Genomic DNA, 124,348 nt, shown 5'->3' with positions numbered 1-124,348 from the left:
GTAGATGTGGTCTATAGTAGATGTGGTCTATAGTAGATGTGGTCTATAGTAGATGTGGTCTATAGTAGATGTGGTCAGGGTTATAGTAGATGTGGTCAGGGCTATAGTAGATGTGGTCTATAGTAGATGTGGTCAGGGTTATAGTAGATGTGGTCAGGGTTATAGTAGATGTGATCAGGGTTATAGTATATGTGGTCAGGGTTATAGTAGATGTGGTCTATAGTAGATGTGGTCAGGGTTATAGTAGATGTGGTCTATAGTAGATGTGGTCAGGGTTAGAGTAGATGTGGTCTATAGTAGATGTGGTCAGGGTTATAGTAGATGTGGTCTATAGTAGATATAGTCAGGGTTAGAGTAGATGTGGTCTATAGTAGATGTAGTCAGGGTTATAGTAGATGTGGTCTATAGTAGATATAGTCAGGGTTAGAGTAGATGTGGTCTATAGTAGATGTGGTCAGGGTTATAGTAGATGTGGTCTATAGTAGATGTAGTCAGGGTTATAGTAGATGTGGTCTATAGTAGATGTGGTCAGGGTTATAGTAGATGTGGTCTATAGTAGATGTGGTCAGGGTTATAGTAGATGTGGTCAGGGTTATAGTAGATGTGGTCAGGGTTATAGTAGATGTGGTCTTTAGTAGATGTGGTCAGGGTTATAGTAGATGTGGTCAGGGTTATAGTAGATGTGGTCAGGGTTATAGTAGATGTGGTCAGGGTTATAGTAGATGTGGTTTATAGTAGATGTGGTCAGGGTTATAGTAGATGTGGTCTTTAGTAGATGTGGTCTATAGTAGATGTGGTCAGGGTTAGAGTAGATGTGGTCAGGGTTATAGTAGATGTGGTCAGGGTTATAGTAGATGTGGTCAGGGTTATAGTAGATGTGGTCAGGGTTATAGTAGATGTGGTCTATAGTAGATGTGATCAGGGTTATAGTAGATGTGGTCAGGGTTATAGTAGATGTGGTCTATAGTAGATGTGGTCTATAGTAGATGTGATCAGGGTTATAGTAGATGTGGTCAGGGTTATAGTAGATGTGGTCTATAGTAGATGTGGTCTATAGTAGATGTGGTCAGGGTTATAGTAGATGTGGTCTATAGTAGATGTGGTCTATAGTAGATGTGGTCAGGGTTATAGTAGATGTGGTCAGGGTTATAGTAGATGTGGTCTATAGTAGATGTGGTCTATAGTAGATGTGGTCTATAGTAGATGTGGTCTATAGTAGATGTAGTCTATAGTAGATGTGGTCTATAGTAGATGTGGTCAGGGTTATAGTAGATGTGGTGGGGTGTCTCTGGGAGGACTGGGGACCCTTGTTGTGGGTGGTGACTGTGGGGTGATGGAGGGTGGTGGGGTGTCTCTGGGAGGACTGGGGACCCTTGTTGTGGGTGGTGACTGTGGGGTGGTGGAGGGTGGTGGGGTGTCTCTGGGAGGACTGGGGACCCTTGTTGTGGGTGGTGACTGTGGGGTGGTGGAGGGTGGTGGGGTGTCTCTGGGAGGACTGGGGACCCTTGTTGTGGGTGGTGACTGTGGGGTGGTGGTGGGGTGTCTCTGGGAGGACTGGGGACCCTTGTTGTGGGTGGTGACTGTGGGGTGGTGGAGGGTGGTGGGGTGTCTCTGGGAGGACTGGGGACCCTTGTTGTTGGATCGCCCAATGGTTGGGGTCAAGTCAGTTCAAGATTCAGGAAGTGAATTGAAATTCAGTTCATAGTTTGAATATCAATCAGATATTGTTGTTGCCTGTCTCCGGGTTGCTGGGTTTCTCTCCCTCTCTCTTTGGAGGGCCATCGTATCCCAAACTGCTGTTCTGAGGGAGGGAGGACAACAAGCCCTCCTCTGTTACTGGCTGGTTAAACTGCTGCTCTGAGAGGGAGGGAGGACAACAAGCCTTCCTCTGTTACTGGCTGGTTAAACTGCTGCTCTGAGAGGGAGGGAGGACAACAAGCCTTCCTCTGTTACTGGCTGGTTAAACTGCTGCTCTGAGAGGGAGGAGGACAACAAGCCTTCCTCTGTTACTGGCTGGTTAAACTGCTGCTCTGAGAGGGAGGGAGGACAACAAGCCTTCCTCTGTTACTGGCTGGTTAAACTGCTGCTCCTAGAGGGAGGACAACAAGCCTTCCTCTGTTACTGGCTGGTTAAACTGCTGCTCCTAGAGGGAGGACAACAAGCCTTCCTCTGTTACTGGCTGGTTAAACTGCTGCTCTGAGAGGGAGGACAACAAGCCTTCCTCTGTTACTGGCTGGTTAAACTGCTGCTCTGAGAGGGAGGGAGGACAACAAGCCTTCCTCTGTTACTGGCTGGTTAAACTGCTGCTCTGAGAGGGAGGGAGGACAACAAGCCTTCCTCTGTTACTGGCTGGTTAAACTGCTGCTCTGAGAGGGAGGACAACAAGCCTTCCTCTGTTACTGGCTGGTTAAACTGCTGCTCTGAGAGGGAGGACAACAAGCCTTCCTCTGTTACTGGCTGGTTAAACTGCTGCTCTGAGAGGGAGGGAGGACAACAAGCCTTCCTCTGTTACTGGCTGGTTAAACTGCTGCTCCTAGAGGGAGGACAACAAGTCTTCCTCTGTTACTGGCTGGTTAAACTGCTGCTCTGAGAGGGAGGGAGGACAACAAGCCTTCCCTGTTACTGGCTGGTTAAACTGCTGCTCTGAGAGGGAGGGAGGACAACAAGCCTTCCCCTGTTACTGGCTGGTTAAACTGCTGCTCTGAGAGGGAGGGAGGACACAAGCCTTCCTCTGTTACTGGCTGGTTAAACTGCTGCTCTGAGAGGAAGGACAACAAGCCTTCCTCTGTTACTGGCTGGTTAAACTGCTGCTCTGAGAGGGAGGACAACAAGCCTTCCTCTGTTACTGGCTGGTTAAACTGCTGCTCTGAGAGGAGGAGGACAACAAGCCTTCCTCTGTTACTGGCTGGTTAAACTGCTGCTCCTAGAGGGAGGACAACAAGTCTTCCTCTGTTACTGGCTGGTTAAACTGCTGCTCTGAGAGGGAGGACAACAAGCCTTCCTCTGTTACTGGCTGGTTAAACTGCTGCTCCTAGAGGAGGACAACAAGCCTTCCTCTGTTACTGGCTGGTTAAACTGCTGCTCTGAGAGGGAGGGAGGACAACAAGCCTTCCTCTGTTACTGGCTGGTTAAACTGCTGCTCTGAGAGGGAGGAAGGTAGTGAGGGGGAGAGGGAGGGAGGGAGAGAGTGATAGTGAGGGAAAGGAGGGGAGAGTGAGGGAGGGGAGAGTGATAGGTAGGGAGAGAGTGATAGGTAGGGGAGAGAGTGATGGGGAGGGAGAGAGTGATGGGGAGGGGAGAGAGTGATGGGGAGGGGAGAGGAGAGGAGGGAGGGAGGGAGGAGGTGGGGAGGGGGGGGGAGAGTGATGGGGAGGGGGAGAGTGATGGGGAGGGGAGAGTGATGGGGAGGGGGAGAGAGTGATGGGGGGAGGGGAGAGAGTGATGGGGGGGGAGAGAGTGATGGGGAGGGGAGAGTGATGGGGAGGGGAGAGTGATGGGGGAGGGGAGAGAGTGATGGGGAGGGGAGAGAGTGATGGGGAGGGGAGAGAGTGATGGGGAGGGAGAGAGTGAGGGGGAGGAGAGGAGAGGAGGGAGGGAGGGGGAGGAGGGAGGGGAGAGTGATGGGGAGGGAGAGAGTGATGGGAGGAGAGAGTGATGGGGAGGGGAGAGAGTGATGGGGAGGGGAGAGGAGGGAGAGGGAGAGGAGAGGGAGAGGAGGGAGGGAGGGGGGGAGTGATGGGGAGGGGGAGAGAGTGATGGGAGAGGAGAGGAGGGAGGAGGGAGGGGAGGGAGGGAGGGAGGGAGGGAGGGAGAGGAGGGAGAGGGAGAGGAGAGAGGAGAGGAGGGAGGGAGAGGAGGGGAGGGAGGGAGATGAAAGAGGAAAAGAGACCGCTCAGCAGTGCCATTCCTCCTCAGCCCTCCACCTGCAGACCCATGGGCCAATCAGACCCAGTGGACTCTGTCGCCGGGCAGACAACACAGACCTCTCTGCTGAAATTCACCTCCTGGATGGAAATGAAAGGGAGTCATTTTGCAGAGAATTTGAAGTTTTTCCTTTGTATGATTTGAGTGTGAATACCTTCTGACCTTTAAAGGGTATTTGAACTGTGGTGGAGTGGTGGTGGTGGTGGTGGAGAGGTGGTGGTGGGGGTGGTGGTGGTGGAGAGGTGGTGGTGGGAGAGGTGGTGGTGGTGGTGGTGGGGTGGTGGTGGTGGAGAGGTGGTGGTGAGGTGGTGGTGAGGTGGTGGTGGTGGAGAGGTGGTGGTGGTGGAGAGGTGGTGGTGGTGGTGGTGGTGGTGGTGAGAGGAGGTGGTGGTGGTGGTGGGTGGTGGTGGTGGTGGTGGTGGTGGAGGTGGTGGTGGTGGAGAGGTGGTGGTGGTGGTGGTGGGGTGGTGGTGGTGGAGAGGTGGTGGTGAGGTGGTGGAGGAGGTGGTGGTGGTGGAGAGGTGGTGGTGGTGGAGAGGTGGTGGGAGAGGTGGTGGTGGTGGTGGTGGAGAGGTGGTGGTGGTGGAGAGGTGGTGGTGGTGGGAGGTGGTGGTGGTGGTGGGAGGTGGTGGTGGTGGAAGGGAGGTGGTGGTGGTGGTGGAGAGGTGGTGGTGGAGAGGTGGTGGTGAGGTGGTGGTGGAGGTGGTGGTGGTGGGAGGTGGTGGTGGTGGAGAGGTGGTGGTGGTGGTGGAGAGGTGGTGGTGGTGGAGAGGGTGGTGGTGGTGGTGGGTGGTGGTGGTGGTGGTGGAGAGTGGTGGTGGTGGTGGAGAGGTGGTGGTGGTGGTGGTGGAGAGGTGGTGGGAGGTGGTGGTGGTGGTGGTGGAGAGGTGGTGGTGGTGGAGAGGTGCTGGTGGTGGAGAGGAGGTGGTGGTGGTGGTGGAGAGGTGGTGGTGGTGGTGGTGGAGAGGTGGTGGTGGTGGTGGTGCTGGTGGTGGAGAGGTGGTGGAGAGGTGGTGGTGGGAGGTGGTGGTGGTGGTGGAGAGGTGGTGGTGGTGGAGAGGTGGTGGTGGTGGTGGAGAGGTGGTGGTGGTGGAGGAGGTGGTGGTGGTGGTGGTGAGGTGGTGGTGGTGGTGGTGGAGAGGTGGTGGTGGTGGAGAGGTGCTGGTGGTGGTGAGGTGGTGGAGAGGTGGTGGAGAGGTGGTGGTGGTGGAGAGGTGCTGGTGGTGGAGAGGTGGTGGTGGTGGTGGTGGAGAGGTGGTGGTGGTGGAGAGGTGCTGGTGGTGGAGAGGTGGTGGAGAGGTGGTGGTGAGGTGGTGGTGGAGAGGTGGTGGTCGTGGTGGTGGTGGTGGTGAGGTGGTGGTGGTGGAGAGGTGGTGGTGGAGAGGTGGTGGTGGAGGAGGTGGTGGTGGTGGAGAGGTGCTGGTGGTGGTGGTGGTGAGGTGGTGGTGAGGTGGTGGTGAGGTGGTGGTGGTGGTGGTGGTGGTGTGGTGGTGGTGTGGTGGAGAGGTGCTGGTGGTGGTGGTGGAGAGGTGGTGGTGGAGGTGGTGGTGGTGGAGAGGTGCTGGTGGTGGTGGTGGAGAGGTGGTGGTGAGGTGGTGGTGAGGTGGTGGTGGTGTGGTGGTGGTGTGGTGGAGGTGGTGGTGGTGGTGGTGGAGGTGGTGGTGAGGTGGTGGTGAGGTGGTGGTGGTGTGGTGGTGGGTGTGGTGGAGAGGTGCTGGTGGTGGTGGTGGAGAGGTGGTGGTGGTGGAGGTGGTGGTGGTGGTGGAGAGGTGGTGGTGGTGGTGGTGGAGGAGGTGGTGGTGGAGAGGTGGTGGTGAGGTGGTGGTGGTGGTGGAAGTGGTGGTGGTGGTGGTGGTGGTGGTGGTGGTGGAGGTGGTGGTGGGAGGTGCTGGTGGTGGTGGTGGAGAGGTGGTGGTGGAGGTGGTGGTGAGGTGGTGGTGGTGGTGAAGTGGTGGTGGTGGTGGTGAGGTGGTGGTGGTGGAGGTGGTGGTGGTGGTGGTGGTGGGTGGTGGTGGTGGTGGAGAGGTGGTGGTGGTGGAGAGGTGGAGGTGGTGAGGTGCTGGTGGTGGAGAGGTGGTGGTGGTGGTGAGGTGCTGGTGGTGGTGGTGGAGAGGAGGTGGTGGAGAGGTGGTGGTGAGGTGGTGGTGGTGGTGAAGAAGTGGTGGTGGTGGTGGAGGTGGTGGTGGTGGAGAGGAGGTGGTGGTGGTGGTGGTGGTGAGGTGGTGGTGGTGGTGGAGAGGTGGTGGTGGTGGAGAGGAGGTGGTGGTGGTGAGGTGGTGGTGGTGGAGAGGTGGTGGAGGTGGAGGTGGTGAGGTGGTGGTGGAGAGGTGATGGTGAGTTGGTGGTGGTGGAGAGGTGGTGATGGTGGAGGGGAGGTGCTGGTGGAGAGGTGGTGGTGGGATGGTGGTGGAAGGTGGTGGAGAGGTGGTGGTGGTGGTGGAGAGGTGGTGGTGGTGGAGAGGTGGTGGTGGTGGAGGAGGTGGTGGTGAGGTGGTGATGGTGGAGAGGTGGTGGTGGTGGTGGAGAGGTGGTGGTGGTGGGAGGTGGTGGTGGTGGAGAGGTGGTGGTGAGGTGGTGATGGTGGAGAGGTGGTGGTGGTGGTGGAGAGGTGGTGGTGGTGGTGGAGAGGTGGTGGTGGTGAGAGGTGGTGGTGGTGGTGGAGAGGTGGTGGTGGTGGTGGTGGAGAGGTGGTGGTGGTGGAGAGGTGCTGGTGGTGGAGAGGTGGTGGAGAGAGGTGGTGGAGGAGGTGGTGGTGGTGGTGGAGAGGTGGTGGTGGTGGTGGTGGAGAGGTGCTGGTGGTGGAAGGAGGTGGTGGTGGTGGTGGAGAGGTGGTGGTGGTGGAGAGGTGCTGGTGGTGGAGAGGTGGTGGAGAGGTGGTGGTCAAGACAGGTGGTGGTGGAAGGTGGTGGTCAATTGGTGGTGGTGGTGGTGAGGTGGTGGTGGTGGAGAGGTGGTGGTGGAGAGGTGGTGGTGGTGGAGAGGTGCTGGTGGTGGTGGTGAGAGGTGGTGGTGAGGTGGTGGTGTGGTGGTGGTGGTGTGGTGGTGGTGTGGTGGTGGTGTGGTGGAGAGGTGCTGGTGGTGGTGGTGGAGAGGTGGTGGTGGAGGTGGTGGTGGTGGAGAGGTGGTGGTGGTGGTGGTGGAGAGGTGGTGGTGAGGTGGTGGTGAGGTGGTGGTGGTGTGGTGGTGGTGTGGTGGAGAGGTGCTGGTGGTGGTGGTGGAGAGGTGGTGGTGAGGTGGTGGTGAGGTGGTGGTGGTGTGGTGGTGGTGTGGTGGAGAGGTGCTGGTGGTGGTGGTGGAGAGGTGGTGGTGGAGAGGAGGTGGTGGTGGTGGTGGAGAGGTGCTGGTGGTGGTGGTGGAGAGGTGGTGGTGGAGAGGTGGTGGTGAGGTGGTGGTGGTGGTGAAGAAGTGGTGGTGGTGGTGGTGAGGTGGTGGTGGTGGAGAGGTGGTGGTGGTGAGGTGCTGGTGGTGGTGGTGGAGAGGTGGTGGTGGAGAGGTGGTGGTGAGGTGGTGGTGGTGGTGAAGAAGTGGTGGTGGTGGTGGTGAGGTGGTGGTGGTGGTGGAGAGGTGGTGGTGGTGGTGGTGGTGAGGTGGTGGTGGTGGTGGAGAGGTGGTGGTGGTGGAGAGGAGGTGGTGAGGTGCTGGTGGTGGAGAGGTGGTGGTGGTGGTGAGGTGCTGGTGGTGGTGGTGGAGAGGAGGTGGTGGAGAGGTGGTGGTGAGGTGGTGGTGGTGGTGAAGAAGTGGTGGTGGTGGTGGTGAGGTGGTGGTGGTGGAGAGGAGGTGGTGGTGGTGGTGGTGGTGAGAGGTGGTGGTGGTGGTGGAGGTGGTGGTGGTGGAGAGGAGGTGGTGGTGGTGAGGTGGTGGTGGTGGAGAGGTGGTGGAGAGGAGGTGGAGGTGGTGAGGTGGTGGTGGAGAGGTGATGGTGAGTTGGTGGTGGTGGAGAGGTGGTGATGGTGGAGAGGAGGTGCTGGTGGAGAGGTGGTGGTGGGATGGTGGTGGAGAGGTGGTGGAGAGGTGGTGGTGTGGAGAGGTGGTGGAGAGGTGGTGGTGGTGGAGAGGTGGTGGTGGTGGAGAGGTGGTGGTGAGGTGGTGATGGTGGAGAGGTGGTGGTGGTGGTGGAGAGGTGGTGGTGGTGGAGAGGTGGTGGTGGTGGAGAGGAGGTGGTGAGGTGGTGATGGTGGAGAGGTGGTGGTGGTGGTGGAGAGGTGGTGGTGGTGGAGAGGTGGTGGTGGTGGAGAGGAGGTGGTGGTGGTGGAGAGGTGGTGGTGGTGGAGAGGTGGTGATGGTGGAGAGGAGGTGGTGGTGGTGGATTATAGGTGGTGGTGGTGGAGAGGTGGTGATGGTGGAGAGGTGGTGGTGGTGGTGGGATAGGTGGTGGTGGTGGAGGTGGTGGAGGAGTGGTGGTGGTGGAGAGGAGGTGGTGGAGGAGTGGTGGTGGAGAGGTGGTGGTGGTGGTGGTGGAGAGGTGGTGGTGGTGGATTAGGTGGTGGTGGTGGTGGAGAGGTGGTGGTGGTGGAGAGGTGGTGATGGTGGAGAGGTGGTGGTGGTGGAGAGGTGGTGGTGGTGGAGAGGTGGTGATGGTGGAAGGTGGTGGTGGTGGAGAGGAGGTGGTGATGGTGAGGTGGTGTGGTGGAGACAGGTGGTGGTGCTGGTGGTGGAGAGGAGGTGGTGGTGGTGGTGGAGAGGTGGTGGTGGTGGAGAGGAGGTGGTGGTGGTGAGGTGGTGGTGGTGGAGAGGAGGTGGTGATGGTGAGGTGGTGGTGGTGGAGAGGTGGTGGTGCTGGTGGTGGAGAGGAGGTGGTGGTGGTGGTGGTGAGAGGTGGTGGTGGTGGAGAAGAGGTGGTGGTGGTGAGGTGGTGGTGGTGGAGAGGAGGTGGTGATGGTGAGGTGGTGGTGGTGGAGAGGTGGTGGTGCTGGTGGTGGAGAGGAGGTGGTGGTGGTGAGGTGGTGGTGGTGGTGGTGAGGTGGTGGTGGAGAGGTGGTGGAGGAGTGGTGGTGAATAAGTGGTGGTGGTTGTGGTGATGGTGGTGAGGTGGTGGTGGAGACCATTACAGGATGTTATTATAGGTGGTGGTGGAGAGGTGGTGGTGAGAGGTGGTGGTGGTGGTGGAGGAGTGATGGTGGTGGAGATGTGGTGGTGGTGAAGAAGTGGTGGTGGTGGTGGAGAGTTGGTGGTGAGGTGGTGGTGGAGAGGAGGTGGTGGTAGAGAGGTGGTGGTGGAGGTGGTGGTGGTGGTGGTGGAGAGGTGGTGGAGGTGTGGTGGTGGTGGTGGTGGTGGTGAGGTGGTGGTGGTGGAGGAGTGGTGGTGGTGGAGAGGTGGTGGTGGTGGAGAGGTGGTGGTGGAGAGGAGGTGGTGGTGGTGAGGTGGTGGTGGTGAAGAGAGGTGGTGGAGAGGAGGTGGTGGTGGTGAGGAGGTGGTGGTGGTGAGGTGGTGGTGGAGAGGAGGTGGTGGTGGTGAGGTGGTGGTGGAGAGGAGGTGGTGGTGGAGAGCTTAGGAGGTGGTGGTGGAGAGGAGGTGGTGGTGGAGAGGAGGTGGTGGTGGAGAGGAGGTGGTGGTGGAGAGGAGGTGGTGGTAGGAGGTGGTGGTGGTGAGGTGGTGGTGGAGGGAGGTGGTGGTGGAGTAGGAGGTGGTGGTGGAGAGGAGGTGGTGGTGGAGAGGAGGTGGTGGTGGAGAGTTGGTGGTGGTGGTGAGGTGATGGTGAGGTGGTGGTGGTGGAGAGGAGGTGGTGGTGGAGATGGTGGAGAGGTGGTGAGGTGGTGGTGGTGGTGGTGAGGTGATGGTGGTGGTGGAGAGGTGGTGATGAGGTAGTGGTGAGGTAGTGGAGAGGTGGTGGTGATGGTGAGAGGAGGTAGTGGTGGAGGTGGAGAGGTGGTGGTGGTGGTGGTGGTGGTGGAGAGGTGGTGGTGGAAGGTGGTGGTGGTGGTGGTGGTGGTGGTGGGAGAGGTGGTGGTGTGGTGGTGGTGAGGTGGAGGTGTGGTGGTGGAGAGGTGGAGGTGTGGTGGTCAGGGAGAGGTGGTGGTGTGGTGGTGGAGGTGGTGATCTGTGGTGGTGATGAGGTGGTGGTGGAGAGGTGGTGGTGTGGTATAGAAGTGGTACAGGTGGTGGTGTGGTGGTGGTGAGGTGGTGGGTGGTGGTGATTAGGTGGTGGTGTGGTGGTGGTGGTGGAGAGCTGGTGGTGGATGTTAGGAGGTGGTGGTGGTGGAGGTGGTGGTGGTGGAGAGGTGGTGATGGTGGAGACCACAGGTGGTGGTGGTGGAGAGGTGGTGGTGGTGGAGAGGTGGTGATGGTGGAGAGGTGGTGGTGGTGGAGAGGTGGTGGTGGTGGTGGAGAGGTGGTGGTGGTGGAGAGCTGGTGGTGAGGTGGAGAGGTGGTGGAGAGCTGGTGGTGGTGGGTGGAGAGGTGGTGGTGGAGAGGTGGTGGAGAGGTGGTGGACAGGTGGTGGTGGTGAGGTGGTGGTGGTGGAGAGGTGGTGGAGAGGTGGAGAGGTGGTGGTGGTGAGGTGGTGGTGGTGGAGAGGTGGTGGTGTGGTGGTGGTGAGGTGGAGAGGTGGTGGTGGAGACAGGTGGTGGTAGGTGGAGAGGTGGTGGAGAGGTGGTGGTGGTGAGGTGGTGGTGGTGAGGTATTGGTGAGGTGAAGAGCTGGTGGTGAGGTGTGGTGGTAGGTGGTGGTAGGTGGTGGTGGTGGTGGTGTTGGGCCTACAGTGTTAGTATGGGGGGACAGGGGAGGAGCTCCGTAATCAGATGGAACAGTGATCTGTGCTGCAGTACCCGTTACATCATCAGGTGAAAGGGGAAGACTCCTAATCAGATGGAACAGTGATATAGAAGACTGACAGACCGTTACAGTGTCAGGTTATTAAGGGGAGGAGACTCCATAATCAGATGGAATAGAAGACTAGATCTGTGTGATGTTACATCATCAGGTGAAAGGGGAGGAGCTCCATAATCAGATGGAACAGTGATCTAGAAGCTGCAGTACCCGTTACATCATCAGGTGAAAGGGGAGGAGACAATCAGATGGAACAGTGATCTGTGCTAGACAGTACCCGTTACATCATGATGTTATTATAGAAGACTAGACAATCAGATGGTGATGTGATTATAGAAGACTAGACAGACCGTTACATCATGATGTGAAAGAAGGACAGACTCCGTAATGTGATGTTATTACAGTGATCTGTGCTGCTTTGTGATGTTTTGTAGAAGACTAGAAGCCAGCATGTGATGTTATTCCACAAACCCTACATCTATTATTTTCAATTTATTATAAAGTGAGAATTTTCTACCTGGTTTTCATTAGGAAGGCAGTGTGATAATTATAAAGACAGAATCCTACTCATTCCTCCACTTGCATTTGGAAACTAGACAATCCTACTCATTCCTGATTGCATTTAGAAGACTAGAGAACCGTTACATTCCTGATGTTATTATAGAAGACAGACAGATCCGTTACAGTGTGATGTTATTATAGAAGACAGAGAACCTACTCATTGATCCACTTGACATTTACAGTGTGATGTTAACATAGAAGACTACAGATTCCTCCAGTGTGATGTTATTATAGAAGACTAGACATTCCTCCAGTGTGATGTTATTTGGAAACAGAGAATCTACAGTGTGATTCCTCCACAGCTCCTACATCACTTACACTGATGTTATTATAGTAGACTAGACAGACCGTGGGCTTTTGGTGATTCAAGACAACTGGAATCTTGATGTTAAAAAGACTAGTCAGATTAAGTGTGACTTCAGACAGATCTTCAGGTGATGTTGGAGCTCTGGAAAAGACAGAGTTACAGTGTGATGTTATTATAGTAGACTAGACAGACCGTTAAGTGTGATGTTATTTAGAAGACTAGACAGAGCTAAGTGTGATGTTTAACAGACAGACTCCAGTGTGATGTTATTATAGAAGACTAGACAGACCGCAGTGTGATGTTATTATAGAAGACTAGACAGATTTCAGTGTGATGTTATTAGTTGAAGACTAGACAGACCTTACAGTGTGATGTGTAACAGACAGACCGTTACAGTGTGATGTTATTATAGAAGACCAGACAGACCGTTACAGTGTGATGTTATTATAGAAGACTAGACAGACCGTTACAGTGTGATGTTATTATAGAAGACTAGACAGACCGTTACAGTGTGATGTTATTATAGAAGACTAGACAGACCGTTACAGTGTGATGTGTAACAGACAGACCGTTACAGTGTGATGTTATTATAGAAGACCAGACAGACCGTTACAGTGTGATGTGTAACAGACAGACCGTTACAGTGTGATGTTATTATAGAAGACTAGACAGACAGTGTGATGTTATTATAGAAGACTAGACATTACAGTGTGATGTTATTATAGAAGACTAGACAGACCATTACAGTGTGATGTTATTTAGAAGATAGAAGACTAGACAGACCGTTACAGTGTGATGTTATTATAGAAGACTAGACAGACCAGTGTGATGTTACAGTGTGATGTTATTATAGTAGACTAGACAGACCGTTACAGTGTGATGTTATTATAGAAGACTAGACAGACCGTTACAGTGTGATGTGTAACAGACAGACCGTTACAGTGTGATGTTATTATAGAAGACGAGACAGACCATTAGTCTTAGGCACCGTTGACGTGGATGTCCATTAAGGCAGCTCTCCGCACCTCTCTGATTCAGAGGGGTTGGCTTAAATGCAGAAGACACATTTCAGTTGAAGGTGTACATTAGGTGTACAACTGACTCGGTATCCCCCTTTACCCAGACAGACAGACAGACAGACAGACAGACAGACAGACAGACAGACAGACAGACAGACAGACAGAGTGCAAAACACGCCTACACGGGCCCTCTAGCGAAGGGCCTCAATGCAATCCAATTTCACCCGATGTAAACTCCTCCCAGTGGGGTAACCCGGGCCAGATAAACGAAACCCCTTATTGTCACTACCTCACCAGTCTGTTCCGAGTCGCCCCGAACCTCCTCTCCTCCTCCTCTCCCCTTCTGCACGTCTGGTTGAAGAGAGTGACTTCCTTGTTTGGGGGTGGGCCATAGTCCGTGCATCCAGCCTTCAGTCGACCGGAGAGGTGTTTTCCCCTGTACAGCGGAGAAAGAGCGGAACTACACGGCCAGGCGGATAACGTTACTCACTCTGTCTGAGAATGTACTAGTCTGAAGAAATGGCATGCGGATACACTTTAAAACAAATTACTTTAACTTGGTAGCAATATGGATTATGTCGTACTCAAGGGAATGTGAACGGGCACCGGAGACTCAGGCTGGAAGTTTTGAAGGACCGATCACGGCGCCTCTTCCCCGGTCCGGTGTTATTACCGGGGTCCCATTTTCCCGGGTAGCCCCATGCAAAACATAACGGCACCCGGCAGCCCCAACAACAACTCTGATGTCATTTGCTCCTGTAACTGCACCGGTCCCCAGCCGGAGGGAATGGAGATATGTAAGTAGCATTGTAGTGGAAACCGCGTATGCCGCTTTGGAAATGATGTCTGTTCTACTGTGATTTATCACTATGTTACCTTTTACGCATCGATTACGCGCATGTAAACAACGATGTGTTATAAACGAGAGGTACACATTGTAGGGGATTATTTAAATACAATTTGGTTATGGTTTGGGAACTTTTTATCAGTCAAATATCCGTGTTTGGTTGGTGTTCTGGTATGTTCGCTGTCAGTCGTTTATGGTTACGTTACCGTCTTGCTGTCGTCGTTCAGTAATTGCCATAGACTGGCAGTAGTTTCTGCCACATACTCCAACACTGTAAAACATTTAGACGGAATACGCTATGAAGGGAGATATATTACCCTGTTGACAGTTTCATGGGACTTGCTGGGTTACGTTGTTGTGTTGAGATGTTGTTACAGACAGACAGTGTGTTGTGTGACAGACAGACAGACAGACAGACAGACAGACAGACAGACAGTCAGACAGACCAGACAGACAGACAGCCATATGGGACCCCAGGACCAGACTGACAGACATACACTGACAGACTGACAGACAGACAGACAGACAGACAGACAGACAGACAGACAGTCATATCCCCTGGGACCAGGGCCAGACAGACAGACAGGCATTTCCCCTGGGACCAGGGCCAGACAGACAGACAGACAGACAGACAGTCATATCCCCTGGGACCAGGGCCAGACAGACAGACAGTCATTTCCCCTGGGACCAGGCAGACAGACCAGACAGACAGACAGTCATTTCCCTGGGACCAGGCAGACAGACAGTCATTTCCCCTGGGACCAGGGCCAGACAGACAGACAGTCATTTCCCCTGGGACCAGGCAGACAGACAGTCATTTCCCCTGGGACCAGGGCCAGACAGACAGACAGACAGTCATTTCCCCTGGGACCAGGCAGACAGACAGTCATTTCCCCTGGGACCAGGGCCAGGCAGACAGACAGTCATTTCCCCTGGGACCAGGCAGACAGACAGTCATTTCCCCTGGGACCAGGGCCAGACAGACAGACAGTCATTTCCCCTGGGACCAGGGCCAGGCAGACAGACAGACAGTCATTTCCCCTGGGACCAGGACCAGGCAGACAGACAGTCATTTCCTGGGACCAGGCAGACAGACAGTCATTTCCCCTGGGACCAGGGCCAGACAGACAGACAGTCATTTCCCCTGGGACCAGGGCCAGTGTGAGACAGACAGACAGTCATTTCCCTGGGACCAGGGCCAGGCAGACAGACAGTCATTTCCCCTGGGACCAGGGCCAGACAGACAGACAGTCATTTCCCCTGGGACCAGGGCCAGGCAGACAGACAGTCATTTCCCCCTGGGACCAGGGCCAGGCAGACAGACAGTCATTTCCCCTGGGACCAGGGCCAGGGACAGACAGTCATTTCCCCCTGGGACCAGGGGCCAGACAGACAGACAGTCATTTCCCCTGGGACCAGGGCCAGACAGACAGACAGACAGTCATTTCCCCTGGGACCAGGCAGACAGACAGTCATTTCCCCTGGGACCAGGGCCAGACAGACAGACAGTCATTTCCCTGGGACCAGGGCAGACAGTTATTATACAGACAGACAGACAGTCATTTCCCCTGGGACCAGGGGCCAGACAGACAGACAGTCATTTCCCCTGGGACCCAGGCAGACAGACAGTCATGTTTTCCCTAGGACCAGGGCCAGACAGACAGACAGTCATTTCCCCTGGGCCCAGGGCCAGACAGACAGACAGTCATTTCCCCTGGGACCAGGGCCAGACAGACAGACAGTCACAACCCCTGGGACCAGGGCCAGACAGACAGACAGTCATTTCCCCTGGGACCAGGGTCAGACAGACAGACAGTCACAACCCCTGGGACCAGGGCCAGACAGACAGACAGTCATTTCCCCTGGGACCAGGGCCAGACAGACAGACAGTCATTTCCCCTTACCCAGAGACCAGGCAGACAGACAGCAACACCACGAGAAAAGGAAGGCAGCAGGATATATTAGATGGTGATTTGGCAGTTCGGCTGGGATGAACTGATGCCATCATATAACCAAAAGACCACTGTGGCTGTCTGCTATGGTCTGTCTGCTATTGTCTGTCTGCTATGGTCTGTCTGCTATGGTCTGTCTGCTATGGTATGTCTGCTATGGTCTGTCTGCTATGGTCTGTCTGCTATGGTCTGTCTGCTATGGTCTGTCTGCTATGGTCTGTCTGCTATGGTCTGTCTGCTATGGTCTGTCTGCTATGGTCTGTCTGCTAGTGTCTGTCTGCTAGTGTCTGTCTGCTATGGTCTGTCTGCTATGGTCTGTCTGCTATGGTCTGCTATGGTCTGTCTGCTATGGTCTGTCTGCTATGGTCTGTCTGCTATAATATATTTGCTGTCTGCTATGGTCTGTCTGCTATGGTCTGTCTGCTATGGTCTGTCTGCTATGGTCTGTCTGCTATGGTCTGTCTGCTATAATATGTTTGCTGTCTGCTATGGTCTGTCTGCTATGGTCTGTCTGCTATAATATGTTTGCTGTCTATGGTCTGTCTGCTATGGTCTGTCTGCTATGGTATGTTTGTTGTCTGCTATGTCTGCTATAATATGTTTCTGTCTGCTATGGTCTGTCTGCTATGGTCTGTCTGCTATAATATGTTTGCTGTCTGCTATGGTCTGTCTGCTATGGTCTGTCTGCTATGGTGCTGTCTGCTATGGTGCTGTCTGCTATGGTCTGTCTGGCCTGGTGCTGTCTGCTATGGTCTGTCTGGCCTGGTGCTGTCTGCTATGGTGCTGTCTGCTATGGTCTGTCTGGTCTGGTGCTGTCTGGCCTGGTGCTGTCTGCTATGGTCTGTCTGGCCTGGTGCTGTCTGCTATGGTGCTGTCTGCTATGGTCTATCTGGTCTGGTGCTGTCTGCTATGGTCTGTCTGCTCTGGTGCTGTCTGCTATGGTCTGTCTGGTCTGGTGCTGTCTGCTATGGTCTGTCTGGTATGGTGCTGTCTGCTATGGTCTGTCTGGTCTATGCTGTCTGCTATGGTCTGTCTGCTATGGTCTGTCTGGCCTGGTGCTGTCTGCTATGGTCTGTCTGGCCAGGTCTGTCTGCTATGGTCTGTCTGGTCTGGTGCTGTTTGCTATGGTCTGGTCTGGTCTGGTGCTGTCTGCTATGGTCTGTCTGGTATGGTGCTGTCTGCTATGGTCTGTCTGGCCAGGTCTGTCTGGTCTGGTGCTGTCTGCTATGGTCTGTCTGGTCTGGTGCTGTCTGCTATGGTCTGTCTGGTCTGGTGCTGTCTGCTATGGTCTGTCTGGCCAGGTGCTGTCTGCTATGCCTGTCTGATATGGTCTGTCTGGTCTGGTGCTGTCTGCTATGGCCTGTCTGGTCTGGTGCTGTCTGGTCTGGTGCTGTCTGCTATAGTCTGTTTGGCCAGGTCTGGTCTGGTGCTGTCTGCTATGGCCTGTCTGGTCTGGTGCTGTCTGGTCTGGTGCTGTCTGCTATAGTCTGTTTGGCCAGGTCTGGTCTGGTGCTGTCTGCTATGGCCTGTCTGGTCTGGTGCTGTCTGGTCTGGTGCTGTCTGCTATAGTCTGTTTGGCCAGGTCTGGTCTGGTGCTGTCTGCTATGGCCTGTCTGGACCTGGTGCTGTCTGGTCTGGTGCTGTCTGCTATCAGTCTGTTTGGCCAGGTCTGGTCTGGTGCTGTCTGCTATCCTGTCTGGTCTGGTGCTGTCTGCTATCCTGTCTGATATGGTCTGTCTGGTCTGGTGCTGTCTGCTATGGTCTGTCTGGTCTGGTGCTGTCTGCTATGGTCTGTTTGGCCAGGTCTGGTCTGGTGCTGTCTGCTATTGTCTGTTTGGCCAGGTCTGGTCTGGTGCTGTCTGCTATTGTCTGTTTGGCCAGGTCCTCTGGTGTCAGTCTGCTATTGTCCTGTTGACCAGGTCTGGTCTGGTGCTGTGCATTGTCTGCCAGGTCTGGTCCTGTCCAGGTCTGTTTGGCCAGGTCTGTGTCTGGTGCTGTCTGCTATTGTCTGTTTGGTGGTCTGTCTGCTATGTCTGTCTGCTATTGTCCTGTTTGGCCAGGTCTGGTCTGGTGCTGTCAGCTATGTCCTGTTTGGCTGGTCTGATGCTGTCTGCCTATGTCTGTAGACCAGGTCTGGTCTGGTGTCTGACAGCCATCATCTGTGCTGGCCAGGTCTGGTCTGGTGCTGTCTGCTATGGTCTGTTTCAGGTCTGTCAGTCAGCAGGTCTCATCCTGTGCTGACCTATGGTCTGTCCTCTGGTCTGGTGCAGACAGCCATCATCCTGTAGACCAGGTCCTCTGTTGTCTGACAGCCATCATCCTGTAGACCAGGTCCTCTGATGTCAAACAGCCATCATCCTGTAGACCAGGTCCTCTGTTGTCAAACAGCCATCATCCTGTAGACCAGGTCCTCTGGTGTCTGACAGCCATCATCCTGTGTGACCAGGTCTGGTCTGGTGCTGTCTGCTATGGTCTGTCTGGTCTGATGACCAGGTCATCTTGCCAGGAAAGGACACAATCATCCTAGACCAGGTCCTCTGTTGTCAAACAGCCATCATCCTGATAGACCAGGTCCTCTGTTGTCAAACAGCCATCATCCTGTAGACCATTGTCCTCTGGTGTCAAACAGCCATCATCCTGTAGACCAGGTCCTCTGTTGTCAAACAGCCATCATCCTGTAGACCAGGTCCTCTGTTGTCAGACAGCCATCATCCTGTAGACCAGGTCCTCTGGTGTCAAACAGCCATCATCCTGTAGACCAGGTCCTCTGTTGTCAAACAGCCATCATCCTGTAGACCAGGTCCTCTGTTGTCAGACAGCCATCATCCTGTAGACCAGGTCCTCTGTTGTCAGACAGCCATCATCCTGTAGACCAGGTCCTCTGTTGTCAAACAGCCATCATCCTGTAGACCAGGTCCTCTGGTGTCAAACAGCCATCATCCTGTAGACCAGGTCCTCTGGTGTCAGACAGCCATCATCCTGTAGACCAGGTCCTCTGTTGTCAAACAGCCATCATCCTGTAGACCAGGTCCTCTGTTGTCAGACAGCCATCATCCTGTAGACCAGGTCCTCTGTTGTCAAACAGCCATCATCCTGTAGACCAGGTCCTCTGTTGTCAGACAGCCATCATCCTGTAGACCAGGTCCTCTGTTGTCAAACAGCCATCATCCTGTAGACCAGGTCCTCTGTTGTCAGACAGCCATCATCCTGTAGACCAGGTCCTCTGGTGTCAGACAGCCATCATCCTGTAGACCAGGTCCTCTGGTGTCTCTGGTGTCAAACAGCCATCATCCTGTAGACCAGGTCCTCTGTTGTCAAACAGCCATCATCCTGTAGACCAGGTCCTCTGTTGTCAAACAGCCATCATCCTGTAGACCAGGTCCTCTGTTGTCAAACAGCCATCATCCTGTAGACCAGGTCCTCTGTTGTCAAACAGCCATCAAACAGCCATCATCCTGTAGACCAGGTCCTCTGTTGTCAAACAGCCATCATCCTGTAGACCAGGTCCTCTGTTGTCAAACAGCCATCATCCTGTAGACCAGGTCCTCTGGTGTCAAACAGCCATCATCCTGTAGACCAGGTCCTCTGGTGTCAAACAGCCATCATCCTGTAGACCAGGTCCTCTGTTGTCAAACAGCCATCATCCTGTAGACCAGGTCCTCTGGTGTCAGACAGCCATCATCCTGTAGACCAGGTCCTCTGTTGTCAAACAGCCATCATCCTGTAGACCAGGTCCTCTGGTGTCAAACAGCCATCATCCTGTAGACCAGGTCCTCTGGTTGTCAGACAGCCATCATCCTGTAGACCAGGTCCTCTGTTGTCAAACAGCCATCATCCTGTAGACCAGGTCCTCTGTTGTCAAACAGCCATCATCCTGTAGACCAGGTCCTCTGTGTCAAACAGCCATCATCCTGTAGACCAGGTCCTCTGGTGTCTCTGTTGTCAAACAGCCATCATCCTGTAGACCAGGTCCTCTGGTGTCAGACAGCCATCATCCTGTAGACCAGGTCCTCTGTTGTCAAACAGCCATCATCCTGTAGACCAGGTCCTCTGTTGTCAAACAGCCATCATCCTGTAGACCAGGTCCTCTGGTGTCAAACAGCCATCATCCTGTAGACCAGGTCCTCTGGTGTCAGACAGCCATCATCCTGTAGACCAGGTCCTCTGTTCTCAGACAGCCATCATCCTGTAGACCAGGTCATCTGGTGTCAGACAGCCATCATCCTGTAGACCAGGTCCTCTGTTGTCTCTGTTGTCAAACAGCCATCATCCTGTAGACCAGGTCCTCTGTTGTCAAACAGCCATCATCCTGTAGACCAGGTCCTCTGTTGTCAGATAGCCATCATCCTGTAGACCAGGTCCTCTGTTGTCAAACAGCCATCATCCTGTAGACCAGGTCCTCTGGTGTCAAACAGCCATCATCCTGTAGACCAGGTCCTCTGTTGTCAAACAGCCATCATCCTGTAGACCAGGTCCTCTGGTGTCAGACAGCCATCATCCTGTAGACCAGGTCCTCTGTTGTCAGACAGCCATCATCCTGTAGACCAGGTCCTCTGGTGTCTCTGTTGTCAAACAGCCATCATCCTGTAGACCAGGTCCTCTGGTGTCAGACAGCCATCATCCTGTAGACCAGGTCCTCTGTTGTCAGACAGCCATCATCCTGTAGACCAGGTCCTCTGTTGTCAGACAGCCATCATCCTGTAGACCAGGTCCTCTGTTGTCAAACAGCCATCATCCTGTAGACCAGGTCCTCTGGTGTCAAACAGCCATCATCCTGTAGACCAGGTCCTCTGGTGTCAAACAGCCATCATCCTGTAGACCAGGTCCTCTGGTGTCAGACAGCCATCATCCTGTAGACCAGGTCCTCTGGTGTCAAACAGCCATCATCCTGTAGACCAGGTCCTCTGGTGTCTCTGTTGTCAGACAGCCATCATCCTGTAGACCAGGTCCTCTGGTGTCAGACAGCCATCATCCTGTAGACCAGGTCCTCTGTTGTCAAACAGCCATCATCCTGTAGACCAGGTCCTCTGTTGTCAAACAGCCATCATCCTGTAGACCAGGTCCTCTGTTGTCTCTGTTGTCAGACAGCCATCATCCTGTAGACCACATCCTCTGTTGTCAAACAGCCATCATCCTGTAGACCAGGTCCTCTGTTGTCAGACAGCCATCATCCTGTAGACCAGGTCCTCTGGTGTCTCTAGTGTCAGACAGCCATCATCCTGTAGACCAGGTCCTCTGTTCTCAGACAGCCATCATCCTGTAGACCAGGTCCTCTGGTGTCAAACAGCCATCCATCCTGTAGACCAGGTCCTCTGTTGTCAAACAGCCATCATCCTGTAGACCAGGTCCTCTGTGTCAGACAGCCTCTGTTGTCAAACAGCCATCATCCTGTAGACCAGGTCCTCTGTTCTCAGACAGCCATCATCCTGTAGACCAGGTCCTCTGGTGTCAAACAGCCATCCATCCTGTAGACCAGGTCCTCTGGTGTCTCTGTTGTCAAACAGCCATCATCCTGTAGACCAGGTCCTCTGTTGTCAAACAGCCATCATGTCCTCTGTTGTCAAACAGCCATCATCCTGTAGACCAGGTCCTCTGGTGTCAGACAGCCATCATCCTGTAGACCAGGTCCTCTGGTGTCAAACAGCCATCATCCTGTAGACCAGGTCCTCTGGTGTCAAACAGCCATCATCCTGTAGACCAGGTCCTCTGGTGTCAGACAGCCATCATCCTGTAGACCAGGTCCTCTGTTGTCAGACAGCCATCATCCTGTAGACCAGGTCCTCTGTTGTCAGACAGCCATCATCCTGTAGACCAGGTCCTCTGTTGTCAAACAGCCATCATCCTGTAGACCAGGTCCTCTGTTGTCAGACAGCCATCATCCTGTAGACCAGGTCCTCTGTTGTCAGACAGCCATCATCCTGTAGACCAGGTCCTCTGTTGTCAGACAGCCATCATCCTGTAGACCAGGTCCTCTGGTGTCAAACAGCCATCATCCTGTAGACCAGGTCCTCTGTTGTCAAACAGCCATCATCCTGTAGACCAGGTCCTCTGTTGTCAAACAGCCATCATCCTGTAGACCAGGTCCTCTGGTGTCAAACAGCCATCATCCTGTAGACCAGGTCCTCTGTTGTCAAACAGCATCATCATCCTGTCAAACAGATCCTGTAGACCAGGTCCTCTGTTGTCAAACAGCCATCATCCTGTAGACCAGGTCCTCTGGTGTCTCTGTTGTCAAACAGCCATCATCCTGTAGACCACGTCCTCTGGTGTCTCTGTTGTCAAACAGCCATCATCCTGTAGACCAGGTCCTCTGTTGTCAGACAGCCATCATCCTGTAGACCAGGTCCTCTGTTGTCAGACAGCCATCATCCTGTAGACCAGGTCCTCTGGTGTCAAACAGCCATCATCCTGTAGACCAGGTCCTCTGGTGTCAAACAGCCATCATCCTGTAGACTACATCCTCTGGTGTCTCTGTTGTCAGACAGCCATCATCCTGTAGACCACGTCCTCTGTTGTCAGACAGCCATCATCCTGTAGACCAGGCCCTCCTCTGGTGTCAAACAGCCATCATCCTGTAGACCAGGTCCTCTGGTGTCCTCTGGTGTCAAACAGCCATCATCCTGTAGACCAGGTCCTCTGTTGTCAAACAGCCATCATCCTGTAGACCAGGTCCTCTGTTGTCAGACAGCCATCATCCTGTAGACCAGGTCCTCTGTTGTCAAACAGCCATCATCCTGTAGACCAGGTCCTCTGTTGTCAGACAGCCATCATCCTGTAGACCAGGTCCTCTGTTGTCAAACAGCCATCATCCTGTAGACCAGGTCCTCTGTTGTCAAACAGCCATCATCCTGTAGACCAGGTCCTCTGTTGTCAGACAGCCATCATCCTGTAGACCAGGTCCTCTGGTGTCAAACAGCCATCATCCTGTAGACCAGGTCCTCTGTTGTCTCTGTTGTCAAACAGCCATCATCCTGTAGACCAGGTCCTCTGGTGTCAGACAGCCATCATCCTGTAGACCAGGTCCTCTGCTGTCAAACAGCCATCATCCTGTAGACCAGGTCCTCTGTGTCAGACAGCCATCATCCTGTAGACCAGGACCTCTGGTGTCCTCTGGTGTCAAACAGCCATCATCCTGTAGACTACATCCTCTGGTGTCTCTGTTGTCAGACAGCCATCATCCTGTAGACCACATCCTCTGGTGTCAGATAGCCATCATCCTGTAGACCACGTCCTCTGGTGTCTCTGTTGTCAGACAGCCATCATCCTGTAGACCAGGTCCTCTGGTGTCTCTGTTGTCAAACAGCCATCATCCTGTAGACCAGGTCCTCTGGTGTCTCTGCTGTCAAACAGCCATCATCCTGTAGACCAGGTCCTCTGGTGTCAGACAGCCATCATCCTGTAGACCAGGTCCTCTGTGTCTCTGTTGTCAGACAGCCATCATCCTGTAGACCAGGTCCTCTGTTGTCAGACAGCCATCATCCTGTAGACCAGGTCCTCTGGTGTCTCTGGTGTCAGACAGCCATCATCCTGTAGACCAGGTCCTTTGGTGTCTTCTGTTGTCAGATAGCCATCATCCTGTAGACCAGGTCCTCTGTTGTCAGACAGCCATCATCCTGTAGACCAGGTCCTCTGTTGTCAAACAGCCATCATCCTGTAGACCAGGTCCTCTGTTGTCAAACAGCCATCATCCTGTAGACCAGGTCCTCTGGTGTCTCTGTTGTCAAACAGCCATCATCCTGTAGACCAGGTCCTCTGGTGTCTCTGTTGTCAAACAGCCATCATCCTGTAGACCAGGTCCTCTGTTGTCAGATAGCCATCATCCTGTAGACCAGGTCCTCTGGTGTCAGACAGCCATCATCCTGTAGACCAGGTCCTCTGTTGTCAGATAGCCATCATCCTGTAGACCAGGTCCTCTGTTGTCAGACAGCCATCATCCTGTAGACCAGGTCCTCTGGTGTCAGACAGCCATCATCCTGTAGACCAGGTCCTCTGTTGTCAAACAGCCATCATCCTGTAGACCAGGTCCTCTGTTGTCAGACAGCCATCATCCTGTAGACCAGGTCCTCTGGTGTCAGACAGCCATCATCCTGTAGACCAGGTCCTCTGGTGTCAAACAGCCATCATCCTGTAGACCAGGTCCTCTGTTGTCAGACAGCCATCATCCTGTAGACCAGGTCCTCTGTTGTCAAACAGCCATCATCCTGTAGACCAGGTCCTCTGTTGTCAGACAGCCATCATCCTGTAGACCAGGTCCTCTGTTGTCAAACAGCCATCATCCTGTAGACCAGGTCCTCTGTTGTCAGACAGCCATCATCCTGTAGACCAGGTCCTCTGTTGTCAAACAGCCATCATCCTGTAGACCAGGTCCTCTGTTGTCAAACAGCCATCATCCTGTAGACCAGGTCCTCTGTTGTCAAACAGCCATCATCCTGTAGACCAGGTCCTCTGGTGTCAGACAGCCATCATCCTGTAGACCAGGTCCTCTGTTGTCAGATAGCCATCATCCTGTAGACCAGGTCCTCTGGTGTCAGACAGCCATCATCCTGTAGACCAGGTCCTCTGGTGTCAAACAGCCATCATCCTGTAGACCAGGTCCTCTGGTGTCAGACAGCCATCATCCTGTAGACCAGGTCCTCTGGTGTCAAACAGCCATCATCCTGTAGACCAGGTCCTCTGTTGTCAGACAGCCATCATCCTGTAGACCAGGTCCTCTGTTGTCAGACAGCCATCATCCTGTAGACCAGGTCCTCTGTTGTGTCATCTAGACCAGGTCCTCTGTTGTCAGACAGCCATCATCCTGTAGACCAGGTCCTCTGTTGTCAAACAGCCATCATCCTGTAGACCAGGTCCTCTGGTGTCCATCATGGTGTCCTCTGGTGTCAAACAGCCATCATCCTGTAGACCAGGTCCTCTGTTGTCAGACAGCCATCATCCTGTAGACCAGGTCCTCTGTTGTCAGACAGCCATCATCCTGTAGACCAGGTCCTCTGTCTCTGTTGTCAAACAGCCATCATCCTGTAGACCAGGTCCTCTGGTGTCAAACAGCCATCATCCTGTAGACCAGGTCCTCTGTTGTCAAACAGCCATCATCCTGTAGACCAGGTCCTCTGTTGTCAGACAGCCATCATCCTGTAGACCAGGTCCTCTGTTGTCAAACAGCCATCATCCTGTAGACCAGGTCCTCTGTTGTCAGACAGCCATCATCCTGTAGACCAGGTCCTCTGGTGTCAAACAGCCATCATCCTGTAGACCAGGTCCTCTGGTGTCAGCCAATCCTAGACCAGCCATCATCCTGTAGACCAGGTCCTCTGTTGTCAGACAGCCATCATCCTGTAGACCAGGTCCTCTGTTGTCAAACAGCCATCATCCTGTAGACCAGGTCCTCTGTTGTCAAACAGCCATCATCCTGTAGACCAGGTCCTCTGTTGTCAAACAGCCATCATCCTGTAGACCAGGTCCTCTGTTGTCAGACAGCCATCATCCTGTAGACCAGGTCCTCTGGTGTCAGACAGCCATCATCCTGTAGACCAGGTCCTCTGGTGTCAAACAGCCATCATCCTGTAGACCAGGTCCTCTGGTGTCAGACAGCCATCATCCTGTAGACCAGGTCCTCTGTTGTCAAACAGCCATCATCCTGTAGACCAGGTCCTCTGTTGTCAAACAGCCATCATCCTGTAGACCAGGTCCTCTGGTGTCTCTGTTGTCAGATAGCCATCATCCTGTAGACCAGGTCCTCTGGTGTCTCTGTTGTCAAACAGCCATCATCCTGTAGACCAGGTCCTCTGGTGTCAAACAGCCATCATCCTGTAGACCAGGTCCTCTGTTGTCAGACAGCCATCATCCTGTAGACCAGGTCCTCTGGTGTCAAACAGCCATCATCCTGTAGACCAGGTCCTCTGGTGTCAGACAGCCATCATCCTGTAGACCAGGTCCTCTGGTGTCAAACAGCCATCATCCTGTAGACCAGGTCCTCTGGTGTCAGACAGCCATCATCCTGTAGACCAGGTCCTCTGGTGTCAGACAGCCATCATCCTGTAGACCAGGTCCTCTGTTGTCAAACAGCCATCATCCTGTAGACCAGGTCCTCTGTCTCTGTCAAACAGCCATCATCCTGTAGACCACGTCCCTGGTCCTCTGTTGTCAAACAGCCATCATCCTGTAGACCAGGTCCTCTGTTGTCAAACAGCCATCATCCTGTAGACCAGGTCCTCTGTTGTCAGACAGCCATCATCCTGTAGACCAGGTCCTCTGGTGTCAAACAGCCATCATCCTGTAGACCAGGTCCTCTGGTGTCAGACAGCCATCATCCTGTAGACCAGGTCCTCTGTTGTCAAACAGCCATCATCCTGTAGACCAGGTCCTCTGTTGTCAGACAGCCATCATCCTGTAGACCAGGTCCTCTGGTGTCAAACAGCCATCATCCTGTAGACCAGGTCCTCTGTTGTCAAACAGCCATCATCCTGTAGACCAGGTCCTCTGGTGTCAAACAGCCATCATCCTGTAGACCACGTCCTCTGGTGTCCTCTGGTGTCAAACAGCCATCATCCTGTAGACCAGGTCCTCTGTTGTCAGACAGCCATCATCCTGTAGACCAGGTCCTCTGGTGTCAGACAGCCATCATCCTGTAGACCAGGTCCTCTGGTGTCAAACAGCCATCATCCTGTAGACCAGGTCCTCTGGTGTCAAACAGCCATCATCCTGTAGACCAGGTCCTCTGTTGTCAAACAGCCATCATCCTGTAGACCAGGTCCTCTGGTGTCAGACAGCCATCATCCTGTAGACCAGGTCCTCTGGTGTCAGACAGCCATCATCCTGTAGACCAGGTCCTCTGTTGTCAGACAGCCATCATCCTGTAGACCAGGTCCTCTGTGTCTCTGTTGTCAAACAGCCATCATCCTGTAGACCAGGTCCTCTGGTGTTGTCAAACAGCCATCATCCTGTAGACCAGGTCCTCTGTTGTCAAACAGCCATCATCCTGTAGACCAGGTCCTCTGTTGTCAAACAGCCATCATCCTGTAGACCAGGTCCTCTGTTGTCAAACAGCCATCATCCTGTAGACCAGGTCCTCTGTTGTCAGACAGCCATCATCCTGTAGACCAGGTCCTCTGTTGTCAAACAGCCATCATCCTGTAGACCAGGTCCTCTGGTGTCAGACAGCCATCATCCTGTAGACCAGGTCCTCTGTTGTCAAACAGCCATCATCCTGTAGACCAGGTCCTCTGTTGTCAAACAGCCATCATCCTGTAGACCAGGTCCTCTGGTGTCTCTGTTGTCAAACAGCCATCATCCTGTAGACCAGGTCCTCTGGTGTCTCTGTTGTCAAACAGCCATCATCCTGTAGACCAGGTCCTCTGTTGTCAAACAGCCATCATCCTGTAGACCAGGTCCTCTGTTGTCAAACAGCCATCATCCTGTAGACCAGGTCCTCTGTTGTCAAACAGCCATCATCCTGTAGACCAGGTCCTCTGTTGTCAAACAGCCATCATCCTGTAGACCAGGTCCTCTGGTGTCCTCTGGTGTCAAACAGCCATCATCCTGTAGACCAGGTCCTCTGTTGTCAGACAGCCATCATCCTGTAGACCAGGTCCTCTGTTGTCAAACAGCCATCATCCTGTAGACCAGGTCCTCTGTTGTCAAACAGCCATCATCCTGTAGACCAGGTCCTCTGTTGTCAAACAGCCATCATCCTGTAGACCACATCCTCTGTTGTCAGACAGCCATCATCCTGTAGACCAGGTCCTCTGTTGTCAAACAGCCATCATCCTGTAGACCAGGTCCTCTGTTGTCAAACAGCCATCATCCTGTAGACCAGGTCCTCTGGTGTCTCTGGTGTCAAACAGCCATCATCCTGTAGACCAGGTCCTCTGTTGTCAAACAGCCATCATCCTGTAGACCAGGTCCTCTGTTGTCAAACAGCCATCATCCTGTAGACCAGGTCCTCTGGTGTCAAACAGCCATCATCCTGTAGACCAGGTCCTCTGTTGTCAAACAGCCATCATCCTGTAGACCAGGTCCTCTGTTGTCAAACAGCCATCATCCTGTAGACCAGGTCCTCTCAGATAGCCATCATCCTGTAGACCAGGTCCTCTGTGTCAAACAGCCATCATCCTGTAGACCAGGTCCTCTGTTGTCAAACAGCCATCATCCTGTAGACCAGGTCCTCTGTTGTCAAACAGCCATCATCCTGTAGACCAGGTCCTCTGTTGTCAAACAGCCATCATCCTGTAGACCAGGTCCTCTGTTGTCAGACAGCCATCATCCTGTAGACCAGGTCCTCTGGTGTCAAACAGCCATCATCCTGTAGACCAGGTCCTCTGGTGTCAAACAGCCATCATCCTGTAGACCAGGTCCTCTGGTGTCAAACAGCCATCATCCTGTAGACCAGGTCCTCTGGTGTCAGACAGCCATCATCCTGTAGACCAGGTCCTCTGGTGTCAGACAGCCATCATCCTGTAGACCAGGTCCTCTGGTGTCTCTGTTGTCAGACAGCCATCATCCTGTAGACCAGGTCCCTCTGTTGTCAGACAGCCATCATCCTGTAGACCAGGTCCTCTGTCTCTTGTCAGACAGCCATCATCCTGTAGACCAGGTCCTCTGGTTGTCAGACAGCCATCATCCTGTAGACCAGGTCCTCTGGTGTCAGACAGCCATCATCCTGTAGACCAGGTCCTCTGGTGTCTCTGTTGTCAGATAGCCATCATCCTGTAGACCAGGTCCTCTGGTGTCCTCTGTTGTCAGACAGCCATCATCCTGTAGACCAGGTCCTCTGGTGTCAGATAGCCATCATCCTGTAGACCAGGTCCTCTGGTGTCTCTGTTGTCAAACAGCCATCATCCTGTAGACCAGGTCCTCTGTTGTCAAACAGCCATCATCCTGTAGACCAGGTCCTCTGGTGTCAGACAGCCATCATCCTGTAGACCAGGTCCTCTGTTGTCAGACAGCCATCATCCTGTAGACCAGGTCCTCTGGTGTCAAACAGCCATCATCCTGTAGACCACGTCCTCTGGTGTCCTCTGGTGTCAAACAGCCATCATCCTGTAGACCAGGTCCTCTGTTGTCAAACAGCCATCATCCTGTAGACCAGGTCCTCTGTTGTCAGACAGCCATCATCCTGTAGACCAGGTCCTCTGTTGTCAAACAGCCATCATCCTGTAGACCAGGTCCTCTGGTGTCAGACAGCCATCATCCTGTAGACCAGGTCCTCTGTTGTCAGACAGCCATCATCCTGTAGACCAGGTCCTCTGTTGTCAGACAGCCATCATCCTGTAGACCCAGCCATCCTGTAGACCTGTTGTCAAACAGCCATCATCCTGTAGACCAGGTCCAGCCATCATCCTGTAGACCACATCTCTGTTGTCAGACAGCCATCATCAAACAGCCCTGTAGACCAGGTCCTCTAGTTGTCTCCCATACCAATATTGTCAGACCCATCATCCTGTCCAATACCAGGTCCTCACTCCCAGACCCATCATCCTGTAGATCCAGGTCCTCTGGTGTCCAATACAGATCCATCATCCTGTCCAAGACCAGGTCCCTCACTCCCATTCAATGTTGTTAGGATCCATCATCCTGTCCAATCCTCTTAGGATCCCAGACTGGTGTCAGTGTTGTAGTTTGTTCAGGTGTTGAGGAGATCACTAGTTGATCCCTCACTCCCATGTCCAATATTAGTTAGGATCCCTCACTCCCCTGTCCAATACTCGTTAGGATCCCTCACTCCCATACCAATATTAGTTAGGATCCCTCACTCCCCTGTCCAATACTCGTTAGGATCCCTCACTCCCCTGTCCAATACTAGTTAGGATCCCTCACTCCCCTGTCCAATACTAGTTAGGATCCCTCACTCCCCTGTCAATACAGATACTCCCCTCACTCCCATACCAATATTAGTTAGGATCCCTCACTCCCCTGTCCAATACTTGTTAGGATCCCTGTCCACGTGAGGATCCCTCACTTCCCTGTCCAATACCGTGAGGATACTCCCATATCAATATTAGTTAGGATCCCTCACTCCCCTGTCCAATACTCGTGAGGATCCCTCACTTCCCTGTCCAATACTCGTGAGGATCCCTCACTCCCATACCAATACTAGTTAGGATCCCTCACACCCCTGTTCAATACTCGTTAGGATCCCTCACTCCCATACCAATATTAGTTAGGATCCCTCACTCCCCTGTCCAATACTCGTGAGGATCCCTCACTCCCATATCAATATTAGTTAGGATTCCCTCACTCCCCTGTCCAATACTCGTTAGGATCCCTCACTCCCGTACCAATATTAGTTAGGATCCCTCACTCCAATACCAATATTAGTTAGGATCCCTCACTCCCCTGTCCAATACTAGTTAGGATCCCTCACTCCCCTGCCCAGTGCTGGTTGTGGTGTGTGTTGGTGTTTATGGCGTTAGACAGTGTGTTTCTGTTAGTAATGTTCCATAATTAGTCTCTTGTACATTCATTCCAAACCAGAGAGCTGAAGTCAAACCCAGCTCTGTGTTACTGACTGACATTAGTTTCACTTCTTTGGTTTGACTCTCAATGGAGCTTTGTTTTGTTCAGTACTTTCAGTCTGGCTCCTTTTTGGCTCTGTGGGCTATAGTGGGGTCTGGCTCTGTGGGCTGTAGTGGGGTCTGGCTCTGTGGGCTGTAGTGTGTTCTGGCTCTGTGGGCTGTAGTGGGGTCTGGCTCTGTGGGCTGTAGTGGGGTCTGGCTCTGTGGGCTATAGTGGGGTCTGGCTCTGTGGGCTATAGTGGGGTCTGGCTCTGTGGGCTGTAGTGTGGTCCGGCTCTGTGGGCTGTAGTGGGGTCTGGCTCTGTGGGCTATAGTGGGGTCTGGCTCTGTGGGCTGTAGTGGGGTCTGGCTCTGTGGGCTATAGTGTGGTCTGGCTCTGTGGGCTGTAGTGGGGTCTGGCTCTGTGGGCTATAGTGTGGTCTGGCTCTGGGCTGTAGTGTGGTCTGGCTCTGTGGGCTGTAGTGGGGTCTGGCTCTGTGGGCTATAGTGGGGTCTGGCTCTGTGGGCTGTAGTGGGGTCTGGCTCTGTGGGCTGTAGTGGGGTCTGGCTCTGTGGGCTGTAGTTGGGTCTGGCTCTCTGGGCTGTAGTGTGGTCTGGCTCTGTGGGCTGTAGTGGGGTCTGGCTCTGGGCTGTAGTGTGGTCTGGCTCTGTGGGCTATAGTGTGGTCTGGCTCTGGGCTGTAGTTGGGTCTGGCTCTGTGGGCTATAGTGGGGTTTGGCTCTGTGGGCTATAGTGGGGTCTGGCTCTGTGGGCTATAGTGTGGTCTGGCTCTGTGGGCTATAGTGGGGTTTGGCTCTGTGGGCTATAGTGGGGTCTGGCTATAGTGGGGTCTGGCTCTGTGGGCTGTAGTGGGGTCTGGCTCTGTGGGCTGTAGTGTGGTCTGGCTCTGTGGGCTATAGTGTGGTCTGGCTCTGTGGGCTATAGTGTGGTCTGGCTCTGTGGGCTGTAGTGGGGTCTGGCTCTGTGGGCTATAGTGGGGTCTGGCTATAGTGGGGTCTGGCTCTGTGGGCTGTAGTGGGGTCTGGCTCTGTGGGCTGTAGTGTGGTCTGGCTCTGTGGGCTATAGTGTGGTCTGGCTCTGTGGGCTGTAGTGGGGTCTGGCTCTGTGGGCTGTAGTGGTGTCTGGCTCTGTGGGCTATAGTGTGGTCTGGCTCTGTGGGCTATAGTGAGGTCTGGCTCTGTGGGCTATAGTGGGGTCTGGCTCTGTGGGCTATAGTGGTTTCTGGCTCTGTGGGCTGTAGTGTGGTCTGGCTCTGTGGGCTGTAGTGGGGTCTGGCTCCGTGGGCTGTAGTGTGGTCTGGCTCTGTGGGCTGTAGTGGTGTCTGGCTCTGTGGGCTGTAGTGGTGTCTGGCTCTGTGGGCTGTAGTGTGGTCTGGCTCTGTGGGCTGTAGTGGGGTCTGGCTCTGTGGGCTGTAGTGGGGTCTGGCTCTGTGGGCTGTAGTGGGGTCTGGCTCTGTGGGCTGTAGTGGGGTCTGGCTCTGTGGGCTATAGTGTGGTCTGGCTCTGGGCTGTAGTGTGGTCTGGCTCTGTGGGCTGTAGTGGGGTCTGGCTCTGTGGGCTGTAGTGGTGTCTGGCTCTGTGGGCTATAGTGGGGTCTGGCTCTGTGGGCTATAGTGGGGTCTGGCTCTGTGGGCTGTAGTGTGGTCTGGCTCTGTGGGCTGTAGTGGGGTCTGGCTCTGTGGGCTGTAGTGTGGTCTGGCTCTGGCTCTGTATCTGTGTCTGTCTCTGTGTTTTATGGTCTGCAGTGTGGTCCTTTACACGGAGGGTTCTACATGGAACCCAAAATGGTTCTCCTCGGAACCCAAAAGGGTTTTCCTACGGGGACAGCCGAATTAGTCTTTTGGAGCCCTTCAGAGTGTACGGTTGTTACAGAGGACTACAGCCAGGGGATCCGGTATGACAATTAAAAGAGCTGCTTGTCTATGGGGGTCAAGGAGCAGGCTGAGGCACTAGGCAGAGAAGAGGAGAGGTCCTCCCCCACGTCACGTCCTCAGACTGGTTCCTGCTTGCTGAGACATGCTACAGGCAGCCAGCCAGTGACTGGGCTCCCTCCCTTTGTGTCTGGGTTCCTCACCACCCACTCCCTCTACTTGTTCCCAACCTTCCCCTGTGTGTCTGTGGTGTGTGACAGGCCATTAGTCAGACTAGAGAGGGGTGTGTGTGTCTGATGTCTCGGAGGGTCAACAGCTATTTACTCTCTAGATGGTCTGAGATGACAGCGCTGTCTGGGACGATAACGCTGTCTGGGACGATAACGCTGTCTGGGACGATAACGCTGTCTGGGACGACAACGCTGTCTGGGACGATAACGCCGTCTGGGACGATAACGCCGTCTGGGACGATAACACTGTCTGGGACGACAACGCTGTCTGGGACGATAACGATGTCTGGGGCGATAACGCTGTCTGAGACGACAACGCTGTCTGGGACGATAACGCCGTCTGGGACGATAACGCCGTCTGGGACGATAACGCTGCCTGGGACGATAACGCTGTCTGGGGCGACAACGCTGTCTGGGACGATAACGCTGTCTGGGACGATAACGCTGTCTGGGACGATAACGCTGTCTGGGACGATAACGCTGCCGGGGACGATAACGCTGTCTGGGACGATAACGCTGTCTGGGACGATAACGCTGTCTGGGGCGATAACGCTGTCTGGGATGATAACGCTGTCTGGGACGATAACGCTGTCTGGGACGATAATGCTGTCTGGGACGACAACGCTGTCTGAGACGATAACGCTGTCTGGGACGACAACGCTGTCTGAGACGATAACGATGTCTGAGACGATAACGCTGTCTGGGACGATAACGCTGTCTGGGGCGATAACGCCGTCTGGGACGATAACGCCGTCTGGGACGATAACGATGTCTGGGGCGATAACGCGGTCTGAGACGATAACGCTGTCTGGGACGATAACGCTGTCTGGGACGATAACGCTGTCTGGGATGATAACGCTGTCTGGGACGATAACGATGTCTGGGGCGATAACGCTGTCTGAGACGATAACGCTGTCTGGGACGATAACGCTGTCTGGGATGATAACGCTGGCTGGGATGATAACGCTGTCTGGGACGATAACGCTGTCTGGGACGATAACGATGGCTGGGGCGATAACGCTGTCTGGGACGATAACGCTGTCTGGGATGATAACGCTGTCTGGGACGATAACGCTGTCTGAGACGATAACGCTGCCTGGGACGATAACGCTGTCTGGGACGATAACGCCGTCTTTGATGATAACGCTGTCTGGGACGATAATGCTGTCTGAGGCGATAACGCTGTCTGGGACGATAACGATGTCTGGGGCGATAACGCTGTCTGAGACGATAACGCTGTCTGGGACGATAACGCTGTCTGGGACGATAACGCTGTCTGGGACGATAACGCTGTCTGGGACGATAACGCTGTCCGGGACGATAACGATGTCTGGGGCGATAACGCTGTCTGGGACGATAACGCTGTCTGGGACGATAACGCTGTCTGGGACGATAACGCTGTCTGGGACGATAACGCTGTCTGGGACGATAACGCTGTCTGGGACGATAACGATGTCTGGGACGATAACGATGTCTGGGACGATAACGCTGTCTGGGGCGATAACGCCGTCTGGGACGATAACGCCGTCTGGGACGATAACGCCGTCTGGGACGATAACGATGTCTGGGGCGATAACGCTGTCTGGGGCGATAACGCTGTCTGGGACGATAACGCTGTCTGGGGCGATAACGCTGTCTGAGACGATAACGATGTCTGAGACGATAACGCTGTCTGGGACGATAACGCTGTCTGAGACGATAACGCTGTCTGGGACGATAACGATGTCTGGGACGATAACGATGTCTGGGACGATAACGCTGTCTGAGACGATAACGCTGTCTGGGACGATAACGCTGTCTGGGACGATAACGCTGTCTGGGACGATAACGCTGTCTGGGACGATAACGCTGTCTGGGACGATAACGATGTCTGGGGCGATAACGCTGTCTGGGACGATAACGCTGTCTGGGACGATAACGCTGTCTGGGACGATAACGCTGTCTGGGACGATAACGCTGTCTGGGACGATAACGCTGTCTGGGACGACAACGCTGTCTGGGACGACAACGCTGTCTGGGGCGATAACGCTGTCTGGGACGATAACGCTGTCTGGGGCGATAACGCTGTCTGGGACGATAACGCTGTCTGGGACGATAACGCTGTCTGGGACGATAACGCTGTCTGGGGCGATAACGCTGTCTGGGACGATAACGCTGTCTGGGGCGATAACGCTGTCTGGGACGATAACGCTGTCTATTCTGCCACTGTGTACTCTCTGTTTAGGCCCAAATAGCATTCTAGTTCAGATTTTTGCCAATTCTTTCCAATGTGTCAATGAATTTTCTCATGATTTGATTGGGTCTAATTGTGCTGCTGTCCTGGGGCTCTGTGGGGTCTGTTTGTGACCAGAGCCCCAGGACCAGCTTGTTTCGGGGACACTTCTCCAGGTTCATCTCTCTGTAGGTGATGGCTTTGTTATGGAAGGTTTGGGAATGTGTCTTGTCTGGATATTTATAATTAGCGGGTATCGGCCTAATTCTGCTCTGCATGCATTATTTGGTGTTCTACGTTGTACACAGAGGATATTTTAGCAGAATTCTGCATGCAGAGTCTCAATTTGGTGTTTGTCCCATTTTGTGATTTCTTGGTTGCTGGCCTGGTCAAAAGTAGTGGTCAAACGTAGTGCATTTCCTCTCTCATCTCTCCTCTCTCCTCTCTTCTTACAGGACATTACAACCTGGTCTCTCCCCTCTCCTCTCGTCTTACAGGACATTACAACCTGGTCTCTCCTCTCTCCTCTCTTCTTACAGGACATTACAACCTGGTCTCTCCTCTCTCCTTACAGGACATTACAACCTGGTCTCTCCTCTCTCCTTACAGGACATTACAACCTGGTCTCTCCTCTCCTTAAAGGACATTACAACCTGGTCTCTCTCTCTCCTTACAGGACATTACAACCTGGTCTCTCCTCTCTCCTCTCTTCTTACAGGACATTACAACCTGGTCTCTCCTCTCTCCTCTCGTCTTACAGGACATTACAACCTGGTCTCTCCTCTCTCCTCAGATAGGACATTACAACCTGGTCTCTCCTCTGTGACCTTAAAGGACATTACAACCTGGTCTCTGGGTCTCTCCTCTCTCCTTACAGGACATTACAACCTGGTCTCTCCTCTCTCCTCTCTCCTTACAGGACATTACAACCTGGTCTCTCTCCTCTCCTTACAGGACATTACAACCTGGTCTCTCCTCTCTCCTTACAGGACATTACAACCTGGTCTCTCCTCTCTCCTTAAAGGACATTACAACCTGGTCTCTCCTCTCTCCTTACAGGACATTACAACCTGGTCTCTCCCCTCTCCTCTCGTCTTACAGGACATTACAACCTGGTCTCTCCTCTCTCCTCTCTTCTTACAGGACATTACAACCTGGTCTCTCCTCTCTCCTTACAGGACATTACAACCTGGTCTCTCCTCTCTCCTTACAGGACATTACAACCTGGTCTCTCCTCTCTCCTTAAAGGACATTACAACCTGGTCTCTCCTCTCTCCTTACAGGACATTACAACCTGGTCTCTCCTCTCTCCTCTCTTCTTACAGGACATTACAACCTGGTCTCTCCTCTCTCCTCTCGTCTTACAGGACATTACAACCTGGTCTCTCCTCTCTCCTCTCTTCTTACAGGACATTACAACCTGGTCTCTCCTCTCTCCTTAAAGGACATTACAACCTGGTCTCTGGGTCTCTCCTCTCTCCTTACAGGACATTACAACCTGGTCTCTCCTCTCTCCTCTCTCCTTACAGGACATTACAACTTGGTCTCTCCTCTCTCCTCTCTCCTTACAGGACATTACAACCTGGTCTCTCCTCTCTCCTTACAGGACATTACAACCCAGTCTCACGGGTCTCTCCTCTCCTCTCTTCTTACAGGACATTACAACCTGGTCTCTACTCTCTCCTCTCTCCTTACAGGACATTACAACCTGGTCTCTCCTCTCTCCTTACAGGACATTACAACCTGGTCTCTCCCTCTCCTTACAGGACATTACAACCTGGTCTCTCCGGGCCCTTACAGGACATTACAACCTGGTCTCTCCTCTCTCCTTACAGGACATTACAACCTGGTCTCTCCTCTCTCCTTCTTACAGGACATTACAACCTGGTCTCTACTCTCTCCTCTCTCCCTCTTCTTACAGGACATTACAACCTGGTCTCTCCTCTCTCCTCTCTTCTTACAGGACATTACAACCTGGTCTCTCCTCTCTCCTTCTTACAGGACATTACAACCTGGTCTCTGGGTCTCTCCTCTCTCCTTACAGGACATTACAACCTGGTCTCTCCTCTCTCCTCTCTTCTTACAGGACATTTCAACCTGGTCTCTGGGACTCCCCTCTCTCCTTACAGGACATTACAACCTGGTCTCTGGGTCTCTCCTCTCTCCTTACAGGACATTACAACCTGGTCTCCCCTCTCTCCTTACAGGACATTACAACCCAGTCTCGGGTCTCTCCTCTCTCCTCTCTCCTTACAGGACATTACAACCTGGTCTCCCCTCTCTCCTTACAGGACATTACAACCTGGTCTCTCCTCTCTCCTTCTTACAGGACATTACAATCTGGTCTCTCCTCTCTCCTCTCTTCTTACAGGACATTACAACCTGGTCTCTCCTCTCTCCTTACAGGACATTACAACCTGGTCTCTCCTCTCTCCTCTCTCCTTACAGGACATTACAACCTGGTCTCTCCTCTTTCCTTACAGGACATAACAACTTGGTCTCTGGGTCTCTCCTCTCTCCTTACAGGACATTACAACCTGGTCTCTCCTCTCTCCTCTCTCCTTACAGGACATTACAACCTGGTCTCTGGGTCTCTCCTCTCTCCTTACAGGACATTACAACCTGGTCTCTCCTCTCTCCTCTCTCCTTACAGGACATTACAACCTGGTCTCTCCTCTCTCTTCTCTTCTTACAAGACATTACAACCTGGTCTCTGGGACTCCCCTCTCTCCTTACAGGACATTACAACCTGGTCTCTCCTCTTTCCTTACAGGACATAACAACCTGGTCTCTGGGTCTCTCCTCTCTCCTTACAGGACATTACAACCTGGTCTCTCCTCTTTCCTTACAGGACATAACAACCTGGTCTCTGGGTCTCTCCTCTCTCCTTACAGGACATTACAACCTGGTCTCTCCTCTCTCCTTACAGGACATTACAACCTGGTCTCTGGGTCTCTCCTCTCTCCTTACAGGACATTACAACCTGGTCTCTCCTCTCTCCTTACAGGACATTACAACCTGGTCTCTCCTCTCTCCCTCTCTTCTTACAGGACATTACAACCTGGTCTCTCCTCTCCTTACAGGACATTACAACCTGGTCTCTCCTCTCTTCTTACAGGACATTACAACCTGGTCTCTGGGTCTCTCCTCTCTCCTTACAGGACATTACAACCTGGTCTCTCCTCTCTCCTTACAGGACATTACAACATGGTCTCTCCTCTCTCCTCTCTCCTTACAGGACATTACAACCTGGTCTCTCCTCTCTCCTTACAGGACATTACAACCTGGTCTCTCCTCTCTCCTTACAGGACATTACAACCTGGTCTCTCCTCTTTCCTTACAGGACATTACAACCTGGTCTCTCCTCTCTCCTTACAGGACATTACAACCTGGTCTCTCCTCTCTCCTTACAGGACATTACAACCTGGTCTCTCTCCTCTCTTCTTACAGGACATTACAACCTGGTCTCTCCTCTCTCCTTACAGGACATTACAACCTGGTCTCTCCTCTCTCCTCTCTCCTTACAGGACATTACAACCTGGTCTCTCCTCTCTCCTCTCTCCTTACAGGACATTACAACCTGGTCTCTCCTCTTTCCTTACAGGACATTACAACCTGGTCTCTCCTCTCTCCTTACAGGACATTACAACCTGGTCTCTCCTCTCTCCTCTCTCCTTACAGGACATTACAACCTGGTCTCTGGGTCTCTCCTCTCTCCTTACAGGACATTACAACCTGGTCTCTCTCTCTCCTTACAGGACATTACAACCTGGTCTCTCCTCTCTCCTTACAGGACATTACAACCTGGTCTCTCCTCTCTCCTCTCTCCTTACAGGACATTAGAACCTGGTCTCTCCTCTTTCCTTACAGGACATTACAACCTGGTCTCTCCTCTCTCCTTACAGGACATTACAACCTGGTCTCTCCTCTCTCCTCTCTCCTTACAGGACATTACAACCTGGTCTCTGGGTCTCTCCTCTCTCCTTACAGGACATTACAACCTGGTCTCTCCTCTCTCCTTACAGGACATTACAACCTGGTCTCTCCTCTCTCCTTACAGGACATTACAACCTGGTCTCTCCTCTCTCCTTACAGGACATTACAACCTGGTCTTTCCTGATCCTCTCACTGGGCCCTGTACGTGACAGATAGGAGATCCTCTCACTGGGCCCTGTACGTGACAGATAGGAGATCCTCTCACTGGGCCCTGTACGTGACAGATAGGAGATCCTCTCACTGGGCCCTGTACGTGACAGATAGGAGATCCTCTCACTGGGCCCTGTACGTAACAGATAGGAGATCCTCTCACTGGGCCCTGTACGTGACAGATAGGAGAACCTCTCACTGGGCCCTGTACGTGACCGATAGGAGATCCTCTCACTGGGCCCTGTACGTGACAGATAGGAGATCCTCTCACTGGGCCCTGTACGTGACCGATAGGAGATCCTCTCACTGGGCCCTGTACGTGACAGATAGGAGATCCTCTCACTGGGCCCTGTCGTGACCGATAGGAGATCCTCTCACTGGGCCCTGTACGTGAACGATAGGAGATCCTCTCACTGGGCCCTGTACGTGACAGATAGGAGATCCTCTCACTGGGCCCTGTACGTGACAGATAGGAGATCCTCTCACTGGGCCCTGTACGTGACAGATAGGAGATCCTCTCACTGGGCCCTGTACTAGGAGATCTTCTCACTGGGCCCTGTACGTGACAGATAGGAGATCCTCTCACTGGGCCCTGTACGTGACAGATAGGAGATCCTCTCACTGGGCCCTGTACGTGACAGATAGGAGATCCTCTCACTGGGCCCTGTACGTGACAGATAGGAGATCCTCTCACTGGGCCCTGTACGTGACAGATAGGAGATCCTCTCACTGGGCCCTGTACGTGAACGATAGGAGATCCTCTCACTGGGCCCTGTACGTGACCAATAGGAGATCCTCTCACTGGGCCCTGTACGTGACAGATAGGAGATCCTCTCACTGGGCCCTGTACGTGACAGATAGGAGAACCTCTCACTGGGCCCTGTACGTGACCGATAGGAGATCCTCTCACTGGGCCCTGTACGTGAACGATAGGAGATCCTCTCACTGGGCCCTGGACGTGACAGATAGGAGATCCTCTCACTGGGCCCTGTACGTGACCAATAGGAGATCCTCTCACTGGGCCCTGTATGTGACCAATAGGAGATCCTCTCACTGGGCCCTGTACGTGACCGAGGGAGATCCTCTCACTGGGCCCTGTACGTGACCGATAGGAGATCCTCTCACTGGGCCCTGTATGTGACCAATAGGAGATCCTCTCACTGGGCCCTGTACGTGACCGATAGGAGATCCTCTCACTGGGCCCTGTACGTGACCGATAGGAGATCCTCTCACTGGGCCCTGTACGTGACAGATAGGAGATCCTCTCACTGGGCCCTGTACGTGAACGATAGGAGATCCTCTCACTGGGCCCTGTATGTGACAGATAGGAGATCCTCTCACTGGGCCCTGGACGTGACAGATAACACACACTGGGTTGTCTTATTACTGTTGTAACTCCATAATGCCCTGGCTGCATCCCAAACGGCACCCTATTCCCTATAGTGTAGGGTACGACTTGGTACTAGTTTACCATTTGGCTGATCTGGGATATTTGTGGTGTCTGGAGTCGTCCTCTGTCTTCATCAGTGATTCAGAGGGTGTCTGAATCTCAGCCACCTCTCCCCCAGACTACAGCCTCCTCCCCCGCTGTCTGGCAGCTCTAGACTACCAACCCCCCCCCCTTCCCCCACCAGCTGACTGCTGACCCCAGGCCCCTGGGGCAGAGGGAGAGACACAGAGGAAGAGGGGCTGGCTGGTCTGTTGTCTAGAGGGAGGGAGAGTGAGAGGGGCTGACTGGTCTATTGTCTGGAGGGAGGGAGAGTAGTGTGTCTGTACAAAAATGCATGCACTCACAACTTTATATCTCTCTGGATAAAAGCTTCTGCTAAATGACTCAAATTGGTGAAGCCCCTCCCCCCCCTCCTTCCAGCTGACTGCTGACCTGAGGGCCCAGGAGAAGGAGAGAGAGGAGAGGGGCTGGCTGGTCTACTGTCTGGAGGGAGAGAGAGGAGAGGGGCTGGCTGGTCTACTGTCTGGAGGGAGAGAGAGAAGGAGAGGGGCTGGCTGGTCTACTGTCTGGAGGGAGAGAGAGAAGGAGAGGGGCTGGCTGGTCTACTGTCTGGAGGGAGAGAGAGAAGGAGAGGGGCTGGCTGGTCTACTGTCTGGAGGGAGAGAGAGAAGGAGAGGGGCTGGCTGGTCTACTGTCTGGAGGGGAGAGAGAAGGAGAGGGGCTGGCTGGTCTACTGTCTGGAGGGAGAGAGAGAAGGAGAGGGGCTGGCTGGTCTACTGTCTGGAGGGAGAGAGAAGGAGAGGGGCTGGCTGGTCTACTGCCTGGAGGGAGAGTGAAGGAGAGGGGCTGGCTGGTCTACTGTCTGGAGGGGAGAGAGAGGAGAGGGGCTGGCTGGTCTACTGTCTGGAGGGAGAGAGAGAAGGAGAGGGGCTGGCTGGTCTACTGTCTGGAGGGGGAGAGAGAAGGAGAGGGGCTGGCTGGTCTACTGTCTGGAGGGAGAGAGAGGCAGACAGACAGACAGACAAGAGAAGACAGACTTGGCTTTCAAGAGAAGACAGACTATGTGCAACACTGCCAACAAAATGAGGTGAAACTGAGCTGCACTTCCTCACCTCCTGCCAAATGTATGACCATATTAGAGACATATATTTCCCTCAGATTACATCACAGAGAGATCAGGTGGAATACCACAGTGTGACATCACAGAGAGATCAGGTGGAATACCACAGTGTGACATCACAGAGAGATCAGGTGGAATACCACAGTGTGACATCACAGAGAGATCAGGTGGAATACCACAGTGTGACATCACAGAGAGATCAGGTGGAATACCACCGTGTGACATCACAGAGAGATCAGGTGGAATACCACAGTGTGACATCACAGAGAGATCAGGTGGAATACCACAGTGTGACATCACAGAGAGATCAGGTGGAATACCACAGTGTGACATCACAGAGAGATCAGGTGGAATACCACAGTGTGACATCACAGAGAGATCAGGTGGAATACCACAGTGTGACATCACAGAGAGATCAGGTGGAATACCACAGTGTGACATCACAGAGAGATCAGGTGGAAGACCCAAACTTAAGGAAAGTTGATCAAGGAGGTGTTGCTACTCTCCTCACCAGTGAGTCTGTTTACAGGTGTTGCTACTCTCTTTACCAGTGAGTCTGTTTACAGGTGTTACTACTCTCTTTACCAGTGAGTCTGTCTACAGGTGTTACTACTCTCTTTACCAGTGGGTCTGTTTACAGGTGTTACTACTCTCTTTACCAGTGAGTCTGTCTACAGGTGTTACTACTCTCTTTACCAGTGAGTCTGTTTACAGGTGTTACTACTCTCTTTACCAGTGAGTCTGTCTACAGGTGTTACTACTCTCTTTACCAGTGAGTCTGTCTACAGGTGTTGCTACTCTCTTTACCAGTGAGTCTGTTTACAGGTGTTACTACTCTCTTTACCAGTGAGTCTGTCTACAGGTGTTACTACTCTCTTTACCAGTGAGTCTGTCTACAGGTGTTGCTACTCTCTTTACCAGTGAGTCTGTCTACAGGTGTTACTACTCTCTTTACCAGTGAGTCTGTTTACAGGTGTTACTACTCTCTTTACCAGTGAGTCTGTTTACAGGTGTTACTACTCTCTTTACCAGTGAGTCTGTCTACAGGTGTTACTACTCTCCTCACCAGTGTGTCTGTCTACAGGTGTTACTACTCTCTTTACCAGTGAGTCTGTTTACAGGTGTTACTACTCTCTTTACCAGTGAGTCTGTTTACAGGTGTTACTACTCTCTTTACCAGTGAGTCTGTCTGCAGGTGTTACTACTCTCTTTACCAGTGAGTCTGTCTACAGGTGTTGCTACTCTCTTTACCAGTGAGTCTGTCTACAGGTGTTACTACTCTCTTTACCAGTGAGTCTGTTTACAGGTGTTACTACTCTCTTTACCAGTGAGTCTGTTTACAGGTGTTACTACTCTCTTTACCAGTGAGTCTGTCTGCAGGTGTTGCTACTCTCTTTACCAGTGAGTCTGTCTACAGGTGTCACTACTCTCTTTACCAGTGAGTCTGTCTACAGGTGTTACTACTCTCTTTACCAGTGAGTCTGTTTACAGGTGTTGCTACTCTCCTCACCAGTGAGTCTGTCTGCAGGTGTTACTACTCTCTTTACCAGTGAGTCTGTCTACAGGTGTTACTACTCTCTTTACCAGTGTGTCTGTTTACAGGTGTTGCTACTCTCTTTACCAGTGAGTCTGTCCACATGTGTTACTACTCTCTTTACCAGTGAGTCTGTTTACAGGTGTTACTACTCTCTTTACCAGTGGGTCTGTTTACAGGTGTTACTACTCTCTTTACCAGTGAGTCTGTCTACAGGTGTTACTACTCTCTTTACCAGTGAGTCTGTCTACAGGTGTTACTACTCTCTTTACCAGTGAGTCTGTCTACAGGTGTTACTACTCTCTTTACCAGTGAGTCTGTCTGCAGGTGTTACTACTCTCTTTACCAGTGGGTCTGTCTGCAGGTGTTGCTATTCTCGTTGTAGGATATCTCCTCTGTAGCTGTCTATTAGATACAGAGACAGAGATCAGTCCAAGTTAATGAAGAGAAGAGGGTCAGTCTTAGTTCATGAAGAGAAGAGGGTCAGTCTTAGTTCATTAAGAGAAGAGGGTCAGTCTTAGTTCATGAAGAGGGTCAGTTTTAGTTCATGAAGAGGGTCAGTCTTAGTTCATGAAGAGGGTCAGTCTTAGTTCATGAAGAGGGTCAGTCTTAGTTCATGAAGAGGGTCAGTCTTAGTTCATGGAGAGAAGAGGGTCAGTCTTAGTTCATGAAGAGGGTCAGTTTTAGTTCATGAAGAGGGTCAGTCTTAGTTCATGAAGAGGGTCAGTCTTAGTTCACGAAGAGGGTCAGTCTTAGTTCATGAAGAGGGTCAGTCTTAGTTCATGAAGAGAAGAGGGTCAGTCTTAGTTAATGAAGAGAAGAGGGTCAGTCTTAGTTCATGAAGAGGGTCAGTCTTAGTTCATGAAGAGGGTCAGTCTTAGTTCATGAAGAGAAGAGGGTCAGTCTTAGTTCATGAAGAGAAGAGGGTCAGTCTTAGTTCATGAAGAGGGTCAGTCTTAGTTCATGAAGAGAAGAGGGTCAGTCTTAGTTCATGGAGAGAAGAGGGTCAGTCTTAGTTCACTACGAGGGTCAGTCTTAGTTCACTACGAGGGTCAGTCTTAGTTCATGAAGAGAAGAGGGTCAGTCTTAGTTCATGAAGAGAAGAGGGTCAGTCTTAGTTCACTACGAGGGTCAGTCTTAGTTCACTACGAGGGTCAGTCTTAGTTCACTACGAGGGTCAGTCTTAGTTCATGAAGAGAAGAGGGTCAGTCTTAGTTCATGAAGAGAAGAGGGTCAGTCTTAGTTCATGGAGAGAAGAGGGTCAGTCTTAGTTCACTACGAGGGTCAGTCTTAGTTCACTACGAGGGTCAGTCTTAGTTCACTACGAGGGTCAGTCTTAGTTCATGAAGAAGGTCAGTCTTAGTTCATGGAGAGAAGAGGGTCAGTCTTAGTTCACTACGAGGGTCAGTCTTAGTTCATGAAGAGGGTCAGTCTTAGTTCATGGAGAGAAGAGGGTCAGTCTTAGTTCATGGAGAGAAGAGGGTCAGTCTTAGTTCATGAAGGGAAGAGGGTCCGTCTTAGTTCATGAAGAGAAGAGGATCAGTCTTAGTTCATGGAGAGAAGAGGGTCCGTCTTAGTTCATGAAGAGGGTCAGTCTTAGTTCATGAAGAGAAGAGGGTCAGTCTTAGTTCATGGAGAGAAGAGGGTCAGTCTTAGTTCATGAAGAGGGTCAGTCTTAGTTCATGAAGAGGGTCAGTCTTAGTTCATGAAGAGAAGAGGGTCAGTTTTAGTTCATGAAGAGGGCCAGTTTTAGTTCATGAAGAGGGTCAGTCTTAGTTCATGAAGAGGGTCAGTCTTAGTTCATGAAGAGGGTCAGTCTTAGTTCATGAAGAGGGTCATTCTTAGTTCATGGAGAGAAGAGGGTCAGTCTTATTTCATGAAGAGAAGAGGGTCAGTCTTAGTTCATGAAGAGAAGAGGGTCAGTCTTAGTTCATGAAGAGGGTCAGTCTTAGTTCATGAAGAGAAGAGGGTCAGTCTTAGTTCATGAAGAGAAGAGGGTCAGTCTTAGTTCATTAAGAGAAGAGGGTCAGTCTTAGTTCATGAAGAGAAGAGGGTCAGTCTTAGTTCATGAAGAGAAGAGGGTCAGTCTTAGTTCATGAAGAGAAGAGGGTCAGTCTTAGTTCATGAAGAGGGTCAGTCTTAGTTCATGAAGAGGGTCAGTTTTAGTTCATGAAGAGGGTCAGTCTTAGTTCATGAAGAGAAGAGGGTCAGTCTTAGTTCATGAAGAGGGTCAGTCTTAGTTCATGAAGAGAAGAGGATCAGTCTTAGTTCATGAAGAGAAGAGGGTCAGTCTTAGTTCATGAAGAGAAGAGGGTCAGTCTTAGTTCATGAAGAGGGTCAGTCTTAGTTCATGAAGAGAAGAGGGTCAGTCTTAGTTCATGAAGAGAAGAGTGTCAGTCTTAGTTCATGGAGAGAAGAGGGTCAGTCTTAGTTCACTACGAGGGTCAGTCTTAGTTCACTACGAGGGTCAGTCTTAGTTCACTACGAGGGTCAGTCTTAGTTCATGAAGAGGGTCAGTCTTAGTTCATGAAGAGGGTCAGTCTTAGTTCATGGAGAGAAGGGTCAGTCTTAGTTCACTACGAGGGTCAGTCTTAGTTCATGAAGAGGGTCAGTCTTAGTTCATGGAGAGAAGAGGGTCAGTCTTAGTTCATGGAGAGAAGAGGGTCAGTCTTAGTTCATGAAGAGGGTCCGTCTTAGTTCATGAAGAGAAGAGGATCAGTCTTAGTTCATGGAGAGAAGAGGGTCCGTCTTAGTCCATGAAGAGGGTCAGTCTTAGTTCATGAAGAGGGTCAGTCTTAGTTCATGAAGAGGGTCAGTCTTAGTTCATGAAGAGGGTCAGTCTTAGTTCATGAAAGAGGGTCAGTCTTAGTCCATGAAGAGGGTCAGTTTTAGTTCATGAAGAGGGTCAGTCTTAGTTCATGAAGAGGGTCAGTCTTAGTTCATGAAGAGGGTCAGTCTTAGTTCATGAAGAGGGTCAGTCTTAGTTCATGAAGAGAAGAGGGTCAGTCTTAGTCCATGAAGAGGGTCAGTTTTAGTTCATGAAGAGGGTCAGTCTTAGTTCATGAAGAGGGTCAGTCTTAGTTCATGAAGAGGGTCAGTCTTAGTTCATGAAGAGGGTCAGTCTTAGTTCATGAAGAGGGTCAGTCTTAGTTCATGAAGAGGGTCAGTCTTAGTTCATGAAGAGAAGAGGGTCAGTCTTAGTTCATGAAGAGAAGAGGGTCAGTCTTAGTTCATGAAGAGAAGAGGGTCAGTCTTAGTTCATGAAGAGGGTCAGTCTTAGTTCATGAAGAGGGTCAGTCTTAGTTCATGAAGAGAAGAGGGTCAGTCTTAGTTCATGAAGAAGGTCAGTCTTAGTTCATGAAGAGGGTCAGTCTTAGTTCATGAAGAGAAGAGGGTCAGTCTTAGTTCATGAAAAGGGTCAGTCTTAGTTCATGAAGAGGGTCAGTTTTAGTTCATGAAGAGAAGAGGGTCAGTCTTAGTTCATGAAGAGGGTCAGTCTTAGTTCATGAAGAGGGCCAGTCTTAGTTCATGAAAAGGGTCAGTCTTAGTTCATGAAGAGGGTCAGTCTTAGTTCATTAAGAGAAGAGGGTCAGTCTTAGTTCATGAAGAGAAGAGGGTCAGTCTTAGTTCATGAAGAGAAGAGGGTCAGTCTTAGTTCACTACGAGGGTCAGTCTTAGTTCATGAAGAGGGTCAGTCTTAGTTCATGGAGAGAAGAGGGTCAGTCTTAGTTCATGGAGAGAAGAGGGTCAGTCTTAGTTCATGAAGAGGGTCCGTCTTAGTTCAAGAAGAGAAGAGGATCAGTCTTAGTTCATGGAGAGAAGAGGGTCCGTCTTAGTCCATGAAGAGGGTCAGTCTTAGTTCATGAAGAGGGTCAGTCTTAGTTCATGAAGAGGGTCAGTCTTAGTTCATGAAGAGGGTCAGTCTTAGTTCATGAAGAGAAGGGTCAGTCTTAGTCCATGAAGAGGGTCAGTTTTAGTTCATGAAGAGGGTCAGTCTTAGTTCATGAAGAGGGTCAGTCTTAGTTCATGAAGAGGGTCAGTCTTAGTTCATGAAGAGGGTCAGTCTTAGTTCATGAAGAGAAGGGTCAGTCTTAGTCCATGAAGAGGGTCAGTTTTAGTTCATGAAGAGGGTCAGTCTTAGTTCATGAAGAGGGTCAGTCTTAGTTCATGAAGAGGGTCAGTCTTAGTTCATGAAGAGGGTCAGTTTTAGTTCATGAAGAGGGTCAGTCTTAGTTCATGAAGGGTCAGTCTTAGTTCATGAAGAGAAGAGGGTCAGTCTTAGTTCATGAAGAGAAGAGGGTCAGTCTTAGTTCATGAAGAGAAGAGGGTCAGTCTTAGTTCATGAAGAGGGTCAGTCTTAGTTCATGAAGAGGGTCAGTCTTAGTTCATGAAGAGAAGAGGGTCAGTCTTAGTTCATGAAGAAGGTCAGTCTTTGTTCATGAAGAGGGTCAGTCTTAGTTCATGAAGAGAAGAGGGTCAGTCTTAGTTCATGAAAAGGGTCAAGAGGGTCAGTCTTAGTTCATGAGAAGAGGGTCAGTCTTAGTTCATGAAGAGGGTCAGTCTTAGTTCATGAAGAGGGCCAGTCTTAGTTCATGAAAAGGGTCAGTCTTAGTTCATGAAGAGGGTCAGTCTTAGTTCATGAAGAGAAGAGGGTCAGTCTTAGTTCATGAAGAGAAGAGGGTCAGTCTTAGTTCATGAAGAGAAGAGGGTCAGTCTTAGTTCATGAAGAGGGTCAGTCTTAGTTCATGAAGAGGGTCAGTCTTAGTTCATGAAGAGGGTCAGTCTTAGTTCATGAAGAGAGTCAGTCTTAGTTCATGAAAAGGGTCAGTCTTAGTTCATGAAGAGGGTCAATCTTAGTTCATGAAGAGGGTCAGTCTTAGTTCATGAAGAGGGTCAGTCTTAGTTCATGAAGAGGGTCAGTCTTAGTTCATGAAGAGAAGAGGGTCAGTCTTAGTTCATGAAGAGGGTCAGTCTTAGTTCATGAAGAGGGTCAGTCTTAGTTCATGAAACGGGTCAGTCTTAGTTCATGAAGAGAAGAGGGTCAGTCTTAGTTCATGAAGAGGGTCAGTCTTAGTTCATGAAGAGGGTCAGTCTTAGTTCATGAAGAGGGTCTTAGTTCATGAAGAGGGTCAGTCTTATGAAGAGAAGAGGGGCAGTCTTAGTTCATGAAGAGGGTCAGTCTTAGTTCATGAAGAGAAGAGGGTCAGTCTTAGTTCATGAAGAGGGTCAGTCTTAGTTCATGAAGAGGGTCAGTCTTAGTTCATGAAGAGAAGAGGTCAGTCTTAGTTCATGAAAAGGGTCAGTCTTAGTTCATGAAGAGAAGAGGGTCAGTCTTAGTTCATGAAGAGGGTCAGTCTTAGTTCATGAAGAGGGTCAGTCTTAGTTCATGAAAGGGTCAGTCTTAGTTCATGAAGAGGGTCAGTCTTAGTTCATGAAGAGAAGAGGGTCAGTCTTAGTTCATGAAGAGAAGAGGGTCAGTCTTAGTTCATGAAGAGAAGAGGGTCAGTCTTAGTTCATGAAGAGGGTCAGTCTTAGTTCATGAAGAGGGTCAGTCTTAGTTCATGAAGAGGGTCAGTCTTAGTTCATGAAGAGGGTCAGTCTTAGTTCATGAAGAGGGTCAGTCTTAGTTCATGAAGAGGGTCAGTCTTCGTTCATGAAGAGGGTCAGTCTTAGTTAATGAAGAGGGTCAGTCTTAGTTCATGAAGAGGGTCAGTCTTAGTTCATGAAGAGGGTCAGTCTTAGTTCATGAAAAGGGTCAGTCTTAGTTCATGAAGAGGGTCAGTCATAGTTCATGAAGAGGGTCAGTCTTAGTTCATGAAGAGGGTCAGTCTTAGTTCATGAAGAGGGTCAGTCTTAGTTCATGAAAGAGGGTCAGTCTTAGTTCATGAAGAGAAGAGGGTCTTAGTCATTAGTTCAGTCTTAGACTACGAGGGTCAGTCTTAGTTCATGAAGAGGGTCAGTCTTAGTTCATGAAGAGGGTCAGTCTTAGTTCATGGAGAGAAGAGGGTCAGTCTTAGTTCATAGAGAAGAGGGTCAGTCTTAGTTCATGAAGAGGGTCAGTCTTAGTTCATGGAGAGAAGAGGGTCAGTCTTAGTCATGAAGAGGGTCATAGAAGAGGGTCAGTCTTAGTTCATGAAGAGGGTCAGTCTTAGTTCATGGAGAGAAGAGGGTCAGTCTTAGTTCATGAAGAGGGTCCGTCTTAGTTCATGAAGAGAAGAGGATCAGTCTTAGTTCATGGAGAGAAGAGGGTCCGTCTTAGTCCATGAAGAGGGTCAGTCTTAGTTCATGAAGAGGGTCAGTCTTAGTTCATGAAGAGGGTCAGTCTTAGTTCATGAAGAGGGTCAGTCTTAGTTCATGAAGAGAAGAGGGTCAGTCTTAGTCCATGAAGAGGGTCAGTTTTAGTTCATGAAGAGGGTCAGTCTTAGTTCATGAAGAGGGTCAGTCTTAGTTCATGAAGAGGGTCAGTCTTAGTTCATGAAGAGGGTCAGTCTTAGTTCATGAAGAGGGTCAGTCTTAGTTCATGAAGAGAAGAGGGTCAGTCTTAGTCCATGAAGAGGGTCAGTTTTAGTTCATGAAGAGGGTCAGTCTTAGTTCATGAAGAGGGTCAGTCTTAGTTCATGAAGAGGGTCAGTCTTAGTTCATGAAGAGGGTCAGTTTTAGTTCATGAAGAGGGTCAGTCTTAGTTCATGAAGAGGGTCAGTCTTAGTTCATGAAGAGAAGAGGGTCAGTCTTAGTTCATGAAGAGAAGAGGGTCAGTCTTAGTTCATGAAGAGAAGAGGGTCAGTCTTAGTTCATGAAGAGGGTCAGTCTTAGTTCATGAAGAGGGTCAGTCTTAGTTCATGAAGAGAAGAGGGTCAGTCTTAGTTCATGAAGAAGGTCAGTCTTAGTTCATGAAGAGGGTCAGTTTTAGTTCATGAAGAGAAGAGGGTCAGTCTTAGTTCATGAAGAGGGTCAGTCTTAGTTCATGAAGAGGGCCAGTCTTAGTTCATGAAAAGGGTCAGTCTTAGTTCATGAAGAGGGTCAGTCTTAGTTCATTAAGAGAAGAGGGTCAGTCTTAGTTCATGAAGAGGGTCAGTCTTAGTTCATGAAGAGAAGAGGGTCAGTCTTAGTTCATGAAGAGGGTCAGTCTTAGTTCATGAAGAGGGTCAGTCTTAGTTCATGAAGAGGGTCAGTCTTAGTTCATGAAGAGAGTCAGTCTTAGTTCATGAAAAGGGTCAGTCTTAGTTCATGAAGAGGGTCAGTCTTAGTTCATGAAGAGGGTCAGTCTTAGTTCATGAAGAGGGTCAGTCTTAGTTCATGAAGAGGGTCAGTCTTAGTTCATGAAGAGGGTCAGTCTTAGTTCATGAAGAGGGTCAGTCTTAGTTCATGAAACGGGTCAGTCTTAGTTCATGAAGAGAAGAGGGTCAGTCTTAGTTCATGAAGAGGGTCAGTCTTAGTTCATGAAGAGGGTCAGTCTTAGTTCATGAAGAGGGTCAGTTTTAGTTCATGAAGAGGGTCAGTCTTAGTTCATGAAGAGGGTCAGTCTTAGTTCATGAAGAGGGTCAGTCTTAGTTCATGAAGAGAAGAGGGTCAGTCTTAGTTCATGAAGAGGGTCAGTCTTAGTTCATGAAGAGGGTCAGTCTTAGTTCATGAAGAGAAGAGGGTCAGTCTTAGTTCATGAAAAGGGTCAGTCTTAGTTCATGAAGAGAAGAGGGTCAGTCTTAGTTCATGAAGAGGGTCAGTCTTAGTTCATGAAGAGGGTCAGTCTTAGTTCATGAAGAGGGTCAGTCTTAGTTCATGAAAAGGGTCAGTCTTAGTTCATGAAGAGGGTCAGTCTTAGTTCATGAAGAGAAGAGGGTCAGTCTTAGTTCATGAAGAGAAGAGGGTCAGTCTTAGTTCATGAAGCGAAGAGGGTCAGTCTTAGTTCATGAAGAGGGTCAGTCTTAGTTCATGAAGAGGGTCAGTCTTAGTTCATGAAGAGGGTCAGTCTTAGTTCATGAAGAGGGTCAGTCTTAGTTCATGAAGAGGGTCAGTCTTAGTTCATGAAGAGGGTCAGTCTTAGTTCATGAAGAGGGTCAGTCTTAGTTCATGAAAAGGGTCAGTCTTAGTTCATGAAGAGGGTCAGTCTTAGTTCATGAAGAGAAGAGGGTCAGTCTTAGTTCATGAAGAGGGTCAGTCTTAGTTCATGAAGAGGGTCAGTCTTAGTTCATGAAATGGGTCAGTCTTAGTTCATGAAGAGAAGAGGGTCAGTCTTAGTTCATGGAGAGAAGAGGGTCAGTCTTAGTTCACTACGAGGGTCAGTCTTAGTTCACTACGAGGGTCAGTCTTAGTTCATGAAGAGGGTCAGTCTTAGTTCATGGAGAGAAGAGGGTCAGTCTTAGTTCACTACGAGGGTCAGTCTTAGTTCATGAAGAGGGTCAGTCTTAGTTCATGGAGAGAAGAGGGTCAGTCTTAGTTCATGAAGAGGGTCAGTCTTAGTTCATGAAGAGGGTCAGTCTTAGTTCATGAAGAGGGTCAGTCTTAGTTCATGAAGAGGGTCAGTTTAGTTCATGAAGAGGGTCAGTCTTAGTTCATGAAGAGGGTCAGTCTTAGTTCATGAAGAGAAGAGGGTCAGTCTTAGTTCATGAAGAGAAGAGGGTCAGTCTTAGTTCATGAAGAGAAGAGGGTCAGTCTTAGTTCATGAAGAGGGTCAGTCTTAGTTCATGAAGAGAAGAGGGTCAGTCTTAGTTCATGGAGAGAAGAGGGTCAGTCTTAGTTCATGAAGAGGGTCAGTTTTAGTTCATGAAGAGAAGAGGGTCAGTCTTAGTGGTCCTGTCTATAGTGGTCCTGTCTATAGTGGTCCTGTCTATAGTGGTCTTGTCTATAGTGGTCTATAGTGGTCCTGTCTATAGTGGTCCTGTCTATAGTGATCTTGTCTATAGTGGTCCTGTCTATAGTTGTACTGTCTATAGTGGTCATGTCTTGTAGTGGACCTGTCTGTATTGGTCTATAGTGGACCTGTCTGTATTGGTCTATAGTGGTCCTGTCTGTATTGGTCTATAGTGGTCCTGTCTGTATTGGTCTGTAGTGGTCCTGTCTGTATTGGTCTATAGTGGTCCTGTCTGTATTGGTCTATAGTGGTCCTGTCTGTGTGGCCTGAAGACTGAAGCTCTCTGAGTCTCTGGATGAGCTTCACATGTTGAACTCTGCTTCCACCTGGTGGGGGAATGGAAAAACAACACATCACCCCAAATATATGCTGCCCCCCCCCTCTAACCACTAGACTACCTGCCTCCCCCTCTAACCACTAGACTACCTGCCTCCCCCTCTAACCTCTAGACTACCTGCCTCCTCTAACCACTAGACTACCTGCCTCCTCTAACCACTAGACTACCTGCCTCCTCTAACCACTGGACTACCTGCCTCCCCCCTCTAACCACTAGGCTACCTGCCTCCCAACTCTAACCACTAGGCTACCTACCTCCCCCCTCTAACCACTAGACTACCTGCCTCCCCCTCTAACCATTAGACTACCTGCCTCCCCTCTAACCACTAGGCTACCTGCCTCCCAACTCTAACCACTAGGCTACCTACCTCCCCCTCTAACCACTAGACTACCTGCCTCCCCCTCTAACCACTAGGCTACCTGCCTCCCCCTCTAACCACTAGGCTACCTGCCTCCCCCTCTAACCACTAGGCTACCTGCCTTCCCCCTCTAACCACTAGGCTACCTGCCTTCCCCTCTAACCTCTAGACTACCTGCCTCCTCTAACCACTAGACTACCTGCCTCCTCTAACCACTAGACTACCTGCCTCCTCTAACCACTGGACTACCTGCCTCCCCTCTAACCACTAGGCTACCTGCCTCCCAACTCTAACCACTAGGCTACCTACCTCCCCCCTCTAACCACTAGGCTACCTGCCTCCCCCCTCTAACCACCAGGCTACCTGCCTCCCCCCTCTAACCACTAGGCTACCTGCCTCCCCCCTCTAACCACTAGGCTACCTACCTCCCCCCTCTAACCACTAGGCTACCTGCCTCCTCTTACCACTAGGCTACCTGCCTCCCAACTCTAACCACTAGGCTACCTGCCTCCTCTAACCACTAGGCTACCTGCCTCCCAACTCTAACCACTAGACTACCTGCCTCCCCCCTCTAACCACTAGACTACCTGCCTCCCCCCTCTAACCACTAGGCTTCCTGCCTCCTCTAACCACTAGGCTACCTGCCTCCCAACTCTAACCACTAGACTACCTGCCTCCCCCCTCTAACCACTAGACTACCTGCCTCCCCCCTCTAACCACTAGACTACCTGCCTCCCCCTCTAACCACTAGACTACCTGCCTCCCCCTCTAACCACAAGGCTACCTGCCTCCCCCTCTAACCACTAGACTACCTGCCTCCCCCTCTAACCACTAGACTACCTGCCTCCTCTAACCACTAGGCTACCTGCCTCCCCCTCTAACCACTAGGCTACCTACCTCCCCCTCTAACCACTAGGCTACCTGCCTCCCCCTCTAACCACTAGGCTACCTGCCTCCTCCCTCTAACCACTAGGCTACCTGCCTCCTCCCTCTAACCACTAGGCTACCTGCCTCCCCCCTCTAACCACTAGGCTACCTGCCTCCTCCCTCTTACCACTAGGCTACCTGCCTCCCAACTCTAACCACTAGACTACCTGCCTCCCCCCTCTAACCACTAGGCTACCTGCCTCCCCCCTCTAACCTCTAGGCTACCTGCCTCCTCTAACCACTAGACTACCTACCTCCCCCCTCTAACCACTAGGCTACCTGCCTCCCAACTCTAACCACTAGGCTACCTACCTCCCCCTCTAACCACTAGACTACCTGCCTCCCCCTCTAACCACTAGACTACCTGCCTCCCCCCTCTAACCACTAGGCTACCTGCCTCCCCCCTCTAACCACTAGGCTACCTGCCTCCCCTCTAACCACTAGGCTACCTTCCTCCCCCCTCTAACCACTAGGCTACCTGCCTCCTCTTACCACTAGGCTACCTGCCTCCCAACTCTAACCACTAGACTACCTGCCTCCCCCCTCTAACCACTAGGCTTCCTGCCTCCTCTAACCACTAGGCTACCTGCCTCCCAACTCTAACCACTAGACTACCTGCCTCCCCCCTCTAACCACTAGACTACCTGCCTCCCCCCTCTAACCACTAGGCTACCTGCCTCCCCCCTCTAACCACTAGGCTACCTGCCTCCCCCCTCTAACCACTAGGCTACCTACCTCCCAACTCTAACCACTAGGCTACCTTCCTCCCCCTCTAACCTGTTGTCTTTCTCTCCGTATCTCTCCTCTCTGTCCTCCAGCTGTCCTGGAGTCTGCTCAGATGCTCCAACCTGTTGTCTTTCTCTCCGTGTCTCTCCTCTCTGTCCTCCAGCTGTCCTGGAGTCTGCTCAGATGCTCCAACCTGTTGTCTTTCTCTCCGTGTCTCTCCTCTCTGTCCTCCAGCTGTCCTGGAGTCTGCTCAGATCCTCCAACCTGTTGTCTTTCTCTTTCTCTCTGTCTCTCTCCTCTCTGTCCTCCAGCTGTCCTGGAGTCTGCTCAGATCCTCCAACCTGTTGTTTTTCTTTCTGTCTCTCTCCTCTCTGTCCTCCAGCTGTCCTGGAGTCTGCTCAGATCCTCCAACCTGTTGTCTTTCTCTCCGTATCTCTCCTCTCTGTCCTCCAGCTGCCCTGGAGTCTGCTCAGATCCTCCAACCTGTTGTCTTTCTCTCCGTGTCTCTCCTCTCTGTCCTCCAGCTGTCCTGGAGTCTGCTCAGATGCTCCAACCTGTTGTCTTTCTCTCCGTGTCTCTCCTCTCTGTCCTCCAGCTGTCCTGGAGTCTGCTCAGATCCTCCAACCTGTTGTCTTTCTCTCTGTCTCTCTCCTCTCTGTCCTCCAGCCGTCCTGGAGTCTGCTCAGATCCTCCAACCTGTTGTCTTTCTCTCCGTATCTCTCCTCTCTGTCCTCCAGCTGTCCTGGAGTCTGCTCAGATCCTCCAACCTGTTGTCTTTCTCTCCTCTCTGTCCTCCAGCTGTCCTGGAGTCTGCTCAGATCCTCCAACCTGTTGTCTTTCTCTCCGTATCTCTCCTCTCTGTCCTCCAGCTGTCCTGGAGTCTGCTCAGATCCTCCAACCTGTTGTCTTTCTCTCCGTGTCTCTCCTCTCTGTCCTCCAGCTGTCCTGGAGTCTGCTCAGATCCTCCAACCTGTTGTCTTTCTCTCCGTATCTCTCCTCTCTGTCCTCCAGCTGTCTTGGAGTCTGCTCAGATCCTCCAACCTGTTGTCTTTCTCTCTGTCTCTCTCCTCTCTGTCCTCCAGCTGTCCTGGAGTCTGCTCAGATCCTCCAACCTGTTGTCTTTCTCTCCGTGTCTCTCCTCTCTGTCCTCCAGCTGTCCTGGAGTCTGCTCAGATCCTCCAACCTGTTGTCTTTCTCTCCGTGTCTCTCCTCTCTGTCCTCCAGCCGTCCTGGAGTCTGCTCAGATCTTCCAGCCTGTTGTCTTTCTCTCCGTGTCTCTCCTCTCTGTCCTCCAGCTGTCCTGGAGTCTGCTCAGATGCTCCAACCTGTTGTCTTTCTCTCCGTATCTCTCCTCTCTGTCCTCCAGCCGTCCTGGAGTCTGCTCAGATCCTCCAACCTGTTGTCTTTCTCTCCGTATCTCTCCTCTCTGTCCTCCAGCTGTCCTGGAGTCTGCTCAGATCCTCCAACCTGTTGTCTTTCTCTCCGTGTCTCTCCTCTCTGTCCTCCAGCTGTCCTGGAGTCTGCTCAGATCCTCCAACCTGTTGTCTTTCTCTCCGTATCTCTCCTCTCTGTCCTCCAGCTGTCCTGGAGTCTGCTCAGATGCTCCAACCTGTTGTCTTTCTCTCCGTATCTCTCCTCTCTGTCCTCCAGCCGTCCTGGAGTCTGCTCAGATCCTCATCATCCTGGTCCTGATGACTGTAATGCTGCTGGTGATTGGCTGTCTGTTGAACCACTACAAGCTGTCTGCCTGCTCCTTTCCGACCAGACAGAGCCAGGCCCGGAGGCAAGCACAACACCTACAGCAGGTCAGTACAGTGTGTGTGTGTCAGTGGAGGTTGCTGAGGGAAGGAGGGCTCTTAATAATGTCTGGAATGGAGGAAATGGAATGGCATCAAACCCCTGGAAACCATGGAAACAGTGATGTGCCTGATACCATCCCACCCATTCTGCTCCAGTCATTACAACCAGCCTGTCCTGCCCAATTAAGGTGCCACCAACCTCCTGTGATTTGTGTGTGTACGTACGTGCGTGCGTGTGCCTGTGTTTGCATGCGTATATACCCAGTCCTCCAGACACCTCTTCCCTCTTCATGTGTCATTCACCAGACACCTGACTAGACAGCTGGCCCTGTTCACCTGTCTAGACAGCTGGCCCTGTTCACCTGTCTAGACAGCTGGCCCTGTTCACCTGTCTAGACAGCTGGCCCTGTTCACCTGTCTGGACAGCTGGCCCTGTTCACCTGTCTAGACAGCTGGCCCTGTTCACCTGTCTGGACAGCGGACCCTGTTCACCTGTCTAGACAGCTGGCCCTGTTCACCTGTCTGGACAGCTGGCCCTGTTCACCTGTCTAGACAGCTGGCCCTGTTCACCTGTCTAGACAGCTGGCCCTGTTCACCTGTCTAGACAGCTGGCCCTGTTCACCTGTCTAGACAGCTGGCCCTGTTCACCTGTCTAGACAGCTGGCCCTGTTCACCAGATTGGAGGTGGTTCTTGTTTTAACGTGTATTGCTGAGTGAAGCAGACCCATATGGCCGTCAGGTTAATGGTTTCCTCCACAGGTTAAATGTCTCTGTCTCTTTCTGTCATCAGGATGTGTGTCTCTGGCCGGCGGAGAGCGGCTCTCGACAAGGTGCCTCCGAGGTAAAAACCAAGGGTGTGTGTGTGTGTGGGTGTGTGTGGGTGTGTGTGGGTGTGGGTGGGTGTGTGGGTGTGGGTGGGTGTGGGTGGGTGTGTGGGTAGGTGTGGGTGGGTGTGGGTGGGTGTGGGTGGGTGTGGTGTGGGTGGGTGTGGGTGGGTGTGGGTGGGTGGGTGTGGGTGTGGGTGGTGTGTGGGTGGGTGGGTGCGGGTGGGTGGGTGTAGGTGTGTGTGTGTGTGGTGTAGGTGGGTGTGTGTGGGTGGGTGTAGGTGGGTGTGTGTGTGTGGTGTAGGTGGGTGTGTGTGTGTGGTGGGTAGGTGGGTGTGTGTGGGTGGGTGTGGGTGGGTGTGGGTGGGTGTGGGTGGGTGGGTGGGTGGGTGGGTGTGGGTGGGTGTGGGTGGGTGTGGGTGTGGGTGGGTGTGCGCTCGCAGCCGGAGGAGCAAGACAGGTCTACTTGGCTGTCACTGACATCAGTCTGTCTGATGTGATGGGGAGCCCACTGGACCCAATCTGTTTAGTAATGGAGCCAATCTGTTTAGTAATGGACCCACTGGATCCAATCTGTTTAATAATGGAGCCCACTGGATCCAATCTGTTTAGTAATGGAGCCCACTGGATCCAATCTGTTTAATAATAGATCCAATCTGGTTAGTAATGGATCCCACTGGATCCAATCTGTTTAATAATGGATCCAATCTGTTTAGTAATGGACCCAATCTGTTTAGTAATGGACCCACTGGATCCAATCTGTTTAATAATGGATCCAATCTGTTTAGTAATGGACCCACTGGATCCAATCTGTTTAATAATGGAGCCCACTGGATCCAATCTGTTTAGTAATGGAGCCCACTGGATCCAATCTGTTTAATAATAGATCCAATCTGGTTAGTAATGGATCCCACTGGATCCAATCTGTTTAATAATGGATCCAATCTGTTTAGTAATGGACCCAATCTGGTTAGTAATGGATCCCACTGGATCCAATCTGTTTAGTAATGGATCCCACTGGATCCAAGCTGTTTAGTAATGGACCCACTGGATCCAATCTGTTTAGTAATGGATCCCACTGGATCCACTGGATGTCAGAAGGTGAATTCACCAATTTGTAAGTCGCTCTGGATAAGAGCGTCTGCTAAATGACTTAAATGTAAATGTAATGTAATGACCCAACTGGATCCAATCTGTTTAGTAATGGACACAATCTGGTTAGTAATGGACCCCACTGGATCCAATCTGTTTAGTAATGGACCCCACTGGATCCAATCTGTTTAGTAATGGATCCAATCTGTTTAGTAATGGATCCAATCTGTTTAGTAATGGACCCAATCTGTTTAGTAATGGACCCAATCTGGTTAGTAATGGACCCCACTGGATCCAATCTGTTTAGTAATGGACCCCACTGGATCCAATCTGTTTAGTAATGGATCCAATCTGTTTAGTAATGGATCCAATCTGTTTAGTAATGGACCCAATCTGTTTAGTAATGGACCCAATCTGGTTAGTAATGGACCCCACTGGATCCAATCCGTTTAGTAATGGACCCCACTGGACCCAATCTGTTTAGTAATGGACGCACTGGATCCAATCTGTTTAGTAATGGACCCAATCTGTTTAGTAATGGACCCCACTGGATCCAATCTGTTTAGTAATGGACCCACTGGATCCAATCTGTTTAGTAATGGACCCCACTGGATCCAATCTGTTTAGTGATGGATCCCACTGGACCCAATCTGTTTAGTAATGGACCCCACTGGATCCAATCTGTTTAGTAATGGACCCCACTGGACCCAATCTGTTTAGTAATGGATCCCACTGGACCCAATCTGTTTAGTAATGGACCCCACTGGACCCAATCTGTTTAGTAATGGACCCACTGGACCCAATCTGTTTAGTAATGGACCCTACTGGACCCAATCTGTTTAGTAATGGATCCCACTGGATCCAATCTTTTTAGTAATGGACCCAATCTGTTTAGTAATGGATCCAATCTGTTTAGTAATGGACCCAATCTGGTTAGTAATGGACCCCACTGGATCCAATCTGTTTAGTAATGGACCCCACTGGATCCAATCTGTTTAGTAATGGACCCCACTGGATCCAATCTGTTTAGTAATGGATCCCACTGGATCCAATCTGGTTAGTAATGGATCCAATCTGTTTAGTAATGGATCCAATCTGGTTAGTAATGGACCCCACTGGATCCAATCTGTTTAGTAATGGACCCCACTGGATCCAATCTGTTTAGTAATGGACCCCACTGGATCCAATCTGTTTAGTAATGGATCCCACTGGATCCAATCTGTTTAGTAATGGATCCCACTGGATCCAATCTGTTTAATAATGGATCCAATCTGTTTAGTAATGGACCCACTGGATCCAATCTGTTTAATAATGGAGCCCACTGGATCCAATCTGTTTAGTAATGGAGCCCACTGGATCCAATCTGTTTAATAATAGATCCAATCTGGTTAGTAATGGATCCCACTGGATCCAATCTGTTTAATAATGGATCCAATCTGTTTAGTAATGGACCCAATCTGGTTAGTAATGGATCCCACTGGATCCAATCTGTTTAGTAATGGATCCCACTGGATCCAAGCTGTTTAGTAATGGACCCACTGGATCCAATCTGTTTAGTAATGGATCCCACTGGATCCACTGGATGTCAGAAGGTGAATTCACCAATTTGTAAGTCGCTCTGGATAAGAGCGTCTGCTAAATGACTTAAATGTAAATGTAATGTAATGACCCAACTGGATCCAATCTGTTTAGTAATGGATCCAATCTGTTTAGTAATGGACACAATCTGGTTAGTAATGGACCCCACTGGATCCAATCTGTTTAGTAATGGACCCCACTGGATCCAATCTGTTTAGTAATGGATCCAATCTGTTTAGTAATGGATCCAATCTGTTTAGTAATGGACCCAATCTGTTTAGTAATGGACCCAATCTGGTTAGTAATGGACCCCACTGGATCCAATCTGTTTAGTAATGGACCCCACTGGATCCAATCTGTTTAGTAATGGATCCAATCTGTTTAGTAATGGATCCAATCTGTTTAGTAATGGACCCAATCTGTTTAGTAATGGACCCAATCTGGTTAGTAATGGACCCCACTGGATCCAATCTGTTTAGTAATGGACCCCACTGGACCCAATCTGTTTAGTAATGGACGCACTGGATCCAATCTGTTTAGTAATGGACCCAATCTGTTTAGTAATGGACCCCACTGGATCCAATCTGTTTAGTAATGGACCCACTGGATCCAATCTGTTTAGTAATGGACCCCACTGGATCCAATCTGTTTAGTGATGGATCCCACTGGACCCAATCTGTTTAGTAATGGACCCCACTGGATCCAATCTGTTTAGTAATGGACCCCACTGGACCCAATCTGTTTAGTAATGGATCCCACTTGACAAATCTGTTTAGTAATGGACCCCACTGGACCCAATCTGTTTAGTAATGGACCCACTGGACCCAATCTGTTTAGTAATGGACCCTACTGGACCCAATCTGTTTAGTAATGGATCCCACTGGATCCAATCTTTTTAGTAATGGACCCAATCTGTTTAGTAATGGATCCAATCTGTTTAGTAATGGACCCAATCTGGTTAGTAATGGACCCCACTGGATCCAATCTGTTTAGTAATGGACCCCACTGGATCCAATCTGTTTAGTAATGGACCCCACTGGATCCAATCTGTTTAGTAATGGATCCCACTGGATCCAATCTGGTTAGTAATGGATCCAATCTGTTTAGTAATGGATCCAATCTGGTTAGTAATGGACCCCACTGGATCCAATCTGTTTAGTAATGGACCCCACTGGATCCAATCTGTTTAGTAATGGACCCCACTGGATCCAATCTGTTTAGTAATGGATCCCACTGGATCCAATCTGTTTAGTAATGGATCCCACTGGATCCAATCTGTTTAGTAATGGATCCAATCTGTTTAGTAATGGATCCAATCTGTTTAGTAATGGATCCAATCTGTTTAGTAATGGACCCCACTGGATCCAATCTGTTTAGTAATGGACCCCACTGGATCCAATCTGTTTAGTAGTGGATCCCACTGGATCCACGCTGTTTAGTAATGGACCCACTGGAATCAATATGTTTAGTAATGGATCCAATCTGTTTAGTAATGGATCCAATCTGTTTAGTAATGGATCCAATCTGTTTAGAAATGGATCCAATATGTTTAGTAATGGACCCCACTGGATCCAATCTGTTTAGTAATGGATCCCACTGGATCCAATATGTTTAGTAATGGTTCCAATCTGTTTAGTAATGGATCCCACTGGATCCAAGCTGTTTAGTAATGGATCCCACTGGATCCAAGCTGTTTAGTAATGGATCCAATCTGTTTAGTAATGGATCCCACTGGATCCAAGCTGTTTAGTAATGGACCCACTGGATCCAATCTGTTTAGTAATGGACCCACTGGACCCAATCTGTTTAGTAATGGACCCCACTGGATCCATGCTGTTTAGTAATGGATCCCACTGGATCCAAGCTGTTTAGTAATGGATCCCACTGGATCCAATCTGTTTAGTAATGGATCCCACTGGATCCATGCTGTTTAGTAATGGATCCCACTGGATCCAAGCTGTTTAGTAATGGACCCCACTGGATCCAATCTGTTTAGTAATGGATCCCACTGGATCCAATCTGTTTAGTAATGGATCCCACTGGATCCAAGCTGTTTAGTAATGGATCCCACTGGATCCAATCTGTTTAGTAATGGATCCCACTGGATCCAATCTGTTTAGTAATCACAGAAACATACAGGAACTCAAATCCTTCTGTTCACCGGATTTAGAATTCCTCACAATCAAATGTAGACCGCATTATCTACCAAGAGAATTCTCTTCGATTATAATCACAGCCGTATATATTCCCCCCCCAAGCAGACACATCGATGGCTCTGAACTAACTTTATTGGACTCTTTGCAAACTGGAATCCATACATCCTGAGGCTGCATTCATTGTAGCTGGGGATTTTAACAAGGCTAATCTGAAAACAAGACTCCCTAAATTGTATCAGCATATCGATTGCGCCATCAGGGCTGGCAAAACCTTGGATCATTGTTATTCTAACTTCCGCGACGCATATAAGGCCCTGCCCCGCCCTCCTTTCGGAAAAGCTGACCACGACTCCATTTTGCTGATACCTGCCTACAGACAAAAACTAAAACAAGAAGCTCCCACGCTGAGGTCTGTCCAACGCTGGTCCGACCAATCTGATTCCACACTCCAAGCCTGCTTCCATCACGTGGACTGGGACATGTTTCGTATTGCGTCAGACAATAACATTGACGAATACGCTGATTCGGTGTGCGAGTTCATTAGAACGTGCGTTGAAGATGTCGTTCCCATAGCAACGATAAAAACATTCCCTAACCAGAAACCGTGGATTGATGGCAGCATTCGTGTGAAACTGAAAGCGCGAACCACTGCTTTTAATCAGGGCAAGGTGACTGGTAACATGACTGAATACAAACAGTGCAGCTATTCCCTCCGCAAGGCTATCAAACAAGCTAAGCGTCAGTATAGAGACAAAGTAGAATCTCAATTCAACGGCTCAGACACAAGAGGTATGTGGCAGGGTCTACAGTCAATCACGGACTACAAGAAGAAATCCAGCCCAGTCACGGACCAGGATGTCTTGCTCCCAGGCAGACTAAATAACTTTTTTGCCCGCTTTGAGGACAATACAGTGCCATTGACACGGCCTGCAACGAAAACATGCGGTCTCTCCTTCACTGCAGCCGAGGTGAGTAAAACATTTAAACGTGTTAACCCTCGCAAGGCTGCAGGCCCAGACGGCATCCCCAGCCGCGCCCTCAGAGCATGCGCAGACCAGCTGGCTGGTGTGTTTACGGACATATTCAATCAATCCCTATCCCAGTCTGCTGTTCCCACATGCTTCAAGAGGGCCACCATTGTTCCTGTTCCCAAGAAAGCTAAGGTAACTGAGCTAAACGACTACCGCCCGTAGCACTCACTTCCGTCATCATGAAGTGCTTTGAGAGACTAGTCAAGGACCATATCACCTTCACCCTACCTGACACCCTAGACCCACTCCAATTTGCCTTCTGCCCAATTAGGTCCACAGACGACACAATCTCAACCACACTGCCCTAACCCATCTGGACAAGAGGAATACCTATGTGAGAATGCTGTTCATCGACTACAGCTCGGCATTTAACACCATAGTACCCTCCAAGCTCGTCATCAAGCTCGAGACCCTGGGTCTCGACCCCGCCCTGTGCAACTGGGTACTGGACTTCCTGACGGACCGCCCCCAGGTGGTGAGGGTAGGCAACATCTCCACATCTCCACCATGCACGCTGTACTCCCTGTTCCAACTCAATCATCAAGTTTGCGGACGACACAACAGTGGTAGGCTTGATTACCAACAACGACGAGACGGCCTACAGGGAGGAGGTGAGGGCCCTCGGAGTGTGGTGTCAGGACAATAACATCACACTCAACGTCAACAAAACTAAGGAGATGATTGTGGACTTCAGGAAACAGCAGAGGGAACACCCCCTATCCACATCGATGGAACAGTAGTGGAGAGGGTAGTAAGTTTTAAGTTCTCGGCATACACATCACAGACAAACTGAATTGGTCCACCCACACAGACAGCATCGTGAAGAAGGCGCAGCAGCGCCTCTTCAACCTCAGGAGGCTGAAGAAATTCGGCTTGTCACCAAAAGCACTCACAAACTTCTACAGATGCACAATCGAGAGCATCCTGGCGGGCTGTATCACCGCCTGGTACGGCAACTGCTCCGCCCTCAACCATAAGGCTCTCCAGAGGGTAGTGAGGTCTGCACAACGCATCACCGGGGGCAAACTACCTGCCCTCCAGGACACCTACACCACCCGATGTTACAGGAAGGCCATGAAGATCATCAAGGACAACAACCACCCGAGCCACTGCCTGTTCACCCCGCTATCATCCAGAAGGCGAGGTCAGTACAGGTGCATCAAAGCTGGGACCGAGAGACTGAAAAACAGCTTCTGTCTCAAGGCCATCAGACTGTTAAACAGCCACCACTAACATTGAGTGGCTGCTGCCAACACACTGACTCAACTCCAGCCACTTTAATAATGGGGATTGATGGGAAATTATGTAAAATATATCACTAGCCACTTTAAACAATGCTACCTAATGTAATGTTTACATACCCTACATTATTCATCTCATATGTATACGTATATACTGTACTCTATCATCTACTGCATCTTTATGTAATACATGAATCACTAGCCACTTTAACTATGCCACTTTGTTTACATACTCATCTCATATGTATATACTGTACTCGATACCATCTACTGTATCTTGCCTATGCTGCTCTGCACCATCACTCATTCATATATTTATGTACATATTCTTTATCCCCTTACACTGTGTATAAGAAATTAGTTTTGGAATTGTTAGTTAGATTACTTGTTGGTTATTACTGCATTGTCGGAACTAGAAGCACAAGCATTTCGCTACACTCGCATTAACATCTGCTAACCATGTGTATGTGACAAATAAAATTTGATTTGATAATGGACCCCACTGGATCTAGATGGTCTGTCTGTCTGTGTCTAGGACTAGGTGGTGTATCTGTCTGTCTCTCTGTGTCTAGGACTAGGTGGTGTATCTGTCTGTGTCTAGGACTAGGTGGTGTATCTGTCTGTGTCTAGGACTAGGTGGTGTATCTGTCTGTGTCTAGGACTAGGTGGTGTATCTGTCTAGGACTAGGTGGTGTATCTGTCTGTGTCTAGGACTAGGTGGTGTATCTGTCTGTAGGACTAGGTGGTGTATCTGTCTGTGTCTATCTGTCTGGACTAGGTGGTGTATCTGTCTGTATCTGTCTGTGTCTAGGACTAGGTGGTGTATCTGTGTCTAGGACTAGGTGGTGTATCTGTCTGTGTCTAGGACTAGGTGGTGTATCTGTCTATCTGTCTGTGTCTAGGACTAGGTGGTGTATCTGTCTGTGTCTAGGACTAGGTGGTGTATCTGTCTATCTGTCTGTGTCTAGGACTAGGTGGTGTATCTGTCTGTGTCTAGGACTAGGTGGTGTATCTGTCTATCTGTCTGTGTCTAGGACTAGGTGGTGTATCTGTCTGTGTCTAGGACTAGGTGGTGTATCTGTCTAGGTGGTGTATCTGTCTGTGTCTAGGACTAGGTGGTGTATCTGTCTGTGTCTAGGACTAGGTGGTGTATCTGTCTATCTGTCTGTGTCTAGGACTAGGTGGTGTATCTGTCTGTGTCTAGGACTAGGTGGTGTATCTGTCTGTGTCTAGGACTAGGTGGTGTATCTGTCTGTGTCTAGGACTAGGTGGTGTATCTGTCTAGGTGGTGTATCTGTCTGTGTCTAGGACTAGGTGGTGTATCTGTCTGTGTCTAGGACTAGGTGGTGTATCTGTCTGTGTCTAGGACTAGGTGGTGTATCTGTCTGTGTCTAGGACTAGGTGGTGTATCTGTCTGTGTCTAGGACTAGGTGGTGTATCTGTCTGTGTCTAGGACTAGGTGGTGTATCTGTCTGTGTCTAGGACTAGGTGGTGTATCTGTCTGTGTCTAGGACTAGGTGGTGTATCTGTCTGTGTCTAGGACTAGGTGGTGTATCTGTCTGTGTCTAGGTGGTGACTAGGGTGGTGTATCTGTCTGTCTGTCTGTGTCTAGAACTAGGTGGTGTATCCTGTCTGTGTCTAGGACTAGGTGGTGTGTCTGTCTGTGTCTAGGACTAGGTGGTGTATCTGTCTGTGTCTCTAGGTGGTGATCTGTCTGTGTCTAGGACTAGGTGGTGTATCTGTCTGTATCTGTAGGACTATCTGTCTGTGTCTAGGACTAGGTGGTGTGTCTGTCTGTGTCTAGGACTAGGTGGTGTATCTGTCTGTGTCACTAGGTGTATCTGTCTGTGTCTGTGTCTAGGACTAGGTGGTGTATCTGTCTGTGTCTAGGACTAGGTGGTGTATCTGTCTGTGTCTAGGACTAGGTGGTGTATCTGTCTGTGTCTAGGACTAGGTGGTGTATCTGTTTGTGTCTAGGACTAGGTGGTGTATCTGTCTGTCTGTGTCTAGGACTAGGTGGTCTGTCTGTCTGTGTCTAGGACTAGGTGGTGTATCTGTCTGTGTCTAGGACTAGGTGGTGTATCTGTCTGTGTCTAGGACTAGGTGGTGTATCTGTCTGTGTCTAGGACTAGGTGGTGTATCTGTCTGTGTCTAGGACTAGGTGGTGTATCTGTCTGTGTCTAGGACTAGGTGGTGTATCTGTCTGTGTCTAGGACTAGGTGGTGTATCTGTCTGTGTCTAGGACTAGGTGGTGTATCTGTCTGTCTGTCTGTGTCTAGGACTAGGTGGTGTATCTGTCTGTGTCTAGGACTAGGTGGTGTATCTGTCTGTGTCTAGGACTAGGTGGTGTATCTGTCTATCTGTCTGTGTCTAGAACTAGGTGGTGTATCTGTCTGTCTGTGTCTAGGACTAGGTGGTCTGTCTGTCTGTGTCTAGGACTAGGTGGTGTATCTGTCTGTGTCTAGGACTAGGTGGTGTATCTGTTTGTGTCTAGGACTAGGTGGTGTATCTGTCTGTGTCTAGGACTAGGTGGTGTATCTGTCTGTGTCTAGGACTAGGTGGTGTATCTGTCTGTGTCTAGGACTAGGTGGTGTATCTGTCTGTGTCTAGGACTAGGTGGTGTATCTGTCTGTGTCTAGGACTAGGTGGTCTGTCTGTCTGTGTCTAGGACTAGGTGGTGTATCTGTCTGTGTCTAGGACTAGGTGGTGTATCTGTCTATCTGTCTGTGTCTAGGACTAGGTGGTGTATCTGTCTGTGTCTAGGACTAGGTGGTGTATCTGTCTGTGTCTAGGACTAGGTGGTGTGTCTGTCTGTGTCTAGGACTAGGTGGTGTATCTGTCTATCTGTCTGTGTCTAGGACTAGGTGGTGTATCTGTCTGTGTCTAGGACTAGGTGGTGTATCTGTCTGTGTCTAGGACTAGGTGGTGTATCTGTCTGTGTCTAGGACTAGGTGGTGTATCTGTCTGTGTCTAGGACTAGGTTTCTGTCTGTGTATCTGTCTATCTGTCTGTGTCTAGGACTAGGTGGTGTGTCTGTCTGTGTCTAGGACTAGGTGGTGTATCTGTCTGTGTCTAGGACTAGGTGGTGTGTCTGTCTGTGTCTAGGACTAGGTGGTGTATCTGTCTGTGTCTAGGACTAGGTGGTGTATCTGTCTGTGTCTAGGACTAGGTGGTGTATCTGTCTGTGTCTAGGACTAGGTGGTGGTCTGTCTGTGTCTAGGACTAGGTGGTGTGTCTGTCTGTGTCTAGGACTAGGTGGTGTATCTGTCTGTGTCTAGGACTAGGTGGTGTATCTGTCTGTGTCTAGGACTAGGTGGTGTATCTGTCTGTGTCTAGGACTAGGTGGTGTGTCTGTCTGTGTCTAGGACTAGGTGGTGTGTCTGTGTCTAGGACTAGGTGGTGTATCTGTCTGTGTCTAGGACTAGGTGGTGTATCTGTCTGTGTCTATCTGTCTGTGTCTAGGACTAGGTGGTGTATCTGTCTGTGTGTCTAGGACTAGGTGGTGTATCTGTCTGTGTCTCTAGGTGGTGTATCTGTCTGTGTCTAGGACTAGGTGGTGTGTCTGTCTGTGTCTAGGACTAGGTGGTGTGTCTGTGTCTAGGACTAGGTGGTGTATCTGTCTGTGTCTAGGACTAGGTGGTGTATCTGTCTATCTGTCTGTGTCTAGGACTAGGTGGTGTGTCTATCTGTCTATCTGTCTGTGTCTAGGACTAGGTGGTGTTTCTGTCTGTCTAGGACTAGGTGGTGTGTCTGTCTGTGTCTAGGACTAGGTGGTGTATCTGTCTGTCTGTGTCTAGGACTAGGTGGTGTATCTGTCTGTGTCTAGGACTAGGTGGTGTATCTGTCTGTGTCTAGGACTAGGTGGTGTATCTGTCTGTGTCTAGGACTAGGTGGTGTATCTGTCTGTGTCTAGGACTAGGTGGTGTATCTGTCTGTGTCTAGGACTAGGTGGTGTGTCTGTCTGTGTCTAGGACTAGGTGGTGTCTGTCTGTGTCTAGGACTAGGTGTATCTGTCTGTGTCTGACTATCTGTCTGTGTAGGACTAGGTGGTGTATCTGTCTGTGTCTAGGACTAGGTGGTGTATCTGTCTGTGTCTAGGACTAGGTGGTGTATCTGTCTGTGTCTAGGACTAGGTGGTGTATCTGTCTGTGTCTAGGACTAGGTGGTGTATCTGTCTGTGTCTAGGACTAGGTGGTGTATCTGTCTGTGTCTAGGACTAGGTGGTGTGTCTGTCTGTGTCTAGGACTAGGTGGTGTGTCTGTCTGTGTCTAGGACTAGGTGGTGTATCTGTCTGTGTCTAGGACTAGGTGGTGTATCTGTCTGTGTCTAGGTGGTGTGTCTGTCTGTGTCTAGGACTAGGTGGTGTTTCTGTCTGTGTCTAGGACTAGGTGTCTGTGTCTAGGACTAGGTGGTGTATCTGTCTGTGTCTAGGACTAGGTGGTGTATCTGTCTGTGTCTAGGACTAGGTGGTGTATCTGTCTAGTGTCTAGGACTAGGTGGTGTATCTGTCTGTGTCTAGGACTAGGTGGTGTATCTGTCTGTGTCTAGGACTAGGTGGTGTATCTGTCTGTGTCTAGGACTAGGTGGTGTATCTGTCTGTGTCTAGGACTAGGTGGTGTGTCTGTCTGTGTCTAGGACTAGGTGGTGTATCTGTCTGTGTCTAGGACTAGGTGGTGTATCTGTCTGTGTCTAGGACTAGGTGGTGTATCTGTCTGTGTCTGTCTATCTGTCTGTGTCTAGGACTAGGTGTGTATCTGTCTATCTGTCTGTGTCTAGGACTAGGTGGTGTATCTGTCTGTGTCTAGGACTAGGTGGTGTATCTGTCTGTGTCTAGGACTAGGTGGTGTATCTGTCTGTGTCTAGGACTAGGTGGTGTATCTGTCTGTGTCTAGGACTAGGTGGTGTATCTGTCTGTGTCTAGGACTAGGTGGTGTATCTGTCTGTCTGTGTCTAGGACTAGGTGGTGTGTCTGTCTGTGTGTCTATCTGTCTGTGACTAGGTGGTGTATCTGTCTGTGTCTAGGACTAGGTGGTGTATCTGTCTGTGTCTAGGACTAGGTGGTGTATCTGTCTGTGTCTAGGACTAGGTGGTGTATCTGTCTGTGTCTAGGACTAGGTGGTGTATCTGTCTGTGTCTAGGACTGTGTCTGTAGGACTAGGTGGTGTATCTGTCTGTGTCTAGGACTAGGTGGTGTATCTGTCTGTGTCTATCTGTCTGTGTCTAGGACTAGGTGGTGTATCTGTATCTGTCTGTGTCTGACTAGGTGGTGTATCTGTCTGTGTCTAGGACTAGGTGGTGTATCTGTCTGTGTCTAGGACTAGGTGGTGTATCTGTCTGTGTCTAGGACTAGGTGGTGTATCTGTCTGTGTCTAGGACTAGGTGGTGTATCTGTCTGTGTCTAGGACTAGGTGGTGTATCTGTCTGTGTCTAGGACTAGGTGGTGTATCTGTCTGTGTCTAGGACTAGGTGGTGTATCTGTCTGTGTCTAGGACTAGGTGGTGTGTCTATCTGTCTAGGACTATCTGTCTGTGTCTAGGACTAGGTGGTGTATCTGTCTGTGTCTAGGACTAGGTGGTGTATCTGTCTGTGTCTAGGACTAGGTGGTGTATCTGTCTGTGTCTAGGACTAGGTGGTGTATCTGTCTGTGTCTAGGACTAGGTGGTGTATCTGTCTGTGTCTAGGACTAGGTGTGTCTGTCTGTGTCTAGGACTAGGTGTGTGTCTATCTGTCTGTGTCTAGGACTAGGTGGTGTATCTGTCTGTGTCTAGGACTAGGTGGTGTATCTGTCTGTGTCTAGGACTAGGTGGTGTATCTGTGTCTGTGTCTAGGACTAGGTGGTGTGTCTGTCTGTGTCTAGGACTAGGTGGTGTATCTGTCTGTGTCTAGGACTAGGTGGTGTATCTGTCTGTGTCTAGGACTAGGTGGTGTATCTGTCTGTGTCTAGGACTAGGTGGTGTATCTGTCTGTGTCTAGGACTAGGTGGTCTATCTGTCTAGGACTAGGTGGTGTATCTGTCTGTGTCTAGGACTAGGTGGTGTATCTGTCTGTGTCTAGGACTAGGTGGTGTATCTGTCTGTGTCTAGGACTAGGTGGTGTATCTGTCTGTGTCTAGGACTAGGTGGTGTATCTGTCTGTGTCTAGGACTAGGTGGTGTATCTGTCTGTGTCTAGGACTAGGTGGTGTGTCTGTCTGTGTCTAGGACTAGGTGGTGTATCTGTCTGTGTCTAGGACTAGGTGGTGTTTCTGTCTGTGTCTAGGACTAGGTGGTGTATCTGTCTGTGTGTCTAGGACTAGGTGGTGTATCTGTCTGTGTCTAGGACTAGGTGGTGTATCTGTTTGTGTCTAGGACTAGGTGGTGTATCTGTCTGTGTCTAGGACTAGGTGGTGTATCTGTGGTAGGTATCTGTCTGTGTCTAGGACTAGGTGGTGTATCTGTCTGTGTCTAGGACTAGGTGGTGTATCTGTCTGTGTCTAGGACTAGGTGGTGTATCTGTCTGTGTCTAGGACTAGGTGGTGTATCTGTCTGTGTCTAGGACTAGGTGGTGTATCTGTCTGTGTCTGTCTATCTGTCTGTGTCTAGGACTAGGTGGTGTGTCTGTCTGTCTGTAGGACTGTGTCTAGGACTAGGTGGTGTATCTGTCTGTGTCTAGGACTAGGTGGTGTATCTGTCTGTGTCTAGGACTAGGTGGTGTATCTGTCTGTGTAGGACTAGGTGGTGTATCTGTCTGTGTCTAGGACTAGGTGGTGTATCTGTCTGTGTCTAGGACTAGGTGGTGTATCTGTCTGTGTCTAGGACTAGGTGGTGTGTATCTGTCTGTGTCTAGGACTAGGTGGTCTGTCTGTGTCTAGGACTAGGTGGTGTATCTGTCTGTGTCTAGGACTAGGACTAGGTGGTGTATCTGTCTGTGTCTAGGACTAGGTGGTGTATCTGTCTGTGTCTAGGACTAGGTGGTGTATCTGTCTGTGTCTAGGACTAGGTGGTGTATCTGTCTGTGTCTAGGACTAGGTGGTGTATCTGTCTGTGTCTAGGACTAGGTGGTGTATCTGTCTGTGTCTAGGAGGTGGTGTATCTGTCTGTGTCTAGGTGGTGTATCTGTCTGTGTCTAGGACTAGGTGGTGTATCTGTCTGTGTCTAGGACTAGGTGGTGTATCTGTCTGTGTCTAGGACTAGGTGGTGTATCTGTCTGTGTCTAGGACTAGGTGGTCTAGGACTATCTGTCTGTGTCTAGGACTAGGTGGTGTATCTGTCTGTGTCTAGGACTAGGTGGTGTATCTGTCTGTCTAGGACTAGGTGGTGTATCTGTGTCTAGGACTAGGTGGTGTATCTGTCTGTGTCTAGGACTAGGTGGTGTATCTGTCTGTCTAGGACTAGGTGGTGTATCTGTGTCTAGGACTAGGTGGTGTATCTGTCTGTGTCTAGGACTAGGTGGTGTATCTGTCTGTGTCTAGGACTAGGTGGTGGTGTGTCTCTGTCTGTGTCTAGGACTAGGTGGTGTGTCTGTCTGTGTCTAGGACTAGGTGGTGTATCTGTCTGTGTCTAGGACTAGGTGGTGTATCTGTCTGTGTCTAGGACTAGGTGGTGTATCTGTCTGTGTCTATCTGTCTGTCTGTGTCTAGGACTAGGTGGTGTATCTGTCTGTGTCTAGGACTAGGTGGTGTATCTGTCTGTGTCTAGGACTAGGTGGTGTATCTGTCTGTGTGTCTAGGACTAGGTGGTGTATCTGTCTGTGTCTAGGACTAGGTGGTGTATCTGTCTGTGTCTAGGACTAGGTGGTGTATCTGTCTGTGTCTAGGACTAGGTGGTGTATCTGTCTGTGTCTAGGACTAGGTGGTGTATCTGTCTGTGTCTAGGACTAGGTGTGTCTATCTGTGTCTAGGACTAGGTGGTGTATCTGTCTGTGTCTAGGACTAGGTGGTGTATCTGTCTGTGTCTAGGACTAGGTGGTGTATCTGTCTGTGTCTAGGACTAGGTGGTGTATCTGTCTGTGTCTAGGACTAGGTGGGACTAGGTGGTGTGTCTGTCTGTGTCTAGGACTAGGTGGTGTATCTGTCTGTGTCTAGGACTAGGTGGTGTATCTGTCTGTGTCTAGGACTAGGTGGTGTATCTGTCTGTGTCTAGGACTAGGTGGTGTGTCTGTCTGTGTCTAGGACTAGGTGGTGTATCTGTCTGTGTCTAGGACTAGGTGGTATCTGTATCTGTCTGTGTCTAGGACTAGGTGGTGTATCTGTCTGTGTCTAGGACTAGGTGGTGTATCTGTCTGTGTCTAGGACTAGGTGGTGTATCTGTCTGTGTCTAGGACTAGGTGGTGTATCTGTCTGTGTCTAGGACTAGGTGGTGTATCTGTCTGTGTCTAGGACTAGGTGGTGTCTGTCTGTGTCTAGGACTAGGTGGTGTATCTGTCTGTGTCTAGGACTAGGTGGTGTATCTGTCTGTGTCTAGGACTAGGTGGTGTATCTGTCTGTGTCTAGGACTAGGTGGTGTATCTATCTGTGTCTAGGACTAGGTGGTCTGTCTGTGTCTAGGACTAGGTGGTGTATCTGTCTGTGTCTAGGACTAGGTGGTGTATCTGTCTGTGTCTGTCTGTCTAGGAGGTGGTGTATCTGTCTGTGTCTAGGACTAGGTGGTGTATCTGTCTGTGTCTAGGACTAGGTGGTGTATCTGTCTGTGTCTAGGACTAGGTGGTGTGTCTGTCTGTGTCTGTCTAGGTGTCTAGGACTAGGTGGTGTATCTGTCTGTGTCTAGGACTAGGTGGTGTATCTGTCTGTGTGTCTAGGACTAGGTGGTGTATCTGTCTGTGTCTAGGACTAGGTGGTGTATCTGTCTGTGTCTAGGACTAGGTGGTGTATCTGTCTGTGTCTAGGACTAGGTGGTGTATCTGTCTGTGTCTAGGACTAGGTGGTGTATCTGTCTGTGTCTAGGACTAGGTGGTGTGTCTGTCTGTGTCTAGGACTAGGTGGTGTATCTGTCTGTGTCTAGGACTAGGTGGTGTATCTGTCTGTGTCTAGGACTAGGTGGTGTATCTGTCTGTGTCTAGGACTAGGTGGTGTATCTGTCTGTGTCTAGGACTAGGTGGTGTATCTGTCTGTGTCTAGGACTAGGTGGTGTATCTGTCTGTGTCTAGGACTAGGTGGTGTATCTGTGTGTGTCTAGGACTAGGTGGTGTATCTGTGTCTAGGACTAGGTGGTGTATCTGTCTGTGTCTAGGACTAGGTGGTGTATCTGTCTGTGTCTAGGACTAGGTGGTGTATCTGTCTAGTGACTAGGTGGTGTATCTGTCTGTGTCTAGGACTAGGTGGTGTATCTGTCTGTGTCTAGGACTAGGTGGTGTATCTGTCTGTGTCTAGGACTAGGTGGTGTAGGTGGTGTATCTGTCTGTGTCTAGGACTAGGTGGTGTATCTGTCTGTGTCTAGGACTAGGTGGTGTATCTGTCTGTGTCTAGGACTAGGTGGTGTATCTGTCTGTGTCTAGGACTAGGTGGTGTATCTGTCTGTGTCTAGGACTAGGTGGTGTATCTGTCTGTGTCTAGGACTAGGTGGTGTGTCTGTCTGTGTCTAGGACTAGGTGGTGTATCTGTCTGTGTCTAGGACTAGGTGTGTATCTGTCTGTGTATCTGTCTGTGTCTAGGACTAGGTGGTGTATCTGTCTGTGTCTAGGACTAGGTGGTGTATCTGTCTGTGTCTAGGACTAGGTGGTGTATCTGTCTATCTGTCTGTGTCTAGGACTAGGTGGTGTATCTGTCTGTGTCTAGGACTAGGTGGTGTATCTGTCTGTGTCTAGTGACTAGGACTAGGTGGTGTATCTGTCTGTGTCTAGGACTAGGTGGTGTATCTGTCTGTGTCTAGGACTAGGTGGTGTATCTGTCTGTGTCTAGGACTAGGTGGTGTATCTGTCTGTGTCTAGGACTAGGTGTGTATCTGTCTGTGTCTAGGACTATCTGTCTGTCTGTGTCTAGGACTAGGTGGTGTATCTGTCTGTGTCTAGGACTAGGTGGTGTATCTGTCTGTGTCTAGGACTAGGTGGTGTATCTGTCTGTGTCTAGGACTAGGTGGTGTATCTGTCTGTGTCTAGGACTAGGTGGTGTATCTGTGTGTCTAGGACTAGGTGGTGTATCTGTCTGTGTCTAGGACTAGGTGGTGTATCTGTCTGTGTCTAGGACTAGGTGGTGTATCTGTCTGTGTCTAGGACTAGGTGGTGGTGGTGTATCTGTCTGTGTCTAGGACTAGGTGGTGTATCTGTCTGTGTCTCTAGGACTAGGTGGTGTATCTGTCTGTGTCTAGGACTAGGTGGTGTATCTGTCTGTGTCTAGGACTAGGTGGTGTATCTGTCTGTGTCTAGGACTAGGTGGTGTATCTGTCTGTGTCTAGGACTAGGTGGTGTATCTGTCTGTGTCTAGGACTAGGTGGTGTATCTGTCTGTGTCTAGGACTAGGTGGTGTGTCTGTGTCTAGGACTAGGTGGTGGTGGTCTAGGTATCTGTCTGTGTCTAGGACTAGGTGGTGTATCTGTCTGTGTCTAGGACTAGGTGGTGTATCTGTCTGTGTCTAGGACTAGGTGGTGTATCTGTCTGTGTCTAGGACTAGGTGGTGTATCTGTCTGTGTCTAGGACTAGGTGGTGTATCTGTCTGTGTCTAGGACTAGGTGGTGTATCTGTCTGTGTCTAGGACTAGGTGGTGTATCTGTCTGTGTCTAGGACTAGGTGGTGTATCTGTCTGTGTCTAGGACTAGGTGGTGTATCTGTCTGTCTAGGACTATCTGTCTGTGTCTAGGACTAGGTGGTGTATCTGTCTGTGTCTAGGACTAGGTGGTGTATCTGTCTGTGTCTAGGACTAGGTGGTGTATCTGTCTGTGTCTAGGACTAGGTGGTGTATCTGTCTGTGTCTAGGACTAGGTGGTGTATCTGTCTGTGTCTAGGACTAGGTGGTGTATCTGTCTGTGTCTAGGACTAGGTGGTGTATCTGTCTGTGTCTAGGACTAGGTGGTGTATCTGTCTGTGTCTAGGACTAGGTGGTGTATCTGTCTGTGTCTAGGACTAGGTGGTGTATCTGTCTGTGTCTAGGACTAGGTGGTGTATCTGTCTGTGTCTAGGACTAGGTGGTGTATCTGTCTGTGTCTAGGACTAGGTGGTGTATCTGTCTGTGTCTAGGACTAGGTGGTGTATCTGTCTGTGTCTAGGACTAGGTGGTGTATCTGTCTGTGTCTAGGACTAGGTGGTGTATCTGTCTGTGTCTAGGACTAGGTGGTGTATCTGTCTGTGTCTAGGACTAGGTGGTGTATCTGTCTATCTGTCTGTGTCTAGGACTAGGTGGTGTATCTGTCTGTGTCTAGGACTGGTGTCTGTCTGTGTCTAGGACTAGGTGGTGGTCTATCTGTCTGTCTGGGTCTAGGACTAGGTGGTGTATCTGTCTGTGTCTAGGACTAGGTGGTGTATCTGTCTGTGTCTAGGACTAGGTGGTGTATCTGTCTGTGTCTAGGACTAGGTGGTGTATCTGTCTGTGTCTAGGACTAGGTGGTGTATCTGTCTGTGTCTAGGACTAGGTGGTGTATCTGTCTGTGTCTAGGACTAGGTGGTGTATCTGTCTGTGTCTAGGACTAGGTGGTGTATCTGTCTGTGTCTAGGACTAGGTGGTGTATCTGTCTGTGTCTAGGACTAGGTGGTGTATCTGTCTGTGTCTAGGACTAGGTGGTGTATCTGTCTGTGTCTAGGACTAGGTGGTGTATCTGTCTGTGTCTAGGACTAGGTGGTGTATCTGTCTATCTGTCTGTCTAGGTGGTGTCTGTGTCTAGGACTAGGTGGTGTATCTGTCTGTGTCTAGGACTAGGTGGTGTATCTGTCTGTGTCTAGGACTAGGTGGTGTATCTGTCTGTGTCTAGGACTAGGTGGTGTATCTGTCTGTGTCTAGGACTAGGTGGTGTATCTGTCTGTGTCTAGGACTAGGTGGTGTATCTGTCTGTGTCTAGGACTAGGTGGTGTATCTGTCTGTGTCTAGGACTAGGTGGTGTATCTGTCTGTGTCTAGGACTAGGTGGTGTATCTGTCTGTGTCTAGGACTAGGTGGTGGTCTGTCTGTCTGTGTCTAGGACTAGGTGGTGTATCTGTCTGTGACTAGGTGGTGTCTAGGACTAGGTGGTGTATCTGTCTGTGTCTAGGACTAGGTGGTGTATCTGTCTGTGTCTAGGACTAGGTGGTGTATCTGTCTGTGTCTAGGACTAGGTGGTGTATCTGTCTGTGTCTAGGACTAGGTGGTGTATCTGTCTGTGTCTAGGACTAGTATCTGTGGTGGTCTAGGTGGTGTGTCTGTCTGTGTCTAGGACTAGGTGGTGTATCTGTCTGTGTCTAGGACTAGGTGTGTGTATCTGTCTGTGTCTAGGACTAGGTGGTGTAGGACTAGGTGGTGTATCTGTCTGTGTCTAGGACTAGGTGGTGTATCTGTCTGTGTCTAGGACTAGGTGGTGTATCTGTCTGTGTCTAGGACTAGGTGGTGTATCTGTCTGTCTGTGTCTAGGACTAGGTGGTGTGTCTGTGTCTGACTAGGTGGTGTATCTGTCTGTGTCTAGGACTAGGTGGTGTATCTGTCTGTGTCTAGGACTAGGTGGTGTGTCTGTCTGTGTCTAGGACTAGGTGGTGTGGTCTGTCTGTCTGTGTCTAGGTGGTGTATCTGTCTGTGTCTAGGTGGTGTATCTGTCTGTGTCTAGGACTAGGTGGTGTATCTGTCTGTGTCTAGGACTAGGTGGTGTATCTGTCTAGGACTAGGTGGTGTATCTGTCTGTGTCTAGGACTAGGTGGTGTATCTGTCTGTGTCTCTGTCTGTGTCTAGGACTAGGTGGTGTATCTGTGGTGTATCTGTCTGTGTCTAGGACTAGGTGGTGTATCTGTCTGTGTCTAGGACTAGGTGGTGTAGGTGGTGTATCTGTCTGTGTCTAGGACTAGGTGGTGTATCTGTCTGTGTCTAGGACTAGGTGGTGTATCTGTCTGTGTCTAGGACTAGGTGGTGTATCTGTCTGTGTCTAGGACTAGGTGGTGTATCTGTCTGTCTGTGTCTAGGACTAGGTGGTGTATCTGTCTGTGTCTAGGACTAGGTGGTGTATCTGTCTGTGTCTAGGACTAGGTGGTGTATCTGTCTGTGTCTAGGACTAGGTGGTGTATCTGTCTGTGTCTAGGACTAGGTGGTGTATCTGTCTGTGTCTAGGACTAGGTGGTGTATCTGTCTGTGTATCTGTCTGTGTCTAGGACTAGGTGGTGTATCTGTCTGTGTCTAGGACTAGGTGGTGTATCTGTCTGTGTCTAGGACTAGGTGGTGTATCTGTCTGTGTCTAGGACTAGGTGGTGTATCTGTCTGTGTCTAGGACTAGGTGGTGTATCTGTCTGTGTCTGTAGGTGGTGTATCTGTCTGTGTCTAGGACTAGGTGGTGTATCTGTCTGTGTCTAGGACTAGGTGGTGTATCTGTCTGTGTCTAGGACTAGGTGGTGTATCTGTCTGTGTCTAGGACTAGGTGGTGTATCTGTCTGTGTCTAGGACTAGGTGGTGTATCTGTCTGTGTCTAGGTGGGACTAGTGTCTAGGACTAGGTGTATCTGTCTGTGTCTAGGACTAGGTGGTGTATCTGTCTGTGTCTAGGACTAGGTGGTGTATCTGTCTGTGTCTAGGACTAGGTGGTGTATCTGTCTGTGTCTAGGACTAGGTGGTGTATCTGGTGGTCTATCTGTCTGTGTCTAGGACTAGGTGTGTGTATCTGTCTGTGTCTAGGACTAGGTGGTGTATCTGTCTGTGTCTAGGACTAGGTGGTGTATCTGTCTGTGTCTAGGACTAGGTGGTGTATCTGTCTGTGTCTAGGACTAGGTGGTGTATCTGTCTGTGTCTAGGACTAGGTGGTGTATCTGTCTGTGTCTAGGACTAGGTGGTGTATCTGTCTGTGTCTAGGACTAGGTGGTGTATCTGTCTGTCTCTGTCTGTGTCTAGGACTAGGTGGTGTATCTGTCTGTCTGTGTCTAGGACTAGGTGGTGTATCTGTCTGTGTCTAGGACTAGGTGGTGTATCTGTCTGTGTCTAGGACTAGGTGGTGTATCTGTCTGTGTCTAGGACTAGGTGGTGTATCTGTCTGTGTCTAGGACTAGGTGGTGTATCTGTCTGTGTCTAGGACTAGGTGGTGTATCTGTGGTAGGACTATCTGTCTGTGTCTAGGACTAGGTGGTGTATCTGTCTGTGTCTAGGACTAGGTGTGTGTATCTGTCTGTGTCTAGGACTAGGTGGTGTATCTGTCTGTCTGTGTCTAGGACTAGGTGTGTCTAGGACTATCTGTCTGTGTCTAGGACTAGGTGGTGTATCTGTCTGTGTCTAGGACTAGGTGGTGTATCTGTCTGTGTCTAGGACTAGGTGGTGTATCTGTCTGTCTAGGACTATCTGTCTGTGTCTAGGACTAGGTGGTGTATCTGTCTGTGTCTAGGACTAGGTGGTGTATCTGTCTGTGTCTAGGACTAGGTGGTGTATCTGTCTGTGTCTAGGACTAGGTGGTGTATCTGTCTGTGTCTGTGTCTAGGACTAGGTGGTGGTGTCTATCTGTCTGTGTCTAGGACTAGGTGGTGTATCTGTCTGTGTCTAGGACTAGGTGGTGTATCTGTCTGTGTCTAGGACTAGGTGGTGTATCTGTCTGTGTCTAGGACTAGGTGGTGTATCTGTCTGTGTCTAGGACTAGGTGGTGTATCTGTCTATCTGTCTGTGTCTAGGACTAGGTGGTGTATCTGTCTGTGTCTAGGACTAGGTGGTGTATCTGTCTGTGTCTAGGACTAGGTGGTGTATCTGTCTGTGTCTAGGACTAGGTGGTGTATCTGTGTCTAGGACTAGGTGGTGTATCTGTGTCTAGGACTAGGTGGTGTATCTGTGTCTAGGACTAGGTGGTGTATCTGTCTGTGTCTAGGACTAGGTGGTGTATCTGTCTGTGTCTAGGACTAGGTGGTGTATCTGTCTGTGTCTAGGACTAGGTGGTGTATCTGTCTGTCTGTGTCTAGGACTAGGTGGTGTATCTGTCTGTGTCTAGGACTAGGTGGTGTATCTGTCTGTGTCTAGGACTAGGTGGTGTATCTGTCTGTGTCTAGGACTAGGTGGTGTATCTGTCTGTGTCTAGGACTAGGTGGTGTGTCTGTGTCTGTCTGTGTCTAGGACTAGGTGGTGTATCTGTCTGTGTCTAGGACTAGGTGGTGGTGTATCTGTCTGTGTCTAGGACTAGGTGGTGTATCTGTCTGTGTCTAGGACTAGGTGGTGTATCTGTCTGTGTCTATCTGTCTGTGTCTAGGACTAGGTGGTGTATCTGTCTGTGTCTAGGACTAGGTGGTGTATCTGTCTGTGTCTAGGACTAGGTGGTGTATCTGTCTGTGTCTAGGACTAGGTGGTGTATCTGTCTGTGTCTCTGTGTATCTGTCTGTGTCTAGGACTAGGTGGTGTATCTGTCTGTGTCTAGGACTAGGTGGTGTATCTGTCTGTGTCTAGGACTAGGTGGTGTATCTGTCTGTGTCTAGGACTAGGTGGTGTATCTGTCTGTGTCTAGGACTAGGTGGTGTATCTGTCTGTCTGTGTCTGTGGACTAGGTGGTGTATCTGTCTGTGTCTAGGACTAGGTGGTGTGTCTATCTGTCTGTGTCTAGGACTAGGTGGTGTATCTGTCTGTGTCTAGGACTAGGTGTGTATCTGTATCTGTCTGTGTCTAGGACTAGGTGGTGTATCTGTCTGTGTCTAGGACTAGGTGGTGTATCTGTCTGTGTCTAGGACTAGGTGGTGTATCTGTCTGTCTGTCTGTGTCTAGGACTAGGTGGTGTATCTATCTGTCTGTGAGGACTAGGTGTGTGTCTATCTGTCTGTGTCTAGGACTAGGTGGTGTATCTGTCTGTGTCTAGGACTAGGTATCTGTCTGTGTATCTGTGTATCTGTCTGTGTCTAGGACTAGGTGGTGTATCTGTCTGTGTCTAGTCTGTGTCTAGGGTGGTGTATCTGTCTGTGTCTAGGACTAGGTGGTGTATCTGTCTGTGTCTAGGACTAGGTGGTGTATCTGTCTGTGTCTAGGACTAGGTGGTGTATCTGTCTGTGTCTAGGACTAGGTGGTGTATCTGTCTAGTGGTGTATCTGTCTGTGTCTAGGACTAGGTGGTGTATCTGTCTGTGTCTAGGACTAGGTGGTGTATCTGTCTGTGTCTAGGACTAGGTGGTGTCTGTCTGTGTCTAGGACTAGGTGGTGTGTCTGTCTGTGTCTAGGACTAGGTGGTGTATCTGTCTGTGTCTAGGACTAGGTGGTGTATCTGTCTGTGTCTAGGACTAGGTGGTGTATCTGTCTGTGTCTAGGACTAGGTGGTGTATCTGTCTGTGTCTAGGACTAGGTGGTGTATCTGTCTGTGTCTAGGACTAGGTGGTGTATCTGTCTGTGTCTAGGACTAGGTGGTGTATCTGTCTGTGTCTAGGACTAGGTGGTGTATCTGTCTGTGTCTAGGACTAGGTGGTCTGTCTGTCTGTGTCTAGGACTAGGTGGTGTATCTGTCTGTGTCTAGGACTAGGTGGTGTATCTGTCTGTGTCTAGGACTAGGTGGTGTATCTGTCTGTCTGTGTCTAGCACTAGGTGGTGTGTCTGTCTGTGTCTAGGACTAGGTGTTGTATCTGTCTATCTGTCTGTGTCTAGGACTAGGTGGTGTATCTGTGTATCTGTCTGTGTCTAGGACTAGGTGGTGTATCTGTCTGTGTCTAGGACTAGGTGGTGTATCTGTCTGTGTCTAGGACTAGGTGGTGTATCTGTCTGTGTCTAGGACTAGGTGGTGTATCTGTCTGTGTCTAGGACTAGGTGGTGTATCTGTCTGTGTCTAGGACTAGGTGGTGTATCTGTCTGTGTCTCTAGGACTAGGTGGTGTATCTGTCTGTGTCTAGGACTAGGTGGTGTATCTGTGTATCTGTCTGTTTGTGTCTAGGACTAGGTGGTGTATCTGTCTGTGTCTAGGACTAGGTGGTGTATCTGTCTGTGTCTAGGACTAGGTGGTGTATCTGTCTGTGTCTAGGACTAGGTGGTGTATCTGTCTGTGTCTAGGACTAGGTGGTGTATCTGTCTCTATCTGTCTGTGTCTAGGACTAGGTGGTGTATCTGTCTGTGTCTCTGTCTGTGTCTAGGACTAGGTGGTGTATCTGTCTGTGTCTAGGACTAGGTGGTGTATCTGTCTGTGTCTAGGACTAGGTGGTGTGTCTGTCTGTGTCTAGGACTAGGTGGTGTATCTGTCTGTGTCTAGGACTAGGTGGTGTATCTGTCTGTGTCTAGGACTAGGTGGTGTATCTGTCTGTGTCTAGGACTAGGTGGTGTATCTGTCTGTCTGTGTCTAGGACTAGGTGGTGTATCTGTCTGTGTCTAGGACTAGGTGGTGTATCTGTCTGTGTCTAGACTAGGTGGTGTATCTGTCTGTGTCTAGGACTAGGTGGTGTATCTGTCTGTGTCTAGGACTAGGTGGTGTATCTGTCTGTGTCTAGGACTAGGTGGTGTATCTGTCTGTGTCTAGGACTAGGTGGTGTATCTGTCTGTGTCTAGGACTAGGTGGTGTATCTGTCTGTGTCTAGGACTAGGTGGTGTATCTGTCTGTCTATCTGTGTCTAGGTGGTGTAACTATCTAACCCTCTTTGTCTGTGTCTAGGACTAGGTGGTGTATCTGTCTGTCTAGGACTAGGTGGTGTATCTGTCTGTGTCTAGGACTAGGTGGTGTATCTGTCTAACCCTAGGACTAGGTGGTCTATCTGTCTGTGTCTAGGACTAGGTGGTGTATCTGTCTGTGTGTAACTATCTAACCCTCTATCTATCTCTGTGTCTAGGAGGTGGTGTATCCCTGTGTCTAACCCTGTATCTATCTCTGTGTCTAGGTGGTGTAACTATCTAACCCTCTATCTATCTCTGTGTCTAGGTGGTGTAACCCTCTAACCCTCTATCTATCTCTGTGTCTAGGTGGTGTAACTATCTAACTAGGTATCTATCTCTGTGTCTAGGTGGTGTAACTATCTAACCCTCTATCTATCTCTGTGTCTAGGTGGTGTAACCCTCTAACCCTCTATCTATCTCTGTGTCTAGGTGGTGTAACTATCTAACCCTCTATCTATCTCTGTGTCTAGGTGGTGTATCTATCTAACCCTCTATCTATCTCTGTGTCTAGGTGGGTAACCCTCTAACCCTCTATCTATCTCTGTGTCTAGGTGGTGTATGTGTCCAGGACCAGGGGAGAGGTTCACAGCCCCTCTGTGTTATGTACCGGGATCGTTGCAGTCCCTTCCAGCCCACCTACCCCTACCTGACCCACGACATCCACCTTCCCCCACCATCTCCCTGTCTGACTAGGAGGGAGCCCTGTGTCTAGGACCAGGGCCCCTGCACCTGTACAGCTGAGGGACCCAGAGCAGCAGTTGGAGTTAGGTGGAGTCGGTCTGGGCCCCCCCAATAGAACCATCTTCCACAGTGAAGTGATAGACATGCACAGTGGAGGGGGAGGGCCGAGACCACCTAGCAGTAACTCTGGTATCAGCGTAGCCAATAGCAGCAGCCACAGACGCATGGAACGCTCGCCTCCGGCATATTGCGATGTGATTGGTCACTTTTTTCACCACCCGCACAGCAGTAACCCACTCGGGACCTGGATCGGGGGTGGGACCAGCCAGCAGGGCCAATCAGAAAGCACAATACCTGCCAAGGCCAGGAAAGGGGAGGAGCTGAGGTGAGATGGATGAGGGACTAAGCTGTCTTAGACTCCTCCCCCTGTAAAGAGGTGGGCCAATCTCTATAGGTGGACCTGTGACCGACACTCCCAGGATGCACAACTAAACACAACATTTTCAACCTGCTACTGCTAAACACAACATTATCAACCTGCTACAACTAAACACAACATTATCAACCTACTACAACTAAACACAACATTATCGACCTGCTACAACTAAACACAGCATTATCGACTGTGTCTACAAAATAAACACAGCATTATCGACCTGCTAGGACAAATAAACACAACATTATCGTCCTGCTACAACTAAACACAACTTTAGGACCTGCTACAACTAAACACTGCATTGTCGACCTGCTACAACTAAACACAGCATTATCGACTGCTACAACTAAACACAACATTATCGACCTGCTACAACTAAACACAACATTATCTACCTGCTACAACTAAACACAACATTATCGACCTGTGCTACAACTAAACACAGCATTATCGACCTGCTACAACTAAACACAACATTATGACCTGTACAACTACAACTAAACACAGCATTATCGACCTGCTACAAATAAACACAACATTATCGACCTGCTACAACTAAACACAGCATTATCGACCTGCTACAACTGAACACAACACAGAGAGGAACCAAGCATAAATACATTTATTTTTCATTAATTGAAAGTCCGTACAGACCCCGAGTCTGGACTGGGTGGTGTATTTGTACTGACCAGGGTCTAGGACTGATCCCCGAGCTGGACTGGGTGGTTTTATGTGTCAGACCAGGGTCTGTACTGACCCCGAGCTGAACTGGGGGTTTTATACAGACCAGGGTCTGTACTGAGGTGAGCTGGACTGGGGGTTTTATACAGACCAGGGTCTGTACTGACCCCGAGATGGACTGGGGGGTTTTATTCAGACCAGGGTCTGTACACAACCAAGCTGGAGAAGGAACGACTCAAACATCCAAATCTTAGTGCCAATGTTACCGTGGACACAGAGGAGAGGAACCGACTTGTCTATGTAACTAACATTAAAAATAATAAGCGTTATATGAAGTTGCATTGTCTACTTGTTGAAGCGTAAAGAGAGAAACACAAGATGTGATGATGTGTGTTGTTGTCCTGTCAGGAGTGAATTGATTGATTGAACTCTGGCTCCAAAGGTAAGAGCAGATGATAGGGCCTCTTTCTATTGGAGGACCAACAGTCTAGTATCTATCAGTCCCACTACCACACAGTACACCAGCTACCCTGTAGAACCTAGCCTAGTATCTATCAGTCCCACTACCACACAGTCCACCAGCTACCCTGTAGAACCCAGCCTAGTATCTATCAGTCCCACTACCACACAGTACACCAGCTCCCTGTCTAGAACCCAGCCTAGTATCTATCAGTCCCACGACCACACAGTACACCAGCTACCCTGTAGAACCCAGCCTAGTATCTATCAGTCCCTGTGTCTAGGACCACACAGTACACCAGCTATCTGTAGAACCCAGCCTAGTATCTATCAGTCCCACTACCACACAGTACACCAGTGTCTAGAACCCAGCCTAGTATCTATCAGTCCTACCACACTACACCAGCTACCCTGTAGAACCCAGCCTAGTATCTATCAGTCCGACCACACAGTACACCAGCTACTCTGTAGAACCCAGCCTAGTATCTATCAGTCCTACCACACAGTACACCAGCTACCCTGTAGAACCCAGTCTAGTATCTATCAGTCCCACTACCACACAGTACACCAGCTACTCTGTAGAACCCAGCCTAGTATCTATCAGTCCTACCACACAGTACACCAGCTACCCTGTAGAACCCAGTCTAGTATCTATCAGTCCCACTGTGTCTACCAGCTACCCTGTAGAACCCAGTCTAGTATCTATCAGTCCCACTACCACACAGTACACCAGCTACCCTGTAGAACCCAGTCTAGTATCTATCAGTCCCACTACCACACAGTACACCAGCTACCCTGTAGAACCCAGCCTAGTATCTATCAGTCCTACCACACAGTACACCAGCTACCCTGTAGAACCCAGCCTAGTATCTATCAGTCCTACCACACAGTACACCAGCTACCCTGTAGAACCCAGCCTAGTATCTATCAGTCCTACCACACAGTACACCAGCTACCCTGTAGAACCTAGCCTAGTATCTATCAGTCCCACTACCACACAGTACACCAGCTACCCTGTAGAACCCAGCCTAGTATCTATCAGTCCCACTACCACACAGTACACCAGCTACCCTGTAGAACCCAGCCTAGTATCTATCAGTCCTACCACACAGTACACCAGCTACCCTGTAGAACCCAGCCTCGTATCTATCAGTCCCACTACCACACAGTACACCAGCTACCCTGTAGAACCCAGCCTAGTATCTATCAGTCCTACCACACAGTACACCAGCTACCCTGTAGAACCCAGCCTAGTATCTATCAGTCCCACTACCACACAGTACACCAGCTACCCTGTAGAACCCAGCCTAGTATCTATCAGTCCTACCACACAGTTTACCAGCTACCCTGTAGAACCCAGCCTAGTATCTATCAGTCCCACTACCACACAGTACACCAGCTACCCTGTAGAACCCAGCCTAGTATCTATCAGTCCCACTACCACACAGTACACCAGCTACCCTGTAGAACCCAGCCTAGTATCTATATCAGTCCCACTACCACACAGTACACCAGCTACCCTGTAGAACCCAGCCTAGTATCTATCAGTCTACCACACAGTACACCAGCTACCCTGTAGAACCCAGCCTAGTATCTATCAGTCCCACTACCACACAGTACACCAGCTACACTGTAGAACCCAGCCTCGTATCTATCAGTCCTACCACACAGTACACCAGCTACCCTGTAGAACCCAGCCTAGTATCTATCAGTCCCACTACCACACAGTACACCAGCCACCTATGTAGAACCCAGCCTAGTATCTATCAGTCCCACTACCACACAGTACACCAGCTACCCTGTAGAACCCAGCCTAGTATCTATCAGTCCCACTACCACACAGTACACCAGCTACCCTGTAGAACCCAGCCTAGTATCTATCAGTCCCACTACCACACAGTACACCAGCTACCCTGTAGAACCCAGCCTAGTATCTATCAGTCCTACCACACAGTACACCAGCTACTCTGTAGAACCCAGCCTAGTATCTATCAGTCCTACCACACAGTACACCAGCTACCCTGTAGAACCCAGCCTAGTATCTATCAGTCCTACCACACAGTACACCAGCTACCCTGTAGAACCCAGCCTAGTATCTATCAGTCCTACCACACAGTACATCAGCTACCCTGTAGAACCCAGCCTAGTATCTATCAGTCCCACTACCACACAGTACACCATACCCTGTAGAACCCAGCCTAGTATCTATCAGTCCCACTACCACACAGTACACCAGCTACCCTGTAGAACCCAGCCTAGTATCTATCAGTCCCCTACCACACAGTACACCAGCTACCCTGTAGAACCCAGCCTAGTATCTATCAGTCCCACTACCACACAGTACACCAGCTACCCTGTAGAACCCAGCCTAGTATCTATCAGTCCTACCACACAGTACACCAGCTAGCCTGTAGAACCCAGCCTAGTATCTATCAGTCCCACTACCACACAGTACACCAGCTACCCTGTAGAACCCAGCCTAGTATCTATCAGTCCTACCACACAGTTTACCAGCTACCCTGTAGAACCCAGCCTAGTATCTATCAGTCCCACTACCACACAGTACACCAGCTACCCTGTAGAACCCAGCCTAGTATCTATCAGTCCCACTACCACACAGTACACCAGCTACCCTGTAGAACCCAGCCTAGTATCTATCAGTCCCACTACCACACAGTACACCAGCTACCCTGTAGAACCCAGCCTAGTATCTATCAGTCCTACCACACAGTACACCAGCTACCCTGTAGAACCCAGCCTAGTATCTATCAGTCCCACTACCACACAGTACACCAGCTACCCTGTAGAACCCAGCCTAGTATCTATCAGTCCCACTACCACACAGTACACCAGCTACCCTGTAGAACCCAGCCTAGTATCTATCAGTCCTACCACACAGTACACCAGCTACCCTGTAGAACCCAGCCTCGTATCTATCAGTCCCACTACCACACAGTACACCAGCTACCCTGTAGAACCCAGCCTAGTATCTATCAGTCCTACCACACAGTACACCAGCTACCCTGTAGAACCCAGCCTAGTATCTATCAGTCCCACTACCACACAGTACACCAGCTACCCTGTAGAACCCAGCCTAGTATCTATCAGTCCTACCACACAGTACACCAGCTATCCTGTAGAACCCAGCCTAGTATCTATCAGTCCCACTACCACACAGTACACCAGCTACCCTGTAGAACCCAGCCTAGTATCTATCAGTCCTACCACACAGTACACCAGCTACCCTGTAGAACCCAGCCTAGTATCTATCAGTCCCACTACCACACAGTACACCAGCTACCCTGTAGAACCCAGCCTAGTATCTATCAGTCCCACTACCACACAGTACACCAGCTACCCTGTAGAACCCAGCCTAGTATCTATCAGTCCCACTACCACACAGTACACCAGCTACCCTGTAGAACCCAGCCTAGTATCTATCAGTCCTACCACACAGTACACCAGCTACCCTGTAGAACCCAGCCTAGTATCTATCAGTCCCACTACCACACAGTACACCAGCTACCCTGTAGAACCCAGCCTAGTATCTATCAGTCCTACCACACAGTACACCAGCTACCCTGTAGAACCCAGCCTAGTATCTATCAGTCCCACTACCACACAGTACACCAGCTACCCTGTAGCACCCAGCCTAGTATCTATCAGTCCTACCACACAGTACACCAGCTACCCTGTAGAACCCAGCCTAGTATCTATCAGTCCCACTACCACACAGTACACCAGCTACCCTGTAGAACCCAGCCTAGTATCTATCAGTCCTACCACACAGTACACCAGCTACCCTGTAGAACCCAGCCTAGTATCTATCAGTCCCACTACCACACAGTACACCAGCTACCCTGTAGAACCCAGCCGAGTATATATCAGTCCCACTACCACACAGTACACCAGCTACCCTGTAGAACCCAGTCTAGTATCTATCAGTCCTACCACACAGTACACCAGCTACCCTGTAGAACCCAGCCTCGTATCTATCAGTCCCACTACCACACAGTACACCAGCTACCCTGTAGAACCCAGCCTAGTATCTATCAGTCCTACCACACAGTACACCAGCTACCCTGTAGAACCCAGCCTAGTATCTATCAGTCCCACTACCACACAGTACACCAGCTACCCTGTAGAACCCAGCCTAGTATCTATCAGTCCTACCACACAGTACACCAGCTATCCTGTAGAACCCAGCCTAGTATCTATCAGTCCCACGACCACACATTACACCAGCTACCCTGTAGAACCCAGCCTAGTATCTATCAGTCCCACTACCACACAGTACACCAGCTACCCTGTAGAACCCAGCCTAGTATCTATCAGTCCCACTACCACACAGTACACCAGCTACCCTGTAGAACCCAGCCTAGTATCTATCAGTCCCACTACCACACAGTTTACCAGCTACCCTGTAAAACCCAGCCTAGTATCTATCAGTCCTACCACACAGTACACCAGCTACCCTGTAGAACCCAGCCTAGTATCTATCAGTCCTACCACACAGTACACCAGCTACCCTGTAGAACCCAGCCTAGTATCTATCAGTCCCACTACCACACAGTACACCAGCTACCCTGTAGAACCCAGCCGAGTATCTATCAGTCCTACCACACTACACCAGCTACCCTGTAGAACCCAGCCTAGTATCTATCAGTCCCACTACCACACAGTACACCAGCTACCCTGTAGAACCCAGCCTAGTATCTATCAGTCCCACTAACACACATTACACCAGCTACCCTGTAGAACCCAGCCTAGTATCTATCAGTCCCACGACCACACATTACACCAGCTACCCTGTAGAACCCAGCCTAGTATCTATCAGTCCCACGACCACACAGTACACCAGCTACCCTGTAGAACCCAGCCTAGTATCTATCAGTCCCACTACCACACAGTACACCAGCTACCCTGTAGAACCCAGCCTAGTATCTATCAGTCCTACCACACTACACCAGCTACCCTGTAGAACCCAGCCTAGTATCTATCAGTCCCACTACCACACAGTTTACCAGCTACCCTGTAAAACCCAGCCTAGTATCTATCAGTCCTACCACACAGTACACCAGCTACCCTGTAGAACCCAGCCTAGTATCTATCAGTCCTACCACACAGTACACCAGCTACCCTGTAGAACCCAGCCTAGTATCTATCAGTCCCACTACCACACAGTACACCAGCTACCCTGTAGAACCCAGCCGAGTATCTATCAGTCCTACCACACTACACCAGCTACCCTGTAGAACCCAGCCTAGTATCTATCAGTCCCACTACCACACAGTACACCAGCTACCCTGTAGAACCCAGCCTAGTATCTATCAGTCCCACTAACACACAGTACACCAGCTACCCTGTAGAACCCAGCCTAGTATCTATCAGTCCCACGACCACACATTACACCAGCTACCCTGTAGAACCCAGCCTAGTATCTATCAGTCCCACGACCACACAGTACACCAGCTACCCTGTAGAACCCAGCCTAGTATCTATCAGTCCCACTACCACACAGTACACCAGCTACCCTGTAGAACCCAGCCTAGTATCTATCAGTCCTACCACACTACACCAGCTACCCTGTAGAACCCAGCCTAGTATCTATCAGTCCTACCACACAGTACACCAGCTACCCTGTAGCACCCAGCCTAGTATCTATCAGTACTACCACACAGTACACCAGCTACCCTGTAGAACCCAGCCTAGTATCTATCAGTCCCACTACCACACAGTACACCAGCTACCCTGTAGAACCCAGCCTAGTATCTATCAGTCCCACTACCACACAGTACACCAGCTACCCTGTAGAACCCAGCCTAGTAACTATCAGTCCCACTACCACACAGTACACCAGCTACCCTGTAGAACCCAGCCTTGTATCTATCAGTCCTACCACACAGTACACCAGCTACCCTGTAGAACCCAGCCTAGTATCTATCAGTCCTACCACACAGTACACCAGCTACCCTGTAGAACCCAGCCTAGTATCTATCAGTCCTACCACACAGTACACCAGCTACCCTGTAGAACCCAGCCTAGTATCTATCAGTCCCACACCCACACAGTACACCAGCTACCCTGTAGAACCCAGCCTAGTATCTATCAGTCCTACCACACAGTACACCAGCTACTCTGTAGAACCCAGCCTAGTATCTATCAGTCCCACTACCACACAGTACACCAGCTACTCTGTAGAACCCAGCCTAGTATCTATCAGTCCTACCACACAGTCCACCAGCTACCCTGTAGAACCCAGCCTAGTATCTATCAGTCCCACTACCACACAGTACACCAGCTACCCTGTAGAACCCAGCCTAGTATCTATCAGTCCCACTACCACACAGTACACCAGCTACCCTGTAGAACCCAGCCGAGTAAGACCCTAAAACCTACACACTCATCCACAACACTGACCAGGCCCCTGAGAGATTTAGTAACTCATCCACAACACTGACCAGGTGCCATTTGACCAGAGCTCTATAGGAATAAGGTGCCATTTGACCAGAGCTCTATGGGAATAAGGTGCCATTTGACCAGAGCTCAAAGGGAGTAAGGTGCCATTTAACCAGAGCTCTATGGGAATAAGGTGCCATTTGACCAGAGCCCTTTGTGAATAAGGTGCCATTTGATCAACTTTCTATGGGAATAAGGTGCCATTTTACCAGAGCCCTATGGGAATAAGGTGCCATTTTACCAGAGCCCTATGGGAATAAGGTGCCATTTGTCCAGAGCTCTATAGGAATAAGGTGCCATGTGACCAGAGCCCTATGGGAATAAGGTGCCATTTGTCCAGAGCTCTATAGGAATAAGGTGCCATTTGACCAGAGCCCTATGGGAATAAGGTGCCATTTGACCAGAGCCCTATGGGAATAAGGTGCCATTTGACCAGAGCTCTATGGGAATAAGGTGCAATTTGACCAGAGCTCAAAGGGAGTAAGGTGCCCTTTGATCAGAGCTCTATGGGAATAAGGTGCCATTTGATCAGAGCTCTATGGGAATAAGGTGCCATTTGATCAGAGCTCTATGGGAATAAGGTGCCATTTGATCAGATTTCTATGGGAAAAAGGTGAAATTTGATCAGATTTCTATGGGAATAAGGTGCCATTTGACCAGTGCTCTGTGTGAATAAGGTGCAATTTGACCAGAGTTCTATGGGAATAAGGTGCCGTTTGACCAGAGCTCTATGGGGTTAAGGTGCTATTTGACCACAGCTCTTTGGGAATAGGGTGCCATTTGACAAGAGCTCTATGGGAATAAGGTGCCCTTTGATCAGAGCTCTATGGGAATAAGGTGCCATTTGACCAGAGCTCTGTGGGAGTAAGGTGCCATTTGACCAGAGCTCTATGGGAATAAGGTGCCCTTTGATCAGAGCTCTATGGGAATAAGGTGCCATTTGACCAGAGCTCTATGGGAATATGGTGCCATTTGACCAGAGCTCTATGGGAATAACGTGCCATTTGACCAGAGCTCTATGGGAATAAGGTGCCATTTTATCAGATTTCTATGGGAATAAGGTACCATTTGATCAGATTTCTATGGGAATAAGGTGCAATTTGATCAGATTTCTATGGGAATGAAATGCCATTTTACCAGAAACCTATGGGAATAAGGTGCCATTTGTCCAGAGCTCTATGGGAATAAGGTGCCATTTGACCAGAGCTCTATGGGAGTAAGGTGCCATTTGACCAGAGCTCTATGGGGTGCCATTTGACCAGAGCTCTGTGGGGTGCCATTTGACCAGAGCTCTTTGGGAATAAGGTGCCATTTGACCAGAGCTCTAAGGGAATAAGGTGCCATTTGATCAGAGCTCTATGGGAATACGGTGCCATTTGACCAGAGCTCTAAGGGAGTAAGGTGCCATTTGATCAGAGCTCTAAGGGAATAAAGTAACATTTGATCAGATTTCTACGTGAATAAGGTGCCATTTGATCAGATTTGCCATTTGACCAGAGCTTTATGGGAATACGGTGCCATTTGACCAGAGCTCTATGGGAATAAGATGCCATTTGACCAGAGCCCTATGGGAATAAGGTGGCATTTGACCAGAGCCCTATGGGAATTAGGTGCCATTTGACAAGAGCTCTATGGGAATAAGGTGCCATTTGATCAGAGCTCTATGGGAGTAAGGTGCCATTTGACCAGAGCTCTATGGGAGTAAGGTGCCATTTGACCAGAGCTCTAAGGGAGTAAGGTGCCATTTGATCAGAGCTACTGCTTTAGTATCATGACTCTACTGCTTTAATACCAGGACCCTACTGCTTTAGTCACAGGACCCCACTGCTTTAATACCAGGACCCTACTGCTTTAATACCAGGACTCTACTGCTTTAGTACCCTACTGCTTTAATACCAGGACTCTACTGCTTTAATACCAGGACCATACTGCTTTAGTACCCTACTGCTTTAGTACCAGGACCCTACTGCTTTAATACCAGGACCCTACTGCTTTAATACACTACTGTTTTAATACCATGACCCTACTGCTTTGATACCAGGCCCCTACTGCTTTGATACCAGGGCCCTACTGCTTTGATACCAGGACCTTACTGCTTTAGTACCAGGACCCTACTGCTTTAGTACCAGGACAATACTGCTTTAGTACCCTACTGCTTTAGTCACATGACCCTACTGCTTTAATACCAGGACCCTACTGCTTTAATACCAGGACCCTACTGCTTTAGTACCAGGACCCTACTGCTTTAGTACCAGGACCCTACTGCTTTAGTAATCTACTGCTTTACTACCCTACTGCTTTAGTACGCCACTGGTTTAGTACCAGGACAATACTGCTTTAGTACCCTACTGCTTTAATACCAGGACCCTGCTGATTTAGTACCAGGACCCTACTGCTTTAGTACCAGGACCCTACTGCTTTAGTACCAGGACCCTACTGCTTTAGTACCAGGAACATACTGCTTTTTTACCAGGACCCTACTGCTTTAGTACCAGGACCCTACTGCTTTAGTACCAGGACCCTACTGCTTTAGTAATCTACTGCTTTACTACCCTACTGCTTTAGTACGCCACTGGTTTAGTACCAGGACAATACTGCTTTAGTACCCTACTGCTTTAATACCAGGACCCTGCTGATTTAGTACCAGGACTCTACTGCTTTTTTACCAGGACCCTACTGCTTTAGTACCAGGACCCTACTGCTTTAGTAACCTACTGCTTTAGTACCCTACTGGTTTAGTACCAGGACAATTCTGCTTTAGTACCCTACTGCTTTAGTCACAGGACCCTACTGCTTTAATACCAGGACCATACTGCTTTAGTACCAGGACCCTACTGCTTTAGTAACCTACTGCTTTAGTACCAGGACAATTCTGCTTTAGTCACAGGACCCTACTACTTTAATACCAGGACCCTACTGCTTTAATACCAGGACCCTACTGCTTTAATACCAGGACCATACTGCTTTAGTACCAGGACCCTACTGCTTTAGTACCAGGACCCTACTGCTTTATACCAGGACCCTACTGCTTTAATACCAGGACCCTACTGCTTTAGTACCAGGACCCTACTGCTTTAATACCAGGACCATACTGCTTTAGTAGCAGGACCCTACTGCTTTAATACCAGGACCCTACTGCTTTAATACCAGGACCATACTGCTTTAGTACCCTACTGCTTTACTACCAGGACTCTACTGCTTTAGTACCAGGACCCTACTGCTTTAGTACCAGGACCCTACTGCTTTAATACCAGGATCCTACTGCTTTAGTACCATGACCCTACTGCTTTAATACCAGGACTCTACTGGTTTACTACCAGGACCCTACTGCTTTAGTACCAGGACCATACTGCTTTATTACCAGGACCCTACTGCTTTAATACCAGGACCCTACTGCTTTAATACCCTACTGTTTTAATACCAGGACCCTACTGCTTTGATACCAGGCCCCTACTGCTTTGATACCAGGGCCCTACTGCTTTGATACCAGGACCCTACTGCTTTAGTACCAGGACCCTACTGGTTTAGTACCAGGACAATACTGCTTTAGTACCCTACTGCTTTAGTCACATGACCCTACTGCTTTAGTACCAGGACCCTACTGCTTTAATACCAGGACCCTACTGCTTTAGTACCAGGACCCTACTGGTTTAGTACCAGGACAATACTGCTTTAGTACCCTACTGCTTTAGTCACATGACCCTACTGCTTTAGTACCAGGACCCTACTGCTTTAATACCAGGACCCTACTGCTTTAATACCAGGACCCTACTGCTTTAATACCAGGACCATACTGCTTTAGTACCCTACTGCTTTAGTACCAGGACAATACTGCTTTAGTACCCTACTGCTTTAGTCACATGACCCTACTGCTTTAGTACCAGGACCCTACTGCTTTAATACCAGGACCCCACTGCTTTAGTTCCAGGACCCTACTGCTTTAGTACCCTACTGCTTTATTACCAGGACCCTACTGCTTTAATACCAGGACCCTACTGCTTTAGTACCAGGACCCTACTGCTTTAATACCAGGACCCTACTGCTTTAATACCAGGACTCTACTGCTTTAGTACCAGGACCCCACTGCTTTAGTACCAGGACCCTACTGCTTTAGTACCAGGACCCTACTGCTTTAATATCAGGACCCTACTGCTTTAATACCAGGATCCTACTGCTTTAGTACCATGACCCTACTGCTTTAATACCATGACTCTACTGCTTTAGTACCAGGACCCTACTGCTTTAGTACCAGGAACCTACTGCTTTAGTAACCTACTGCTTTAGTGCCCTACTGGTTTAGTACCAGGACAATACTGCTCTAGTACACTACTGCTTTAGTCATAGGACTCTACTGCTTTAATACCAGGACCCTACTGCTTTAATACCAGGACCCTACTGCTTTAGTACCAGGACCCTACTGCTTTAGTACCAGGACTCTACTGCTTTAATGCCAGGACTCTACTGCTTTAGTACCAGGACCCTACTGATTTAGTACCAGGACCCTACTGCTTTAGTAACCTACTGCTTTAGTACCCTACTGGTTTAGTACCAGGACAATTCTGCTTTAGTACCCTACTGCTTTAGTCACATGACCCTACTGCTTTAATGCCAGGACCCTACTGCTTTAGTACCAGGACCCTACTGCTTTAATACCAGGACCCTACTACTTTAATACCAGGACCCTACTGCTTTAGTACCCTACTGCTTTAATACCAGGACCCTACTGCTTTAATACCAGGACTCTACTGCTTTATTACCAGGACCCTACTGCTTTAGGACCAGGACTCTACTGCTTTAGTACCAGGACCATACTGCTTTAATACCAGGACCCTACTGCTTTAGTACCAGGACCCTACTGCTTTATACCAGGACCCTACTGCTTTAATACCCTACTGTTTTAATACCAGGACCCTACTGCTTTGATACCAGGCCCCTACTGCTTTGATACCAGGGCCCTACTGCTTTAGTACCAGGACCCTACTGCTTTAGTACCAGGACCCTACTGCTTTAGTACCAGGACCCTACTGCTTTAGTAATCTACTGCTTTAGTCACATGACCCTGCTGCTTTAATACCAGGACCCTACTGCTTTAGTACCAGGACCCTACTGCTTTAGTACCAGGACCCTACTGCTTTAGTACCAGGACCCTACTGCTTTAGTAATCTACTGCTTTACTACCCTACTGCTTTAGTACCCTACTGGTTTAGTACCAGGACAATACTGCTTTAGTACCCTACTGCTTTAGTCACAGGACCCTACTGCTTTAATACCAGGACCCTACTGCTTTAATACCAGGACTCTACTGCTTTAATACCAGGACCCTACTGCTTTAGTCACAGGACCCTACTGCTTTAGTACCAGGACCCTACTGCTTTAATACCAGGACTCTACTGCTTTAATACCAGGACCCTACTGCTTTAGTACCAGGACCCTACTGCTTTAGTACCAGGACCCTACTGCTTTAGTACCAGGACCCTACTGCTTTAGTACCAGGACCCTACTGCTTTAGTACCAGGACCCTACTGCTTTAGTACCATGACCCTACTGCTTTTTATTCCAGGAGCCTACTGCTTTAATTCCAGGACCCTACTGCTTTAGTACCCTACTGCTTTAATACCAGGACCCTACTGCTTTGATACCAGGACGCAACTGCTTTAGTACCAGGACCCTACTGCTTTAGTACCCTACTGCTTTAGTACCAGGACCGTACTGCTTTTCCCCCTGTTCTATTCATGCTTTCCTGTTCTATTCCCTTGTTCTTTTCCTGCTTTCTCCTGTTCTATTCTGCTTTCTCCTGTTCTATTCTGCTTTCTCCTGTTATATTCCTGCTTTCTCCTGTTCTTTTCCTGCTTTCTCCTGTTCTATTCTGCTTTCTCCTGTTCTATTCCTTTATTCCTCTGTTCTATTCTGCTTTCTCCTGTTCTATTCCTGCTTTCCCAGGACCCTACTGCTTTTCCCCCTGTTCTATTCATGCTTTCCTGTTCTATTCCCTTGTTATTTTCCTGCTTTCTCCTGTTCTATTCTGCTTTCTCCTGTTCTATTCCTACTTTCTCCTGTTCTATTCCTTTATTCCTCTGTTCTATTCCTGCTTTCTCCTGTTCAATTCCTGCTTTCCTCCATTCTATTCCTGCTTTCTCCTGCTCTATTCCTGCTTTCCTCTGTTCTATTCCTGCTTTTCCGTTCTATTCCTGCTTTTCCTCTGTTCTATTCCTGCTTTCTCCTGCTCTATTCCTGCTTTCCTCTGTTCTATTCCTGCTTTTCCGTTCTATTCCTGCTTTCTCCTGTTCTATTCCTGCTTTTCTTGTTCTATTCCTGCTTTTCTTGTTCTATTCCTGATTTCTCCTGTTCTATTCCTGCTTTATCGTGTTCTAATACTGCTTCCCCCTGTTCCATTCTTGCTTTCTCCTGTTCTCTTCGCCTGTTCTATTCCTGCTTGGCCTTCCATTTCCTGTAGTCCACGGTCAGCTTGCTGACGTTGAGGAAGAGGTCGTTGCCCTGGCACCATACTGCCATGTCTCTGATCTCCTCCCTATAGTCTGTCTCCTCGTTGTCGGTGATCATGCCTACCGCCGTCGTGTCCACAAACGTAATAATGGTGTTGGAGTCGTGGCCACGCAGTCATGGGTGAACAGGAAGTACAGGAGGGGACGAAGCACACACCCCCGTGTTGTCTGTCTCCTCGTTGACGGTGATCAGGCCTACCACCGTCGTCCACAAACGTAATAATGGTGTTGGAGTCGTTTAACGCAGTCATGGGTGAACAGGGAGTACAGGAGGAGACGAAGCACACACCCCTGTGTTGGGGGTCAGCGTGGCGGATGTGTTGGTGCCCACCCTCACCACCTGAGGGCGGCCCATCAGGAAGTCCAGGATCCAGTTGCAGAGGGTGTTGTTCAGTCCCAGGGTCCTGAGCTTAGTTATGAGCTTGGAGGCCACTATGGTGTTGAATGCTGAGTTACAGTAAATTAACAGCATTGACACTTGCCAGAGGTTAGCGCAGCCTTGTGAATGTTAACCCGTTCAAAGGTCTTACTCAAATTGCCTATGGTGAGCAAGATCATACAGTCGTCCAGAACAGCTGGTGCTCTCATGTATGGTTCAGTGTTGCTTAGCTCGTCTGGTAGGCTTGCGGCTGTTTCCCTCTGTTATCTGTGATAGTTTGTAAGCCCTGCCACATCCGACGAGCGTCAGAGCCAGGCATGGTGTAATTCGATCTTTGTCCTGTATTGACGTCTCGACTGTTTGACGGCTCGTTGGGAGGTCGTAGCAGGACTTCTAATAAGAGTCCGGAATAGTGTCTCTCTCTTTGAAAGCCTTCATCAATGCTGCTGGTCATCAATTGTTGGGCTTTCAATTCCCTACATGATTTTGGGAGTGAACCGTTCCATAGTTAAGTACAGTACTCAGAACATGGAATGAAGACAGGAAACGGAGCGATGTTTGGAAGCTCAATATTCTGCTTTATTGCAAATTGTGATCATCCCAGACATGACATTAACAGTCCAATAACTGGTACTACAGTACCCAACACCCTTCTGTTCAGACTGTGGTTTTCATTTTATTGCATTTTGGTTGAATAATTCTGTAATATCCACAGAGCAACTTAAAGGGATACTTCTGGATTTTGTCCAAGAGTTCATCTGACTGTGGAAGTAGATAAAAGGGCTGCATTGCCAACATCCAGAAGTATCCCTTTAAGGAATCAATCAAAAGACTTCTGTAATCACACTTCCTATTAAATGCACAACTTTCAGTTGACTAGACATCAGGTAGTAGGAACACAAAAATAATACAATATATTAAACTTCGGGTATTGGATTAAAAAGATATTAGGAAACGTTGAAAGACACAAGCAGTTAACAGTCTTCATGGGGCTTTGATGGACGATGATGAATTAAACAGGAATTGTATTTTTCATACCCAGAATTCATAATGCTCCTCTAATACAACTGAGAAATCCCACCTGCCTCCTCCTCATAGCAGGTGTAATGGTACTAGCTGGGGCAGTCAGGAATTGCAGAAGAACAGCGTAGTGTCTGGACTCATTTGTCTCTCAACGATAGGTTCATAATATGTGCCTTAATTCCGTCTTTGACCCCAACCACATTGAAGACACCAAACATGTGTTTATTCACAACCACTTGTAAAACAAGACTAATCGAGCTTCTTTCGGTAAGACACTTTGTCTTTGGCTTCCTGTAGTTTATCAGAGAACGTGTCTTTTGTCTCCTCCATCTTTCCAGAGAAACGTTCTTTTGTCTCCTCCATCTTTCCAGAGAAACGTTCTTTTGTCTCCTCCATCTTTCCAGAGAATCGTTCTTTTGTCTCCTCCATCTTTCCAGAGAATCGTTCTTTTGTCTCCTCCATCTTTCCAGAGAAACGTTCTTTTGTCTCCTCCATCTTTTCGGAAATACCAGACAATCGTTCTTTCGTATCTTCCATTTTCCCCGAGAGCAGTTCTTTGGTTTCTTCCATTTTTTCAGAGAACAGCTCCTTAGTTTCCTCCATTTTCTCTGTGAGTTTCTCCCTGGTCTCCTCCATCCGGTCCTGCAGGTAGTCTTTGACGGGCGGAGGGGTGGAGAAGTAGCCATGTTTACGGAGGTACTGCACCGAGAAGGACGTCCCACCCAGAGTCACCGTGTATCTGGCAGGTGTTGCAATCTGAAGGAAATCAGGATAAAGAAAGCCACTAAGTTCAGTAGAACAAGTGAATTGAAGCTGATGTTGCAATCTGAGGATTTCTGCTTACCCTGAACAGGGCGTCGTATGGACAGATCCTTGTACAAGTCATAGTCAGTCAGTATTCTTACCCTGTACAAGTCACAGTCAGTATTCTCACCCTGTACTGGTCAGTCAGTATTCTCACCCTGTACTGGTCAGTCAGTATTCTCACCCTGTACTGGTCAGTCAGTATTCTCACCCTGTACTGGTCAGTCAGTATTCTCACCCTGTACTGGTCAGTCAGTATTCTCACCCTGTACTGGTCAGTCAGTATTCTCACCCTGTACTGGTCAGTCAGTATTCTCACCCTGTACTGGTCAGTCAGTATTCTCACCCTGTACTGGTCAGTCAGTATTCTCACCCTGTACTGGTCAGTCAGTATTCTCACCCTGTACTGGTCAGTCAGTATTCTCACCCTGTACTGGTCAGTCAGTATTCTCACCCTGTACTGGTCAGTCAGTATTCTCACCCTGTACTGGTCAGTCAGTATTCTCACCCTGTACTGGTCAGTCAGTATTCTCACCCTGTACTGGTCAGTCAGTATTCTCACCCTGTACTGGTCAGTCAGTATTCTCACCCTGTACTGGTCAGTCAGTATTCTCACCCTGTACTGGTCAGTCAGTATTCTCACCTTGTACTGGTCAGTCAGTATTCTCACCCTGTACTGGTCAGTCAGTATTCTCACCCTGTACTGGTCAGTCAGTATTCTCACCCTGTACTGGTCAGTCAGTATTCTCACCCTGTACTGGTCAGTCAGTATTCTCACCCTGTACTGGTCAGTCAGTATTCTCACCCTGTACTGGTCAGTCAGTATTCTCACCCTGTACTGGTCAGTCAGTATTCTCACCCTGTACAGGTCAGTCAGTATTCTTACCCTGTACTGGTCAGTCAGTATTCTCACCCTGTACTGGTCAGTGAGTATTCTTACCCTGTACTGGTCAGTCAGTATTCTCACCCTGTACTGGTCAGTCAGTATTCTTACCCTGTACTGGGCCTCCAGAAAGTATTCAGACCCCTTGACTTGTTCCACATATTGTTGTGTTAAACTGAATGTAAAATGGATTAAATTGAGGTTGTGTCACTGGCCTACATGCAATACACTATAAATGTGTCAAAGAGAAATTATGTTTTTAGAAATGTTTTTTTTTCTTTCTTTTTAATTAATTCAAGTTTAAAAAGCTGAAATGTCTTTTAGCCAATAAGTATTCAACCCCTTTCTTATGGTAAGCCTAAATCACGTTCAGGAGTAAACGGTTAAAAGATGTACTGTACAGAAAACGCTCCGCCATTAACCTGGTTGCTAAAATAGTTTGATTAATTTCAGTTTGCCATAAACCATATTGTTTTCTCAGCTGTTTGAAGCTGCTGTACAAAAACAAGAGCACAAGACAAAAAGAACTCAACTTATAAGCACCGGAAGCAAAGAAATTAGAGCACTTGGAACAGATCTACCACATCTTAGATTTGCTTCCAATGAGAATGACAGATCTATAACTCACATTTCTGTGAATTTGGTCAGGTCTCCTAAAAGTTCCATATTGCAGCTTTAAATGGAAGAATCCACCCAAACCCACTCATTATTTTAATTGACGGTGTTAAATAACACAAATATGTGAGAATGTTTTTGTGAACTGACATTTACTCCTGCTGCACCCTCGACATCCACTGTGATTATTATTATTTGACCCTGCTGGTCATTTATGAACATTTGAGCATCTTGGCCATGTTCTGTTATAATCTCCACCCGGCAAAGCCAGAAGAGGACTGGCCACCCCTCATAGCCTGGTTCCTCTCTACCCGGCACAGCCAGAAGAGGACTGGCCACCCCTCATAGCCTGGTTCTTCTCTAGGTTTATAATCTCCACCCCTCATAGCCTGGTTCTTCTCTAGGTTTATAATCTCCACCCCTCATAGCCTGGTTCCTCTCTAGGTTTATAATCTCCACCCGGCACAGCCAGAAGAGGACTGGCCACCCCTCATAGCCTGGTTCCTCTCTAGGTTTATAATCTCCACCCGGTACAGCCAGAAGAGGACTGGCCACCCCTCATAGCCTGGTTCCTCTCTAGGTTTATAATCTCCACCCCTCATAGCCTGGTTCCTCTCTAGGTTTATAATCTCCACCCCTCATAGCCTGGTTCCTCTCTAGGTTTATAATCTCCACCCGGCACATCCAGAAGAGGACTGGTCACCCCTCATAGCCTGGTTCTTCTCTAGGTTTATAATCTCCACCCGGCACAGCCAGAAGAGGACTGGCCACCCTACATAACCTTGTTCCTCTCTGGGTTTCTTCCTAGGTTTTGGCCTTTCTAGGTAGTTTTTCCTAGCCACCGTGCTTCTACACCTGCATTGCTTGCTGTTTGGAGTTTTAGGCTGAGTTTCTGGACAGCACTTTGAGATATCAGCTGATGTAAGAAGGGCTTTATAAATAAATATATGAGTTAATACGTGTTAAAATCACCTTTTGGCAGCAACTACAGCTTTGAGCCTTCATGGGTAAAGTCTCTAAGAGCTTGTTGCACACCTGAACTGTACAATATTGGTACATCACTCTTTCAAAAATTCTTCAAACTCTGTCAAGTTGGTTGTTGATCATTGCTAGACAGCCATTTATTAAAAAACAGATCCTTTTTTACATTTTAGAATAAGGCTGTAACGTAACAAAATGTAGAAAAAGTCACGGGGTCTGAATACTTTCCGAATGCTCTGTATTGTAGACAGGGAGTATTACCTTGTACATGGAGTAGACAGGGAGTATTACCTTGTACATGGAGTAGACAGGGAGTATTCTTACCTTGTACATGGAGTAGACAGGAGTATTCTAACCTTGTACATGGAGTAGACGGAGTATTACCTTGTACATGGAGTAGGCAGGGAGTATTACCTTGTACATGGAGTAGACAGGGAGTATTACCTTGTACATGGAGTAGGCAGGGAGTATTACCTTGTACATGGAGTAGGCAGGGAGTATTACCTTGTACATGGAGTAGGCAGGGAGTATTACCTTGTACATGGAGTAGACATGGAGTATTACCGTGTACATGGAGTAGACAGGGAGTATTACCTTGTACATGGAGTAGACAGGGAGTATTCTAACCTTGTACATGGAGTAGACAGGGAGTATTACCTTGTACATGGAGTAGACAGGGAGTATTACCTTGTACATGGAGTAGACAGGGAGTATTACCTTGTACATGGAGTAGACAGGGAGTATTACCTTGTACATGGAGTAGACAGGGAGTATTACCTTGTACATGGCGTAGACAGGGAGTATTACCTTGTACATGGAGTAGACAGGGAGTATTCTAACCTTGTACATGGAGTAGACAGGGAGTATTCTAACCTTGTACATGGAGTAGACAGGGAGTATTCTAACCTTGTACATGGAGTAGACAGGGAGTATTACCTTGTACATGGAGTAGACAGGGAGTATTACCTTGTACATGGAGTAGACAGGGAGTATTACCTTGTACATGGAGTAGACAGGGAGTATTACCTTGTACATGGAGTAGACAGGGAGTATTCTTACCTTGTACATGGAGTAGACGGAGTATTACCTTGTACATGGAGTAGACGGGGAATATTACCTTGTACATGGAGTAGACGGGGAGTATTACCTTGTTCATGGAGTAGACAGGGAGTATTACCTTGTTCATGGAGTAGACAGGGAGTATTACCTTGTTCATGGAGTAGACATGGAGTATTTCCTTGTACATGGAGTAGACATGGAGTATTACCTTGTACATGGAGTAGACAGGGAGTATTCTTACCTTGTGCATGGAGTAGACAGGGAGTATTCTTACCTTGTACATGGAGTAGACAGGGAGTATTCTTACCTTGTACATGGAGTAGACAGGGAGTATTACCTTGTACATGGAGTAGACAGGGAGTATTACCTTGTACATGGAGTAGACAGGGAGTATTACCTTGTACATGGCGTAGACAGGGAGTATTACATTGTACATGGAGTAGACAGGGAGTATTACCTTGTACATGGAGTAGACAGGGAGTATTACCTTGTACATGGAGTAGACAGGGAGTATTACCTTGTACATGGAGTAGACAGGGAGTATTACCTTGTACATGGCGTAGGCAGTGAGGGCATAGCCGCCAGAAGAGTGATTCAGCAGACCAACGATCTTCTCTGGTAAACCAATGAACTCCAGAAAAGGCACCACATTCACTCCCCTGTGGAATATACAGTGAGGTTAACTCAGGCCAGATACTGTGTAATATACAGTGAGGTTAACTCAGGCCAGATACTGTGTAATATACAGTGAGGTTAACTCAGGCCAGATACCGTGTAATATACAGTGAGGTTAACTCAGGCCAGATACTGTGTAATATACAGTGAGGTTAACTCAGGCCAGATACTGTGTAATATACAGTGAGGTTAACTCAGGCCAGATACTGTGTAATATACAGTGAGGTTAACTCAGGCCAGATACTGTGTAATATACAGTGAGGTTAACTCAGGCCAGATACTGTGTGATATACAGTGAGGTTAACTCAGGCCAGATACCGTGTAATATACAGTGAGGTTAACTCAGGCCAGATACTGTGTAATATACAGTGAGGTTAACTCAGGCCAGATACTGTGTAATATACAGGTTAACTCAGGCCAGATACTGTGTAATATACAGTGAGGTTAACTCAGGCCAGATACTGTGTAATATACAGTGAGGTTAACTCAGGCCAGATACTGTGTAATATACAGTGAGGTTAACTCAGGCCAGATACTGTGTAATATACAGTGAGGTTAACTCAGGCCAGATACTGTGTAATATACAGTGAGGTTAACTCAGGCCAGATACTGTGTAATATACAGTGAGGTTAACTCAGGCCAGATACTGTGTAATATACAGTGAGGTTAACTCAGGCCAGATACTGTGTAATATACAGTGAGGTTAACTCAGGCCAGATACTGTGTAATATACAGTGAGGTTAACTCAGGCCAGATCCTGTGTAATATACAGTGAGGTTAACTCAGGCCAGATACCGTGTAATATACAGGTTAACTCAGGCCAGATACCGTGTAATATACAGTGAGGTTAACTCAGGCCAGATACTGTGTAATATACAGTGAGGTTAACTCAGGCCAGATACTGTGTAATATACAGGTTAACTCAGGCCAGATACCGTGTAATATACAGTGAGGTTAACTCAGGCCAGATACTGTGTAATATACAGTGAGGTTAACTCAGGCCAGATACCGTGTAATATACAGTGAGGTTAACTCAGGCCAGATACTGTGTAATATACAGTGAGGTTAGCTCAGGCCAGATACTGTGTAATATACAGTGAGGTTAACTCAGGCCAGATACTGTGTAATATACAGTGAGGTTAACTCAGGCCAGATACCGTGTAATATACAGGTTAACTCAGGCCAGATACTGTGTAATATACAGTGAGGTTAACTCAGGCCAGATACTGTGTAATATACAGGTTAACTCAGGCCAGATACTGTGTGATATACAGTGAGGTTAACTCAGGCCAGATACCGTGTAATATACAGTGAGGTTAACTCAGGCCAGTAACCGTGTAATATACAGTGAGGTTAACTCAGGCCAGATACCGTGTGATATACAGTGAGGTTAACTCAGGCCAGATACTGTGTGATATACAGTGAGGTTAACTCAGGCCAGATACCGTGTGATATACAGTGAGGTTAACTCAGGCCAGATACTGTGTAATATACAGGTTAACTCAGGCCAGATACTGTGTGATATACAGTGAGGTTAACTCAGGCCAGATACTGTGTGATATACAGTGAGGTTAACTCAGGCCAGATACCGTGTGATATACAGTGAGGTTAACTCAGGCCAGATACTGTGTGATATACAGGTTAACTCAGGCCAGATACCGTGTAATATACAGTGAGGTTAACTCAGGCCAGATACCGTGTGATATACAGTGAGGTTAACTCAGGCCAGATACCGTGTGATATACAGTGAGGTTAGCTCAGGCCAGATACCGTGTAATATACAGTGAGGTTAACTCAGGCCAGATACCGTGTAATATACAGTGAGGTTAACTCAGGCCAGATACCGTGTAATATACAGTGAGGTTAACTCAGGCCAGATACCGTGTGATATACAGTGAGGTTAACTCAGGCCAGATACTGTGTGATATACAGTGAGGTTAACTCAGGCCAGATACTGTGTGATATACAGTGAGGTTAACTCAGGCCAGATACTGTGTGATATACAGTGAGGTTAACTCAGGCCAGATACTGTGTAATATACAGTGAGGTTAACTCAGGCCAGATACTGTGTGATATACAGTGAGGTTAACTCCGACCAGATACTGTGTGATATACAGGTTAACTCAGGCCAGATACAGTGTGATATACAGTGAGGTTAACTCAGGCCAGATACTGTGTGATATACAGTGAGGTTAACTCAGGCCAGATACTGTGTAATATACAGTGAGGTTAACTCAGGCCAGATACTGTGTAATATACAGTGAGGTTAACTCAGGCCAGATACTGTGTGATATACAGTGAGGTTAACTCAGGCCAGATACTGTGTGATATACAGTGAGGTTAACTCAGGCCAGATACTGTGTGATATACAGTGAGGTTAACTCAGGCCAGATACTGTGTGATATACAGTGAGGTTAACTCAGGCCAGATACTGTGTGATATACAGTGAGGTTAACTCAGGCCAGATACTGTGTGATATACAGTGAGGTTAACTCAGGCCAGATACTGTGTGATATACAGTGAGGTTAACTCAGGCCAGATACTGTGTGATATACAGTGAGGTTAACTCAGGCCAGATACTGTGTAATATACAGTGAGGTTAACTCAGGCCAGATACTGTGTAATATACAGTGAGGTTAACTCAGGCCAGATACTGTGTAATATACAGTGAGGTTAACTCAGGCCAGATACTGTGTAATATACAGTGAGGTTAACTCAGGCCAGATACTGTGTAATATACAGTGAGGTTAACTCAGGCCAGATCCTGTGTAATATACAGTGAGGTTAACTCAGGCCAGATCCTGTGTAATATACAGGTTAACTCAGGCCAGATACTGTGTAATATACAGTGAGGTTAACTCAGGCCAGATACTGTGTAATATACAGGTTAACTCAGGCCAGAGCACCATGGGACCTACTTCCCAATCCGTTTGACTGGGATCCTGGCTCAGTTGACATGCCGGTAAGTTAAATCAAACAGCTGATGGAGCTGTCATGTGACCAAAATGCATTTACGAGTCACTACGGAGGAGTTTTGGTTCCTGACTCAAAGGGGCATAATACCCTGCCCTCTGAGCATTAATGCTGCGTTCAAAACAACTCGGAAACTGGGAAATCTCCAACTTCCGACTTCAGTGCGTTCAAGACTACTGGGAACTCGGGGAAAAACTAGCTCCGACTGGGAGAAATCTGTTTTAAAACGGGCACCTAACTCCACCTCTGGAACTCGGGCCACTATCTAGAGCTCTGACCTGAAGATCACTGACGTCATGATTTCAGCTCACATTTCATTTTTTTTTGAGTTCCCTGTTGTCTTGAAAGCACCATAAAACTCATGGTACCCTTCGTCAGCTCATCTCTGTGTGAAGCTGGTTTCAGTGCTCTTGTCTTGCATTAAAACCAAATATCCATCCAGGCTGGATGTGACAGCAGAGATGACGTGCACACTGTCGACCACGCCTCCTGACTAGCACACCCATCTCATTAGTGGTGATGAGATACATTATGTCAATTGACTGTCCTAGTCCCACATTATGTCAGACTAATTGACTGTCCTAGTCCCCCATTATGTCAGACTAATTGACTGTCCTAGCCCCACATTATGTCAGACTAATTGACTGTCCTACCCCACATTATGTCAGACTAATTGACTGTCCTAGCCCCACATTATGTCAGACTAATTGACTGTCCTAGTCCCACATTATGTCAGACTAATTGACTGTCCTAGTCCCACATTATGTCAGACTAATTGACTGTCCTAGCCCCCCATTATGTCAGACTAATTGACTGTCCTGGCCCCACATTATGTCAGACTAATTGACTGTCCTAGTCCCACATTATGTCAGACTAATTGACTGTCCTAGCCCCACATTATGTCAGACTAATTGACTGTCCTAGTCCCACATTATGTCAGACTAATTGACTGTCCTAGTCCCACATTATGTCAGACTAATTTGACTGTCCTAGTCCCACATTATGTCAGACTAATTGACTGTCCTAGCCCCACATTATGTCAGACTAATTGACTGTCCTAGTCCCACATTATGTCAGACTAATTGACTGTCCTAGCCCCACATTATGTCAGACTAATTGACTGTCCTAGTCCCACATTATGTCAGACTAATTGACTGTCCTAGCCCCACATTATGTCAGACTAATTGACTGTCCTAGCCCCACATTATGTCAGACTAATTGACTGTCCTAGCCCCACATTATGTCAGACTAATTGACTGCCCTAGCCCCACATTATGTCAGACTAATTGACTGTCACAACCCCACATTATGTCAGACTAATTGACTGTCCTAGCCCCACATTATGTCAGACTAATTGACTGTCCTAGTCCCACATTATGTCAGACTAATTGACTGTCCTAGCCCCCCATTATGTCAGACTAATTGACTGTCCTAGCCCCACATTATGTCAGACTAATTGACTGCCCTAGTCCCACATTATGTCAGACTAATTGACTGTCCTAGCCCCACATTATGTCAGACTAATTGACTGTCCTAGTCCCACATTATGTCAGACTAATTGACTGTCCTAGTCCCACATTATGTCAGACTAATTGACTGTCCTAGTCCCACATTATGTCAGACTAATTGACTGTCCTAGCCCCACATTATGTCAGACTAATTGACTGTCCTAGTCCCACATTATGTCAGACTAATTGACTGTCCTAGCCCCCCATTATGTCAGACTAATTGACTGTCCTAGCCCCACATTATGTCAGACTAATTGACTGTCCTAGCCCCCCATTATGTCAGACTAATTGACTGTCCTAGCCCCACATTATGTCAGACGAATTGACTGTCCTAGTCCCACATTAAAAGTATGTGATGGTGAGTTGAGAATCAGAAACTGTTAGAATGGTTTTCTATTGGCTGACAGTCCCACATTAAAAGTATGTGATGGTGAGTTGAGAATCAGAAACTGTTAGAATGGTTTTCTATTGGCTGACAGCCCCACATTAAAAAGTTGACTTTGGCTGTTAATTACAGCATTTCTTCTTTCACGTGGTTGTGGTCGCGAGAGTTTTCAGATATAAAAATAGGGTTGAGGGACAAAAAAGTTTGGGAACCCCTGGTCCCAGGGTTTACTGAGAACGGTGCGAAAAACATCCAGTCAGCAGCAGTCCTGTGGGTGAAAACAGCTCGTTGATGAGAGGTCGAAGGGCAATGGCAAGAACCGTGCAAGCTAACAGGCGGGCCTAAAAGGCAAATAACGGCGCAGTACAACAGCAGAGTGCAGAACGGCTTCTCAGAAGGCACAACTCGCCGGTCCTTGTCACGCATAGCCACAGGAAGTAGGGGTGCTGAAGGTGCTGAAGAAGAAAATAACAACAATAATACAGGACCAGCCTTTACTAGTCCATCCCCCGAAGAATTCAGGCTGTTGTAGAGGCAAAGTGGGGTTCGACACAGTACTAGATGGGTGTACCTAATAATTGCAATGCAATTAACCTTAGGCCAAAAGGCCAGACTTTTATCTCCCTCATCAACTTCAAACATCTGCTATCTGAGCAGCTAACCGATCGCTGCAGCTGTACATAGTCTATCGGTAAATAGCCCACCCATTTTTACCTATCTCATCCCCATACTGTTTTTATTTATTTACTTTTCTGCTCTTTTGCACACCAGTATCTCTACCTGTACATGACCATCTGATAATTTATCACTCCAGTGTTAATCTGCAAAACTGTAATTATTCGCCTACCTCCTCATGCCTTTTGCACACAATGTATATAGACTCCCTTTTTTTCTACTGTGTTATTGACTTGTTAATTGTTTACTCCATGTGTAACTCTGTGTTGTCTGTTTACACTGCTAAGCTTTATCTTGGCCAGGTCTCAGTTGCAAATGAGAACTTGTTCTCAACTAACCTACCTGGTTAAATAAAGGTGAAATAAAAATAAAAATACTGAGAACGGTGCGAAAAACATCCAGTCAGCAGCAGTCCTGTGGGTGAAAACAGCTCGTTGATGAGAGGTCGAAGGGCAATGGCAAGAACCGTGCAAGCTAACAGGCGGGCCTAACAGGCAAATAACGGCGCAGTACAACAGAGTGCAGAACGGCTTCTCAGAAGGCACAACTCGTCGGTCCTTGTCACGCATAGCCACAGGAAGTAGGGGTGCTGAAGAAGAAAATAACAACAATAATACAGGACCAGCCTTTACTAGTCCATCCCCCGAAGAATTCAGGCTGTTGTAGAGGCAAAGTGGGGTTCGACACAGTACTAGATGGGTGTACCTAATAAACGGGCCATTGAGTATCTAGGTAATGGTCTAGGTATCTAGGTAGTAGTACAATGAACACAACAGCAATGTCATTAAACTTAGGCCAAAAGACCAGTTAGGTACTGCACTTCTAAATGCTCTATGTATAGCTAAATGATTCATAACAAAAGACCATAGTAATGGAATCCCCAGGGAGATTAGACCAGAGACAGGTGACTCACTGCATAGCAGCGTAGTAGAAGGTCCCGAACCAGACGCTGGAGGTCAGGAGATGGACAGGTATCATCACCTTCCCATACTGCTTGAAGGTCTTCTTGAACCTCTGGACCAGACCAATGGACTTGTCCTGCAGAGGGTCTATCTCTGGGGCCTCCGGTGGGGCCTCCACAGGCAGCTTGGAGGAGTCTGCCCCATAGACGGGCTCTGTTCCAGCCAGGCTGGGGGGGTGGCTGGGTGGGTCCTGGTCCTCCGGCCGGAGCTTGGGCTGTTCTACTGCCCTGTTAAAGGCTGAGGTACTGACCCAGCGCTGGCCGGGCCCGGGTGGCAGGCGGCCTACAATACACACCGACACGGCCAGGCGAGCCTCACACACCGACAGGCCCACGACCACAGACCGCACGTAGGCCATCTGCCGCAATGCACCCTGGGACAGAACACGATGCATCTCCTCCCTGAGACGTTTGACCACAGAGCCTGCAGCCAGCACACATCATCATCATTTATTAATGACTATCAATTACAACAGGAGTAATCATTTATGTTGATAAGTATATATTAAGTTAGGAACGCTATAAATCAGAGTGAAGAAACGTATCTGATGATAAGACATAATACCAAAACATACCTCCAACTAGAGCAGGTCAACCATTAATCCAACACCTGAAATGAAAACGTCCAAATAAAATGATAGCCACAACAGACTAATCCAGTAGCCACTAATGTGGGTGATCCTCAGCTAAGCAACCAAAGTTCTGGTTGAACTAAGTTTACTAGCTAAACAGCCATATTCGGATATATAGCTAACAAGGCAATTAAAAAGCTAGCGAGCAAGCCAACTATAGAAAGTAGCTAGTCTGCTCGCTAAGTAGCTAGCTAGCCAAGTTACTATGTGCAAAGGTTAGCTACAGAACTTGCAAAACATCTAGTTATCCTTTTAGCGCTAACTAGCTAGCTGTCACATACGCAGAGGCTTCTGTGTGTTTGACATTGGGGGAGTCTGGAGGACGACAAAACTTCCTTCACTTATAAAGCTTCCAGAACAACCCTGTGGAAACACGTGCCAGTTTTATATGTGGTTAGCTAGCGTTAGTTGTCTGGCTGAAGCCTGATTCTGACAGAACGACAACTGGGGTTGTTGTGCTTACTAGCTAAGTTAGCTAGCCCGACACTTGGCAAATAGTTGTGTATATACATTTTTCGGGAAGTTGTAAAACTACGTGACACGTAACGGAATACATACATTGAAAGTCAAGAGGTTTTTGATCCTGTCAAAAGTTTTTTCTGTAGTTGTATGAGCCATAAGTACATAGAATGACCGTCCTGTCAGTAGAAGACCTTTACAGCAGAGATCCAGGGGAATCCGCGTGTCCTCGGACAGCGCACGGCATCATGGGATTCGTAGTTTATTTGTCGCGAGATTTGGTGTCTGTAAACCAGGTCAAAAACAGCACTTCCCGATATGCCTAAAACCCGTCGGTCAGAATTTCCATTTCTTTTGAAAGAGATACAAACCTCTCGTCCAGCGGATAGGAACCAAATATACCCAAGATCGTTCCACTTTATGTTGGAAGTATCCAAGTTGGTGCACTAACACTCAAATGTTACCTTTTTTGTGTGTAAATATAGTCATCACATATTCACTGCACTTAGCCTGTAATAACACCTTAAGTCCGTCTTTATGGAACTAACTGCACACCCTCTCTTATATTCAATGTGATGTTTCTCTGTTCCTCGTTTCTGTGCTGCAGAACGTTTAACAACTTGATGGTATAGCAAAAGCTTAATTAACTTGACATTAACTTGAATCGTCTCTCTTCATTTTACCCACAAACAAATTCACTTTGTTTGTGCACCCCATTATTTTTATTTCTACTTTGCACATTCTTCCATTGCAAATCTACCATTCCAGTGTTTTACTTGCTATGTTGTATTTACTTTGCCACCATGGCCTTTTTTTGCCTTTACCTCCCTTATCTCACCTAATTTGCTCACATCGTATATAGACTTGTTTATACTGTATTATTGACTGTATGTTTGTTTATTCCATGTGTAACTCTGTGTCATTGTATGTGTCGAACTGCTTTGCTTTATCTTGGCCAGGTCGCAATTGTAAATGAAAACTTGTTCTCAACTTGCCTACCTGGTTAAAAAAAGGTAAAATAAAATAAAAATGTCAAAGGAGTCTTTTTTTGGTTATAGTGCCATCACAGATTTCGTCCATTACCCCCTGGTGGCCATTTCCAATATGGCGGCCATTCAGCTGCAGGGGGTCATATTGGACGAGATCCATATCTCCACACATAACTGGTGCATACAGCCCAATGATGACTTAAAATGTTTGAGGGGGTCTAGTAAAAAACTAGCCCCAAAATGCCATATTTACACATCCTTTAAACGTTTAGTAGAAAATGGTGAAAGCGAAAATTACTGCTTTTTGTAAATGTTTTCGTGGCTAGTTCCAATAGTTTACATGTAAACAATCTTAAAAGTAATATATATACTGGTGTTCCCTGAAGTTTACTGATTGCAATGATATATAATTATAATATATATAATTATATCATTGCATATAATTTGTGTAAATTTTAAGACAAATTACAGGAAACCTGCCCTGTACACATCACTTTAGTGCAAATCAAATGTATTTATAAAGCCCTTCTTACATTAGTTGATATCTCAAAGTGCTGTACAGAAACCCAGCCTAAAACCCCAAACAGCAAGCAATGCAGGTGTAGAAGCACGGTGGATAGGAAAAACTCCCTAGGAAGGCCAAAACCTAGGAAGAAACCCAGAGAGGAACAAGGTTATGTAGGGTGGCCAGTCCTCTTCTGGCTGTGCCGGGTGGAGATTATAAACCTAGAGAGGAACCAGGCTATGAGGGGTGGAGATTATAAACCTAGAGAAGAACCAGGCTATGAGGGGTGGCCAGTCCTCTTCTGGCTGTGCCGGGTAGAGAGGAACCAGGCTATGAGGGGTGGCCAGTCCTCTTCTGGCTGTGCCGGCTAGAGAGGAACCAGGCTATGAGGGGTGGCCAGTCCTCTTCTGGCTGTGCCGGGTAGAGAGGAACCAGGCTATGAGGGGTGGCCAGTCCTCTTCTGGCTGTGCCGGGTAGAGAGGAACCAGGCTATGAGGGGTGGCCAGTCCTCTTCTGGCTGTGCCGGCTAGAGAGGAACCAGGCTATGAGGGGTGGCCAGTCCTCTTCTGGCTGTGCCGGGTAGAGAGGAACCAGGCTATGAGGGGTGACCAGTCCTCTTCTGGCTGTGCCGGGTAGAGAGGAACCAGGCTATGAGGGGTGGCCAGTCCTCTTCTGGCTGTGCCGGGTAGAGAGGAACCAGGCTATGAGGGGTGGCCAGTCCTCTTCTGGCTGTGCCGGCTAGAGAGGAACCAGGCTATGAGGGGTGGCCAGTCCTCTTCTGGCTGTGCCGGGTAGAGAGGAACCAGGCTATGAGGGGTGGCCAGTCCTCTTCTGGCTGTGCCGGGTAGAGAGGAACCAGGCTATGAGGGGTGGCCAGTCCTCTTCTGGCTGTGCCGGCTAGAGAGGAACCAGGCTATGAGGGGTGGCCAGTCCTCTTCTGGCTGTGCCGGGTAGAGAGGAACCAGGCTATGAGGGGTGGCCAGTCCTCTTCTGGCTGTGCCGGGTAGAGAGGAACCAGGCTATGAGGGGTGGCCAGTCCTCTTCTGGCTGTGCCGGGTAGAGAGGAACCAGGCTATGAGGGGTGGCCAGTCCTCTTCTGGCTGTGCCGGCTAGAGAGGAACCAGGCTATGAGGGGTGGCCAGTCCTCTTCTGGCTGTGCCGGGTAGAGAGGAACCAGGCGGGTGGCCAGTCCTCTTCTGGCTGTGCCGGGTAGAGAGGAACCAGGCTATGAGGGGTGGCCAGTCCTCTTCTGGCTGTGCCGGGTAGAGAGGAACCAGGCTATGAGGGGTGGCCAGTCCTCTTCTGGCTGTGCCGGGTAGAGAGGAACCAGGCTATGAGGGGTGGCCAGTCCTCTTCTGGCTGTGCCGGGTGAAATTCCCATAGGAATGTATTATGTCCAGCAGAGAGACAGGCCTAACTAAATACTATTTATGATGAGACCTTCCAGCCATTAGACAAAGGAGAAGTCTAAAGGAAGATGTGTAGCTATAGTTACAGATTTACCCTATTATACTCAGTGGTGTAGGGATAGTTTTGTAAGTCTTTTTTGTGTGCTTCCAAGTTAAGAGTATGTTTGTTTCTTATTTGTCATGTATATTTGAGTTAATCATTACATTGAGATTTCCTTATTTTCCTTATTTTCCATCTATTGGTTTAATAGATGTATCCTCATCTCCTTCACCTTGTATGTTCTGCAACCTGCTGATCATTTCTGCCCTGTTGCAGAACCACACACCAACTTCACCACGTCCAACCACAAGTCCTTAATAAATCACCAATCCAACTTTCCAGGTTTGCTACTCATGGTTCCCTCTGACGACAGTGGGCCGGGGCAGGGCTGAGGGGGCGAAGCACAACCAGCAGGCATTAAGGGATATAGCCAGTGGCAACAGAATGATCATAAGTGATCCACATTTATATAGATGGGTTGCTCTTTTAACGAGTGTAACTTGGTAAAAAATATATAAAAGTATTTCACCTAACATTCTGTGATAAAGAGCACGTTCTTCAATTAATAATAAGACAGTTTTCAGGGTTGAAGATTTCATCATAAATCAATCATGAATCCCCTTGTGACAGGGGGAATGGAGGCTCGTTGTGTGCAACAGGGACGGGCAATTGAATGCAAGCTTCACCCCAAAAAATGACATTGTTAAAACATTTCTGGCCTGTCCATCAACAGGGTTGACACTCTAGACCCAAACTGCTACAGACCTATATCTATCCTACCTTGCCTTTCTAAGGTCTTCGAAAGCCAAGTTAACAAACAGATTACCGACCATTTCGAATCCCACCATTCCTTCTCCGCTATGCAATCTGGTTTCAGAGCTGGTCATGGGTGTACCTCTGCCACGCTCAAGGTCCTAAACGATATCATAACCGCCATCGATAAGAGACAGTACTCTGCAGCCATATTCATCGACCTGGCCAAGGCTTTCGACTCTGTCAATCACCAAATTATTATCGACAGACTCAACAGCCTGGTTCACCAACTCCTACTCTGATAGAGTTCAGTGCGTCAAATCGGAGGGCCTGTTGTCCGGACCTCTGGCAGTCTCTATGGGGGTGCCACAGGGTTTAATTCTCGGACCGACTCTCTTCTCTGTATATATCAAGGATGTCGCTCCTGCTGCTGGTGATTCTCTGATCCACCTCTACACAGACAACACCATTCTGTATACCTCTGGCCCTTCTTTGGACACTGTGTTAACTAATTACTTCGGCACAATGGCCTGTTTATTGCCTCTACCTCCCTTATCTTACCTCATTTCCACTGTAGATATATTTCTCTATTGTGTTATTTGACTGTACATTTGTTTATGTGTAACTCTGTGTTGTTGTTGTCACACTGCTTTGCTTTATCTTGGCCAGGTCGCAGTTGTAAATGAGAACTTGTTCTGAACTGGCCTATCTGGTTAAATAAAGGTGAAATAAAACATTAAATAAAATACAATCCACAATATAGCGGGGAGAGTAAAGTTAGACTATAATCGATAATGTCAAAAGCCACACTGAAGTCTAACAAAACAGCTCCCATAATCTTTTATCTTCACTTTCTCTCAGCCAATCATCAGTCATTTGTGTAAGTGGCGTTCTCTCAGCCAATCATCAGTCATTTGTGTAAGTGGCGTTCTCTCAGCCAATCATCAGTCATTTGTGTAAGTGGCGTTCTCTCAGCCAATCACCAGTCATTTGTGTAAGTGGCGTTCTCTCAGCCAATCATCAGTCATTTGTGTAAGTGGCGTTCTCTCAGCCAATCATCAGTCATTTGTGTAAGTGGCGTTCTCTCAGCCAATCATCAGTCATTTGTGTAAGTGGCGTTCTCTCAGCCAATCATCAGTCATTTGTGTAAGTGGCGTTCTCTCAGCCAATCATCAGTCATTTGTGTAAGTGGCGTTCTCTCAGCCGATCATCAGTCATTTGTGTAAGTGGCGTTCTCTCAGCCAATCATCAGTCATTTGTGTAAGTGGCGTTCTCTCAGCCAATCATCAGTCATTTGTGTAAGCGGCGTTCTCTCAGCCAATCATCAGTCATTTGTGTAAGTGGCGTTCTCTCAGCCAATCATCAGTCATTTGTGTAAGCGGCGTTCTCTCAGCCAATCATCAGTCATTTGTGTAAGTGGCGTTCTCTCAGCCAATCATCAGTCATTTGTGTAAGTGGCGTTCTCTCAGCCAATCATCAGTCATTTGTGTAAGTGGCGTGCTTGTTGAATGTCCTTCCCTATAAGCATGCTGTAAATCTGTTTTTCATTTATTTACTGTAAAATAGCATTGTATCTGGTCAAACACACATTTTCCCAAAAGTTTACTAAGGGTTGATAACAGGCGGATTGGTCGGCTATTTGAGCCAGTAAAGGGTGGTTTGCTATGGAAAGCAGAATGACTTTAGCTTCCCTCCAGGCCTGAGGGCACAGACTCTCTAGTCGGCTTAGATTGAAGATATGGCAAATAGGAGTGGCAATATCATCTGCTATTATCCTCAGTCATTTCCATCCAAGTTGTCAGACCCCGGTGGCTTGTCAATAAGTTTTTCACCTCTTCCATACTCACTTTACGGATTTCAAAATTACAATGCTCGTCTTTCATATTTTGGTCAATTTTACTTGAATGTGGAGGTTCGGCTTTTGACCGAAGGTCATGACTAAATTTGCTAATCTTGCCAATTAAAAAATCATTCAAGTTGTTGGCAATATCAGTGGATTTTGTGATGAATGAGCCATCTAATTCAATGAGGTGAATTCGCCTTTTTGCCCAAAATTTCATTTAAAGTGTTCCAAAGCTTTTTACTATCATTCTTTTAGCTTTGTTCATTTAAATCATTTAGCTTTGTTTTTTAGTATAGTTTCTTCTTCCTTTCGTTCCGTTCAGTCACATGATTTCTCAATTTGCAGTAGGTTTGCCAATCGGTTATTCAGCCAGACAGTCTTTTAGGTGCCTTTTGGTAAACTGGGCTGTCATGTACCTCCGTCTGGCCACTCGACAATAAAGGCCTGATTGGTGGAGTGCTGCAGAGATGGTTGTCCTTCTGGACATTGGGTTCTTGGTCACCTCCCTCACTATCAACTATGGGACCTTATATAGACAGGTGTGTGGCTTTCCAAATGCACCTGAGCTCAAGTTCAAGTCTCATAGCAAAGGGTCTGAATACTTACTGAAATAAGGTAATTCTTTTTTTATTTGTTACTAATGTGCAAACATTTCAAAAAACCTGTTTTGCTTTGTCATTAAGGATTATTGTGATGTCATTAAGGGGTATTGTGATGTCATTATGGGGTATTGTGATGTCATTATGGGGTATTGTGATGTCATTATGGGGTATTGTGATGTCATTATGGGGTATTGTGTGTAGATTGATGAGGAAAAAATTTAATTTAATACATTTTAGAATAAGGCTGTAACGTAACAATATACAGTAGTTATCTATTCTGTATATAGTTATACATATAGTATAATATACAGTAGTTATCTATTCTGTATATAGTTATACATATAGTATAATATACAGTAGTTATCTATTCTGTATATAGTTATACATATAGTATAATATACAGTAGTTATCTATTCTGTATATAGTTATACATATAGTATAATATACAGTAGTTATCTATTATGTATATAGTTATACATATAGTATAATATACAGTAGTTATCTATTCTGTATATAGTTATACATATAGTATAATATACAGTAGTTATCTATTCTGTATATAGTTATACATATAGTATAATATACAGTAGTTATCTATTTTGTATATAGTTATACATATAGTATAATATACAGTAGTTATCTATTCTGTATATAGTTATACATCCTGTATAATATACAGTAGTTATCTATTATGTATATAGTTATTACATATAATATAATATACAGTAGTTATCTATTCTGTATATAGATATACATATAGTATAATATACAGTAGTTATCTATTCAGTATATAGTTATACATATATATGTGTATATACCTTTAGCCAAGGCCCTATTCCCCATATAGTGCCATACCTTTAACCAAGGCCCTACCCCCCATATAGTGCCATACCTTTAATCAAGGCCCTATTCCCCATATAGTGCCCTACCTTTAGCCAAGGCCCTATTCCCCATATAGTGCCCTACCCCCCATATAGTGCCCTACCTCTAACCAAGGCCCTATTCCCCATATAGTGTCCTACCCCCCATATAGTGCCCTACCTTTAACCAAGGCCCTATTCCCCATATAGTGCCCTACCCCCCCATATAGTGCCCTACCTCTAACCAAGGCCCACGGGGTCAAAAACGCTGGTGGAAAGTTGTGCATTATCTAGGGAATAGGGTGCAGCCAAAGCCCTTCAGTGGAACAGAGCTTTGACCTTGTAGCAGAGTGGTGAGTCAGAGCAGAGCAGCATCTTCCTGAAGGTGTTTCGTAGCTCTGCGCTGCGGAAGGCGTAGATGGCCGGGTCGACCACGGCGTGACTCATCAGCAGAACCAAATTCAGCTGGAACAGAGAGCGGTAGCACTCACAGTAGGGGTTCTCTACACACACCATGAGGAGGAGGAGGTGGAGGAAGAAAGGCGCCCAGCACACCACAAACACCCCGAATAGCATGGTGAGCGTGAGCGCCCCCCGGAGGCTGCGGCGCGGCATGGCACTCCCGGGCAGCGCTGCAATCTTCCTGGCGTGAGACCGAGCCAGCAGGAACATGTGGACGTAGAGGAAGAGGATGAGGAGCAGCGAGATGAGGAAGAGCACGATGAAAAAGATCTTGATGACCGTGGCGTCACAGAACGCCACCATGACCGCCCCGGCGACGCCGCATAGCGCCCAGATCCCCGCCAGGGCGGCGGCGGCTCGCCTCGTGGTCATGATGTTGTGGTAGCGCAGTGCGTGGAAGATGGTGACGTAGCGGTCCACAGCGATGGCCAGGAAGCTGCAGATGCAGCCGATAAAAGACATGCAGAGCAGTGCGTCTATGAGGTCATCGACCCTCCGGACGGAGTCCCCTCGGGAGTCCAGTTGTCCGACATCGCTGAACTCCATCATCAGGGTTTCCCAGGTCTTGGAGAGGGAGGAGATGGTGTTGAACGTGGCCAGGCTACAGATAAACATGTACATCGGGGAGTGGAGGTTCTTGTTGCGCACCACGGCCACCACCACCAACAGGTTCTCACTGAGAGACACCATACCCAACACTAAGAACACCAGGTGGGGGACCTTCACCACCTGACAGTCTGTGTGGTTGGAGGAGAGAGCAGAGACATCATTCATTATGGAGACCACAGACAGTGTCAGAGCAACGCCCACAGTAGATCAGAACAGGGTGTTTCAGATCAGATCAGAACAGGGTGTTTCAGAGTAGATCAGAACAGGGTGTTTCAGATCAGATCAGAACAGGGTGTTTCAGAGTAGATCAGAACAGGGTGTTTTAGAATAGATCAGAACAGGGTGTTTCAGAATAGATCAGAACAGGGTGTTTTAGAATAACATCCAGATCAGAACAGAACGGGGTGTTTCAGAGTAACGTCCAGATCAGAACAGAACAGGGTGTTTCAGAGTAACGTCCAGATCAGATCAGAACAGGGTGTTTCAGAATAGATCAGAACACGGTGTTTTAGAATAACATCCAGATCAGAACAGAACAGAGTATTTCAGAATAGATCAGAACAGGGTGTTTCAGAATAGATCAGAACAGGGTGTTTCAGATCAGATCAGAACAGGGTGTTTCAGAATAGATCAGAACAGGGTGTTTCAGAATAGATCAGAACAGGGTGTTTCAGAATAGATCAGAACAAGGTATTTCAGAATAGATCAGAACAGGGTATTTCAGAATAGATCAGAACAGGGTGTTTTAGAATAACGTCCAGATCAGATCAGAACAGGGTGTTTCAGAGTAACGTACAGATCAGATTGGAACAGGGTGTTTCAGAGTAACATCCAGATCAGATCAGAACAGGGTGTTTCAGAATAGATCAGAACACGGTGTTTTAGAATAACATCCAGATCAGAACAGAACAGAGTATTTCAGAATAGATCAGAACAGGGTGTTTCAGAATAGATCAGAACAGGGTGTTTCAGAATAGATCAGAACAGGGTGTTTCAGATCAGATCAGAACAGGGTGTTTCAGAATAGATCAGAACAGGGTGTTTCAGAATAGATCAGAACAAGGTATTTCAGAATAGATCAGAACAGGGTATTTCAGAATAGATCAGAACAGGGTGTTTTAGAATAACGTCCAGATCAGATCAGAACAGGGTGTTTCAGAGTAACGTACAGATCAGATCGGAACAGGGTGTTTCAGAGTAACGTGCAGATCAGAACAGGATGTTTCAGAGTAATGTCCAGAACAGAACAGGGTGTTTCAGAGTAACATCCAGATCAGAACAGAACAGGGTGTTTCAGAGTAACGTCCAGATCAGAACAGGGTGTTTCAGAGTAACGTACAGATCAGATCGGAACAGGGTGTTTCAGAGTAACGTCCAGATCAGAACAGGATGTTTCAGAGTAATGTCCAGAACAGAACAGGGTGTTTCAGAGTAACGTCCAGATCAGAACAGGGTGTTTCAGAGTAACGTCCAGATCAGAACAGAACAGGGTGTTTCAGAGTAACGTCAAGAACAGATCAGATCAGAACAGGGTGTTTCAGAGTAACGTCCAGATCAGAATGGGGTGTTTCAGAGTAACGTCAAGAACAGATCAGGGTGTTTCAGAGTAACGCCCAGATCAGATCAGGGTGTTTCAGAGTAACGTCAAGAACAGATCAGAACAGAAGGGGGGTTTCAGAGTAACGTCAAGAACAGAACAGGGTGTTTCAGAGTAACGCCCAGATCAGAACAGGGTGTTTCAGAGTAACGTCAAGAACAGATCAGAACAGAAGGGGGGTTTCAGAGTAACGTCAAGAACAGAACAGGGTGTTTCAGAGTAACGTCCAGATCAGGACAGAACAGGGTGTTTCAGAGTAACGTCCAGATCAGAACAGGGTGTTTCAGAGTAACGTCCAGAACAGAACAGGGTGTTTCAGAATAACGTCGAGATCAGAACAGAACAGGGTGTTTCAGAGTAACGTCCACAATAGATCAGAACAGAACAGGGTGTTTCAGAGTAATGTCCAGATCAGAACAGGGTGTTTCAGAGTAACGTCCAGATCAGAACAGGGTGTTTCAGAGTAACGTCCAGATCAGATCAGAACAGAACAGGGTTTTTCAGAGTAACGTCCAGATCAGATCAGAACAGGGTGTTTCAGAATAGATCAGAACAGAGGCAGAGCGGGACTGTCAGAGCTTTGGTTCAGACAGTTAGCTGAAATGTTTCAGCTTTGGTTCAGACAGTTAGCTGAAATGTTTCAGCTTTGGTTCAGACAGTTAGCTGAAATGTTTAATCTTTGGTTCAGACAGTTAGCTGAAATGTTTCAGCTTTGGTTCAGACAGTTAGCTGAAATGTTTAATCTTTGGTTCAGACAGTTAGCTGAAATGTTTCAGCTTTGGTTCAGACAGTTAGCTGAAATGTTTAATCTTTGGTTCAGACAGTTGTCAAGTGAGGTTTGGTTCAGACAGTTGGTTGTACTGTCTCCTCAGCAGTGTGATGGCTCTCTGCATGGACCTGATGGGTGGTAATTGTGATGGATCATGTTAGTAGACCAGGTACTTTGGAGAGGAGATGATTCTGGAGAGGAGATGATTCTGGAGAGGAGATGATTCTGGAGAAGAGATGATTCTGGAGAGGAGATGATTCTGGAGAAGAGATGATTCTGGAGAGGAGGTGATTCTGGAGAGGAGATGATTCTGGAGAGGAGGTGATTCTGGAGAAGAGATGATTCTGGAGAAGAGATGATTCTGGAGAGGAGATGATTCTGGAGAGGAGATGATTCTGGAGAGGAGATGATTCTGGAGAGGAGATGATTCTGGAGAAGAGATGATTCTGGAGAAGAGATGATTCTGGAGAGGAGATGATTCTGGAGAGGAGATGATTCTGGAGAGGAGATGATTCTGGAGAGGAGATGATTCTGGAGAGGAGATGATTCTGGAGAGGAGATGATTCTGGAGAGGAGATGATTCTGGAGAGGAGGTGATTCTGGAGAGGAGATGATTCTGGAGAGGAGGTGATTCTGGAGAAGAGATGATTCTGGAGAGGAGATGATTCTGGAGAGGAGATGATTCTGGAGAAGAGATGATTCTGGAGAGGAGATGATTCTGGAGAGGAGATGATTCTGGAGAGGAGATGATTCTGGAGAGGAGATGATTCTGGAGAGGAGAGGATTCTGGAGAGGAGAGGATTCTGGAGAGGAGATGATTCTGGAGAGGAGATGATTCTGGAGAGGAGATGATTCTGGAGAGGAGATGATTCTGGAGAAGAGATGATTCTGGAGAAGAGATGATTCTGGAGAGGAGATGATTCTGGAGAGGAGATGATTCTGGAGAAGACACCCACCTGTGGAAAGAAAACAAAAACATTAAAGAAATTACATCAAATTTAATTGAACACATGATGAGTGTGTTAGTGTGTGTGTGTTTGTTATGTGTCATTTTACAACCTGTGTTGTGATAATTGTGTTGTTTGCCTTGACATCGTGATATATAGGCCTTGACATCGTGATATGTACAGTAGGCCTAAGGCCTTAACTGACTTGCCTAGTTATTAAAGGTTAAATAAACGTGAAATAAATTAACAGATACCTCAAATGCCGACTGCAGTAGTTACAGTGCCCGAAAGTATTCGGCCATCTTGAACTTTGCGACCTTTTGCCACATTTCAGGCTTCAAACATAAAGATATAAAACTGTATTTTTTGTGAAGAATCAACAAGTGGGACACAATCATGAAGTGGAACGACATTTATTGGATATTTCAAATTTTTTAACAAATCAAAAACTGAAAAATTGGGTGTGCAAAATTATACAGCCCCTTTACTTTCAGTGCAGCAAACTCTCTCCAGAAGTTCAGTGAGGATCTCTGAATGATCCAATGTTGACCTAAATGACTAATGATGATAAATACAATCCACCTGTGTGTAATCAAGTCTCCGTATAAATGCACCTGCACTGTGATAGTCTCAGAGGTCCGTTAAAAGCGCAGAGAGCATCATGAAGAACAAGGAACACACGAGGCAGGTCCGAGATACTGTTGTGAAGAAGTTTAAAGCCGGATTTGGATACAAAAAGATTTCCCAAGCTTTAAAAATCCCAAGGAGCACTGTGCAAGCGATAATATTGAAATGGAAGGAGTATCAGACCACTGCAAATCTACCAAGACCTGGCCGTCCCGCTAAACTTTCAGTTCATACAAGGAGAAGACTGATCAGAGATGCAGCCAAGAGGCTCATGATCACTCTGGATGAACTGCAGAGATCTACAGCTGAGGTGGGAGACTCTGTCCATAGGACAACAATCAGTCGTATATTGCACAAATCTGGCCTTTATGGAAGAGTGGCAAGAAGAAAGCCATTTCTTAAAGATATCCATAAAAAGTGTTGTTTAAAGTTTGCCACAAGCCACCTGGGAGACACACCAAACATGTGGAAGGAGGTGCTCTGGTCAGATGAAACCAAAATTGAACTTTTTGGCAACAATGCAAAACGTTATGTTGGCGTAAAAGCAACACAGCTCATCACCCTGAACATACCATCCCCACTGTCAAACATGGTGGTGGCAGCATCATGGTTTGGGCCTGCTTTTCTTCAGCAGGGACAGGGAAGATGGTTAAAATTGATGGGAAGATGGATGGAGCCAAATACAGGACCATTCTGGAAGAAAACCTGATGGAGTCTGCAAAAGACCTGAGACTGGGACGGAGATTTGTCTTCCAACAAGACAATGATCCAAAACATAAAGCAGAATCTACAATGGAATGGTTCAAAAATAAACATATCCAGGTGTTAGAATGGCCAAGTCAAAGTCCAGACCTGAATCCAATCGAGAATCTGTGGAAAGAACTGAAAACTGCTGTTCACAAATGCTCTCCATCCAACCTCACTGAGCTCGAGCTGTTTTGCAAGGAGGAAAGGGAAAAAATGTCAGTCTCTCGATGTGTAAAACTGATAGAGACATACCCCAAGCGACTTACAGCTGTAATCGCAGCAAAAGGTGGCGCTACAAAGTATTAACTTAAGGGGGCTGAATAATTTTGCACGCCCAATTTTTCAGTTTTTGATTTGTTAAAAAGTTTGAAATATCCAATAAATGTCGTTCCACTTCATGATTGTGTCCCACTTGTTGTTGATTCTTCACAAAAAAATACAGTTTTATATCTTTATGTTTGAAGCCTGAAATGTGGCAAAAGGTCGCAAAGTTCAAGGGGCCGAATACTTTCGCAAGGCACTGTAGCTGTATGGAATGGCTGTGAGAAGGACCTGATCCCGTGATGGGCTTTGGTTAATAGGAATTGAGATATCTGAGAGAGCCGTGCGTGTGAGTGGTGCTTCAGAGCAAGGCTATGGGAGAACAATGGCCCACGGACAAGCCTTGGAATTATTACATTCAGCCCAAGGGCACAATGGCCCCTGTGGCAGCAAGGCATTCATTTTGTTAAAGGGCACAATGGCCCCTGTGGCAGCAAGGCATTCATTTTGTTAAAGGGCACAATGGCCACTGTGGCAGCAAGGCATTCATTTTGTTAAAGGGCACAATGGTCCCTGTGGCAGCAAGGCATTCATTATGTTAAAGGAAACAATGGCCACTGTGGCAGCAAGGCATTCATTTTGTTAAAGGGCACAATGGCCACTGTGGCAGCAAGGCATTCATTTTGTTAAAGGGCATTATGGCCACTGTGGCAGCAAGCCATTCATTTTGTTAAAGGGCACAATGGCCACTGTGGCAGCAAGGCATTCATTTTGTTAAAGGGCATTATGGCCCCTGTGGCAGCAAGGCATTCATTTTGTTAAAGGGCATTATGGCCACTGTGGCAGCAAGGCATTCATTTTGTTAAAGGACATTATGGCCACTGTGGCAGCAAGGCATTCATTTTGTTAAAGGACATTATGGCCACTGTGGCAGCAAGGCATTCATTTTGTTAAAGGGCATTATGGCCCCTGTGGCAGCAAGGCATTCATTTTGTTAAAGGGCACAATGGCCCCTGTGGCAGCAAGCCATTCATTATGTTAAAGGACATTATGGCCACTGTGGCAGCAAGGCATTCATTTTGTTAAA

The 124,348-nt window shown here is 48.7% G+C and overlaps 2 protein-coding genes and 1 pseudogene across 2 annotated transcripts; 1 reads left to right on the top strand and 2 right to left on the bottom strand.

Moving 5' to 3' along the window:
- The first annotated feature begins 12,880 nt into the window (after positions 1–12,880).
- On the top strand, positions 12,881–82,109 carry LOC135521383 (low-density lipoprotein receptor class A domain-containing protein 4-like; annotated as a pseudogene).
- Positions 82,110–97,161: 15,052 nt separating this feature from the next.
- LOC135521060 (uncharacterized protein C18orf19 homolog B-like) lies at positions 97,162–110,468 on the bottom strand. The gene is made up of 5 exons (XM_064946986.1): positions 110,341–110,468; positions 109,726–109,760; positions 109,103–109,574; positions 102,521–102,632; positions 97,162–98,387 (listed from the first exon to the last, which is right to left on the bottom strand). Exons 3-5 carry the CDS (start codon positions 109,543–109,545, stop codon positions 97,881–97,883), a joined length of 1,062 nt encoding a protein of 353 aa, XP_064803058.1. The 5' UTR covers positions 109,546–109,574; positions 109,726–109,760; positions 110,341–110,468; the 3' UTR covers positions 97,162–97,880.
- Positions 110,469–117,403: 6,935 nt separating this feature from the next.
- LOC135521062 (adrenocorticotropic hormone receptor-like) lies at positions 117,404–118,712 on the bottom strand. Its single transcript, XM_064946987.1, has one exon. The coding sequence runs from the start codon at positions 118,476–118,478 to the stop codon at positions 117,561–117,563; it is 918 nt and encodes a 305-aa protein (XP_064803059.1). The 5' UTR covers positions 118,479–118,712; the 3' UTR covers positions 117,404–117,560.
- Between the last annotated feature and the right edge of the window lie 5,636 nt (positions 118,713–124,348).

Source organism: Oncorhynchus masou, chromosome 29 (genome assembly GCF_036934945.1).
Source record: "Oncorhynchus masou masou isolate Uvic2021 chromosome 29, UVic_Omas_1.1, whole genome shotgun sequence".
In the NCBI taxonomy this organism is placed as follows: domain Eukaryota; kingdom Metazoa; phylum Chordata; class Actinopteri; order Salmoniformes; family Salmonidae; genus Oncorhynchus; species Oncorhynchus masou.
This window is presented reverse-complemented; position numbering and strand designations above follow the sequence as displayed.

What these genes read in the sequence shown, in the direction of transcription:
- LOC135521060 (XM_064946986.1), bottom strand. Translation starts at nt 109,545, where the DNA reads ATGCATCGTGTTCTGTCCCAGGGTGCATTGCGGCAGATGGCCTACGTG. An exon ending in TTCTACTACGCTGCTATGCA is followed by an intron (nt 102,633 to 109,102) that starts GTGAGTCACCTG and finishes TATATTCCACAG; the next exon opens with GGGAGTGAATGTGGTGCCTT. An exon ending in CTGCCTACGCCATGTACAAG is followed by an intron (nt 98,388 to 102,520) that starts GTAATACTCCCT and finishes GATTTCCTTCAG; the next exon opens with ATTGCAACACCTGCCAGATA.
- LOC135521062 (XM_064946987.1), bottom strand. Translation starts at nt 118,478, where the DNA reads ATGAATGATGTCTCTGCTCTCTCCTCCAACCACACAGACTGTCAGGTG.